The 144,179-nt window shown below is 32.4% G+C and overlaps 3 protein-coding genes across 3 annotated transcripts; all 3 read right to left on the bottom strand.

Moving 5' to 3' along the window:
* Positions 1–11,137: 11,137 nt before the first annotated feature.
* Positions 11,138–22,620, bottom strand: Pat1 (Protein interacting with APP tail-1). Its single transcript, XM_065508103.1, has 8 exons — positions 22,097–22,620; positions 16,822–17,489; positions 16,517–16,744; positions 16,354–16,455; positions 15,040–15,550; positions 14,629–14,794; positions 14,268–14,425; positions 11,138–11,426 (listed from the first exon to the last, which is right to left on the bottom strand). Exons 1-8 carry the CDS (start codon positions 22,256–22,258, stop codon positions 11,328–11,330), a joined length of 2,094 nt encoding a protein of 697 aa, XP_065364175.1. The 5' UTR covers positions 22,259–22,620; the 3' UTR covers positions 11,138–11,327.
* Positions 22,621–24,289: 1,669 nt separating this feature from the next.
* LOC135959095 (uncharacterized) lies at positions 24,290–25,301 on the bottom strand. Its single transcript, XM_065510115.1, has 3 exons — positions 24,935–25,301; positions 24,571–24,877; positions 24,290–24,514 (listed from the first exon to the last, which is right to left on the bottom strand). Exons 1-3 carry the CDS (start codon positions 25,190–25,192, stop codon positions 24,369–24,371), a joined length of 711 nt encoding a protein of 236 aa, XP_065366187.1. The 5' UTR covers positions 25,193–25,301; the 3' UTR covers positions 24,290–24,368.
* Positions 25,302–33,577: 8,276 nt separating this feature from the next.
* On the bottom strand, positions 33,578–141,444 carry LOC135957141 (titin). Its single transcript, XM_065507826.1, has 18 exons — positions 141,087–141,444; positions 133,652–133,711; positions 124,260–124,325; positions 89,918–90,266; positions 87,336–89,846; positions 73,436–86,098; positions 73,182–73,375; positions 72,881–73,109; positions 71,867–72,157; positions 71,570–71,769; positions 55,016–55,129; positions 52,426–52,501; positions 45,133–51,135; positions 40,715–40,804; positions 39,085–39,181; positions 35,466–35,628; positions 34,803–34,954; positions 33,578–33,861 (listed from the first exon to the last, which is right to left on the bottom strand). The coding sequence occupies exons 3-18, from the start codon at positions 124,314–124,316 to the stop codon at positions 33,738–33,740; spliced, it is 23,313 nt and encodes a 7,770-aa protein (XP_065363898.1). The 5' UTR covers positions 124,317–124,325; positions 133,652–133,711; positions 141,087–141,444; the 3' UTR covers positions 33,578–33,737.
* Positions 141,445–144,179: the final 2,735 nt, after the last annotated feature.

Below are 144,179 nucleotides of genomic sequence, written 5' to 3'. Positions count from 1 at the left end.
TTAATTATTTTTAAATAATTTATTTAATACAAATATGTTTATACGAAATAATTCTTTTTCTTCGGTTTGTTTTGGTACTTTTGTTTTGACAGCTGACATTGACAAATAATTAGAGATGAGACTGATTTGTTCGTAATTCGTAAGGTAATTTAAACTGAATTACGTACGAACAAGGTAATTCGCACTTGAAATTTTGTATGGCGAATCATGTAATTCAGTTCGTAATTGGGGGTTGAATGACGAATGAGAGCGTGAATGACGAATAATGCCGTCGTGAGAACGGGGTATTACTGATCTTCGTTGTGTGATGTACTATAATAGATCAATTGTTATCGTTAATTACAAAACGTTTTAATACGAAAATTCCCATTATAAAGCGAACATATCTGGTATTCAAAATTGACAAACAGTAAGCTTTCGTCATGAATCCAAAGAAAAAAACCTAAGTTCTTAGCTTTGATCGTTTAAAAATAGACTTTTCAAATTGCCTCCGTACAAATTGAGGTTTGTTTTGATCTACAACAGTACAAGCGATTGAAAAGAGTATTTATTGTCTGCACGACTTTTACTTCTGACGATAAAACGAGCGAGAGTGGTGTGTACTTGAAAAGCTGGTGCCTAAATATGGTCTTTCAACGTGCATGCATAGCCGGGGTTAAGAAGAGTGAAGTGAATGAAAGAGGTATGAATAACCACTTATCACCTGTTGTTTGAAATTGACTAAAAGAAATTTGAAATTCATGTTATGTCCAGTTTTTCAAACAAACTCAATTTTATTTCTTTAACTTTTTGGCTTAATCTCCCTTTAACTCTAACATTAATAATGTTTTGTTTTGATAGCCAAAAAAAAAAATAAATGAAAGAAAATAATGAAATGAAATGAAGCGGTGAAATAAATACTGCAAGTGAAATTTATATTATTATTTTTAGTTTTTGTAATCTATTGTTTATTGTAGTTTGTTTTAAATTATTTTTGGCGACATTTATTTAAATTTAGTTTGTTTGTGTGTTCGTTTGTTAAACTGTCTTAAGTAATAAAGAGTGACACGATCTAACGTTTACAAACATAAGTTATCATATGCATATTAAAGCAAACTGGGTTGGTAGTCAAATAAAAATGTTTGGATTTTATATATTAATTTCTTTAGATACTATAAGGAACATAGGGCCTCAAGAAAAGATTTCATTCCAGCTTTTCCTCTCCTCTACAACCTTGCGGATTCCAGTCAATGGCATTGCGGGTTACATCTCCGGATGGTATTCGTAATGCGTTGCCAATCCATCGCTATTTCCTTCTCACTATTTCCTACTTGAGCCAGAAGATTTTTAGTATTCTTCTTAGGTCTCTCGCTGCCATATTCCACTTTTCACAGTCATAAAATAGCACAAACGAAAGCTTGCCGAGCTCTCATGGTGCGATTTGAAACATCATCAGAAGAGCCTCCAGTCGATGTTATGATGAGACCCAAGTAGCAAAGGTGATGCACGTCCTTTAGTTGAATGTCTTGAATAGAGAATGGCCGGTTGGATGTTGCATTTACTCGTATTACCTTCGTCTTATTTATATTTAACTTGAGTTATGCCTTTGCAGCTTCTGTCTCTACCATTTGAAGGCTTTGCACCAAGTCAGAGTGACTGTGTGTTAGAAGGCATATGTCGTCAGTCAAGATCGGTCAGGCGGCCGCCTAATGTCCAAGAGTAACGGTGACAAGATGCAGCCTTTCCGTACACCAGTTTTAACAGAAACCTTATCGCTAACTAAGTTCCGGTGAAGTATACGACAGCTTGCGTTCCTGTATAACTCTTGGATAATCCCTATTATTTTTTCTAGGTTCGCCTTTGCATGTGAGTGCTTTCCAAATGGTGGAAAGCACTCAAAGTCGATGAAGACCAGGTATAGGGGGAATCTCCATTCTAATCAATGCTAAATTATTATGCGGATACTACACAGGATTTTTGAGCTCTGAATCCAGCCTGTTCGCAAAGAAACTCTTTGTCGAGGGAGTGCGCAAGTCTCATGTTGATAATGTTTGCGATCACCTTATTTATCATGCTTAGGAGTGTGATCCCCCTCCAGTTTTTGCACTCCGTGAGATCACCTTTCTTAGGAATGTTGATGATCAGACCCTCTTTCAGTTCGTCGGAAAGTTCATTATCATCCCAAAGTCTTTGCACCACATTCTGAAGCAGGAAGGCACTTGTTTGAGGGTTTGCTTTTAGAGCTCTGGATTGATGTTGTCAAGTCCTGGAGCGTTGTGGTGTTTAAGGGCGCAAATAGCGTTTGCTATTTCGGTTATAGTGGCGGAGGTTGTAGGTATATCATCCCTTTCGATGTGCCGAGTGTAACTGCACTGGGTTGGGTTATGTGCACGCCCATTGATAACATGTTGGAGTAGTGGTGTATTCAGATATCGAACTGGCTGTTTTTTGAGGTGATGAGAAATGGGTACTGCAACAGAATGGAATAATTAACAAACAACTGTATTTTTATCATCGAAAGATAGAAATAAACAATAGTATTTTTCATTAAATCTATTAGATACTATTTTTGTTTTCTGCATTACCCCTCTTGGGATAATATGGCTTCCACAAAGCATCTTCATCTTATACGAGTTCTTGCAGTTGTTTTCACGTTTTCCCATTTAAGATTGCACTGTCCTAGTTCTTGGAGTATCGTGCGTTCCCATGTATTCTTCGGCCGACTACTTTTTCTTGATCCTTGAAGTTGCCACTCTATCGCCATTCTTGTTATACTTCCTGATAGTATGGTTCTTTCTTTCTGATAGTATGGTTCATCTGGATATTTGTGAGCTTCTCCATACTCGTTGTAGTCTTCCGAATGCCGTTCTTGCTTTATTGAGTTTGTTATTTACGTCTGTTTCAGCGCCGCGATTCGTTGGCACTGTACTGCCTAGATAGCAGAAGCTTTCTACGTATTCAACTGGTGGGTCTTGTAGCATGATGTTATCGATGTTAATGTTGTTAATTCTTATAGATTTGGTTTTCTTGATATTTATCTAAAGTCTAACATTGGGTGCTAATCTTTTCAAATCTTCTACTGTTGGTTGCATGTTGGAGATCTTGTGCGAGAGTAGAAAAATATCATTGCCATACTCCAGAACCTCATGAGAGACTCCAATGTGATTATTCATTTCTCTGAACATACTTCGCTCATGATGTCTTCCAGCACTACAGTGAATAGTGGGGGTAATAGGGGGCATTCTTGTTTTACTCCAGCGTTTGTGGGAAATGGTTGACTTATATTCCCGTTGTCGAAAATGTTTCGTTTCGAATCGAAATACTTAATAACCCCCCTGACCGTGACCATAGTTGTTAGCGACCGGGGGTTTAACCTCCCTATATGTCACGAAAGATTCAGGGAATCTACAAACCAATGCTGGAGTAGTAGAACGGCTAGTTGATTAAATTTGGATGCAAAATACTACTTGAATTGGTTAGGAGAAGTCTTGGGACTTTAGTTGGAGCGATCATTAGCCGAAGAACTCCCGGAATATGCGGAATATGAAACCGTAATATTCCATGATGACAACGATCGGCCATATGTTGCAATAGCTGTTAAAAAGTATTTAGAAGATTTGCCTCAGACCATGTCCCGTCCGACTACTATTTCTTTCGATCGATGCTGAAAGCTCTATCTGGGATATGCTTCACTTTGAAACAGAATATCCGATATTGCTTTGATTCGCATTTTTCTTCGCATTTTTAAGCCATACACTCAATAACTAAATATCAGGAAATATATATGAGGAGAGTATAATGAGATTGCTGATCGTAAACGGCCGTCGAAGGATACTATATAATTAGATTTATTTCTAAAATAGAGCCACAGGCTTAATTCTTCTTATCACGCATTGCTCAACATAATCCAAAAGATCCAATTTAATTTGGTGCGCCCATTTCTAATTATTCAGTAGGGGCGGCATAATTTCTTAGCCTTATGCAGAACTCCCGAATTTGTTAGAACAATAGCACCAAACTTTTTAAAAATTCCACTCTTAGAGAGATAAATGGTTAATAAAAACACAAAACAAGCTTTCTTGCCAGTGAAGTTACAGAATGTAGGAGATGCGAACGCATAATAGTCGCTCTGCTAAACCTTAACGAAACATAGGAAGATATTCGGTAGATATTTATCATGAACAACTAGTCTGGATACGTAAACCAACTCTTGGTCACTGAAAATCCGTCCTCTCAAATTGACCTTCATTTACGCCGAAGATGTTATCAGGCCTTATTTTGTCGAGATCGCCGTGGGCAACATATTTTCGGTGATTAGTGAGCGATACAGAAACATGATCAACGACTGGAGACGGCGTTGATAGTACTTGACACTATCAGCTACCCAGTAGGAAAAATCGTAGTAGACGACATTGTCTTTGACGATTTATGTAAGACAAGTCTTATATCAAAGACAATTGATGACAAGATGAGCGACAATATCTTGAATATTGACGAAAAGTTGAGCGACATTGTCTTGAACGAAGAATATTCATTGTCGTGCCCCAATCGTTGAGGATGTATTGAAGACGTGCCAAAACCTATTAATTGTAATTTATATAGGAGCATAATTTGAGGGAAATTTTTATGTTTATAATAAACTTTGATAACTTTTATCGCACACTGTTTGTAACAAAAAAGCCTGCTGTCAGCGCAGCAGGTCTTCTCATACACTTTTTTTGTCCGGTTGAACCAGTCTTTAACATCTTTTCATTGTGATTTTTTTTTCTTGTTTTAATGTTTTGTTTTTACTTTTATCATTTGCTGTAGTCGTTGTTTTGACTCATAGTTGGATGTTGTGGTGTGATGTACAAATCTTACTACAACAACTATTACGGACCTCTAAGACTGGTTTATTACTCCTATTATTCGCGAGATCATTAAGGTGCATGTGTTTGTTGTGTCAGTCAGTCAGTCAGTACTCATACAAGTGCGATCGACTATTTATAGTTGTTTTGACGTTTGAAATGAAAAGTGATAAACCCACAAAATAATAACAAAACAAGAAAGAACCTAAATGTTTTAAAAAAATGTATGTCAAATCAACAATTGCTTAGATACATATACACAGGCTCTCAAATTCATATCTGTGTAGATACATTTTCAAATGAAATCGAAAGCTTTTTTTTAGAGGAGATTAGTTATTTTTTTCGTTTGTAAAGAAATATTCAAATATTGGTTAATTTATAATGCAACATTGCATTTATGTATGTTATTGCAAATTAGTTTGTAAATAATAGTTAACAATTAGTTGTGAAATATTGTATTAATATTCAAAAGGAATTGATGAATTTATAGCTATTAACGATTTATAAAACAATGATTTTGGATGAATTTTAATTAGGGTAACTAATCGGGAGAAAATTTAATTATAAGATTTCTTTTAAAAACTACTGTATTATTTCTACATATGTATAGGCTAAGTGAAATCATGAACCGATTTTACCCAAATTTAATACCTACACAAGAGTCACCCCTATCGCGAATCAATATTTCACATGAAATATGTTCCCATTTCTCGTTGACCAACTTTATTCACGTGAAAAAATTCCTCATGTTGTGAAGTTTTTAGACGGAATTTTGTAAACAATAAGCAGCTGTTACGAACCAAATCAACTATTGTGAATGGAAAGTTCATAGGAATAACACGATAGCAATTCTCCCTTCGATGGATATTTCATGGAAACAAAATTTCACATGTTATTGCCGATAGGGGTGAATATTTGTGGAAAATTTCAGTCAGCTAGATTCTTTCGTTTGAGCCCTATTGTGTTTGCAACAGACAGCTAGATCGTTTGGTAAAACGTGGGGGTTAAAACCAAAGATGACTTACTGGTATTTTATTACAGTGATAAGGCCAATAACATATGCCGCCTTGGTATTGTTTTATAAAGTGGAACAGATGACTGCGAGATCATTACTTGATAAGGTCTATCGCCTCATCTGTATTTCTATTAACCTGCCCATGCTCTGGTTGCAATCCTACACATCCCACCTTCTCATATATTGATAATGGAGGAAGCCTATAGTAGTGCATCCCCTGTAATGCCGGGTGATCTGTTTGGACACATTCCTATTCTAGGAATCTTTGGGAATGATCCTAACATTGCTGTATCAGTACTTGGAGTTACACAAGAAGTTTTGGGTTCTTAAGCTTGAAAGGTGGCAGGACAAAATGCCGGTCAAGTGTGGTTTATCGATGGTTCCAAACTGGCTAATGGTGATTCTAGGGCTGGTATTAATGGGCCCAATTTTCAAAGAGATATCTCAATGGGTACATTTCCATCAATATCTCAGGCGGAGATTTACGCCATCCTTATATGCTCCAATGAATGTTTAAGGAGGAGATTAAGGAGCACTAGGATATTTGTTATGACGAATAGCCAGGCTGCTCTTAGAGCCTTACGCACAATAAATTCACCTTGTGCTGGGCACCTGGCCATGAAGGCCACGCTGGTAATGTACGTGCTGATTATAGGGGTGATCGACACTCGTTCATAGGTGTTGAACCGTTCTTTGGCATGCCACGTGGATACACTATGGAACGAATTCGTTGAATAGGAATTTGCCCAATTTTAGGACAATTTACCAGGACATAGACAGCCCAAACGGTTCATTACTCTGTCCAAACGTAAATCTCAATTGTTGCTACAGCTCGGAAAGTATGAATTGTGAATACTTACTGGATTATTTAGCGGACACTGTGGTTTTAGGTATCACCAATTTAATTTAGATAATGTTGAGAGTGAACCGTGAACCGTAGGTTTTGTAAACTTCATGCTCAAAAGATCCTATGGGTAATAGTGCGTAAATCCTTGCTAATAATAAGATCTCAGAATTTCATAAGGACCCAGAATAAACAGCCAGAATCAGAATTTACTATACGACATGCATTTTCATCTATGAAGCTAAATATTTTAATTAGAGAAAGAAATAAACATAAAATTAAATTTAGAGTTTAATCTTTTATTATTTTAAAAAAAACTTTGAAAATTAAAATTTATGGGTAAAAGAAAGAAGTACGTACCTAAAAACAACAGTAAAAAAAATTAGTATACAGTTGATGGATAACGCTCTATTTTATATTACCAAAAACCGAAAATAAAAAGTTATTGTTATGTTATTCCTCCATTCAGCTTAATTACAGCCTCTTGACGCCTTTTCATGGACTTAACAGGATGTTCAGTTACATATTTAGTAATTTCCCTCTTCCTTTAATGATTCATTTTCCAATATTCCGCTCTAAAATTTCCCACAGGTTCTCTATTGGCTTAAGGTCTGGATATTGCGGAGGTGAATTTAACTGCTAAGGCATGTTATACAATAGCCACCTCTTGAAAAAGGGGTGGCGGTGTGATTTAGGTCATTGTCTTGCAGTTAGAAGAATTCTCTTTTGAAACGAATTGCGTATTTTTTTCCAGATTTTACTTAGTCGGACCTCTTAAATCGTTTAACAAATGTATATAAACATTCAGGCCTGTCACACATTTTGTTCGGATTGGTTTCAATTCCGATTGATTTCGTTTTAGGTTCTTTAGATTCCGTGAATATTCTGAGTAATTTTTTTGTTTGAGTTTTTTTCTAGTTTCCGCTCTATGTTCTCTATGATTCTGTATTTCTGATTTTAATTTGACATCGTTTTTTATGTTAAAACAAAAGTAAAGTTTTTGATTAAAAATTTTAGATAAACAAATACATAATTACAAAGAAATATCAATTCCACGAAAGAAATTTTCGTTTTACTTTTTCTGAAGAAGCAAAATACGGAATTAATTCCACTTTCGATCGGAATGAAATTCTGTGACAGGCCTGATTATTAAGTTTTGATCGATTATTTAAAATATTTTACTAGTTTTTGGCAAAGTATACCAAGTAGTCCGACTCTCAATTTTTTAAAATTACTCTCTCACATATACGGGTGCCGTGTGAGTTCAGAGAAATGTTAACCAATGAAATTTCTTGAAATTTTAACTTTTAAATTTTGATAAAAATAACGTTTTTTACACATTATTACACTAACACATGTTATTCTTTATTGTTTTAAAACACTTTTTGCACATTTTCATTGTTAAAACGTTTCTATTTTGCACAAATCAAGAAAAAATATTTTTGGAATTTCTGACATGTAATTTTTTGTTATTGTAGAATTTAAATTATAGGACAGAGTTCCAATTTTTGGTATTGAAAATTCATACAAATTAAAATTTAAAACATTTTTATAGAACTCTGTTGCCTGGAGAAAATTTAAAAGGTACCAACACATGTGTAATTTTGATACTAACACATGTATAGAGTTAGGTACTTTTTCACTAATACATGCTTATAGTTAGGTACTGCTGTCAAAGAGTTGGACTACTTGTTATACTTTGGTTTTTGGCATGATTTCCCGTGAAGGGAAAAAGTAATTTTTTGTTATTGTAGAATTTAAACTATAGGACAGAGTTACAACTTTTGGTATTGAAAATTCATACAAATTCAAATGTAGAACATATTTATAAAACTCTGTTGCTTGTAGAAAATTTAAAAGTTACCAACACATGTGTAATTTTGTTACTCACACATGTTTAGAGTTAGGTACTTTTTTACTAACACATGTATAGAGTTAGGTACTGTTGTCAAAGAGTTGGACTACTTGTTATACTTTGGTTTTTAACATAGAGAATAGACATAGAGCGGAAACTCTCCTGTCAATGACCTAACTCAGGTGTCAGAAACCTAAGTGTTGAGAATGTATTAGTAGAAAAAACTATGTGAAAACAACACTCACTCGTATGTGCGATTATTTTGAGAAATTTTTTTGTTTGAGTTTTTTTCTAGTTTCCGCTCTATGTTTCTCTATGGTTTTTATTACAAATACAACTGAGTTAGGTCTTTGACAGGAGAGTTTCCGATCTAGGTGTATTAATCTACATATTAGTTACCTTAATATAGACAATATGGATATCTAATTATAGATATTTCAAAGACCATTGCAACGATGTTTATAAGGCTATAGTAAGTTGGACCTACAATGGGTCAAAATCGGGAAAAATATTTTTTGACCCAAATTTTTTTTTCTTCAAACAATTTTTTTTGTCATAAATTTTTTTTCCAAAAAAAATGAAACTCATGTTTTTATTAATTTTTCACTTTTTATTTATAGTACATTCATTAATTTATAGTTTAAAAATCTTCAAATACAATTTGAATTTAGTTAAAAACAGTTTAATTTTACAGAAAACCAAAAGAGAACGAAAAAAACTTTTAAAATTTTTTAAATAAAAAATTATAAATTCATTAAAATACACAATACAACACAGAGAAATAAAGATAACACAAAATATTATGCTCCATATTCATAAAGAATTTAAAATTTTTTTTAAATTAACCTTTGATAAATTTCAAAAATTGTTTATGAATATGATAATTGCTATTAAAAGTAAAACAAAATTAAGAAAATACAAAATGAATCCTTAAAACTTTAATGAGAAAAAAAAACTTATTTCAAAACATTATTGTTTATATAGGCAAAAGAAAAAATAGATAATCACATAATTGAAGAAATCAAAGTAAACTAACAAGGACATGGAAAACTAAATTATTTCGAAATATTGAAAACTAAATTTCCTATGTACAATTATGTTATCAAACTGTTGAACTTGGTTTTAAGTTACATATTTTAAATACACAATTAAGAGAAAATTGTTAACAGTTCTTTATAAAGTTTTGAAATACATATTAAAAACGTTTAATTATATTACAGGAATATCTACAATAATTATTTATATTATATACTATATTAAAACAATTTTATAGTAAGAAAGTGCTAAATAATTGCAATTGGTGGTAATCAAAAAAAAAAGTGCCAACAAAAAAATAATGATTTCAGATTATTGTTTTCAAAAGGTTTCAAATCTGTATTTTTTAAAGGCTAAACAGACACTGGGGCAATGACAATGACATTATGAGTTATAGCATTGATAAGGAGACGTTATATTTCACCTGTCTCTATCTCAAATTTTATCACAATGATGAAGAGAGGGTACAACATTTTACCTCAGCGCTGTGCAAAGAATGGGCCTGGGCCGAATTACCGCATTTGATAACGAGTAAATTTGATCAAAATTTTAATAATAAAGCTCTAAAGCCAAAAAACTTAGATATTAAAACCTGACATACAGCTTAAGAATTTAATTGAATTTGTTGCTGTATAAACAAATCTTTACATAAATCAATTTCTAAATAATAAAATTGTTTTTAACATGATGATAAATATAAAAGGCAAACTATTTTTCTAAATCCCTTAAGATATGCAATTATTTGTAAACTTTTCTTAAAGCAAATACAGCTAAATTATAAATGTGTTTTAAATTTATTAAATTTTCTGAAATTTTATATGTTTAAACTAGTGGTCGTCACAAACAGAACATAAGACATCAGTAAATATATTTTCTGATGGAGTTATTTGATCCACAATCTCAAATTTCTTTCCTTATGATCATTTTAACGAAATAATTGCTATAAGTGCCGACCACTGCTTTTGTTCATTTGTAAAATTTTCCAATGTCCTTGCTTAATAGTTTACACAGTTAAAAGAAATAATAAAAGTTTATTGGTTTAGAATTTTAACTATTTACATTTTATATAAAATACTTTAAAAAAACGTTTAAAAAAATATATGTATATAAGTATAATGATAAGACCACAATTATTTATTACACATTGAAATAAAAGGAAATTTTCATATTTGCACGATAAGACTGAGATGAGAAAGATAGATCAATGCAATTAATCTGGCTTTATAATTATGATTACTTTTTTTTCTAAACAATAATAATTGTGCTTTAATTATAAACATTATTTAGGTCATTTTAAATAAAAGTAAGTGATAAAATAAACATTATTGCAATAAGAGAATTTTAATTTTAACAATAATAATAGAAAATGAACACCATCAAAATCCTACACCTTAGATTTCTTTTGCTCAATTGATCATAATACTTAGTGTAGAATTTTATTTAAAAAAAAAAGAAAAACGAGAATAAAGTAAAGAAATTTGAATTTTAAAACAACAATAATTTTGTTATACATTTCTGTTTAAACGGAAGTACCAGTTGTTATAGTAGTGATAGTAAAGTTATTTTTGTTTTCTTACTTACTTAACTAAATTTGTTTTTATTTTGTAAAAGTTCCTAAAATTTTTGTTTTTAAGTAAACTTAATGATGCATGTCACTCTACACAACACTAAAATGTATTTTTGTTTTTATTTTTCCGTCTTCTTTCCATTTTAGAGATTACCAATGTATCAGGGTGAATGAAGGTTTTTTATTTAATTGCAAGCGGTTAAGTTGTGTGTGCACATGGTGAAAAATTGATATTTGATGTCCTCCAGGGTACTATCTTCTTTAATAGCGGGATAAATGTTTTTCTGGAATAAAAAATAAACAGACAAATTTTAATATTGGTTAGCAATTGGATGCAAATCAACAGCAAAAAAAAAGAGAGACAATATTTGGTCTCATGAGGGCGAAATTGTTTATAAAAGAAAATGTCTCATGAGAGCAGATGTGTATATATGTATATATATATAATAGATTTTTATCTAAAAAAAACGAACATTTTTCTAAATAATAATGTTGTCTCAACAGATTGAAGAGATTTTCCTAATATTTTGTCTCATGAGAACGAAACATTTTCTTAATGAAAAGTTTTTCACGTCAGATAAAAATTACCAACACTTATGCCTAGTTCTGATCCAATAAGCATTTGCACATTTGGTTGGAATTTGACTTGAATGCAAATGTAATTATGTTTTAAATTTGAAAAATATTTGATAAAATTAAATATTTTTCAAACTAAAAACATATTGTTTGAATTTATGTTTCCTTTTTAATGGAGAATGCTATTGAAATAAAGTGTAATACATACAATTGTCATTCTTTTGCTTAACTATAATTCAAGGCTTGAATTATTACACTTGCTTTCAGCTTGAATTCGAAAAAGCTTAAAATTTTAACAAATGCAGGTTTTTTAAGTTATTGAATAGTTTATGAATAAATTTATTGAATAATTAGCAAAAGTTTTTAAGAAAATTAAGAAATATATACAAAAAATGTACTAAATTCCCAAAAAACTACTTTATTTTATATTATGAAACAAATTCTAAAAAAAGTACTAAAATGTTTACTTACTTAAAAAGCATTAAGCGAATAATTTTTTGCTGAGTTTTAACGAAAATTTAGAAACAATACCAAAAAGTACTAAAATGGCAAAAGTACTTTTTTTCTAAATTAAGACTAAAATTATGAAAAAATACTAAAATGTGTTCCTAATTTTTTTTTAACATTTTTGCAGATTTTTAACAAAAATTAAGCAAAATATGTCAAAAAGTACTAAAATGCTACTTAATTATGTAAAATAAAATTTTAAATTGCTTTCTGCCAAGTTTAAAGCAAATTTAAACAACTTTTAACAAATAGTAGTAAAATACTAAAAAGTACTTTTTCAAAAAAAAGCACAAACTTTACAAAAAAAGTACTAAAGTATGTAATTCATAAAGCAAAACTTTAAAAAAAAATTTGGGAACAATTCCAAAATGTACTAAAATGGCAAAAGTACTTTTTTCTAAATTAAGACTAAAATTCTGAAAAAAGTACTAAAATGTGTACTTAATTTTTTTTAAACATTTCAAGTCAGTTTTGCAAATTTTAAACGAAAATTAAGCAAAATATGTCAAAAAGTACTAAAATGCAAAAAGTACTTTTTTCCAAATTAAGTCTAAATTACAGATATAAGTACATAACTATGTAAAATAAAATTTTAAATGGTTTTTGCTAAGTTTAAAGAAAATATAAACAACTTTTAACAAATAGTAGTAAAATACTAAAAAGTACTTTTTCCAAAATAAAGCACAAACTTTAAAAAAAAGTACTAAAAAATGTAATTAAGCAAAACAAAATTTTAAATAAATTTTTTCCTTTGCTGGGTTTTATCGAAAATTTGGGAACAATACCAAAAAGTACTAAAAAGACAAGAGTACTTTTTTCTAAATTAAGACTAAAATTCTGAAAAAAGTACTAAAATGTTTACTTAAGAAATTTTTTGGAATAGTTATAACGAAAATTAAGCGAAATATGTCAAAAAGTATTAAAAAGCAAAAAGTACTTTTTTCCGAATTAAGTCTAAATTGCAGAAATAAGTACTTAATTATGTAAAAAAAAAAAATTTAATTGCTTTTGCCAAGTTTAAAGCAAATTTAAACAATTTTTAACAAATAGTAGTAAAATACTAAAAAGTACATTTTCCAAAATAAAGCATAAATTTCACAAAAAAAACTAAGTGTTATTAAGTAAAGCAAAATAAAACTTTAAATTTCTCTTGTTAAGTTTTTACCAAAATTAAACAAAATTTTTAACAAAAAATACTAAAATACCAAAAGATACTTTTTCCAAAATAAAAGCAAAACGTTAAATGGATTTTTGTTAAGTTTCAAGCTAAAATATTCAAATAACAAAAAGTACTTTAAGCCAAATTATGTTTAAAACTCAGAAAAATGTCATTAATTTTATACTTTTTAAAGTAAAACACAAATTTAAATATTTTTTTAAATTTAAGGTTACAGGTGCGAGATATACCTAAATTTACTAAATTAACAAAAAGTACTTTATGGAAATTAAGTCTAAAAATTAAAAAAAAGTATATACTAAATTTATAGGTTTTTTAGATAAAAAATAATTCTACTCATTTTTGTTTGAAGAATAAATTAGCTAAAAATATCGAAAAGTACTAAATTACAAAGAAGTACTTACTCATGAGATACAATTTTCGTATCTCTCGAGAAACAATTTTCGTATAGAATATTTTTCCTATCGCTTGAGAGACAATTTTGATCTAGAAAAATGTTTGTGTTTCTCTAGACACAATTTTCGTCTAGACCAAATTTTCGTGTCTATCTAGACGCAATTTTCGTCTAGAACAATTATTTCGAATCGCTCGAGACACAATTTTCGTCTAAAACAATTTTTCGTGTCATTCGGACACAATTTCGTCTAGAAAAATTGTTTGTGTTTCTCGAGACACAATAGAAAATGTTTCGTGTTGCTCGAGACAAAATTTTTAGTAATGAAAATTGTTCGTTTCTAAGCCAAAATTTGGTCTCATAATTCAGAAAACTGGTTTAAACGAAAATTTTGTCTCATGAAATAAATACAAATAGTCTATATCAGTTTAAAGATAAATACTTTGAGGATATAAATTTTGTATTACTTACGTCCATTGTTAAATTTTGTCCACGCAAAATTTGCCAATTATCCAGCATATTTGCGTATTTCAAATATTTCTCATATTCTCTTAACACCTCATAAACATGACACAGTCCTAAATAATCGTATTCCAGTCCCGAATACGAACGACCAAATAAACGTAAACCTAAGCAAAATAAATTGAAAACAAATTGAAAATATTAGAAATGAATAAATATGTAAATTAACAATCAATAATTGACAATCCAACAATGTAATTCAATCATTCAATTGACCTTTTCCATCAATAATCAAACATTTGTAGACAACACATTATTGAAATGTAATTGAATAGAAAACAATCTTAATTTGTTACTGCTTGTTACTTACTAATTTCTATACTGCGCAAATACAGCTCTTCAGCCTCACGATACTTTTTCATTTGATAATTGTACAGTGAGGCCAAATGGCCAATGGAGAGACCAACTTCATAATCAAAGGGACCCAAAAGATCAGTTTTTATTTTAATAGATTTTTGGTGCATGCGCTCGGCTTCCTAAAAAACAAAAAAATAATAAATTTATAAAAGATTTTAAATATGTACTTGTTACAATGAAATACATATAATAGATATTTCCTACTTTGCATTAACAGTTTATAATTTACTCATTATTCATTAATAATTTATAAAACATCTCACGTTTAATTAGCTGCCTTATAACAAGGTCTTTCATACAACTAATTAAATGTAAACTTAATATTGTAAATTTATTTCTCAGCCACATTCACATTCACACTCACCTCAAAACGATTCATTGTCTGATACAATCTTCCCAAATTACCATACAATTTTGCCGTCTGTACATTCACTTCGCCAAACACCTCCAACGACAATTGCAAAGCAAATTTATGCAAATCTTCTGATTGCTTAAGCAGTCCTTCATCGTCTACTCCCTCGGCCATTTTATCCAGAGCAATTTCTTCCAATAGCAAAGCTTTAACCCTCTTGGCCGAGGCTAATTTTAAATGATCTTCTGGCACTAGATGTTTGAGTATGTCGACAGCTTTTTCGACATGATCACGGGCACAAGTGAAATTGCCGGTACTGTATTCGTGCACATAGTAGGCATATGAAAGATCTTCGTGGACAATGGCCACATGGAAGTTACGATTACCAAAGACACAACGTTTGATATCTAAAGCTTCTTTGTACACATTGACACTTTGATGGGGGGAGTCGACGTTGAGAAGGAAGAAGCCGTAGTCGAGCAGAGTGTCGGCATATTTCTGATGGGTAGCACCGAAAGTTTTTCTGAAAAAAAAATAAGATTTTATTAGAAAAAAATCAAAATTTCGATTTTATATAGATAAAAGTAACTTTTATGAGGCTCATGAGACAAAAATTGTGTCTCGGCGACACGAAAAGAATTTCTAAACAAAAATTGAAACTCAGTCGACACGAAAACAGGCATCGCGAAAATTTTCTAAACGAAAATTGTGTCTCAAGCGACACGAAAAATTGAGTCTCATGCGACACGAAACACTTTTTAAAAGAAAATTGTGTCTCAAGCGATATGAACAATTTTCTAAAGGAAAATTGTGTCTCAAGCGACACGGAAAATGTTCTTAACTAAAATTGTGTCTCAAGCGACACGAACAGTTTTCTAATTAAAAATTGTGTCTCAAGCGACACGAAAAATTTTCTAGACGAAAATTTTATCTTAAGCGACAGGAAAAATTTTCTAAACCGAATTTTTTTCTCAAGCGACACGAAAAAATATTTTCAAAACGAAAATTGTGACCCAAAGGACATTAAAAAATATTCAAAACGAAAATAGTGTCCCAAGCGACACGAAAAATTTTCTAAACGAAAATTGTGTCTGAAGCGACACGAAAAATTTTCTTAACGAAAATTGAGTCTCAAGAGACACGCTAGATGATTATTCATACACAAATTGTGTCTCGAGTAACACGAGAGTATTTATATACAAAAATTATGTCTCAAGCAAAACATTTTCCGTCTCATGAGACAAAATTTTGGTTTGACATTATTTTCATTTACTGAGACAACATTTTCAATTCTTTCGTGAGATTTATACAAAATATTTTACTTACTTTGCCCTAGATTTGGCCTGACAAATTAACATATTCGCACGCTGATAATCTCTTTTCACAACACAAGCTTTGGCAGCCTGACGCAGCACATCAATGGCAATTCTGCAAGAAGACACAATAATAAAAAAACAAAAGTAATTTAATAATAAATCTATACAATTACCTCTCTGGTGTGGTTTCCTCCAGATTACGCATGGCCACAACACTCCACATATGACTGTCATCGTATTCATTGCGTGCAAAATACATTTCCGAAAATTGTGTATAAGTATTGGCCAGCAAAGGTTTGGGTATCTCCTCCGTATCGATTTGCTTAAGTAAATCCACAATCACATCAAAAGTACGTTCAGCAGCTTTAAAATAACTCAAGCCTGTCTCCGAATGTAAAAGTCTACGAAGGAAATAATAAAAAAATAAAAAAGAAATTGAGTTTTCCTTTCTGATTTTATGTTATAGTTTTTTTGTTACCTTTGTAAACAATCTAAATAAATAATTTTTAATTTCTTATCTAAGGACATGCGTTTCAGTTTGGTGGCCACGCATGTTAAGATTTCTATACTTTCGGACAACCAGCCGGCCTCGGACAGAAAGGAACCCAAACGCAGACCAAAATCTATGGCATCCAAACCAAAAGGAAAATCACTTGCTAAGCTGGCATCAGTCAAACCTATGGAATCGGCTTGTTGTATAATTGATTCATCTAAAGATTTTGTTGCTGTGTTGTTGTAGTCTTTACTTGTACTGCTGTGTGATGATGTTGAGGGCCTGGGCGCTGAGACTGAGGCTGATGAGGTTTGTTCACTGTTATTATGGCTTTTACAATTTAAAGCTAATTTCGCCTTGGCCAATTTAGCCAATTTGGAAGCAGTCTTAGTTGTTGCTGTCATTGTGGATGTGGATGTTGATGTCGTGGTGGTTTGTGCTTTGTTGACATTATCATCGGCGGGTTGTTGCTTATAACGTCCAGTGTAGGTCTGTTTTAATTGTGATGCTAAAGGTTTGCCTCTACTTATCAAAGTAGCCAGGCATAAAAATAATTTCTTGCGTGCCGGATCAAAACGCAATAAACGTTCAAAGATCTCTAAATCAGCCAATTGCTCAAATAGCATGTCTTTCAAATCATCTCGTTGGGACATCTGCAAACATAAACAAGAAAACAAAACAAATGAAAACGCATGAGGAAATGATTTCAGCAACCTGTAATAGCAGGTTTGTATAGATAATAACTTAAAGCCAGTTTGTTTAATTTATATTATTAACTTTACTAGTTTTACTTTAAGTGCATATCAACAACGACCTGCCTCAATTTATAGGGAATTTAAATTTTTAAACAATTTAACACAATTAAAATCATGTTTTTGTTTTCATTTTTCTATTTATTGTATTAATTTACAGCCAAGTTATTGAACTTTATGGATCACTAGCTGTGCCAACACCACCATACATAATAGCTGCGATAAAAATGTGTTTTGTACAATTACTGGACTCGCTCTAATCTTTACGAAGCCTACACACAATACAATACAATACGTACTAAATAATAAACAATTGTTAAGTTTTTCCTTTTCGAATTGTAAAATGTGCGTCTGTTGTATAGATTAAAAAGCAAAAAAGTTTCAATTATTCAACCACATAATAAGTGTCAAGTTGTATAGACCATTTAACTTAAACAAATTTACACATTTTAATGCAATTCTATAGAAAATTTAAATTTGGAAACTGTTTTATTACAATAAATGTAAAGTAATGTACTTCTTTGTCTCAGTACAGACAAATTATTGTGTGTCACATGAGATAGAATTATGATATAGACAAATTTACTGTTACATTATAGAATCACAATTTAAAATTCACCTGAGATACAATTTTCTATAGAGATACAATTTTCGCTCAAGACACAATTTTCGTTAAGAAAATGTGTCGTGTCGCCAGCGACATAATATTTAGTTTAGTTTGGAAGGGGTGTGCAATTCCACAAGAGTCTGATAAAAAAAGTATACCATTCATAAAAAAGCGGACATACAGAAAAGAAAGGTAGTGTCTTAGAGATAGCAAAAGGAGAAACAAAATAAAAAATCCAAATCTGCGAAAAGAGGGAAAAGTGGTTACAGATTTGAATTCACCGTAGAATATCCTTTAAATAGCCAACCTATTCCACTGATAAAACCTTGTATGTTACTCAATTTACAGCCAGCAACACTCCCAAGTTCAACTAGAAATCTGTTGACTATCCATTTAAATCTTTGACTCTGTAGTCTCGTGCAGCTGCACATAATGTGCTCTACTGTCTCCAACTCCTCTACATCCCCACACACCCTAAATCCTGTATGTTATTATCCCATTTACCTATAAAGAACCCAATTGAGCAGTGACCGGTTATCACTCCTACTAGAATCCTGAGACTACACCTATCCAACCCAATTAGTGTTTTGTTTTGGTTGCCTTTGCACCCAGTTTTTAATATCCAGCGACATAATACTAAGGACTGATTCTGAACACACGTTTTTGATTAAAACTTTTACCCCAAGTATTATCTCAGTTATTATGTTTAATGTCAATTATGTCCATTTCTTCTTAATATGATTAAAATGAGTGACGAGAAAAAAGTGCGTACTAATATTATTAAATATTTTCAACAAAAACCCAACTTGGTCCTACAAAAAATTGGCCAAACAATCAAAGGTCTGCCGTCGAACTGATTTCAATGTTATTAAACAGTATCGGGAGAACTTGTCTGTTGATAGAAAACATGGTTCAGGTAGAAGTAATGGTCCACATGATGTTTCTAAAGCCAATAAATAGATAGCATTTTCAAAAGAGCTCTCAAAACATCGGGTAGGAAAAGAGTCCGGTGCTCTGACTATTTGTTACGAAAAGTTAAAGCCAATGCAGATTTAAAAACAAACAATGATCAAAAAGTTCCGGACGGGAACTCTGCTAAAAATTTAGAGGCCAAAAACAGAGCACCGAAATTGAAAGTTCTGAAAAATTTTTCGCAGCTTCCGGGTCAATATTTTTATGTTACTGAGGCTCAAGGGAATGTTGTAGAAAGGTTTAGAACCCAAAAGCAGAAAATTTTCCCAAAAAGTTCTTGGTACGGCAAGCAATATGCAGTAGCGGCAAAAGACGCCAAACAGGTATTGCAATATGAGGCCGAGCGTTGTCATTATATTACGGTTTTATGTCTGACCGCATATTTTAGGTGTTTTTCGGTCAATGCTCGCTTCAAACGAATCAGTTGAATTAGCTACAGGTTCCCTGTAATGGTCTGGTCTGATTTCAGCAGCTCATAATAGATAGGACCCTTTTGCTTCCACCAAATACAGAACATTACCTTAGCGGCATGGATATTTGGCTTTGGTGTCGATTCGGCTGGTTGGCCGGGCTTCACATACTATATCTTTAGCTTCGGGTTATCGTAATGAATCCAGTTTTCATCGCAAGTAATGATGTGGTGCAGAAATGATTTTATTTTATAACATTCAAGCATCATTTCGGACATGCAAAAATCAAGGTTTCAATTCGTATGGTACTCAATTTCTAAACGAATTTGTTGGCTGACCTTTTACTTCCGTGTCAAAATCACCACTACTGAACCGCACTAACCACATCTCGCACATTCTAACCGAGCTTTGGTGTGCACCAGTGGCACTTCTTTTCAAATTAAAGAAGTGAAGCAAAACTTCCCGCATATGACGCTTTGTTGGTACAAAATTGGATATTTACAAAGCAAAAAAACTTTGTTGTTTACTTTATATTGTTTAATAACTAAGTTGGAATAAATGACAGATATGAACCCTTCAAAATGACATATAAGTTATTAAAGCCAAAAAGCGCTTTCAAAAGATATGCCATCTATTGTAAATTCCGCATTTTTAAGTCATACCTTAATACAATTTTCCTATAAAAAATTTCTCGTATCGCTTTACGAATAGAAAATTGATCACGTCGCTTGAGACACAATTTTTGCATAAAAATTTTCTACAATTTTCCGTCTAAAACATTTTTTGTATCGCCTGAGACACAATTTGCGTTTAAAAAATGTTTCAAATGGAAATTGTTGTTATTTCAATTATTTTATTTAGATATTTGCAATGACGTTTTTCTTATACATAGATGTAAAAAATGGTTTACAAAACAAAGTATTAATCATCGTTTGTATAATTTTGTTGTTTTTATTTCATAAATAACACCTAATCAAATAAAAAATAAACCGTTTAATTGAAAACAAATTTGTTTTGAGAGGCAAGTCAGTTGACAAATATTGAAGACGTATCGAACAATTATCATTTTGCAGTTGATTGAATTAAAAAATTTCCAAGTCTAAAGAAATAAGAATGCGGTTATTAAACTCTGAGGGATGCTTTAAAGAAACGAATATCAAAGTAAATTAAATATGTGATGCACAAAGTCTAAACGAATGATTTCAGAAGTACAGTGATTGGTGATTGTTCACACAATAATTAAAACTTTTAAGAGAAACGTTTCGAGTGATACACCAGAAAACCAGCTGTATCAATTGTACAACATAGTTCTTTACTTTAAACATGATGTTCCCATTAGGATTTAGGTTCTAGAGCGACACGAATTTTACTCGGTTCAAATATTGTATAGAATCTGACAGCAGCTGTATCAATCGCATTTTATTTTGGCAAAACAACACAGTTCTCTACTTTAAACATGAACTTCCCTATTCTATCCACGTTGCAGGATGGACCGAGTATTACTCGATCAACTACTGTAAACTGAGCGATAGCTTCATCAAGAAAGAGCTCTGTTACAACAGTGACGTAGGTACACTTGTTTTTATTATCTACAAAAAATTATGAAAATTTGGCGCTTACAATAAACGAAGCATCTAAAAAGTTTTATCGAAGTAATTAAACAGATTAATCTTATCTATTTGGAAAATAATAAATGATACATATTTGTTTATAACTATTTTTGTCTATAGTGTGAGGAAACTTAGATTGCGCAATCTAATCTGTATGATTTTACTTTTATTTTTGAGACTTTAAAGGAATATCTAACAAAAACTATCTATATTTTAATGTAAAACTATACGCTACAACTTTTGGACAATAATGAGAAGAAAATATTGAAGATCGATAAGATTTTACTAAAATTTTGAGATTTTAAAAGAATATTTAGCAAAAAATAACTACAGTTTAATGTAAAACTAAACAATTGCCAACTATTGGTTAATAATCAGATTTTTTACAGCCGGATTAAAGTAATGATAGAAAACTAGCACAATTTCCTAAACACTGGATTTGTGGTTCCATTCAAACACTGGCAATTGAAATTCTAGAAAATATCTAAAATAAATATCTTCATCTTCTCACGTCCCTACAAATGAATGAACACATAATTGAATTATAAACAAGGCTTTCAAAAGTACCAAACGAAAAGAACCTGTGAATATCACCTAAAAGTTCCATATGTTTAAACTTCAGCAAACTTCAACCCATCCAAGAACTAAACCTTCAAATCAAAAAGAGCATTTAAATAAATAAATCACTTGAGGGACACACATTTAAATATATTAATACAATTTTAAACACCACAAAAAGAGCAAATGTTATAAATGTTTTAAAGTCATGCTTGTCACATGAAATGTGTTATGAATAATTAACAATTTTTTCTTTTTTTTGAATAAAGACTAGGCAGACATACACGTTAGACCCAAATGAAATTGATTCTGCCCGGATTTAACGAATTAAATGATTAATTAAAAACTTACCAAAACATAAATATCGATAAGCACTCCTGGCGGCAGGTAACGTAGTTGCTGGACATTATTCAAGGTCTGTTGATTGTAATTCAATTTGGTCACAAAACACCAAAGGCATCTGTCGTACAAGGTTTCGCGATTTGTCCCCGCTACCGAAATAAGCTGGGCCATTTTTGTTGTTGTCGAAAATTCCACAGCAGCGCGCAGAGACCAGCAGACACTACACCAAACAACAACACAGACAACGAACTCCTCAGCACTTGAGCAGCAGCAGAGGCAGCAGCAGCAACGCAATAACAACAACAATAAACACACAAATTTTATATATTTTTTTTTTCTTTCTTCACACCTTCGCTTAAGTTTACTTTTTTTTTCTTCTAGCTGTTAAATTTCACTGTATTTTATAGACCTTTAATAATTATTCTTTTCGTTTTCCAATTGCTTAGCTTTATTTTAAGTTGTTTTTATATTTATTTAAGCTTTTGTGCACACAATTTTCTTTATATTTATTTAACAGTTTAATAATAATTTGTTTGCCTTCTTTAGAGCTGCGTCTTCTTTCTCAACTGCTGATGAAACAAAGAAATAACTAACGTTGTATATTTTTAGAGTATTTGGTTAATGGTTACTTAATTTTTTATAGATTTTCGGGTTACTCTCAGAAGCAAAGGCATAGCTATTAATACACTCAGGGGTAATTTTCGTCTTGCAAACCAAATTTGCCATGTTTTGTCAAATAAATAATTTCAAATTCTTGTTTTATATATAAATTTCTTAAAGCACTCAAAAATAAAATTGAACGATTACCCAAAATTTAACATATTTTACAACACTACAAATAAAATTTTCACTATTTAGTACACATAGTTGTATTTTGAGGGTAGTAGAACAAATTGAATGAAATTCATGGGAAATTGACAACACAAAAATAAAATGTTTTAAGATAATTTTTTTGGACAATTGGGACTTTTCAAATGTTATTTTTCAAAATATATAGTCAAGTGGTCAGACATTAGGGAAAATTGCTGTATATAAGGGATAAATGAGGAGCCCCAGAGCAAAAGATACTTTTACGCATTTTTTGACAAATTGGTTTTTCGGTATTTTTATAATATTTGGGATGAAATCTCCAATCAAGTTAGCAAAATTTTTTTAATTTTTTTACAACACGACCAAACAAAAATATGATTACAACACCACAATCTGTATATTAACTATATATATACAGTGCACTCTCGATAATATGAACACCTCAAAATATGAACACTTTTTGCTTCCATTGACTACTCTAAAATATGAACTTGTGTGCAAAAGCTTTAAAATATGAACAGCTTATTTTTGATTTTTAACGTATTTTATATATATACACAGAGTAGACAACTAAATCAACAGCGCAGTGGCTAAATTCTAATTCAACTGCATAATAATTTTGGGATTTCCCTAGCTGCAGATGGGAATTAGCTGCCATTCGCAAATATGAACAATCTTACGAAAGTGGCCAGGTTTTAATTAGTTCATATTATCGCGAGTGCACCGTAAATTATTATTTTGAAAACTGTAGAAAATAGCTTTTAATTAGTTTATTACTATTTCAATTGCCATATAAATTTGTGTTTCTTGTATAACTTTTTTTACCATTTACACTTAAATATTTCAGAAAATATTAAAATATATGTTTTCAGGCCTGTCACACATTTTGTTCGGTTTTGTTTTAGGTTTTTCAGATTCCGTGTAATTTATTAATTAGTTTTTATCAAAACTTTTTGTTTAATTAAAGTGTTGTTTATAAAAAAATCGCTTATATGTATATTTTCTATCATAGTGGCAAGCATTGTTAATTTGTATTGGCAGTTGGCAATGCCGAACAAAAATAATTTCCTTCTTTTAAAAAATTTGTAAAATCAAAGAAATTTTAATAAAACTAGTAAATAGACAAGTAAATCTTAAAGATAATTTAAATTAACTGTAATTCAAGTGCTAAAGAAAGTTATTTCTTTAAAAATATTCAAATAATAAAAACCGTTATAAATAACAGAGTTTTCTTTATTGTTCAGATTTTTTAGGGTGGCAACCTTATTTACTTGCCACTTCAATATGGCAATACCTAACAAATACAGTTATTTTTTTGACACAGCAAAAGACTTTAGGACAAAAAGGAAAAGTGTAAAAAAGTAAAATAAAGTTAAATTTGTATAAAATTTATGTTTTATTAAAAGTGTAAAGTGTTAAAAATGCTGTAAACAAAATAATACAGCAAGTGTGGGTGAGTTTTGTTTTTCTATTAACCAAATAAATCCGAAATTTCACTTTCCATTTGTATGAGCGCAAAATCTGAGGCATTACCAAACATCCACCAGTGCCTCAAAATGTTGCGTATCAAAATGAGGCGTATGGTGATAAACTCAAAGAAATGGAAAAATAGAGCACCTGCAAAAGTAAACCAAACAAGAATATATGTAATAACAATATTAGAATTTTCTTACTTGAGGTCATCAAGGCTGTAGAAGCCAACACCACTTCTTTAACTGTCAACTTTTCGTTGGGAGTTACATTGATATTTTCCATGCATATGACCACCTGTTGCAATATAATATGGGTTAAAGGCATTAGAGGCACACTAAAAAGCAAGTGCTTCATTATGGGTCCAGCACAGTGTTTTACAAATGTTTTTATCATACGTCGTAAGCTAAATTTTTCCTCTGGCATGTTAAAGGCAGCATTACAAATCTCACAATGATTGTCACGTCTATGCATAATCCAGCGTTTTAAGCAGGGCAAGTGTATGAAACCCTACAGATTTTATTTTATTATAATTTTATATTTGTTGTGTGATTTTGAACAACTTACCACACTTCCCTTGCATAGGCAGGGACATTTTATTATTTCCATATCACTGCGATTCCAACGACAAATGCGACATGAATTGTTAAATTCATTAGTAGATCTTATGGATTCTATAGAGGTTTGTTGCATGGTTGGTGCTGGTGGCTGTAGTCTGGCAAATATCTGCCTATCGCTGGGTTCATCTGTGGCCAATATACTGCTGTATAAACGTATGGCTGTGGCTTCAGATAGGGCATGAATTATTTGATGATTAGTTGACATCTCTTGTGTGTTAATTTGAAATTTAATATAATTTGTTTTTTCTATTGCAAATTTTGAAACATATTTTGTTTTTTGATTAAGAATTTGAAAATTTTCAATTGAATTTATTTTTTTCAGTTTTAATACAGTAGAAGGATGTGAAATTAAAGTAAATTTTGACTTCGTAATTTGGAAAGCCTTCCCATTTTTTTTTATCAATATTTTTGTAATTCTTTTTTAACGACTTTAAAATAAATATTTTGATCCTTATATATAGTGGAGTAAATTTAATAATTCCAGTCTGTATGTGAGTTTACTAAGTCAGCCTTTGCAACGAGGTATATAATGCCATAGTAAGTCGGTCTTACAATGGGTCAAAATATTTTTTAAACCTAATTTTTTTTCCACCAAAAAATTGTTCTTCATTAATAAATAAATTTTCTTTTTTTTTAATTAAAAAATAAATTTTGAAAAAAAGTGATAGGAAAAGGTTATAGCTAACAATGGCCAATTCTTTGAATAAATTTATATTCTACAAATTTTTCGAAAATCCCGAATTTTTAAGTCATACAGAACAGAACCTATTTCAGTTACAGTGGTTAGTAATCTAACCACTCTATTACTTACGTTATTTATCAAAGAGTATAGAATAAAATATTAGCACAAGGCAACCAAACAAACACTAAATAACAAAGTAACAATGAATACGATGTACAATAAACACTCTTAGCCCCATTTTCTCAATCTCTGTTTATTTTTTATCTGATTATTATACCCCTCACCATGAGTGGCAAAGGTATATACTATAAGTTTGTCATTCCGTTTGTAATTTCTACATTTTTCATTTGCGACCCCACAAAGTATATATATTCTGGATCGTTATAGATAGCGAAGTCGATATAGCCATGTCCGTCTGTATGTTGAAATCAACTTTCCGAAGCCCCCAAATTACTGACATACATGATTCATACATCAATATATTCGGTTGCTATTTAAAATCGACAAAATCGGTCCATAAATGTCTGAGATATAAGGAAAAAACCAGGACAACCTCAATTTTTGGCCTATTTATACCCTTCACATTCGTAAGAAGGGTATATACAGTGGTGGCCAGGAATTTAAGACAAAAATTGTTTGCTAAATTCCATGTAATTGTCAATTATTTTTTCAAATATTTCCACAAATATGTATGCATGAGGACTGTTTTAACACACAAGTGTGTTTTATTCGACTGTGGCAATTCATACATATTCACTATGAACACATAAAATTTTTCTACAACTTGACCAAAAAAAATTCTATGAAATCTATGAAAATTAAAGAAAAGGTCGATTAACAATTATACAAATTTTTTTTAAATAAATATATTTTCTCACATTTATATCATTATAATTTTATTATTATAAAATATTCGGACTAAATTTCGTATTTTTAGTTCCATTAGTTTCGGTCATATCATGTTATTAACAGCGGATGTTCGCTGAGGTGGGTCAACGTATTTCCACATATCTTTGTCCATATATGTTTTACCGATTTTTCCAAACATTTTTCAGAAACTAGAAACATTAATAATAAATTTCATACCCTAGAGGTCCTTTTATTTTGGCTCTATCGCACATAAAATTCAGTTGATGAAAAAAATTCAAGTATTTGTCTTAAATTGGTGGCCACCACTGTACATATAAGTTTGTCATTCCGTTTGTAATTTCCACAATATAATTTTCCGACCCTATAAAGTATATGGGGCATTTCACGTCAAGTCAACTTTTGAAATCGATGTCTTCCGATCGCGATGAAATTTGCACCAATGTTAGTTCTATTGGATAGTAATTCGGACACCATTTTTCAACAAGATCGGTCAAGAACTCTCTGAGTTATAGGAGGTCAAAATTTGACATTTTGGCCAAACAGGTGTTTTTTTTTATCCATATAACTTATTACCTATTGTTCTTAGCAAAATGTGTCCCAAATAGTTTAGATAGATATTTATGCAATATTTCGAAAAAAAAAATTAAAAAAATTTAATAAAATATTTTTGATTTTTTTTTTTTAAATCAAAAATATTTTTGACTTTTTTTTTCAAAATGGGCCCTTTTTATTTTTTTTTTTTATTTTTTTTAAGAAAGCTTAGGTCTTTTCCTAAGCGACCTATATGGTCGCTTAGTGGGATGCGAGTGGGATATGTATCAAAAAAAATATTTTGTAACTCAAGATTTAAAATTTTTGAATTTTTTTGCAAAGTCAAAAACTTTGTTGACTTTTTTTTTTAAAAAAATGGACCCATTTTTTATTTTTTTTTTGCTCAGAAGAAAGCTTATGTGTTTTCCTTTAACACCCTTTTGGTCGCTTAGTGGTATGCGAGTGGGATATCTATAAAAAAAATGTTTTGTAACTCAAGACATACAATTTTTTACTTTTTTTTGAAAAATCAAAAACCTTTTTGACTTTTTTTTTCCAAAATGGACTCTTTTTTTATTAATTTTTTTTTCTCAAAAGAAAGCTTAGGTCTTTTCCTTTAAAACCTTTTTGGTCGCTTAGTGGGATGCGAGTGGGATATCTATCAAAATAAATGTTTTGTAACTCAAGACAAAGGTTTTTAAATTTGCACTATTTTAATTTTTTTCATATTTGTGTGTAAACCTTAAAAATTAAACTTACGCAGAGAAACTAGACACATTAGCCTTTCCGATGGTATGTAACATACCCAACTAAAATTTCATAGCCTCGATACTGTAATACCCATAATATGTTAACCTAAAAAATCACTTTTTTTCTATGGAAATGTTGAATAATTTAATTTTGTTATTTATTTGTAATAATAATTAATTTAATATATAATAATAATAATAATAATAAAAAGATGAATAATTTAGTAAAATTTAATCTTAATCACAATAGATCAATTTATATAATAACTATTTTTACACTTAATTTATGAAGTTTTTCAATTTTCAAATATCCATACTTTTATCCTCCTTATTTGTCACCTTTATTAGCTGCTTTTTTTGTCAATCCTTTCTTGGCGTTATTAGATTCAGCTACTGATTTCGCTGCTGGCTTCTTTTTTGGCTTTGGAAAGAAATCGCATTGAGTAGATGCAGAAAACTTTTTTAATTTGAGTCTTCCATCGACAAGCGGTATGAAAGCATGGTATTGAGCAGTGCCATCGATTGTTACCGCAGCATCGAATCTGCTCTTTAGTGTTTTCAATGTTTCCTCATGATCCTCTTTGCTACTAAAAACTATTTTAGTTTCTTTACATAATTCTTTGCCCAATGGAATAAAGCAGTCGCATCTAAGATGCGATCTTGATGAGAGCACTGGAGGCTATACTTCGCTGCATTTCTTTTGAGGTTTGCTCCAATACCATCACATGCTCCTTTACCATGAGCAGTAGGATGAAAATGCCACTCAGCTGGCATTCCAAAATCTTTTTCATGAGCTGTAAGATTTGCGAAGCTACTTTTGTTTTTAAAATGTTGACGAGCTCCGTCCGAAACGTAGTATACCTTTTTTACTGTAAATTTTGATTTTAGATAATTTAGTATTATCTTCTGGTACTCATAAACTGCAACGGTGTCATGTTTTAAATTTTGTGTTCCAGGTTTTCTTCTTTCATGTAGTAAATAACTACTGTGAATATAGTTGCTTGGTCGTTATTGAAGTGGAATGCTTGTATGGAATCCTGAAGAACATATTTATAGTTCTCTGCGAAATCAAATGAAATAATGAATTCACCAGACTTCAAATGTGTTTTCAAGTCCTTGAAGAATGACCACTGCTCTTTGACTAAAAAGTCATGGGTTCTCAAATTTAGCAATCCTCTACACAGTTCTTCCACAAAATCATCCACATTTAAAATTATGGTTTTCAGTGTGCATCTTTCAGTCTGAAGCCAAGATTCAAATTTTAACTCCTCAATACATTCTCGATCAAAAGAGTTGATTAAATTTTCTTTGATGGATGTGGTTTCCGGGCAATTCGAACATTCACCTAAGTGGCAAGAAGTTGTAGCATTAGGGCACATAGTCAATTTAAGGCAATCGCGGTAATGGTGTAAATCTTCTGATGAATCATCTTTTAAGTAATTTAAGTTGATTTCCTTCAACATCAATTTAACATTTTCATGGTAAATACAAACACATACTGTGTGAGTTCCGCTGCTTCCTGCCAAAACGCAATGTTTTGGCCTCAGTTGTATAAATTTTGTGAATCCAATTTTGACATCCTCGTATTCAGATTGAAATGTTGCGAATAATTCATTCAGGTTACAGAGAACCATTCTCTTCTGCATTTGAACTTTCTTGCCATCGATTCGTACAGACATCCAGTCTTTCATCCCTGGCATCAGGCGACTCATATCATCTCGCTGATAAAACTGAGTTATTAGAGATTTAGTTTTTCCCTTCTTTTTGTTTGGGAGTGTGAGAATCCCATGCTCAGCAACCAATTGTTTAGCAATTCTTGCATTTCGTTGAGACGTTCCAAACTCAGTCATTGTTTTTGCAGAACTCCATGTTCTTGGAGCAAGCGTGAGAAGTTGAATTCTTTCAGCTTCACTCTGTGACGTTTTGTATTTCTCTTTTATTTGTTCAAGAACTTCTACTGCATCCTTATGGTATTGGTTTCGACACTCATTCGTTGAATTTGAAAAGTTAGAATAACCATCATCATCAACAGTTCTGTCTTCATTCTCGGAATTACTTTTGTCTTCATCTGGAATAACTTCAACGCAAGGCTCATTACTATTCAAATTCGGTAATTCGTTCAACTTTCCGAGCTCTTTCCTGCATGATCCACACATTTTCAATCGTTTTGACAGCGTAGGGAATTTTTTTAATAAGCCGTCGGAAATATTTCGCATATCTGATAATCTGTGCTTCATTTTGTTAAAGGGATTAAAACAAAAAGACGAATAAATTTCATTTTCAACCTTAGCCTTTTTAGAAGTCGTAGACATTTTGAATTTTGTAAGTATTTATGTAAATAACACACGTCTTAACTTTAACGCTGTTTCTAAAAAACTGATTTCCGTATGTCTTCAGAATGACAATAAATAGTTTTTTAAGATCATATAGGTAGTACGTTTTAATGAATGAGTCTAAAATATTTTATTAGGGTCAAGAAGGGCTTACATACTAAAGTACCTAGTTTAACCAAATGTTACAAATAATAATAAAAATAAACCACCATATAAATAACCTACCTGTCAACTTCTACCTCTCCACCCACTTCTTAAAGTCAAATGTCATAAAATAATAAATAAACTGGTACTTCGGAGAAGGGTCATAAAATATTTCCACTTGATTCCAAAAATTTGTTTCTGGGGTACCTGATATTTTAACAATGAAAATCACGTGCGCTGAAAACTACCTCTAGGATTGACTAAAAAAGCCGCAAGATACAAAACTCAGACAAATTTTGGGGGTGGAAAATTAATAGCGGTCGGCCTCATATTGCACCCCTCCAGTGGCTATTATCGGTCAGTTGTTGTGGTTTTTATTTTTAAGGTTTTAGAAACACTTACACACAAATATGAAAAAAATCAATTTAAAAACATTTGTCTTGAGTTACAAAACATTTATTTTGATAGATATCCCACTCGCATCCCACTAAGCGACCAAAAAGGTTTTAAAGGAAAAGACCTAAGCTTTCTTTTGAGAAAAAAAATTAATAAAAAAAGAGTTCATTTTGGAAAAAAAAAGTCAAAAAGGTTTTTGATTTTTCAAAAAAAAAGTAAAAAATTGTATGTCTTGAGTTACAAAACATTTATTTTTATAGATATCCCACTCGCATCCCACTAAGCGAAAAAAAGGGTGTTAAAGGAAAACACATAAGCTTTCTTCTGAGCAAAAAAAATTAAAAAATGGGTCCATTTTTTTAAAAAAAGTCAACAAAGTTATTGATTTTGCAAAAAAATTCAAAAATTTTAAATCTTGAGTTACAAAATATTTTTTTTGATAGATATCCCACTCGCATCCCACTAAGCGACCATATAGGTCGCTTAGGAAAAGACATATGCTTTCTTAAAAAAATAAAAAAAAAAAATAAAAAGGGCCCATTTTGAAAAAAAAAGTCAAAAATATTTTTGATTTAAAAAAAAAATCAAAAATATTTTATTAAATTTTTTTAATTTTTTTTTTCGAAAGATTGCATAAATAGCTATCTAAACTATTTGGGACACATTTTGCTAAGAACAATAGGTAATAAGTTATATGAATAAAAAAAAACACCTGTTTGGCCAAAATGTCAAATTTTGACCTCCTATAACTCAGAGAGTTCTTCACCGATCTTGTTGAAAAATGGTGTCCGAATTACTATCCAATAGAACTAACATTGGTGCAAATTTCATCGCGATCGGAAGACATCGATTTCAAAAGTTGGTTCACTTGACGTGAAATGCCCCATATATATTCTGGATCCTTATAGATAGCGCAATCGATTAAGCCATGTCCGTCAGTCTGTCTGTCTGTTGAAATCAATTTTCTGAAGGCCCCAGATATCTCCGGGATCCAAATCTTCAACAATTCCGTCAGACATGCTTTCGAGAAGTTTGCTATTTATAATCAGCAAAATCGGATATGAGCAAAAATCCGAGACAACGTCTGAAAAAAATTTTGAAAAACTTTTTAAAATAAATTAAAAAACAATTTCGAAAATTAAAAATAAATATATTTAAAATTTTATTTTAAAGTATAATTTGGTGAAGGCTCTCTTACTTGTATCTGATTATTATTCTGGATCATTATAGATAGCGAAGTCGAAATAACCATGTCCGTCTGTATGTTGAAATCAACTTTCCATAACCGCCAAATATCTTACATACGTGATTCATACATCAATATCTCCGGAATTCTTCCGTCTCGTTTGCTATTTAAAATCGAGGACAACCTCGATTTTTAACCTATTTTTGACCTATATCTGGATTACTAAGTCATTAATATAGACAATATGGATATCTAACGATAGATATTTCAAAGACCTTTGCAACGACGTATATAAGACCATAGTAAGTTGGACCTACAATGGGTCAAAATCGGAAAAATATTTTTTAACCCGAATTTTTTTTCGCTAAATATTAAAAAAATTCATAAACAAAAAAAATTCAAATTTAAAAAATTAAAAAGACAATTCGACAATTTTTTTTAAAAAAATAATTTTTTAATCTAAATTGCTTCAATTGCTTATCAAAATGTCAATAGATGACACTAAAAAATGTTTTAAAGATTCTAGAAAAGGTGGTTAGAAAAGTGACCACTAAACCGTAAAGAGTTAACTATTTTGACCTACTAATTGAATATTTCGACGAGTTTCAATGGTATTGTCAACCACTTAATATCGGCTAATAAGCTTTGTTCCATAGACAATTGGGATATTCACACGGTCTATTTGTCATAATGTCCTAATATATTATGATAGTTTAATCAAATTTTTGTTGTGTTTCAAACAAAAAAGTTCTAAACTAATATGACTATTTGAACTATGCATGTTTATTGTTTTGTCATAAAATAATACTTTTTTTTGTTTAAAACACAACAACAACTATTATAATACATTAGGACATTATGACAATATGACTAATAATAGCAGTCCATGTGGATACCCCAAACATGTATATGAAGTGAAAAAGTATTTCAAAGGCCTTTCTAACACGATTGTCTTGTCTTTCTCTGTGTATTTTCTCTTTTGAAATAAAACACTTGAGTTTTTTTTTATTTTTCTCTTTGAATGTTAATAATTTTTTGTTTTATTTATTTTTCACTCTTATCGCAAAAGTTAGTCGAATATATAATTAATAATAATAATAATAAAAAAAATTGAGCTGCAATTCCTGGTTTGATTTTGGTTTTTGTTCAAAAAAAGGTTGCTTTTATAAATTTATCATATTAATTTTCTTTTTTTTTTACTTTAACAAAAACGTAACAAAAAATTAATAAAAAAAATAAAACTGACAAATTACAAAGATTCGTTTAAATGTATTCAAAAATAATATGAATTAAAAAATGTTAGTACATACTAGAAAATAATAATAATAATAAATTCATAGAAGAAAAAATCAAAAAATGAAAATAAAGTAAATGAGAAATACAAAACAAATTACATACAAATTAATAATTACACAATAATATTAATATGAGTATCTAAACAATAATAATAATAGAATCAAAGACAAGTTTCATTTATAACGTTTCTTTTTAAATCTTGAGATTTTTTTGTTAAATTATTATGTTGATTAAAAACGATTAACAACAATAAATTGAGAGTTTTATGTTTCAAAAACTTTACAAAACAAGAAAAGAATTTATGGTAAAAAAATATGTATGTATGAGCAACAAGTTTGAATAAAAATGTGGTAAATAAAGAAACAGTATAGTAGTAGTAAGTAGTTGGTTGGTAGTTTTTATATTTTTATTTAAATATAATTGATATTGCTTTGATTGCTTGATTAGTAAACACTTCGTTGAGGGATTTGATTGCGATTTTGGTTTGATTTGTTTTGATGATCGAGCTGTAGTTTGTTGGGTAAACGTAAAATTCGTTTAACAAAAAAATTAGTTTTTTTAGTTTATTGGCAATTGCGGAAACGACGATAGATGCTTTGTACGTAGACAAAAACACATTTCCAATCGGGCCGCTGCATCACAACCATATCTTCAACATCTAGTAAAGGGGCAATGCCGGCTTTCTCACTGTAAATGGAATAAAAATAAAGTGTTAAAAGTTTGAAAATTAAATTGAGTTTAGTTTCATAAAATTAACAGCAATTTGCAATTGTTTCTATTATTTGCTTATAAACCTTAACTTCGAAACAAATTATGATTGTACCATAGAGAAATACACTTAGGTTTTTGACAACTGAGAGTTTCCGATCTACATATGGGCAATTCCATATCATCGTACGTGACATTTCTACGCCTATAGAGTGGAATAGATTTTGCAAAAATAAGAGTATCTGAAAAATAATAATGGTCTTTATGTTCCATTCAGAGGGTAACTACTATATTTTAAAATAATAAAAAGTTCTTTTGAAATATTGTTGTCCAAAATATTGAGCGAAATAAGGGTATATCGTACGTGACATAAAACGGAACTCATGTAGAAATATTTTAATTTCTTACACTAAACGAAATATTTTGGCTTTACAATCCGTCATATTTAAATAAAAACAATCTTTGGATGATTTTATAATAAATAAAATTTAATATCGTACGTGACATACCGTACGTGACAGATTTTTCTCTTATAATAAAACAATATATATTCTGTAAATATATGTATACAAAAACTAAAAAAGTGAATAGAAAATATACATTCGGTTTGAATAAACAATTTGACAATAGCAAAAAAAACAATCAGAGTCAAATTCATTTCAAGGGTTTCTGTGTTTTCAGTCGTGGTAGCGATTCTCGTGGAATTGCCCATATGTGACCGGGACTACAGCGGATATTGATGTATCATTCATGTTTGTAAGGTATTTGGAGGCTTCGAAAAGCGGATTTCAACATACAGACGGACTTAATATCGACTAGGATATGGGAAATGAAAAATATATGAACAACTTTTATATCCACTTAACGCTCATGGCGAAGAGGGTATAAAAATAAATGTATAGTTAATATAAAATACTTACTCAGCCACTGTGAAAGCTAATTCGAAATTTTTTCTTCTATTTTTGGGGGTTAGTTGACTATAATCGAAGGCATCTGGCAAGAAATGATGTATTAGGGCACAAAACGCTAAACCATTGTTCCAGCTCGTACTAAAGTTAGTTATTTCGATGTTCTACAAAAATTCAAAAATAAAACAAATTATTGAGCATAAAAAATTTCCATAAAATTAAAGAAATTTTAAAGAAAAGCACTAAATAAAACAGACATGCAAAATAAAATTATATGAAAAATCTATGAAAAATACATAAAATAAAATAAAAAAATAATAATAAAAATTACAGCCATTAATAAATAAAAGCTAGAATTGAAATCCGCTTTGAAGGATCTTAAATTCTATAAAGTTATAAAGTTTACAGCCTGCATAATTCTGCAAAATTAAATAGCATTAAAATAAAAGGCCTTAATAATACAAAAATTAATTAATTCATTAAATTATTTTTTAAAAAAAAAGAAAAATCCATTAGTGGCTTAAATAAACTTGTATTTATTGTTTACAACATCAACGTTATTAATTTGTTTATTATATTTTATTGTAACAGAGTTAACCAGTGAGAAAAAAAAGGGTAGATATTTTATTTGTCTGTAGTTTTTTTTGTATTGTAGTTTGCTAGAACTCTGTATACCTCGTATTCCTGGGTTTTCGATTGACACCACTGTAGCAATTGTTCCTTGACAGTGGCCGCTTTAGCATTTAGGGCCGGATCGGTAAAACGGAATATCGGTTGATTACCGGACGAGGGTGAGGCAGTTGAGCCGCCTCCAGGTGTTGTCGGTGTTGTTGGAGATCTGAACAACAAATGATTAACATTTATTCTATAATTCTATTACTTTTGATAATTTTGATTTGATTGGATTGGTTTTTGTTTTTTTTTTTTGATTCAATTCATCATCTAAATTGTATTTTTGTTTAAAATTATTTTTGTTGATTGGTTAAACAATAAGAAGAAAAACTACTTATTTAATGTTGGTATATATGTATATGTTTGTACAAAATTTTTATATAAAGATTATTATAGAGTGTAAAACGTAATTATTTTACTAACTACTTAAGTGTGTATTACTCAAAATTAAAAATATTGTATATCGTTGAAAACGAATTTTATTTTAGAGTAGATCAGATCAGATGTCTTTGTTGTCTTCATGTACATACATACTTTTGAATTGGGATTTGGGAAATATCTTTTATTTTAATTTACAGAAATGTATTTAGAAAGAATAAAACGTCGTCTGACTGAATTATATATAATTTAAAATATGAATTGCAAACTATTATAGGTGAGGTTAAACACAAGAGATTTTAAACTAAATATAGATGTTCATGACAATGTTATTAAGATCTGGAAAGCAGCCAGATTGAGATCACCTGTTTATGCGAATGACAAGTATATATTGTCCCTTAAATGCATGGAGACTTAAGTTGATTATTTGAGGTATGAGTCAGCTAAAATAGGTCTTAGAATTATTTTGAAGCAGATCAATTACATAAAAATGTTTTAAGAGTGTCGTTGTCGTGACGTAATGGACTATAAGTTTAACAATAAAATATTCGAAAATCTGTTCAAGGATCCAAGTGCTTTCATAACTGTTAAAGGATTAACTATCAAATTGTCATCGCAGTATCACAAACATATATATGTTTACTGTAACCATATATATGGTTGAGACAATCATGTGAATCGTAAGTTAACCATATTATGGTTACCACAATCATGTAAATGGTTACTGTGACTATAATATAGTTAAAAAACTTGTAACAATATTGAAATGGTTACAGTAACCATGCCCAACTATATTTTTTCTCTGCGTGAAGGAGGTAAGTACTAGTTCCTAGAGATTATACTATCAGTATCCGTTATTAACTGACTAATCGAAGACGGGAATGGAAACCGATTCTGTTGGAGGTGGAGAATAGGATAAAATACTTCCAATATCTTTATTGAAGACATCGGATCATTTATTGTACAACACCTGGTGTAATAATTTGAATTTTTATGTCACCCTCAGTCAGACATCACTGCAAGATATCCCTGAACGTGTTGATTTGGACAGATTAAACATGCCTGAATTTGGATAGAAGTAGTATAAGGTCCATCACTGGTATGATTGCGAGTCATTGGCCTATTTAAGCCAGGACTAGTAGCTTGTACAATTTTACTCAAGCATATTCGAGCAAATATTTCTCTGGTCTTTTCTTATTATAGTCTGTTTGACAATATCGAAAGAAAGATTCTAAGCGGAAGAAAACTGATTCGTTCACATAAATATGAAGTTAGGGAAACCAAAATCAGTTTACTTTCGTTTAGAATGCGAATGACATCTTTCTTTCGTAATTTGCAGCAGTAATGATTTTTTGGTTCCGGAATGATCCGAATGATAAGATTGTCAACTTAGATATTTGCTGCATCAAGAAAAACTTTTGCATTTATACAATAACGCTGATAGTGACTGAAGAGCAGTTTCCAGTATTTACAAAATTTCCTCGAAGAAACATCTGTTTGATGAAACGAAGATAAATAACACAATCAAATTTTGTCAAAACAGTTCCTTCTAGTGTTTTATCAAACAGGCGAAACGATGTAAGAATTGGAAGAGTTTGGATGAGCTTAATGTTAGTGATATGAGGTTCCAATTAAATGTTGCAACTTGCTACACATCTTGTCAAATAATTGTTCTATTGTAATCTGGAGAAATGGGATTACAATGAGACTTTGTCAACAAGCCAACAAAGTTAGAGGAACTCAGGAGCAATACTGAACTGTCAACAACGTTAAAGCAACTCTGGAATATTATTGAATAATTTGTTAAATCTCTTGTGTTTAATTTATCGCTGGGGAAAATAGTAAAAAACTTACTATAAAGTTATAAACATATTATAAAACATTAAGGCTGTAGTACAGTAGTTTAGATTTGTTAAATAATAAACCAAATTAAGATAAACCCAGATTAAATGTTACCAGATTCAAATTCTTATTAATACAGACCAAAACCATTTGTTTTAGAATATGTACAATTGTATGTATAAAATGGTACCGTGAAATAGCTCCCAAATGAAATAACTCCCCACGAAAAGATGAAATAACACCCAACAAATTTTTCATACAACTTAGGACTTATTTCATTATGAAACAACTCCTAACGCATAGGAAGTTATTTCATAATTTTTTGTTGGGAGTTATTTAATAATGCAATAGTTCCCAATGAAACAACTCATTTTTGGGTTTTATTTCATTTTATTTTGGGAATTAGGAGTTATTTCACCGTATTGGGAGTTATTTCATTTTTGTTTGGTTCTGCTTTGCAAAAGCAGAACCCATAAATTTCAAAAACTGGCTTCACTCAGAAAATTTTTTTGTATTGCCGGCCTTTGGCCGGGCGCTAAGGTTTTCTCCTCTGGGGTGTATCAAAAACTAGCTTCGCTCAGAAAAGTTTTTTGCATTGCCGGCCTTTGTCAGGTTGCAACGATTTCTTAATCTGGTGCGAAATGAAAATCGGCTTTCTGAAATATTATAAAACCTTTCTGCAATGAAAGAAATCTTTTCTGAGCGAAGCCAGATTTTGATACACCCCGGAGGAGAAAACTTTAGAGTCCGGCCGAAGGGCGGCAATGCAAAAAACTTTTCAGAGCGAAGCCAGTTTTGATACACCCCAGAGGAGAAAACTTTAGCGCCCGGCTGAAGGCCTGCAATGCAAAAATCTTTTCTGAGTGAAGCCAGTTTTTGACACATCCCAGAGGAGTAAAACTTTGCGCTACGCCATATGCCTGCAATGCTTGCTTCGGATTGGGAATTATTTCATTTCTATTGGGATTTATTTCATTGGGAGTTATTTCGCTTTTTAGGGAGTAATATTTTTAAAATTATGAAACCGCCGATTATTGGAAGTAATTTCATTTTACCCTTTGGTAGTTATTTAATTTTTCAAGTTTGGGAATTATTTCATTTTTGATGGGAATTATTTCATAGGAAGTTATTTCATTGGGAGTTATTTCATTTGGGAGCTATTTCACGGTACCGTATAAAATATTTTGTTTTAATACAAGAATATAAATACCAAACACCTTGAGAATAATAAAGATATATTGATTGTATGTAGATAATAATACATAAGAGATATAATATGAGAAATATTTATAATAGTTTTGCTAGATATTTTTGGGAGTTGATTTCTTGTTGTTTTGTTTTATATATTTTTTTTTGATTGTTTTGTTGTAATAAATACAAAATTAATAAATTATTTTCTTACTTTGCAGATTGTTGTGAATTTTGTCTGTCAAGTTGTTTGAATTTGTTAAATGGTGAGACAGGCTTCGCTGCTGAACCAGTGACGGTGCGTGTAGTAACTGGAATTGGGAAATAAATTGGAATTAGTTAAAAGTTAAGGTAAATACATATTTGAAAATACTTAAACTTCAGATAAAATAATGTTAAACTCTGATTGAGAAAATTGAGAGAGTTTAAAAAAGTTTAAGCTACACTATAGGGAAATTTACCTTCCACTAAACTCGACTGATATAAAATTTACACCTTTAAATGAATGCCCCTAATATTTCTAAACAAAATGCCGACATTCCCAGCAGTTCTTGGTGACAGTCCCGAACTAGTGATTTTACTTATCAGTTAAGGTGACAACTAGTTACATAAGTAGTTACATGCATAGTTATTTTAGCACGTGCATGTCCTTATTGACCCTTTTTGATAACAATGAGAATTTCTGAAAGCTGGTGCAAAGTAGTCAACGCATTGAATTCACATACCGGTTACATAGAGTCAGTTACCTTACTAGCTACTTAACTTGTTACTTGATCAGCTACATAACTAGTTATTTTAACATGTACGGGTGCTAATTGGCCTCAAATAGTCAGTTAAAAAGACATCTCATAGACAGTCCAATAACCGATAACAAATCTAAACGTTTAAAGTGGCTACACTCTAGGTTACTTAGAGTCACTAAAGTGACATATACTCAGTATACTTAAGCAAAAAGAAAATAAACTGTATGAGAATTGTATCAACACAATTTGTATAAAACCAGTTTATATGAATTACTCACAAAAAATTGCAGTACGAAATAAAAGTTTAAAGTGACTACACTCTAGATTACTTAGAGACACTAAAGTGGCAATTGACTACACGCTAGATTACCTGGGATGTAAAAAGTAACCAATTGACTTCTATCTTCACTACAAAGAGCTTATGGATTCAGCCAAGTGATCAGTCATAATTGACAATTATTGTCTATAAGGGTTTCATTGACTATTTGCTTAACTGCTGGGTGAAATAAACGTTTAAAGTGACTACACTCTAGATTACTTAGAGTCACTAAAGTGACATATACTCAGTATTAGCAAAAAGAAAATAAGCTGTATGAGAATTATATCAACACAATTTGTACAAAACCAGTTTATATGAATTACTCACTGCAGTACGAAATAAACGTTTAAAGTGACTACACTCTAGATTACTTAGAGACACTAAAGTGGCAATTGACTACACGCTAGATTACCTGGGATGTATAAAGTAACCAATTGACTTCTATCTTCACTACAAAAAGCACATGTAGTCAGCCAAGTGATCAGTCATAAGAGACAATTATTGTCTATAAGGGTTTCATTGACTTGACTACTTGCTTAACTGCTGGGTGAAATAAACGTTTAAAGTGACTACACTCTAGATTACTTAGAGACACTATAGTGGCAATTGACTACACGCTAGATTACATGGGATGTATAAAGTAACCAATTGACTACTATCTTCACTACAAAGAGCACATGGAGTCAGCCAAGTGATCAGTCATAACTGACAATTATTGTCTATAAGGGATACATTGGCTACTTGCATAACTGCTGGGTGTTCTTTTTTTGAAAATTGCTTACCTTTCGTTGTGGTAGTTACAACTGCTCCATCTTTGTCTTTCGTTTCAGTTTTCTCGGTAGTCGATGTAGAAGATTTTTGTTGTTTTTGTTCTATAGAAAACAAAGGGAAAAATTTAAGAATAAAAAGCAAAAAAAATACATCAAATTGATTAAAATAAAGCCAAAAATAAAATAACGTAGAAAGGAAGAAAAACAATTGGCATGCAGCTTTTAATGCAATTTAAAAAGTACAAGTATTTTAAATGAAAGAATACTAGACATACAGACATACAATAAAAACTATAAACTAATTAAAAAATAATTAATTAATTATACATACATACAATATAAAACTCTAATATACACTACGTATATTATTTATTTACATACACTAAAATTTCTATACAAAAAAAAACTAACAAATGAATGCAAAAATTTATGTTTTTAGCAGAAAACGAAATAAAAAACGATTTTTAGTTAAAATAAAATGAGACAATTTGAAAATTTCAAAAAAAAAAAAATTGGCAAAAATATTCCATCCATTTTTTTCTTTCTTAAAATGATTTAAAGTTTTGATGAGCATGCACAAACATGAGTGGGTTGAATAAATGAAAATAATACAATATAACTTAAAGTATATAATAAAAACAATAATAAAAAAAACAAGGGACAAAAACACAGTTGATTTAATTTCTTATGAATAAAAAAAAAAAAAAAAAAAGAGAAACAAATCGTAAATTCCATGCTAAAGCTTCCGCAATATTTTGGGCAAAAAAAACATATAAAAAGAAATATTTACAATTTTCTTAAATCAGCAATTTACAAACAGCTGAAACACGGTCACAATTTCATGTTTTTTTTTAATAAATAAATTTTGTTGTTTTGGTAGTAGTAGGTGGCAGTTTTTTTTTTTGGTTTTGGGTTTAATTTGTTTGATTTATATGTACAAAAAAAGTTTACAGAAGGAGGGACATCATGATTGGATTTTATTATTAATTTTAAATGTTTTTCAAATTGTTTTGTTGAGTTTTTTTTTAATGTGGTCAGTAGCACTTGGTTTTAATTTTTATATGAAAAAAAAAGCTCGGTTTATGATTAATTTGAAAACGCAGCTGTATAAAAAAAAAAGTTTTTCAAAATCTTTAGGTTTGAAAGTGAATTTTTGTATTTATTTTTTAGTAAGTTTTTTAGCAAAAGTTTCTAATATTTCCTTAAAAGTTGAGAATTTACTAATTTAACTTTTTTTACACCAATTGTATAGTCATTTACACCAATTTAATAGTCATCATATTCGGCAATCGATTTAATGATAATCACAATTCTAAAGCCGCTAAATTCCTTGATTTTTGATTGCAATGATACAGGCTGAGAGCTGGTCCAAAGTAGTCAACGCATTTGATTCACATACTGGTTACATAGAGTCATTTACCTTACTAGGTACCTAACTGATTACTTGATCAGCTACATAACTAGTTATTTTAAAATTTACGGGTGCTAATTGACCTAAAATAGTCAGTTAAAAAGACATCTCATGGAAAGTGCAAAATAAACGTTTAAAGTGACAACACTCTAGATTACTTAGAGACTCTAACTCCATGGTAGGCGTTCATATTGTTCAGGTTACGATGATTTTCGTCAAACAACCCGAATGTGAACAAAAGAGCGTAATAGAGCGTAAAAATACACACAATTCATTCAGTTTCTTGATGTTGTTGTGAATATTTTATTTTTTACCCAAAAGAGCACACAAATTAAATGCCTCTTTTTGCCTACCAATGCTCTAAATAAACAATTGACTTCTCTCTTTACTACAAAGAGCACATGAGTATCAAATGACCCAAAATATATCAATTGGATGGAGTCAGCCAAGTGATAAGACATTCCAGTTGATGATCCATACGGGTGTAAATTTATAACACTTTGATCTTCTTGTACACTGAGGCGATCGTCACTTACTGTATTGCGCATGCTAACCAAAGATATTTGCTCTTTGGTTGTGGGGGGAAACAGTACGTTCTTTGTAAAGGATAAACAAATTCTGTATTGAAATCTGAGAGAAATGAGAGTGTCTGCTCATATCTCTCAGATTTGTATGGCCCTAGATCGGAAACTCTCCTGTCAAAGACCTAACTCAGTTGTCAAAAACCAAGTGGTAAAAAAAAACTATGTGAACATAAAAACAGCACTTGTAGGTGTGATTATTTGAGTAATTTTTATACTCTTCACCTTCGTGAGAAGTTTGTAATTTCCACAATATAATTTTCCGACCCTATAAAGTATATATATTCTGGATCCTTATAGATAGCGGAGTCGATTAAGCCATGTCCGTCTGTCTGTCTGTTGAAATCAATTTTCTGAAGACCCCAGATATCTACGGGATCCAAATCTTCAATAATTCTGTCAAAGAAGTTTTCTATTTAAAATCGTGAAAATCAATCCACAAATGGCAAGAGATATGAGGAAAAAACCAGGACAACCTCGATTTTTGAGCTATATCTGGATTACTAAGTCATTAATATAGACAATATAGATATTTCAAAGCCCTTTGCAACCATAGTAAGTTGGACCTACAATAGGTCAAATTCGGAAAAAATATTTTTTAAACCGAATTTTTTTCACCAAAAAAAAAAAAATTAAAATTTTTTTTTTTTAAATTTTAAAAAAAAATTTAAAATAACAATTCAAAAAAAATATTTTCCAAAAAATTAAAAAAACAACTTTGGAAAAAAAATAAATTTTGTTTACCTAAAAATATTTAAAATTTTGTATTTTGAAGTGTAATTTTTGGTGAAGGGTATATAAGATTGAGGAAACGAAATGTCTGACGAGTGCAAATTCACAGACAAAATCCTATTTTGATAGAAATTAAAAAAAAAAAATTTTAGCTTTTTTTGTTAAAAAAAAGTGCAACAAGTGCATTTTTTTTGCACTTTAAATGCAGTTATGACAAAACTGCTGACGACTGACAGAGAAACGATTCACAGAAGGATATCCACAAATGTCCTTATCCTCTATCCTTCACTTATGAATTAGCTAATCCCTCTAATGGATATATGTGTTCCTTTCAGAATCAGTGAACGATCCTTGATGGAATTCCATAGGAATCTTTTATCTTCAATTCTAAGGGTTTCAAAAAGGATCATATGGACTCCAATGAATTCATTTTACCTTCTCTCAATATGCTATAAAACTTTATAAAAAAAACTCACTCTAAATATAGAAGATCCAAAGTCAATCTAGGTAACTGATCTAAAATCGTAAGTGATTGAAAAACCTCCTTCAAAATGAAAATGAAAAATATCACTAAAATTATCCAGTTTATATCAATATCTTCTAAATTTAAATATGTGTATAAAAAATTAAATTCAAATACAAAAAAAAATTCACTTCAAACCTTTTGATTTGCAAAAAACCAAATTGTTAATAGAAACCAAAATTCAACAACGAACGATCAAGCAAATGAACAATTTTTAAAAAAAAAAAGAACGAGAGATTAACAAAAAATTATCAAAAACTTTTGAAATTTTTTCATCATGCTTCATTAAAAAGGCTTGGATTAGATTAAACGACGATAACATCAGGGTTTATGGCGATAGAACGAACGAACATTACTATTTTTCTATAATTTTCATTTATCAACTCACAAGTTATAGTTATAAAAACAGTGTTGCAATTGTTGTTTGTATTTTTGTATACAGTTGGTATTCTACACAGAGTTGCATTATTAATTCTGAAACGATTTTGAAAGGCGCGCTCACACACACATAGATAGACAGACTCGACGACAGTGCCAGCGATAAATGGTTGGTCGTTGTTGTTGATAGATATTCGTCCATTAATATTAAAATCTTGTTGATCACGGAGTTAGGGTGGTGGGGGACAGACTTTGTTTTGTTTAAGATGCTTGACGTTGTCATATTATGCTCAAGTTAAAGATTAGTTTCTTTTTCTTTACTTTTTTACAATGTAAAATTAAATTAAGGCCACAACAATAGTTTAGAACTTTAACAATAACAACATGAAGTCCCTCAACTTCCGTTTTAAAAGTTTTTGTTATTTTTTTCTTTTATTTTGTTTAATAAAGTCGTTAAATTTCTCTTTAGTCTTGTATTATAACGCACGCAGAAAGTAAATTTGTTTTGTTTAAATGAAGAAATAAAAAAAAAGAAAATTTTGTATAAAAACTATAACTAACTATACAGGGTTTTTAGAAGAAGAAACCAAAAAAATAGAGCATTTAATCATTATAAAATGATTGATAGACCTTAAGAAGAGTTGTTAGAGTAACTGAGTTTTCGATTTTAAAATAAACGCTGTGGAATGGCTGCTACTGCTGATGGTATTGTTTAGCTTTAAAGCCGGCTTTTAGATTTAGAGAGAGAGATGCCTTCTTTGTGTTATATTTACATGTGATTTTTGATCTTAGCGTTTTTACGAACCCATCATTAACTGTTCGAAAGCATCCTCCACATTGCTTTCATCCAACAGATTTAGGCTAGCTATGTGCGGCATAGTTGCACTGCGCTGCAGACCACCCGGCGCTATGGGCAGATTTGAACCCAAAGATTTGCGACTGGCAGCCGATACTTTTTCACTGGTTTTGGTGCGATTTATTACCGAGCGTTTGGTGGTCTGTTGTTCCACCACTGTTTCCTGTTGTGTGGGTGATTTTTGTCCCGAGAAATAGGCAGCCACTGTCTTTTGCTTCTCGCTGATATCGGTTTTAGTCATGGCAGCTTCGTACATTTTGGGTAAGGCTAAAGTGTGGCCCGATTTGGTACGTCTCAGTTCATTGGTGGGACTTTGATTGAATTTCGTTGTGTGGGTGGGTACGTGTTGTTTTTGCAGCATCATTATCTGATTCCACGAATCAGATTTACTCAATTTATTAGGTCTATTGGCTTGATGTTGCTCTTGAGCTGATGTAACACTTTCACTCTCCTGGTGTCGGTTCATGGATGTGAAGGCATGTACATTATTGAAGACAATATTTCTGGGTATATAGTCATCATCTGGCTGGGGTATGGCGGGAGTTTCCATTACGGTGGGCCTGGTGTTGTTGAAAATCTGTTGAGAGGTTTGCATCACAGTATGGTTGGAGGTGGAGTGTACATCTTTGCCTTGCATTTTCGAAGAATGTGTAGACGTAGATACAACAGATGTTGATGTAGTATTTGCACCGGGACTTTGGTAGGAATTGGGCATGTAGTGGTGTCTTTGAGGTGGCCCAAACTTCTTAAGTATGGGTTGATTTTCATCTTTGGGCAGAGAAGATTTCACAATGTCGGGTGTATTTTCAGGAGCGGAGGATTTGTACTCTTCACTGTGTTGCGTCTCAAAGCGCGCCTGTTTCTCCATTTGATAGTCTAGAGCATTTCCCAAACTCTTGCGGCGTATATCATTTGAAATTCGTTCGCGCTGTTGATCTAAACGGCTGATCATTTCCTGGGAAATATTTGAGTGTTGTGGATTTATAACAGTTTGCTCTACTTGTCCACTATGATGATCTTCACTTACTGTCTTACGTAAGCTGGCCAAAGATCGTTTCTCTTGTGTTGTCGTAGTTGTAGTTTTTGTTGTGGTTTTTGGGCTTTGTTTTGGATAATCTGTGGATTTTTGTGTTACTGGAGGCTTTTGCATTCTTTCTGGAGCTTGTTGTTGGATTGGTTGTTGCGTTTGTGCCCCATGTGATGACTTTGTGGTTTGCTTTTGATTTGTTGTACTTTGCATTTGTTGCAATTGCCTTTGAGATTTAGCTTCATACGATGATTTTGTTGTTGGCATTGAATTTTGTTGCTTTGTAGGAAGCTGTATTGGCACAGGTGCCTGCTGTTGAGCTGGCATTGAAAGCATCTGTCTTTGGGGTGGTGCGTCATATTGTGCAGCCATTTGCTGTTGAGTTGTCATTGACGGCATCGATCTTTGCGGTGGTGTTTCATATTGTGCAGCCATTTGCTGTTGAGCTGGCATCGATCTTTGAGGTGGTGTTTCATATTGTGCAGCTATTTGCTGTTGAGCAGGCATTGATCTTTGAGGTGGTGTTTCATACTGTGCAGCCATTTGCTGTTGAGTTGTCATTGACGGCATCGATCTTTGAGGTGGTGTTTCATATTGTGCAGCCATTTGCTGTTGAGCTGGCATCGATCTTTGAGGTGGTGTTTCATACTGTGCAGCCATTTGCTGTTGAGCAGGCATCGATCTTTGAGGTGGTGCTTCATATTGTGCTGCCGTCTTTATATAATCTGAGGGTGGTGGATTATAATTTAGATTTGGATTGACACTTGAATAACTTGTTACCACCTGGCTGCTAAGAGCTTGATAAGTTGGCTCTACCGGAGATGGTGGTACATTTTTGTTGGGATTCTGATATGGTGCCGGCATATTTTGATAATTGCTAGACTCATCTACCACAATGGGATTAGAGGTCCAACTAGTGTTGGGTGATGGTAAATTTTGACTATATGACATGGAAGCTGTGGTTGAGCTGCCAGTCGAATTTTCCGAAACATTACGTTGTCTTCGCAAGTCCAAACTCTTGGGTGGCATCATCTTGTTCTGGCCCAGCCGACTGAAGTCTTCATCGTCTGTGTTGTCTTCAATGGGGTACGTGACCACATAAGAGGTTTGTGTCTCACTGACGTATGGCTTGGGTGAAGGCTGTTGTATCGTTGTGGCCTTAAAGTTGCTTTGAGTTTTGTTCGTTGATCTATTTAGATTTTCCATACTCTTATACATGCCCAGTGGTTTGCGAGGGGCAGGTTGCGGATATGTGGGTGCGGTTGTTTGTTTATTGTTTTCATCGTTGTAGGTTGGCTTGCGATTTGCCTCAAATTTATTTATTTCGGGAAACAAAGGCTCAACAATGGGAGCCTGATAGGAGCGACCATCTGGTGAGAGGCATTGCTTTGGTGAGTTTATTGCTTCGGGACGCTTTGTCACAGGAGCCTTTGGTTTTGCCATGCCATTGGGATTTCCAATGCTCTTCATGGTACTCAGAAGATTTTTAGCAGCCCTTGAGTTCTTGCCAAACAACTCGTCATCGCTGACATGGCCCGTACGTCGACCCACCGTTACAGCAGTTTGACTTTGAGGCTTTCCCATTACCCGACTGACTGCATGGTATTCCAACAAATTATTATCGGAATCCAAGTCATCATCTGTGCAATCGGTTTGTGGCATAGTGTATATACTGGGACTGGTGGGTGCGCTATCGGCTGGACTTACCAAGTCAAATTGTCTGGGTAAACGTAGTTGCTGTTGTGGCGGAGTCTGTGGAGTTGTAGGACAATATAAGGGGTTGGATGAGGTTAACACCAAAGGCACTGCATGAGGATCGGTAAGAGAGTCTTCCCTTGATCTTTGGTATTCGTTGTCACTGGAGTTATTGACCACGGCTGAGGGTAGACAAGGATAACTTTGATATGTGGTTTTGGGCTTGAGATTGCTGTAAGTGAATGATATGTTCTGTGGCGGAGGCAAATGAGCCAAAGGATCTTGATGTGTCGGCATTTGTCTGACACTATAGGGATCACAAGTGTTGGGCAGGGAAGGACGTTTTCGAAAATCTTCTGAGAATTGATGGCTAGCGCCATTAGATGAACGTAATGAATTGTGCCGTTGTACAAAAGGTCCTGCACTGTGGATATTGTCATATTTAGAACGTTCCTCAAACCTGTTGGCTTTCGATTTGAAACCGCTGCTGTCCACGGTGGGTTTGGAAGCCCAAGGTAAAGCTATAGGCAATCTGGAAGAGGGTGGTGGTGAGGTTATAAACGAATTATCTGGCTTGCCATATTGACTGGGAGAAGTGGCGGTTAAGCTGTTGCCTTGTCCTCTAGGAGGGGTAGCATTGAGAGATTGCCAATTACTTGAGTTACGGGGTAATTGCGGTATAGGCTTGTAAATGGGCTTAGAGGGAGAATCCACATTATCAATGGGTCTAAATACCGATTGAGGAGCATGTTTGAATTCATTGATGGGTATGGGTTTGGGTACATTCATACTGGCAGCAGCTTGTTGTGCAGCTGCCAATTGTTCTTGTTCCCTTAAAATTGCTGCATGTTGGGCCGCCGCTATTTGATCTTGTTCCCTTCTTTGTCTTTCGAAATGCTCACGTTCTAGACGTTCCCTCTCCTGTCTTTCACGTTGTTGCCTTTGTCTTTCCAATTGATCACGTTCTCTGCGTTCGAACTCCAAACGTTCTCTCTCCAACTTTCTTCTACGTTCTTCGGTCTGGCGTTCGGCTTCTTGTTGCAATCTCATGGCGATTTGTTGATTTGTTATGTAATTAGCAGCCGGATTAGGAGCAGAATTGTTGACATTGGGTGGACTAAATAGTTTGCTGGATTGCTGGGGCTTTGCAGAGGATGATACATGATGAGGAGCCTGGGGTGGTTTGCCGGCTAAGCCTCCCTCAAAGGTACTCTTAATGGAGCCAAATTTATTAGTCCAGTTGGAAACAGAACGCGAGCTGGTCCAACCGAGACCAGGTTTGTCACTTTGCTTATTAATAAAGGCCAAAAATTTACGGTCATTTTCGGTTTTTGGCTCAAAAGGTGGCACAACATTTTGTACACGTTTCTTAACACTTACTTGCACAGCTCGTTTCAGACCCAAATGAGGACCCTTGTCTTCAGCATCCGAATCGGTATCGAATTCCGAATTATATTTGTGAGTTTTGGCCAAATCAATGGTATTGGCACGCTTCATTAAATGCTTTTTATTGGTAAACCTAGAAAACTTCGAACTATCATCGGGAGGAGTTGATTGTTTAACAGCTTGAGGGGATTCCTTAGGCTCTTCTGGCTGCCTATAAACTGTAGGATTTCCGAAAGTTACCGAATATTCTCCTGAAAGAGGTCGGCGCTTACCATTGTTAACCGTTAATCTGTCGGTATATGTTGTGTTGGCACCTGCATCTGTGGGTACGAATTGTTTGGGTCTTTGCAAAACTGGGGTAGACGTTTGCGTCAATATTGCTCCCGAGGAGGCATTTTTCTCCAAAGGATACCACTGAGGTGGTGTGTTATTGTGAACAGCATTTGCCTCTGGTGTGGTACTTTGAGAAATATTACCCATAATCAACATATCCTCCATGTAGCGTCTGGCATCTGCCAATTCTTCACGACTAACACCCACCGTATGACGATTTACGCGGTTTCTACGTTTGGCAAAACGAGAACGATTCGAACGATGGGCATCTGCCTCAGGCGAAGAAGTTTCACCATAGAGACCTTCGTTGCCGTCCAATTCCGACATGGCTGCAGCTATTTCAGCCAACTTTTCGGGTGATGTTAAACCGGCACGCAAACGTTCCACCAAAGCCAATAGGGCCTTACGCTTCTCAGTATCCACTGAAATGTCTTTGCCCTCCTTAAGGGAATTCTCCAAACGACTCAAAGCGCCGGTAACGTCTTCAATGATATTCGAATCACTTTGAATTTGTAATTGGTCACGCAGACCAGCCGCTATCAAGCGTAAATCTTCCCCACTCTCAGTACCAGAATCTTCTTTTTGAGGCACACCTAATCTATCTACTTGTCTAGGACTATCACTACTACCTACGGCTACGGAGTTACCACCTACACTACTACTACTAACATTATTACCATTATCTTGAGAATTAATATCTATGTTACTATTGTTGCTATGCGTTTGGCGAGAACTATTATTCTTAGTATTGGTTTTACTGCTAATTGAGGTAGAGTCTGCCCTGCCTGCAGTCTGTACAGTCACAATTGGATTTTGACTGGATGTTGGCGCAGTAGAGGTTGTTTTTTGTGTTTTATTATTGATATTATTATTATTATTATTGATATTTTTACTGTATGGAGCGTGCATGCTACTACTTTCACTACCGGTTGTTTTGCTATTGCTACTTGTTTGTGCCGACTTCAGTTTTTGGCTGTTTGTTGACTGATTGCTATGGCTGCTATTGCCTTCTTGTGGCATAGTTTGTGGCGTTTTTTGTTTATCATGCACCATGGGCTTTAAGGACTCACCCTTTTCAGAGCTATCGGTTGTATCGCCGTCTTTGCTGGATGCAGTTTCCTCTACAACTTCTTCCTCCTCAACTGTTTCGGTTACAGTTGCGGTTGCTGTTGTAGTTGTACTCTCCTCAATTTGCTCTGTATGGGTTTCCTGTTTAGTGCAGGTTACTTCTGATTTAGCAGTAACACTGGTTACAGACTTTTCTTCGGTCTTAGTTACCAGTGCTGCTTCAGAAGTTTGCTCTTGATCTTTTTGTGACTTTTCGACGACGACAGCGACTACTTTGTCGGTTTCGTTCTTATTATCATCAACATCTGATTCCGCTTCGCTATAGTCGGTGACTGTGACTTCTTCGATAATCTCCTCGTATTCGCTGGCACTACTCTCCTCTTCTGCCGGAACATTAGCTGCTGCTTTTGCTGTTACTTCGCCGTTAGGGCTTTGTTTTGTTTCTAAATGGGGGAGGGGAAATTCGATAAATGTGACTGTTTTTAAAAAAGACTTTATGAACAGAAGCAAAACAACTATAAAAACAATGGCAGGATAACGGAATACAAAAGACACAATACGTCCAATAACTGTGATACAATGTACTATAAACGGCAGTCCTAAAGCCATTATCCTTAAGGACAAACAAGAACAACAATCAAATCAATAATACAAACGAGTATGATGATTTACACGTGTAATTCAAAGTGAGAAATATGTATGTAAAAAAAAAATAAACAAAATAATAAACGAGGAGTGTCTAAATGAGTTTGGAAATTTGTTGGTGAGATGACAGAATAGAGCAGAATTTCGAATTTGCTTTCAAATAAATAGACAAGTGAATTTCAAATTGATTTGATTTGCTTTGACGTGATGTGACATTAACATGTTGTTATGAATGCTTACATCTCTTTTCTCTTCTTTTTCTGTGCTACATATGTAACTCTCTGTTTCTCTCTATAGGTCTACGTTTAAATACCTAGTGAAAAAACAACAATTGATTTAAGGATTTATCTTTCAGTGTTTTACAAATCCAATTTCAAATATTTGTTTTTTTTTTTTCTTTCTTTTTTTGAATTGTTTGGTTTAGCTAAAATTTCAAATCTAGAATAAAGTAAATATAAAATATTTATAATGATTATAATAACAAAAATAATTATAATAAATAGCAAATACTGTTTAAATAATTAATATAAATTTATAGTATACCAACACCAGATTTGTAAGAGGATTTTTTGTTTGAGTTCTAACCAAAAGAATAATGAAAATAATTTAGTTTTGAAAGTGTGCTTCAAAAGTGATGTGCTGTTTATGGAAAAATTGTCTAGGTTCTAGTTTAGGGGGCGCCCATATTGACGTTAATTTGAAGAAACTTTTAATTGTTTTCGTTATTTTTAATTCAAATTAAAACACAATTATTGGCTATTTTAAAATTAACCATGAACACAAAGGTAAATATGTTGTAAACATTATTTACGCATTTTCTCTTGTGGTTGTTATAATCATGGTGGATCTATTTATTTTTTTTTTGTAAGAATCAAATGCGCACAAGAAAATTCAATTTTCATCGCATCATTTGAAATGACAAATTCTCGCATTCTTTTTTTTATTTTTTCTTTTCTTCAGACGGACAGACATATCCATTGATTAATTTAATATCGTCATAAAAAGCACACCACCATTTGTGTTTATTTTTTTAATTGTGGCGGGGTTTTTTGTTGTAGATGTTTTTTGTGTTTATTATTTTAAAATACCTTCACGGTCAGCCATAAGTTCCCTCAAACGTGATCGTATTTTACGACGTTCTTCGTATGTTCTAGCCTGTTCCAACTGTAATGAAAATAATGAAAAGAGAATATATTATATGAAAATCGATTTATTATTAATGTTATACTAAATTTAAAGAGTGTCTAATAAATAAATAAAATAATTAATTGTTTTTTAAGTAAAGGGTTTTCCAATAAGGGCGGGTTGATAGACTGTGGCGGCCATATTGTTTTGGCAATGTCTGTCAAATATTTATTATGCCAAATCACCTTGGCAAGTTACACGTTTGAGCAGCACGTCCATATTATAAAATTTGTTATCAAAATAAGTGTTCTTTAAGGCAAACGGTACTATATGGCCGTGAGTCTAATTTATGGATGAATGTCTTTGTTAGCAATCAAAATTGCCATATATGGGACGACGCCAACCCATACAAGGCTCACCAGATGGCATTGCATCCACAAAAAGTTACTGTATGTTGGCGATTTTTAGTCTTTACTTTTTCGAAAACGATGTTGTGACGACATCATGTCAGCGGCGAGCTATATAGAACAATGATAACAAATTTCTTAGATTTTGCCAGCTTCAGATGCTTGCATGTTTCCTCATATCGGGTTCTTACAGATAATCTGTAAGTATAGCTTAAGACTATGATAGGATTAAGTCATAAATGAACTTTATAGAATGTCTTTCCTAGTTTTAATAATGAAGAATTTGTGAGGAAGGCGATTCTATTGTGTTCCCCGATGTTTGAAATAGCACACAAACGGTACCAAATTCTCATGTGGAGAAATTTTTACCAATAAACTGATAACTCAATGTCATTCAGTTAGAAATTAAAGCAATTATTTCGTCGGTTTTAACTTTTGAAAAACATTGATCTTTAAATGATGTTCCAGATCGCAGCTTTTCCAGATCCATCATATATTTTGCTTGTATGGACCTATAAGAGCTTTATAAAGAAAAATTATCAGCAATTTGGTAGATGCAATTAAATGCATTTCCCTAAGAATAAGTAACCATTTGCTTAGAAAAACTTCAAGAGCCTGATTAAGCTCACCTTAAAAGACCTATAATATAGTAGTCAGCTGTTTGAGACTCGTATGCATAGATCCACAATCTCCTCACAAGTAACTTGCTTTAAAATACAACATATCTGATATTTCTAAGAAATAGCAGACCATTTGCTCTATGAAACTTTTAGAGCAGGGGTTTAGGCCATCTAGAAAGACAATACAGTAGACTGATATTTTCTTTCGAAATAATATGCAAACATCAATGACTTCTTTAAAAAGGTCACTTTTAAGAAGAATAATTTGTGTTCAGTCGGAAATAAAAGCCCCTATTTGATTGGAAGAACTTCTTAGGCTTTTGGTTTAGGAATCATATGCATATTTTATTTTGAATAAAAGTAATAAATATAAGTAACAAAGTACTAATTGAAATTATACTAAATTTTTTTAATTTTCAGTTAACACTTAAAATTAAACTAATGTCAATTGCTATCTGGATCTTATTGTATTGGTTTTGATGGTCCCGCAACTACGTTTTGAATGATGGATCAACACTGAAAGTTTAGGCGTGTTAAACGCCAGTAAAAAGAAATAAAAAGACAAAATTATCGATGCTAATAGTTCTATTAAAGTGTCGACAAAAAATAGATTTTTTTAAATTAAGTTTTAATATTGAAAGTGACAATAATGTCAATTGTACGATAAGTTAGCTGGATAATTTTATATCAGTTTCCGCATAACAATTTTTATTATGGATGACCTCCATAATAATATACATTCTGGATGATGGTTAAACGTCGAAAGTTAAACGCAATATTGTTATATAAAAACTGAACGTATAGAAGAATAAATTGAGTAACATTTTAAGTGGAACTAAAACTCATTTTTGCACCGATGAAAAATGGATCCTTTAGGATAACCCGAAGCGTAAGAGATCGTACGTGAAGCCCAGAATATGCGACCAGACATGAAACCGTAATATTCCATTATGAAAATGCTCGGCCACAAGTGGTAATATCTGTTAAAAACCTATTTAGAATGATGTGGTTGGGAAGTTTTGCCTCACCCGTTTTATAGTCCAGTTCGACTACTATTTGTTTCGATCTATGCAGAACGCTCTATGGGATACGCTTTACTTTGGAACTGAGTATCCGAAATTGACTTGATTCGTTCTTGGCCTCAAAATATGAGCAGTTCTTTAGGCTCGGAATTCATATGTTGCCAGAAAAATGGGAAAAAGTCAATACTTTGAATAAATTTGTATTGTACAAATGTTTCAAAACAAAAGCTAAAAATATGAAAAAATTTCAATTTCAACAATTTCGATTTTGGACGATCTCCGCGAAATGAGGATGATGGTTAAACACCGAAAGTTTAAACGTGCTAATTCTGCTAGATAAGGGAGTGGTTGCAACAGACAACTTAAGGACCCATTCGATTAATAGAATATTTGGTTCAGAAATGAGCGAAAAATTTCTCCAAGATTTTCGGTATTTACCACAATGTTTTCATATCTTAAAATATAAAGAGCAAATATCGTATTTAATTTAAACACAATACTTACCAATTCTTTTAAAATTTCTTCGTCCCAAATCTCCTCTATAGCACAAGTTGTATAAGTAACTGGTGTAGAAGAGCTTCCAGATTTAATCGTTTTCGTTATACGTGTAGTTTTTACCTGAAATTAAAAAGACAATTATTTTAAATTTATCAAAAGAAAACATTACAAATTAAATATAATTAAAACTTAACAATTAAACCAACAATATTTAATAGTTGTAATTAAATGTATAGAAAGAAAAAAACAATTTTCTTGTAAATTACTAAAACATATTTGTACAGCAAAGAATTTTGATTGTCATTTCGATTAATTGGTGATCTTTAAAAAATACTACATAGAAATTTTAACAAAAATGACGTAGAATTTCTTTTGGCTTGTCTTGTAATTATTTTTCGCTTACTATTTCTGAACACTTTTGTTAGTGTTGTTGGTTACGGAGGAGGAAGTTGTTAGAGGCTGCCAAATGTTCATGTTAAACACATTCACATTAAATAACAACAAATAATTTTAAACGAACGCTTTAGTGAGATTAAGAAAAGAACAACAGCAATAAAATAAAGGTGGTCAATTGGCACTGAATCGAGGGTGCTACATTTTAAGAAATAAATCATCGTGTCAGAATAGTTTCTATTTAAACGGCGTAAACAAAATGATTAATGCTTGTAAATGAAAAACACGTTTAAAGTGTTAGTAGAAGAGGCTTTCTTTTCCTATTCCAAAAATAAATTTTTAAAACATTTTTCTGAGAATGTCATTATTATTTATAAATGAAAGAAATCATTTCTATTACAAATTTACTAATGCTAGTGCGAGCAATAATGCATTTTTCTAGTTACACTAGGGGCATTCAAAATTAGTTAGAAAAAATCTAACTAAAATTTATTTCTATTTTACAACAATCATTAATTGTTTAAACATTTTTTTAGAATGAAATAAATTATGAAATTTGTATCACATTTATACATACACATTTATTATTTTTTTAAATAATTTTTATCGTTTTGTTCTTACTTAACAAAATATCATTAAAATTCTTGCCAAAATTGTTTCGTTTCATTGCAAATATTCTTCCGTTATCAAGGAGAATTGTTGCACAAAAACCTAATAATGACAATTTGTCATAATTTCTGCTTTAAATAATTATTTATTTTAATTATTTTAACACAATAGACATGATAATTTAATGTTCAAATTTGTATTTTTTATTGTATCTGCTATTTGGCACTAAAAATTTTGTCATTATTCTTTTCACTCAAACGCATTTTGAATGTTCAACATGGTAAGAGTGACAAAATGAAAACAGCTGATTTTGTTTTAAATTATTTATAGACTTTATAGAGTTCATGCTTAACTTAAATTAAATAAATTGTTTAAAATCGATTTTGCTGAAGTTTTTTAAATTATTTTCAGCAGGCTGAGAGGATCATAATTTGTTGGTCCTAGAATATTATAAGCAGACAATAAATAAGAGTGAATGGTCCCACTGACGATGAGCATTTCTTTTTTTTATAAAAGAAAACTTATAATTTTAAAATGAAATTTAAATTAAATTGATGTAAATATTTAAGTTTTATTTGTTAAATTTTTTAAATATTGCATGATCTTCTCAATCTTTATATGATTTTGATTAAATTTGTACTAAATCGGCACAAGAAGGAAGAGTTTTAGTAAATATCTGAATAAAATTAATAATTACACGACTCAACTTTTTAAATTTTCATTAAATATATAAAGTAGAAATAATGTCAATTTCAAGTTATCAGGATCTTATTACATAAATCAGTCTCCGATCAACATCGATCGAAAAAAATAGTATTCGGACGGGCAAAACTTCCCAACCACTTCATTACGCCACGATCTCTTACGCTTTAACTTATCGTAGGATCTGTCCATCCATACTTGCGATGGTACTTACTCAGAATGATGATATGATAATTTGGGGATTTCCCTATCTGTTTGTGTGGGAAAAATGTTTGTAGATGGGAATTAGATGCCACTCGCAAATATGAACAATCTTGCTAAAGTGAACTGGCCTGGTTTTTTATTATCGCGAGTGCAGTGTATATACAAATTTCATTGGGGGTATGTACCTGCGACCAGGAAATATGTCTCTAATAAGGTCAGAAAATATAATAGAGACCTAACGATCAAATAGAAAAATAAAATAGGTAAAACAAAAGGACTATTGATTGATGAATTATCAAATAAACATTTTTGAGCAGATAAATGAATTGTTTATTTCAAAAACCAGCCAAGCAACAAATTATTGATTTTGAGTAAATCAAAGAAAACTTCCTAGCAACCTTACTTTTTCAATATTGATATTTTTCCTATGAAAGTTATACATTTGTATAACTTTTTGATAAACATACATCTTTTTTTATCATATTAACATATTTAAAAAATAATATAAAGTTTGCACTTGACTGGTTTCTGAAACAAACAACCATCACTATTGTAAATTTCATACGAAATATTCGAATTTTATTAGGAACTTCAAAAGTAAAATGACAAATTAACTTTTTAAAGAGTTCAACATCATATTTGTTCTGAAATAATTATACGTCATCATACACTCGTTCTACAGTGCATTCAGCTTCTGTTGTAGGCCATTGAAAAATATTCCCATAGAACTCTTTATATCCAAGAGCTTGTAGAACTTTTATTTTTTTTCACATTTGAGACCTACATTATTTATTTAAAAAATATATTAGAACCTTGTATAACATGGTATAAAATAAATCACTTAACTTATTTTCGCACTAACCACGGCCTTGATTCACCATAATGGGGAGATTTAATTTTTTTTTTTGTATTAAACGATGCATTTACTGTTTCAAAATAGTAATCGCCCAATAACTTTATTTTGGATTTTTTGTTGCTTGACTGATTTTTGAAATAAACATTTCAAAAGAGAAAACAATTTAAAGAACAGTGCCAAAAAACACACACCAAATTTTTAATATAAATGGACAGCTGGTATTAAAAATGTCAAAAAACCTTAGAAACAAAATTCTCATGGAGGTTATTTTTAAAATTAAAAAATAAAATCATAAATTTATTTAATTACTGTTGAAAAAATGTCACAATAAATTTGATTTAACTTTTAATTGAAACACCAGACATATTTTATTTAATTATTTAAATATAACCGTTTTTATCGATGTTTTATTATGGTTATAATAAATCAATAAATGTTTTAGCAAAGGTGCAGGCTTAATAACTTAGTCAGAACTGGATATTAAATAAAAACCCTACATGACAAGAAAGGTTAACATTTGTTGATAAAATTAAATACTAACTGCCTGTTCCACGATGTCGAAAGAAAAATTAGTGGAAAACATTTGTATGAAAAACACTCAGTTTTAAAATTCTTTCGAATAGTTTTCATGCAAATTTGTTTGAATCATTTTTCTTTCGACATCGTGAAACAGGACTTAAATCAGTTATTGCGTTTCTTTTTCTGACATATATGATGCCTTTATTCTGCCTTTTATCCTTATATGTATTTTTTCTGAAAAAATGTTGTTTGGTAAGCGTGTAACGTGTTCTTTTCAAATAATGTTGCCCTAAAACCCCGAAAATATGCTAAATGTTTCACCCTCAATTTAATCAAAGTGTTAGAATGGCAGCTTTTCTTGTTATTGTTTTGAAGTTCGATTAATGCCCGTAATTTCAACAAATAGATATCTATTAGTGCTTATTTACTTATGGAGTAAAAATATTTGGTAATTTTAACCGGTAGATACTGATTTGAAATCAATGTCAAGTTACCGTTTAGGTAAATTTATCTACTGGTTATTTTACACCGTAGATACATATTTGTTGAAATTACGGGCATAAAGGTGATAAAATGTAAGCAAAAAGTATAGTTTTAGAATATTTAGAAGAAGCTACATAGTTTTGTTTTATTGTGATCGTTAAAAATGTAAGACATTATGAGGGTATGAATAACCTTCGTACCAGAAGAGAAAATAAATCTTAATGGTCAAAAAAGGTCAACATTTGTTCATAAAATTAAAAGAAATTAGTGTCTATTGATTAGATTAGATGCAACTTTAAAATGTATCCCTCAAAATTAATTTCACTTAAAAACTATTTTTTTAAAAAAAGCTGTTTTCAATAAAAAATGATTTTTAATATCTAACAAAAATTAAAGAATTTCCGATCACTAGTCATTTAATTTCACAATCTTTTACTCATAAATTAATTAATATTAAAGAAAAAAACCTATGGAAGAGCAATAAAAAAAGAATGTGCCATTTCTAAATAATATTTGCCTGACGTGAATGTTTTTTTTTTCTTTTTTCAATATAATATGTATATTTTGGAACGAAACATTTTTATATTTAGAAAACTACGTAAATCAAACACAAACGTAGCAGAATAAAGAATATACTTATATACATGCGGTTTGTTTCCTCGTGTTGTATACAAAATAAATTTGAAAAAAAAAAATCGTTTCTTAAATTTTTAAAAATACTCATTATGTTTAAAAATTTCAAATTTTTTTTTTGTTTATTTATTTTAAACAATAAAAAATCATGAACCAACTCTTAACAAAAAAACATATTTTTTTCGTTTTCTTTATCCCAAACAAAAACTAAAATTATACCTGCATGTAAATAAACTTTGGCACAAGTATAAATTTAATTTAAATACAGAAATGTTTGAATAAATTTCAGTTGCTCACACAAACACTTTCGCACTCTAAAAACAATTTTGAAATATAAAATTAGAAAGTTATTTAGGGCTCCGTTGTCTGTCTCCCCTGTACAATTCAACAGACATTTTTGTTTCTCTTCAAATTCAAAAATGCATTTTGTGCTTCACTGTTTTATTTTTGTCTACTGCTACTTCTCCTTGTTTTTGTTCTTTTTATTATATTTATTTATTTATTTATGTATTGTTGTTGTTATTGTGCTATTTCCTTTTGGTAGTGGAAGTAAAATAGAGTGAAAATACAATTTGAGTTTTGTTGTTGCTGCTGCTGCATACGAGTTGTGAATTTTCAATTTGTATGTTGTTCCGATTTGTTACGAATTGTATGTATAACATACATACATACACCTCTCTATTAATATATCTAGGAGTTGGTTTTTTTTTCGTTTGTTTTGAACACAACACCTCTAAATATCTGGTGAATGCACGCATTCTCCCATGCATTTAAACGTACACATTCATTGCTCATCCCATCATCATACATTTTAACGGTAAAAACTGATTGATGTTCTCGTTTGTATTTTAAATTGCTCTCTTTTTAATGTTTTATTCCCCTCCATCATCATGTTAGTGCTGTCAATTGTTTGTTAATTGTACGTGATTAGTTTTTTAAATATATTTAAGAATGTCTGTTATTTTAAAATCAGTATACGTTTGAAATTAATTGATTTTAATTACAATGAGAACATTTTTAAAGAAATAAATATATTTAAAGGCTTGTGTTAAACTAGTGCTGGTATAAAACTCCCATTACTTTTGAATTGACTCTTTATTTAGAGCCTTAAGGCCGTAAAAATTGAATATAAAAATTTCTAAATTTTCTAAATTGCGGATGGTGAAATAAAAATAGACAAAATTGACAAAAATTTATGGTAAAAGTCCTCTCCAATGTATCTAGTAAGTTAAGTGTCCGTTACTAGATACATTTTATTTTTTTTTCATATATGTATCTTGTTTGTTATGCGTCCATTAGTTTAAGAGTTATTACCAGATACCAAAAATAACTCGTCCACATAATCAAAATAAACAAATTGTAATTGTTGTGATAAAAAATATATGTATTACTCAAAACAGTTATTAAAGTATTTTAGTTTACATGGTTTGGAATGACCTCTATCTGTGGTTTTTTAATGCTTTGGTGCGAGACGAAACAATTTCAATTTAATCGTTTATTTCAAAAACCAATCATGCAACAAATTATTAATTTTGAGTAAATCAAAGAAAGCTAATTTTCTATCTATCTAAAAATTACTTTTACAAAATTGATATTTTTTCCTATCAAAGCTATCCATTTTTGTAACTGTTTTATAAACAGAAAAAACATTTAAAAAATAAGATAAAGTTTGGACTTGACTGGTTTTTGAAACAAACAACCATCTCTATTGGAAATTTCATACGAAATATTCTAATTTTATTAGGATCTTCAAATGAAAAATAAACTTTTTAAAGAGTTTAACATCATATTCATATATCTATACATATTTGTTCTGAAATAACTATTCGTCATCATACACTCGTTCTACAGTGCATTCTGTTTCCATTGTAGGTCATTGAAAAATATTACCATAAAACTCTTCATATCCAACCAAGTAGGGTTGGATTTCTCGGCATTACTTTATTATTAGGGGGCAGTGTTTTTTTCATTAAACGATGCATTTACCTACATAAAACAGTAATCGCGAAATAAATCAATTTTGGATTTTTTGTTGCTTGACTGGTTTTTAAAATAATCGATTCAATTATGCTTAATTTTAATAACTGTTACCATTCATTCTCTTTTATTTACACACAAAACATATTTTTCTATAATTTTTAAAAATTATATGTTAATATGAAGTAATGCAGTGTTGAGATGGTTAGGAAAAGTAACAGAATTGCGAAATTTTTTTCAATTTTTAGTTGTGGAATAATCATTTTGAAAATTTTTTGTAAAAATATATATTTTGGGTAATCTGACACGTATGTATTTTAGTGCAGACTTTCCTCTGCACTAAGTTGGTTATTTTATACATCCAAATGAATGTAACGTGAAGACAAATGTCACTTAAGTGTCTCTAACTAATCTAGAGTGTAGTCAAAAGCTGGTTTTATGCAAATTGTGTTGATATACTTCTCATACAGTTTATTTTCTTTTTGCTTAAGTATAATGACATGCCATGTAGCCGAACATGGAGTCAATTGTCACTCTTAGGCCGGGTAACTTATCAAAATTTTAAACATAGTTAATCAATGTTAAAAGATATTTTTTCATACAAATTAAATTCATTTTATCTTTTATTAAGCCTTAGGCCTTAGTAACCTAAAGTGTAGTCCCTTTAAACGTTTATTTTGTACTGCACTTTAAAAAGTAGTTAGTAATCTATTGGAGAGTTTCGGAGGAATGTTTGTTTACAAGCAGTTGCTTATTGGACTGTTTATGATATGTGTTATTAACTGACTATTTAAGGTCAATTAGCACCCGCACTTGTCAAAATAATTAGTTATGTAGCTGGAATGTAATCGGTATGTGAAGAATACAATGAGTTTAAAATGCGGGATTTGCAATAGATTGCGTATCTTTTCAACGCGGTTTTTGCTTTTAATAAATTATATGTCATTTTGTACATATCTGTCATTCTCACTTAGTTATTGAACATTATAGTGTAAACAACATTTCTTTTGCTTCAAAAATTTCGAATTATGTGCCAACAAAGCGTCATATGCGGGAAGTTTTGCGTTATTTCTTTAATTTTAATGCGCACTGATTGCTCACCAAAGCTTATGGTGAATGTGTACCATCGGTTTCAACGTGATAGAGATGATTTGTTCGGTACAAAAGTGATTTTAACACGGGATACAAAAATCGCCCAGGTCAGCCAAAAAAGTTTGAAGACTAAGAATTGGAAGTATAACTCCATGAAGATAGTTGTCAAATTCAACAAGAGCTTGCAAAATCAATGGAAGCTACTCAAGCAGCAATTTCAAAGAATTTGCGAGGAGCAGAATTCATCCAAAAGCTGGAAAATTTGGTACCACATACGAATGAAAACGTACGTGAATCCCGGCCAGCCAAAACCAAATATTCATGGCGCTAAGATAATGCTCTGTATTTGGTGCGACCAAAAGTGTGCTATCTATTGTGATCTGCTGAAATCTGGCCAGACCATCATAGGCCAGACCGAACACAACTGATTCTTTTGAAGCGAACAGTGGCCGAAAAAGGCCCAGAATATGCGGCCAGACATGAAACTGTAATATTCCATCATGACAACACTCGTCCACATCTTGCACTACCTGTTAAAAACTATTTAGAATGAAGTGATTGGGAAGTTTTGCCATATGGTCCAGACCGTGTCCCGTACGACTACTAGTTGTTTCAAACGATTCAGAACGCTGTCTCTCGGATACTCTTCACTCTCGAACAGTGTATCCTAAATTAGCTTGATTCGTTCTTGGCCTCAAAAGATGAGCAGTTCTATTGGCGCGGAATCCATATATTGCCAAAAAGATGGGAAAATGGCCAATACTTTGAATAAATTTATATTGTACAAATGTTACAAAAAAATATTCGATTTTGTCGAATAATTGGAGACATAAAATCCAGTTTGTCGAATAACTCAAAATCCGTCCTTTTGTAAAAACCGGAAAATTTTAAAATAACGGTTTTTCGAATAATTCGATTTGACAACTCTATCCATAACACAATTCGAATATGACAAATTTGGAATTTGTATGTTAAATATTGTACATTCTAATTCGAAAATGTTTCTTTACAAATCGAATTACCACCATAAAAAGCTACCCCTAAAGTTTTGATTATTTTTTGAAATAAACTTTAAGCGTTTTTAAAAAAACGCCAAATTGTCATTACTAGTGAAATATATTAAAAATTTTCTATAATTTATGGTATTTTTTTTGGTGCTAGAAAATCAAGAAAAATTCTACATAAATTTATAATTTGTGTTTGTTTTTCTTTTTTTTCCGAAATTTAAATATTTATATTGGACTGTTTTTGAATGTTTGTGTTGAGTTTTCAGCTCTCATGTACTATGTATGTAAAAATAGTGAACGAATAGTCTATTTTTAACAAAAAATTTTGTGGACGTTTGGTTTGGTTGTCTTTTTTTGAAAATAATGCTGATGTTGTGATATTTTGCTACAAGTTTTTCGTTTATTGTGTTTTTTAGCTTTATTATTTATTTATTTTAGTTATTTTCGTTTTTAAATTAAAACAACACAAAATAATTAACAAGAAAAAAAGAGAAATATTGAAAGAAAAATAAATTGAAAAAAAATAAATCGTTTCAAACATAAAGAAATCAGGTGTACTCAGTATATTTGCACATTATTTAATTTTAAATCGTTTTTCTTTTTGTTCTTTTTTTTCAATACTATTATTAGTTTCTACTGCAACAACAACATGAACAACAGCAACAATGAAAATCGTATATTTCAAAATTTTACCAAATATAGTAAAAGAAAATGGAATAATATTTTCGTCGTTTTCAATTCAAGTGTATGGCTGGCTGTATGTCTGTTTGTCTGTATTGAGTGTTTTGTGTTTGTCTGAAAAATCGTTTAAATATATATAAAAATATAATTTCAGTTAAATAAATATTGAAAGAAAATGCTTACACTTTGTATATTTCGGCTGCTTATTTTATATACAATTTAGTATATAAAATTGTATTTAATAAATATTATCTAATGGATTTTGATTGGATTTGATTTAATAAACATATACACACTTTAATAGAAGCTATATATGTAAATAAAGTTTAATTTTTTTTTTGTATTAAATGAGTAGACACCAAAAACTAAAAACCGTTAAATTTTCAAACGAAACGTTTTAACCGTTATATAAATATTGCTGTTTAAAATTTTCAAATATTTTCTTTTTCAAATATGTATGTATAATATGTACATATGTAGTAGGTATATGAATGTATGTATATATTATTTTGGAATATTCCGTTATAAATTTTTCTATATATACATTTATTTATCTATATACTCGTAGTACTAATTCAGCAGCAGTAGTAGTGGTAGTAGAGCGCAGTGTATTTTTTTTTTTGATATTTTTGTTTTAATTTTTCATTAAGAGTAGCCGCACTGTAATTAATTTTCTTTTTAGTTTTTTTTTGTGTTGAATACAAAAAATGACAAGTGATCTTTAGCGAGTCTAGGTGTGTACTGAATTGAAAAGTTTGTGCTTTTTCAAAATCATACAAGAAAATCTGTTCGTTTCTTATGGTTAATGCGCCCCAAAATCTTTTCAACCAGCAAGAGAATCTATCTACTCTCACTTTTGCTTTTAGTTTTTTGTTATACCCTATACCATCATAGTGGGGAGGGTATATTGGGTTAGTGCTGATGTTTGTAACGTGCAAAAATATTGTCCCAATAACCACTAATCTGCTCAAGATCACTTTCTGAATCGATTAAGAATGTCCGTCCGTCCATGTAAACCTTGCAATCAAACTACAGTTCGGAATTTCAAAGAAAATTCGACTAAATTTGGTACAAAATTTTTTATTACCCCAAGAATGAAGCCTATTGAATTTGGTTAGAATCGGTCCATTATTTCTCCAAGAATGAAGCCTATTGAATTTGGTTAGTATCGGTCCATTATTTCTCCAAGTGCCCATACTATTGACCTATCTGAAAATAATATTGTCAACAAACGAGAAACTTCTTGCTGAAGTTAAAGAAGAAAATAAAATAATTGAAATGAAATGAAATTTCAAGAAACTTCTAGAGTAAACAACGAGATGAAGTTCAAGTCAAGAAACTCCTAGCTGAAATGGAATCGAAATTTCAAGAATCTTCTAGAGCCACAGACGGGAAAATTCTGGAAATAAGTATAGGAGGTTATTAACAGCAGAGTGGATGGTATTGACAAGAAGGTGTTAGATTTAGAGAATAGTGTCGATAAAAAAACAGCATCATCTAGAAATAAAGATGAATAATCTTTAATGACAACATGAACCTGTGCGAATTATTCCCGAAACCTCTGCAAGAAAAAAGGCCCCAACTTTTGATGGCAGCACATCATTGGAAATTTTCAAGTTCCTGTATGATACAGTTGCCAAGAGGAACTTATGGAACAATGAAGAAAAGGCTATATAATTGATTTTAGCCTTGAAAGGAAACACAGCATTCGTAAGTAGAGCCACAGACTAGAAAATGCTGGAAATATTTGAAGTTATTATCAGCAGAGTAGATGGTATTGACAAGAAGGTGTCAGATATAGAGAATGGTGTCAACAGAAAACAGCATGATCTAGAAATCAATGGCAAGATGAACCGAATTATTCCCCAAACTTCTAGAAAAACAAAGGACCCTATTTTTTATGGCAACACACCATTGGAAATTTTCAAGTTTCTGTATGATACAGTTGCCAAGAGGAACTTTTGGAACAATGAAGAAAAAGCTATAGAATTGATTTTAATCGTTCTTGAATGTGGAATAGTTATGGTGAAAAACATATGAAAGAAATACACCAAATGGAATTGTGTGGGAGAGTGCAGAGAGCCATTTGATCGTTTGGTGTAGCAGTCTTATCCCTCCGAGAATTTATCCAACAATGGATAAATTCAAGATTGAGGCATTTGTAAAGGGAATCCGTGATCTTGGCGTTAAGTTCCTCAATGAAGACGTCGTTTGCAGAAACAATAAACTGCCAAGATAATCTCTACAAAGCAAAAATGTGAGGTAATAAAGTCAACACTGTAGCATAGCAGGACTATAATCAAATGTTATAACTGCGGTAAAGTCGGTCACATTCAGCATAACTGCAAAGCTCCAATTTAGCGAAAATAGTAAGGAAGAGAAAGGAATTATTAAAAACACTGTAATGTGGACACGCTCTCAACACAACCTTGCACACAAGAGGACAAACAGAGTACAAAGGTCGAAGAAAAGGTAATGTTCGTGCGGGACAAAGAAATAACCCCGTACTGGCAAGAATAATAAAGAACAAGACAGAAGGCCTTGTCGCAATGAAATCTCACATGAAAGTCCATTAATGAAATCGTACTGGGCCCTGTGGAACAGTCTCCAGTTGATAAATGGCTGATCGGTGACCTCTAAAATCAACTAAGTAAGGAAGGAGTTTCATGAGGGTTCCAGTGCTGGTCACCTCGGTGCGACAAAAACTATAGAAAGGATAAAATAACGTTTCTATCTGGTCGGATGTCTACTAGCTGTTGCCGATTGGATAGCAAATTTTACATAATGCATAACAGCCAAAAGTCGTGGACAACATCAGCGATGAATCTGAGCGCTGGCGGATTAAAATACCCAACAACAAAATGAAAGCCAGACACATTCGAGCTGTGAACTCTGAAGGATTTAACGAAGGCCAGCATGTACCATTGTATAACCCACAACTTAAGAAAGGACTGTTCCCCAAACTTCAAACCCATTAGGAGGGACCATACAGAAATATTAGAGCCCGTTATGTAAAATGAAGGCTGTACATTTTTAACGATTAGCTGCCTATGGGACTTAAGTGGGACACAGTGTTACGAAGTTTCATTAAGGATTTGAATTTAACGGTCTGTAACGACTGCTTGCAACATTCATCATGTTTACAAACATTTCCAGTGCTCGAAACTTCTACTTATCAATGCTATTATTAACACTCTAACCCGCAAGAGTGCCTCAAGGCATGCATTACAAAACACCAATTATCTCAAAAAGTAATTATAATCTTTTTTTAATTTAACTGTGACTTTAGTTACAGATTAACATTAACAAGTGTTAACATTTCTCTCGAAGGTCGAAATGCATTCTGACTTTTAGTTTTTCTTCTGTCAGCTGTTTTGTGAGTGATGTCATAAGTTTAGCACGTGAAATTTTGTATGTCACTTTTTTTTAAAAAAAATCAAAGTCGCCCGATCTATTCGAAATATTTTTTATTAGTTCTTTTTCATTGGTTTTTCAATAAAATCGTATCATAATTATTGTTTTTTACACCTAAACCGTCAAGAATGCCCTGAAACACTCTTCACCTTTTTGCATCTGGTTCCTAAACTTAATTTGCAAATCTGTTTCTGATGGCTGTTTTGAGTTTATTGTTTGTGCTTTTTAAAGTTTGCGGGTTAGAGGGTTATAACATTGTTTTTAAGTAAAACAACATTAACTGTTAAAGCTGCTAACATTAACATATCTGCTAAAAGCTCTAGAAATAGAACATTCTAGTTTTGTTAGATAGATATTTTATGAAACAACTAGAAGATGGCACTGTGTATATGAATAGTAACATCTAGTTGCAAAGAGCCAGTGTATTGTAGGCGCTGTTAGCTTTAACAAAGTGTGTAATATAAGTTTGTGTATTATATGAAAGTTACTATTTAAATTGTTGTGTAAATTTTAATAAATAAAGAGTTGTTGAAATGTTAAACTAATAAACTGCTTTTACATATTTGCAATTAAAAGAATACGGTTTATTTAAAGGAAATAAATCACCGTTTTTAAAAGGTAAAAACGCAACAATATCTTAGTTATATAGATATCCAAACCAAATTCTGCACAAATATGTTTTATATAAGCCGAACTAGTACATACTATCAAATTTTATAACGATCGAACTTTTTCTCGGTGTAGGGTATCATATGTTCGAGCTTGACCGTCTATATTTTGTTACTTGTTTTTTTTTTTTAAAAAAAGAGTACTAAACATTTAATTTTATAAAATAAATAAAACTAAAGAATTTTTGTCTTCCAAACAAGGCCTCTTTGTGACAATCACCTTGTCTTAAAAATCCTTGTAAAAATGTTTAAAATTTTCTTGGCATCCTATTATCAAAAAATCCCATTTTATTTATGTAAATATGTTTACAAAATTTACTCTCTTGAAGTTAACATGTTTTAATTAAGTTAAAATAACAAAATAAATTAAAGATTTCTCTTTCAGTTAGCGAGTTCTTTTTTTAGTTTTCTTTATTTCTGACAGTGTAGATCTTTAACATAAAATGTTTTGTTATTAATGTTTTCTTGTTGCTGAGTTGCTGTGTATTTTGTAGCGTCAGTGAAATACGTAACATGACAAACTGAAATCAAACAGCTGTTTTTTCAACTAAAAACTTTTGAAAGGGAATGCACAACTTAATAAAGACATTCAGCACAATCATGAATACAAAATCCGCTGCAGTTTTTTCCCTTTTGCCAGTTTTTCTATTCAAATTCAGTGTTAAAAATGGGAAAAAACTCCCGCGGATTTCTTATTCATGATTGGGCTGATTGTATTCAAAATCTTTAGATTGTAAAATAATAAATGTAAAAAATAGCTATATAACTCCGATGAGATTTAGACAAAACTAAAAACGTTTTAAAATAGAGTAAGGAAAGTATGAAACATTTTAAACTACAAAGTTAGGCCACTAAAATTATAAATTTGTTTTGCTGAAAATCTGGCTATTAATTGAAATCTAAATTTTTTTAATAAAAAAAATCGGATTTTAGTAAAAATTTGGACTTTCGATAAATAAACAGTGGAATCTGACCGAAACCGGCTTTTTCGGATATAGCCATGTCCGTCTGTATGTTTAAATCAACTTTCCGTAGCCCCAAATAACTTACATGCATGATTCATACATCAATATATCGGGAATTCTTCCGACATAATCGGACCACAAATGGCTGAGATATAAGGAAAAACACCGGGACAACCTAAATTTTTGCCCTATTTTTGACCTATATCTGGATTACTAAGTCATTAATATAGACAATATGGATATCTAAAGATAGATATTTCAAAGTCCATTGCAACGATGTCTAAGTTGGACCAACAATGGGTCAAAATCGGGAAAAATATTTTTTAACCCGAATTTTGGTTTTAATCAACAAATTGTTTTTGCTTAAATCTTTTTCCAAATTATTTTTTTTAAATTAAAAAAAAAAATTTTAAAAACTTTTTCTAAAAAAAAAAAAATTACTAAAATTTTTTAAAAACAAAAAAAAATTAAAAAAAAAAAATTACAAAATTTTTTAAAAACAATTTATAAAAAAAAATTTGTTTAAATAAAAATATTTTTAAGTATAATTTGGCGAAGGGTATATAAGATTCTGCACAATAAATTTAAAAGAAATTTGAATAAATTTACGGTTAACGATAGCTTATCGTTAACCGTAACCTTCAAATATATCAATGAATTTTAAGCAAAGTTGGTAAAATAATATCAATTAGTTTAACTCACATTTTGTGGCCGGCATATAATTGATCACTAAGATCACAATGTCTAAAAATTTAGCCCAATTCATTTAGTTACCCATAAATTACTGGAGTCTTAGCTATTGCTGGATTTTTCGCAGTTGAGAACAATGGTTATGTGGGAAAAGGAAATATTCTCGGATCTACCATCTAATTAATTTACACCTCAGAGTTTCCGATATTCTATATCTATAAATTTGTTGCTACTCTTCGACAACTGAAAGTTTTGTTTTGCTATTTGGAGAAGTGAACAGATACAGAAAACCATGGATCGTTGTATTCGTTTTTTCTTAATTTGCTTTTCTGTGGAACTGAGAATCCTAGAAGAGGCACAAAGTTACGCGGAGCTGTCATCGGGACTTATTTTTTCAGTTTTTAGCGTCAAACATATATGAATTGGGACTGGAGGAATGAAGTTATATCAGGCACAGCTCTCACGAGCTCCGAGCACTCCGATTTGAGTGTTCCAGACATTTTGCTTTTGGAATATTTGTGAACAAAGCTCAGACATAGCAAGCTCTCTCGCCAGAACTATTGAAAATGCGGTGAAAAGAACCGAAATGGTTATCAATAATGAAGGTCATTTAAAAAATAATGAAAAAAGTTTAAACAAGTAAGAGTGCTATATTCGGCTGTGCCGAATCTTATATACCCTTCACCTAATTATACCTTAAAATTTTAAATATTTTTAGGTAAACAAAATTTATTTTTTTGGAAAAAAAATTTTTTCGATTGTTATTTTAAATTTTTAAAATTTTTTTTTTTTAAATTTTTTTATTTTTAAATTTAAAATTTTTTTTTTTAAATTTAAAAAAAATTTGGGTTAAAATTTTTTTTTCCGATTTTGACCCATTGTAGGTCCAACTTACTATGGTCTTATATACGTTGCAAATGTCTTTGAAATATCTATCATTAGATATCCATATTGTCTATATTAATGCCTTAGTAATCCAGATATAGGTCAAAAATAGGTCAAAAATCGAGGTTGTCTTGGTTTTTTCCTCATATCTCAGCCATTTGTGGACCGATTTTGCTGATTTTAAATAGCAAAATTCTCGAAAGCATGTCTGACAGAATTATTGAAGATTTGGATCCAGAAGATATCTGGGGACTTCAGAACAACCATAGGAGAACAACCATATGAAATCAAAGGTATCATTGGAAAAAAATGAGTTCAAGAAAGTTCATGAGAAATACATTATTATTGTATCTATGAAGTCAAACGCTTCATAGAGCCGATTTACTGCCCCACTAAGATGAAGTTTATGCATCAAGCCTCTCATTAGATTGGTCTCGATTGGCATTGATTTCATTTAAAACATTTGAATACCTACTTATTGGTAGGATTAAGAAAAATAAATCAAATTCCACAAAGCAATAAAAAGAAAACAAGCTTTTTATTCAATTGTAATGAAGACTTCTTCATTAACTAGATTAAACAATATTCTCTATAATTAAAATTAAAAAGTCAGGCCACAAAACAACAATTCTTTGTAAATAGTACATATAATATCAGTAAATTTAACTTGTTGTTACTGATATCAAATATCCAACATGCATAATATTTATTATCTTTTCTCATTTCCTTTTAAAAACTATATTAATGTGTGTAAGTATGAATGCTTAAATTTAATTTAATACCTCGTGTTTTGCATTATTATCGCCATCATTATCATCACTTAAATTGCTGCTGGTCGTTGTGGTAGTTATAATTTTCGATTGACGATTCGCAGCGGCCGGCAGGGATGACTCAACGCCCTTCATTATAATACTAGCACCCAAAAATTTATTAAGCAAAGCTCTGGCCTCTTGATCCTCAGCCGTATCACCCTCTTCAACAACTGCATAAGTAATAAATTAAAAAAAAAAAAAAAAAAGGAAATGAATCATTTGTATGATTTGTCATTTATGCAAACAAATAAATTATTAAATTCTTACCATTATCTGCATTACGCATGCGTTCCAAACATTCCGAAACATTTGTTATGACTTTTTCCTCACCCTGTGTGTTTAAGAAGGAACGAGTGGCCATTGAAGACGAGGAAGAGGAGGTAACTTTTTTAAATTCCCTTTGAGTCTTTATAGAATCACATTCACTTTCGCTTTCGGTTATAAAACGACCTGAGTGGCGACTGCCAACTTCCTCGACTTCATACTCCTGTTCGGCATCATCAGAGTCGGCCAAAACTGTGCTGGTGTGATGTTGCACTCGTGTGGTTTTGTAAGATTCTGGAATAAAAGAGAATGGATTTAATAAAAATCGAATATTGTTTTAAAAAATTTGGGATTTGTCTAATTTGTTGAATTTGAACATAATAATTCCAATTTTTGGAAAAGGAAAGCAAGACTTTCTAAATAAAAGCAAAGTTTTGAAAAAGGTTATACAAACTTTAGGATCCAATGAGATTTGAAAAATTTCACTAGATCCAAACAATTATTTTTCTTCAAAACCGGGTTTCTCTTATATTTCGACCATTTGAATGTTTCCTTGAACTTGTGCAATTCAAAAAGTATTTCTGACAGATTTTAGTGGTTTTATCTATCCTTAATATGGAAGCTTTCAAAAAGATCTCTGAGATACGAGTACATAAGGGTGAGGAGAATTTTTTGATAACTCAACATTTTTCAAACCGATTTTCAGTTTTTATAACTTTTTGAAAAGATAATTCTGTATAGATTACCATTCCTTTATAATTAAATTCATAACTAATAAATAAATGGAAAAAAAACATTTAAAAGAAATTTTGTCCGCTTTGAAAACATTTCCAAACTACAAACGCTTTGATATTATCCGATTTAACTATTTAATATTATCCGATTTAAGTTAAAAACAAAGTGTCACACAGTAATACAAGCCTAAATATAAACATCCTTATTCTATTACTGACTTAAACAATGGCCCTATAATGGACTCATAAGCTAAAAGCCATTTTATAAATTCCTCAAACTTACCAAAATTCTCATTATCATTGTCCGCATCTCGGCTATTCTTGCGAGAGTTTGTTCTCAAAATTAAGCCCGCCTTAGGATAGTTATTTGATTTTTCCGTTACCGCTGAGGAGGCCTCTCTCTGTATAAACTTTTCACTCATTTCTTTGACCGAACCACGACGCACGTACTTAGTAGAAGAATCTAGAAAATCATCTTCCGGACTAGATCTTAAAGCAGGGGTAGCTTTGGACTGTTAAATAATAAAAAAAAACAAAAGAAATTGAAATTAAATAAATCTAAAAAACACACCTCAAATACTTACAATTAAAGCCGTTTGTCTGGTCTCCTTGACCTCCACATCTTTAAGGGCCTTTCTATTAGAAGTTACTTCCACCTGCTCCTTAAGCTTTTGCAATTCCTCGGGATTTGTTGAATAGATAAATTCTTTGCGCTCTACTTTGGGTTTGGTTTTACTATCCGAATAGTATTTCTCTTCGACTACATAACCGGTGACTTCTAAAGTTTAAATGATTTATTAGCTTAAGTTATATATTTATTTATATAATTTGTTAATACCTTCTGTTGTTTCACTGGGTTCCACTGTGGGCTTTTTCTTTTTCAATGCCCTAATGCCGAAGAGTGGCAGACCATTTTCATCGGTTGGTCCTATGCCATAACTGGAGGTAACACAATCATCATCCACAAACGAAGACTTATGGCTGGTCATCTTTTGACTGGTTGCCGATTTGACGGTCTTTGTGTAACCCGCTCTAGAGTCCAGGGTAGTGGAGCTTGGTTTTTTGGGTTGTGCAGTTGAGCTGGGTGTTTTCAATATGTTCTTGCGATCTGCCCAAACGGGTGTTTTATCTTCTGGTTTCGATTTTGTGTTGCTAGTAGTCGTTGTTGTGGTTATTATACGTTTCGTTTGTGGTTTAGTGCTGCTGGATGTTTTTAGCGTCTCCTGCTGTTGCTCATAAGTGGCTGAAGACTTGCGCACAGTTGAGGTTTTGCTGTCGGGACTGCGACTGCTAGTTACTCTGGTCGATTGGGGAGCCTTAGTTTGGGGACTGCGACTGCGTTCGTTGGTTCTTAATGGTTTATGAGATTCTGGACTAGCATTACGTCTTTCTGGCGATGAGTGTATAGAATGTGAGGGAGATTTACGCGAAGGTGAAGTTTCATGTCTAATCTCCTGCATATGTTCTTGCTCTTGTTCATGCTTGTAGTAGTGTTGTTGCTTGGTGGTATGCGATGCATGCTCTCTTACCTCTTGGCTGTAATGTTCATGTTCGGAACTATGATGACTGCGTTCATACTGACGCTCATGTTCGGCATTTCTGCGGCACACTGGACTTTGACTGCGTGTAGGTTTATGCTCTGGCTCCTTTTCCACTTCATAGGGATAACGATTGGGCTTAGGAGATCTGCGTGAGGTTGGCATATAAGCTTCCTCGAATATATATTCTTTTTTGTTGCTGCTAATATGACTAGCACCATCTTTAGTTATAGTCTGGGTGGTGGTTTTAGAGTCAGGCTTAGTTTTTCTTGTAGTTGTGGTTGTTGTTACCGTATCGGGTTCCTCACTTCCAACTTTTGAAGTCTTAATCGTCTTGGTGATAACTTCTGTGCTGCTGGTAATCAATTCATTCTTTTGATTTTTCTTAATCAATCGTATTTGGGCCCTAATTCTACGTCTGATTTCGTAAGACTGCACCGTTTCCAATAATCTCTCCAAAACCTCCAATTCGAAAATTTCTTCCACATTTATGTCCTCCGTTACGGACGTAGCCCTGGGAGTTGTAGCACGTTTGCCCTGGGGCACATCAAACTTCACCATAGAATTGCGATCAAAGCCGGGCACTTCTTCTTCGGGATGCGAAGGTTTGCGTGAATAATTGGTCTTGTTAATTTCCAAAGAGTCGCGCCGGGTGTGCTCCAAAGAGCTCTTGGTGTGATCCATGTAAGAAGGTCTTCGGACGCTTAGAGGACTGGTCATGGGTGTGCGCTTGGTGGGTGTTGCTGAGGGGCTGCTATTGTTGCTCTCAAACAAGCTTCTCCTAGCCGCCACCGAATCCGTGGTAGTTGTAGACATTTTAGTGGGTTTCGTAGTTTTCTTTTTGGATGCCGGCTCTACTAGAACGGTTTCATCAATATCATCAGCTCTTTCGTCTGTTTTAATACTGGTGGTGGTAGTGACTGTGTTAGATTTTAATGGTCTACTGTCGGTTAATTTTTCTACGTGCTCTTTTGTTTTGATTTTCAGTGGCTGATCTGTTGGCGATGAGTTGGTAGAACTGTGTGTTGTTGGTTGCTGTTTGTGCGGGGTTGTTAAAGGAATTTTTCTGGTTGTTGTTTCTTTATTTAAATCCTCATTTACTACCTGCGTTTCAATGTCATAAATATCAGTTGTTTCTGCATGCACGGTAATGATCATTTCATTGTCGTCGTCTTCGTCCGCACTCAAATCATGTTCGTCCGAATTCTTTGCTGGTGTTAAGCGTACTGGCATGTGTTTCTCTGGCTTATTTTTATTACTTGTAGTTGGTTTTTTCAAGTCATTAGGTTTTGTGCTGCTGATGCCGCTGCTGTTGTTGTTATAAACCTTTGTTTGCTTTGAGATAATGTTTCTTACTCCCGTTTCAACGCCACTACCGCGCAATTCGTAATCAATGTCAGAGTTTTTACGTTGAGGCGATTGTTTGGGTTTATTGGCTGTCGTTGTCGTTGTTGCCGTGGTCGTTTCTGTTAGTGTATTGGTAACAGCGGACGTTGGCTTTGTGCGTGACTTGATGTCTGGCCGTAATTTCTCCGAATCTTTAACGGGTGACTTGTTGCACTGTAATGGAGTTTTCGTTGTAGTTGAAGTTGTGGGTTTTTTGTTTCTGCCGTCGAATACCGATGGTCTGCTCAAAATGTCTTTCTGACGACGCTCTTCGATTATGTTTGTATGTGTTTTGGTATGAGGTATTAACTCATCGTCGTCATGATCGTCATCATGTTGTTTAGGTTGTTGGTATTTTTCAGCTGTTTTTATTGTTGACTGCTGCTTTAGTTGCTGATGTTGCTGATGACTCACCTCAAATTCTTTAGTTATTTTTTTCTTATCTACCAAACATTCCACGAAATCGTCATTACGACTTGTTAAGGGATAATCTTCATTGTAATAACCAGGTTGTTGCTGTTGTTGTTCATCAATGGAATCTGGCTCGTTTTGACGTGAAATATGCCGGGATATGGTACGTACTAGTTCGGGGGACTTTTGAGGTGCTGTAGGAGCCAATTTGACAGTAGTATAAATACGTTCATTTCTGGCAAACTCTTCATCCTCATCGTCTTCCTCATTAGTCTTAAGTATTGAGGAGTTTACAAATTCATCGTTTTGTTCTCTTTGGAATGGTTCGGAGGCTTTAGGTTTGTTCAACTCTTCGGCTATGTTTTGGAATTTCGAAACCTTTTCATGTACTGTCAACAAACTCTCATCGTATGTTGGCTTTTCCAAACTGGGGTAGTCCAAACTAGCAGGAGCCTCTACTACTGGATTATTTAAGATTTGCTCCTCATAATCCAAAGAATCGTAGGTAGTTTTGTGGGTCCTTTCCATATTTACCTCTGTTATATGACAGCCTACATAGGCATTATTTTCCTCTTCGAAAATGGGAATATTCTTAACCTGGGGCTTTCTGCGCGGCTGATCATCTTCAGGTTCTTGCACTACATCAGGATATCTGGGCTTGCCAGTATCCATATGAGCCGGCACGGGTGTTGGTACAATTTTGTCCGGCGAAGGCTCTCTTGAACTCTTGGCATGCTGTATGTCAATTATAATATTTTCCATATCTGCGCTATTAACCAAACGATCTGTGGCACTTAAATTGATGCTCTTGGTGGAAAAACATTTATTGGGTCTGCGATGATCCGTGGTTTTGGGTGTGCCCTTGGGCGATAAAGAATGGGGTTCTGGTTTTTTAACCTTAATCAAGTTCTCGCTGGTAGAACGTGACATTTTTGAGTCCTTATCCCTGTTAGTGACTCTATGGACAGGTGCAGATTCTTTGCGTTCGGTAACCGGCATGCGTCTCGTCAACTTCTCGGGCATTACAGTAGAATCTATAATGTCCCTGAACACAGAATCTTTTGGTTTTTTAACAACTGGTACTGGTGACTTTTCCTTTTTATGGGGAGTGTCAGAATCAGTATGTTCGATAATAATTTCGGTGGTCACCGAAATGTTGCTAGATCTTCTGCGTTCTGTATTGTAACGGGTGGGACTGTGTTCGGGAGATGATTCCGAGCCATCTACTTGATCGTGTTTGCTAGGTGACTTAGTTTTGCGTGTCGAGGATCTTAAACGATCTTTAATGGTAGTAGTAGTTTCATTTTCTGGTTTTTGCGGAGAAGTTTTGTTGGTTTTGGGTTCTAAGGAATCTTTGCTGGGCTTACGTTTTGGTGTCTCTTTTAAGGGTGACACATTTCTAGGCGTCGAAGATTTTGGCTTGGTTGGTGAAACAGACCTAGATGACGTTGTGCTCTTGGTAGGTGAAACTGCTCGTGGTGTAGATGAGGGCGAAGATTTTTTAGTGATTTTCACCTCAGATTTCTTAGTTTCTTTATTTACCACCATACACTGTTCTTCTATAGTTTCAGTTTCCGATGAATCTGGTTCTGTATCACTGCCAGTTTTAGTTTTAGGAGATTTCTTATGAATTGTTGTGGTTTTTGTTATAGTGCTCACAAATTTCTTTTCATCGTCTTTGGGGAATTCTGTTTTACCTACAGGCTTCTTGGTTTTAGTTACATCTGTATAATCTTCATTGGGGCCTACAAATTCAGGCTCCTCTTTAGACGGTTTAGTGGGTTTTTTCTTTGGTTCATCCACAGGTTTTTTAACAGTTTTCGGTTCCTCTCTCAAAGGCTCCTTTGTATGAATCTGTTTATGTAAAGTTTTCTTCACGCTGCTGATGGACAAAGGTTCGTCATCTTCATCACAATCTTCTATTTTAACCTGAAACACGACAGTGGTGTTTATATCATCATCTTGTGTTGTTTTAACCTCTTTAGTGACAACCGTCTTTTTCTCCTCAATTTCCGTAATTGGTTGTTTTTTGAAAATACCAGGCGTGTCACCATAAGTTTCCATACCCAAAATTTGACGACAACGTTCTTCAAAGGTATCTCTGCGTCCAGCTCCCTTTTTCTTAAATGTAGGTGAAGTTGGTGTTGTAGGTTCTGTGGTCTTTGAAACGAAAGCACCATCTGGAGTTTCCTTGCGAACACGTTCAGTTTCAATAAATTTTTCATTGAAATTTTTAGTGTCTCTGGGAACATTTTTGGTTATCCAGGGTTCTAAAGGTACTGTATATGGTTTCTGGTTATCTGGAAATTTGCTTGATACTGTGAATTGTTCTGTATCTTCGGGATAAGTTTGGTCCTCAATAGTTTCCATGGTTTCTACATAAGTAGTTGTAAATGGTTTGTTTACAGGTTTTTCAGATGGCTGTTGTGGTTTTGGTTTGTTAAAAGGTTCCTTATCATGTGGTTCCTTTTCATTTGGTTTAACCAAAGTTGTAGACAATTTTTGATTCTCTTCCTCAGCAGTAATATTTCTTTCGGTAATGTAACGTTTTTCACAGGTTTCAATCAAAAACTCCTCTGTTTCCGTGGTTGTCTCCTCTTCATCCGTATCTGTGGGCATTTCTTGGCCAGGTTTACGTTCCTTTGGCTTAGTTTTATCATTAAATATTTCAGTAGTTCTTAAGGTTTTTCTGAAAGTCTCATCATCTATCGTTATAGATTTAGGGGCACTCTTGGGTTCTTTTGAACTTGGGCTACGTGTGGGGGAATCTTTACGATCTTTAGGAGATCGAGGGGTTTTTATTGGAGCAGATACTGTTTGTTTTGGACTTGGGCTACGAGCAGGAGATCTTTCCTTAGTTGGTGATGATGGCGAACCTTTTGGTGCTATAGGACGTTTAGTACTGGGTTTTAATAGTTCTTTTTCCATTTCTATAGTTTGTTTTTCAGTTGTAATTAGTTTTTGTGCTGTATTACGTACAAACTCACTGGTATGGGTGAAGGTTTCATGATCCTCTATATCCTCAAAACCAGGTCGTATATATTTCGGTTGCAGTTTCTGGACGGGCGATTGTTTGTCAGGTTCCTGTGAGCCAGGGTACTTGGGTTTCTGAATAGTTTTCGTAACAAACTCTGTGGTCTCCATAAATGTTTCATCACCATCTGTTTCTGTAGGCTTGTAGGATTTAGGTTTAAATTGTTTCGGTTCTTCCGTTACAATTTGTGTAGTCCTTAAAGTTTTTCTAAACGTCTGATCATCTTCGAAAACTACTTGATTCCTTGTAGGAGATACATGTTTATTGGGAGATTTCGGACGTTTCTCTATAGGTTCAACAAAGCCGGGTTGTCTAGGCTTTTTATCTGGTTTCTCTTGTTCTGGGAATTGTTCAGTTTGAAAAGTTTTTGTGACATTTTCTTTAACAATTCTCGTGGTTCGTGTAGGAGATTGAGGTCGTTTGCCAGTTGGTTCATTTAAACCAAATTCTTTTGGTAAGTTTTGTTTAGGTCTGTTTTGAGTTTGCGTAGGTGAAACATCTCTAGCCGGTGATTTAGGTTTATCAAATTCTTGGTTTATTTCCTCAGTTACCATGCAAGTTTTTGAACTAATGTATCGCTCACTGGTCTCTGTTAGTGTTTCGTCCTCATCAGTGTCAGAAGGTTTATCGGAGTAGGGTTTATGTTTTTTTGGTTTGGCCTCCGGTTTATCGCCTGTTTTGTATGGTGATCTTTTATCTGGATATTCCTCATCCTCCACTTTCTTAGTGGTTTTTTCAGTTACAGTTTTTGTAGTTCTCAAAGTGGTTTGGAAAGTTTCGTCCTCATTAGTAGGTTTCTTGTGAGTTCTAGAGGGCGATAGAGGTCTTTTGCCAGTGGGTTCCTTCAAACCTGGTTCTTGTGGTAGTTTTTGTCCTGGTTTCTTTTGAGTACGTGTAGGAGAAACTCCTCTTTTTGGTGATTCTGGCCCTTCAAATTCTTGTATTACATTTTCAGTTACCATGTGAGTTTTAGAGCTAATGAAGCGCTCACTGCTCTCTGTAAGTGTTTCTTCTTCATCGGTATCACAAGGTTTATCAGAGTAGGGCTTACGTTCTTTTGGTCTAGAGGGAGATAGAGGTCTTTTGCCAGTGGGTTCCTTCAAATCTGGTTTTTGACCAGGTTTATTTTGAGTACGTGTAGGAGAAATTCCTCTTTTTGGTGATTCAGGCCCTTCAAATTCTTGTATTAAATTTTCAGTTACCACGTGAGTTTTCGAGCTAATGAAACGCTCACTGGTCTCTGTAAGTGTTTCTTCTTCATCAGTATCACAAGGTTTATCAGAGTAGGGTTTACGTTCTTTTGGTTTGGTCTGTGGTTTTTCACCTTTTCTGTAAGGAGTTGTTTCATCTGGATATTCCTCATCATCAACATACTTAGTTGTTTTCTCAGTTACAGTTTTTATCGTTCTCGAAGTGGTTTTGAAAATCTCCTCATCATCACTAGGTTTCTTTGGAGTTCGTGTAGGAGATTGTGGTCTTTTGCCAATAGGTTTCTTAAAATCAGGTTCTTCTGACGGTTTTTGTAACGGTTTCTTTTGGATACGTGTGGGAGAAACACCTCTGGTTGGTGATTTGGGTTCTTCAAATTCTTGTATAAGTTTTTCAGATACCACTTGAGTTTTTGAGCTAATAACATGCTTGCTGGTAAACGTTTCATCATCATCGGAATCACCAGGTTTATCGGAGTGAGGCTTACGTTCTTTAGGTTTAGTATCTGGTTTATCGCCTGCTCTCTTATCTGGATATTCTTCAGTTACAGTTTTTGTGGTTCTTAAACTGGTTTTGAAAATCTCCTCATCCGTAGGTTTATTTGGAGATTGAGGTCTTTTACCACTAGGTTCTTCTGGTATTTGTTGACCTGCTTTCTTTTGATTGCGTGTAGGAGACTTGGGTCTTTTGTCAGTGGGTTCTTCTGGAATTTGTTGACCCGGCTTCTTTTGAGTTCGTGTAGGAGATTTAGGTCTTTTATCAGCAGGTTCTTCTGGCAGTTTTTGTCCGGGTTTCTTTTGAGTACGTGTTGGAGAAACACCTCTGGTTGGTGATACCGGCTTTTCGAATTCTTGTGTTAGTTTTTCAGTTACCATGCACGTTTTTGAGCTAATGAAGCGCTCATTGGTTTCTGTAACAGTTTCATCTTCATCGGTATCAGAAGGTTTACGTGCTTTAGGTTTAGTTTCTGGTTTATCGCCTTTTTTGTTTGGTGTTTTCTCTGGATATTCCTCTTCATCCAATTTCTTTGTTGTTTTTTCAGTTACAGTTTTTGTGGTTCTCAATGAAGTAGTGAATGTTTCATCTTCATCAACAGGTTTCCTTTGATGACGTGTTGGAGATAGATGTTTAGTGGGAGATTGTGGCCTTTTGTCAGTAGGTTCCTTTAAACCGGGTTCTTCTGGTGACTTCTGGCCAGGTCTCTTTTGTGTTCGCGTGGGAGAAACTCCTCTAGGTGAAGATGGACTATCCTTTTCAGGCTTTTTCTTGGGAATCTTTTTGTCGGGATATGAAGGCTCTTCAAATTCAAGAATTTGTTTTTCACTTACAATTCGTTTTTGGGTTGAATTAATAACAAATTCAGTGGTTTCCACAACTGGTTCATCCTCATCTGAATCAAAAGGTCTAACCGATTGAGGTTTGCGACCTTTAGGTTCATCTACATTAGTGAACTGTTCCTTTACAACTTTAGTGGTTGTATAAGAGGTTGATAAAGTTTCATCATCCTCTAAAGGTAACTTTTCGTTCGGTTTCTTTTGAGTTCGTGTGGGAGAAACATGTTTAGGTCTCTTATCAGTAGATTGTGGTTTCTTTTCATAGCTAGTTGGTTTATTTGGAGATTGAGGTCTTCTACCAGTTGGTTCTTTTAATCTGTCTCCAGGCTGTTTTTCATCGGGTTGCCTTTGCTGGCGTGTGGGAGAATGTCCTCTGATTGGAGATTTGGAAACTCTTTCAGGTTTGGGAGTTTCATTGTCAGGAAAGCGAGGCGCTTCAAATTCTAGAATTTCTTGCTCAGTTACTATGCGTTTTTGTGTCGTGTTAGTGACAAACTCACAGGTTTCAGTAATAGTTTCATCTTCATCAGTATCTGAAGGTTGTTCGGAATAAGGTTTACCTGCTTTAGGTTTCTTTTCAGGCTTGTCACCTTTCTTGGTAGGAATTTTCTCCACTGGATAATCCTTACCATCATCTACATTTTTAGTGAATTTTTCTGTTACAGTTTCACTAGTACGCAATGTTTTCCTGAATGTTTGATCATCAACTGTTGGCATTTGATGGGGTTTCAGAGGTTTTTGAGTTCTTGTAGGAGAAACAGGTTTAGTTGGAGATTGTGATCTTTTTCCAGTAGGTTGTTCAGGTTGCTTTTGGCCTGGTTTCTTTTGTGTGGGAGCAATTTCTCTTGTTGGAGTTTTAGTATCAGGCATTTTCTTAATAGCCTTTTTGTCTGGCTCTTCAAATACACTGATATGTTTTTCACTTACAACACGTTTTTGTGTAGAATTAGTAACGAACTCACTAGTTTCTATGACGGTTTCATCGTCATCAGTGTCTAATGGTTTACCAATTAAAGGTTTGCGATCCTTAGGTTTGTTCTCTGGATATTTCTCATCATCCAATTCTTTCGTTATTTTTTCCCTGACAATTCTAGTTGTTTTCAATGTGGTTGTATAGGTTTCATCATCTAAGGGGGTTTTTTCATTAGGACTCTTCTGAATTCTTGTGGGAGAAACATGTTTGTTTGGCGATTTAGGTCTTCCATCTGTGGGTTTTAAAGGAGATTTTTGTTCAGGCTTCTTTTGAAGTCGTGTAGGCGAAACATGTTTGTTTGGTGATTGAGGTCTTTTACCAGTGGGTGAAATTCCTCTCGTAGTCTTAGTATCCTCGAATTCAAGAATTTGTTTCTCATTTACCACATGTTTTTGTGTCGAGTTAATAATAAACTCTCTGGTCTCTACAACTGTTTCATCATCATCTGTATCTAAAGGTTTATTTCGTGGCGTATCTTCTGGATATTCAGGTTTTCTTTGTGTGCGTGTAGGCGATACTGAAGATTTATCTGTAGGTTCTCCAGGGAACTTTTGACCAGGTTTTCTGGTAGGAGATACCACCCTGTGGCCGGGCTTTTGAGGCTTTTTACCGGGATATGTGTGTTCTTCCTCTAGAATTTGTTTTTCCGAAACAATTCGTTTTTGTGTAGAGTTTATGACAAACTCATTAGTTTCTACAAATGTTTCATCCTCATCAGTTTCAAAAGGTTTATCAGAGCGAGGTTTTCCTATTTTCGGTTGGGTTTCTGGTTTCTTTTGAGTGCGTGTTGGAGAAGTTTCTTTACTTGGAGTTCTTGGTGATTTCTTTTGAGTTTGTGGAAGTTCTTTAGTTGGAGATTTTGTTCTCTTTTGTGGTTTAGGTGACTTATTACTCAAATGATTAGTTTCAAATTTCTGGATATGTTTGGCCACTGTCTTGTTTGAAGTTGTAATAATGCTTTCAGTCTCCGTAAAGCATTCATCGTCATCTGTTTCGGAAGGTTTGATATATTTTGGTTTAGTTTGTGGTTGCTTTCTGTAGCCTGTAGGGGTACCAGATTCTTCATCAGTTTCAGTCGGCTTGAAATGACCAGGCGTACGAGGTTTACCTTGGTTTGGTTCATCATCAATGTCGTAAGGTTTTCTGGATGCGGGTGTACGTTGACCTGGTTTGCTATCTGGACTTTGAGGAGTTTCTTTATCGGGAATTCTTATTTGCATTGTTTCTGTAGTAATTATTTCATGTTCGCTAACTTGATGTGGATTTCTATAGTGTGGTAAATCTTCTTCGTTAGTATCCCGAGGCTTTACAAAGCCTGGAGTACTTGGATGTGGTTTATTATCTGTGTTTAGAGGCTGTCTATAACCTGGAGAACCTTTATGAGGCTCTTCGTTAGTATCGTGAGGTTGTCTATAACCGGGAGTATGTTGGTTAGGTTCAAAATCACTATCATGAGGCTTTCTGTAATCAGGTTCATAACCAGTATCTTGAGGCTTTCTATAAGATGTTGGCGAACCTTGGTTGGGCTCATAATCAGTATCATGGGGTTTATACGGACGTTTTGGTGCTTCTCTTTGAGGATATACATTTTCAGACGTTTCTGTAATAGTTATTTGTTGTTCTACAATTGTTTGTGGCTTTTCGTAACCAGGCATAACATTTTTAGGTTCATCGTCATTATCCTGAGGCTTTGTATGACCAGGAGTGCTATAATGGGGTTCATCATTAGTGCCTTGAGGCTTTCTGAAATTTGGAGAACCTTGATGGGGTTCATCATCAGTAGCTTGGGGTTTTCTATAGTCTGGAGAGCGTTCATCAAATGTATTTTGAAGCTTTCTGAAGCCTGGTGAGACTGGCTTTCTGTAGCCAGGTGAGCTTTTATGGGGTTCATCAGCAGTACCTAGAGGCTTTCTGAAACCAGGAGTACCTTGCTTTGGTTCATCGAAAGTTTGTTGAGGTTTATTGAAAACAGGAGTTCCATGTTTTGGCTTATTGTCAGTTTCTTGAGGCTTTTTATAGCCAGGAGTACCTTGCTTTGGTTCATCGAAAGTTTGTTGAGGTTTATTGAAACCAGGAGTTCCATGTTTTGGCTTATCGTCAGTTTCTTGAGGCTTTTTATAGCCAGGAGTACCTTGCATTGGCTCGTCATTTGAACCTTGAGGCTTTCTATTACCTGGAGCACCAAAATAGGGTTCATCATCAATATCCTGAGGCTTTCTGAAGCTAGGAGACTCTTGATGTGGCTCATCGTCAGTTTCCTGAGGCTTTCTATAGCCCGGAATACATTGATTTGGTCCATCATCAGTACCATAAGGCTTTCTGTAATTTGGAGAACCTTGATGAGGCTCATCATCAGTATCAAGAGGCCTTCTGTAATCGGGACGTTGTTCATCATCAATACCTTGAGGTTTTTTGTTACTTGGTCTACCTTCAATAGGTTCACCGTCAGTATCAAGAGGCCTTCTGTAACCAGGAGTAAGTTCATCATCAGTACCTTGAGGTTTTCTGTAACTTGGTCTACCTTGCATAGGTTCATCATCAGTTTCATAAGGAGTACCATAAATAGGTTCATCATCGGTGTCCTGTGGTTTCTGTGGCAAACGTTTTTCTGTTATCTCAGTAACAACAATTTCGGTTTCTTGTTGTTCGACACCATTTGGTTTTCTATAAGCCGGTGTCTGAGGTTTTGTTCTACGTTCCGGACTTTGAGGTTTGCGTTTAAGCTTTTCCGATTCTATCAATTTGTTGGTTTTATCCTTAACTACCTGTGTAGTAGTTTTCAGAGTTTTTCTCAGTGTAGTTTCTTCTGTAGTGGACTTGGGCAAAGGTTTTCGAAGAGGTGAAGTATATGAGGGAGCAGTCGATTTGGGACCTTTGGTTAGCGGTTTATTGTCCATAACTTTAGGTTGGCTTTTTAGGGGAGTGCGTACTGGACTTCTAGAATCCGTTAAAGGTTTTTGAGGTCTTAGTTGCTGAGGAGTTCTGGAATCGTTAGGTTTCGTTTTTAAAGGACTTTTGTCGCTGGGTTTAGTTTGGAGTTTAGATGGACTAGTATGGAATTGCTTGGTAGTAACAGTAGTGGTTGTGGTGGATTTTGGTCTCCTTTGAGGAGCTACGGGAGTTTGTTTTTCTTGAGTTATTAATTTTGTGGTGGTTTTTTTAACATTTAATTTAGAATCCACCACTTCAGGAGCAAAACTATCGTTATCATCGTCGTGGTCATCATAGTCGTCGACATCATCAACTATTATCCATTCGACATTGGGCTGTTCATAGTTGGGTCTACGAGGTTGTGAGGGTAAGTTTTCAGTTTGATTTTTTTCAAATGTTGTTTCTCTATTCACAGTTCTACGCTCATCGTTGTCAGGCTGAGGACGCGTTTGCCAATCATCTTGTGGTTTGTAGTTATCGTTATCATTATCGTTAGGAGCAATTTTTTGGGGTGTTCTAGATCTGGATGATGGTGATAATGGTGATGTTGTCGTGTTTAACTTGTCAGCATCATCATAATCATCCGTCATCGCAGATGTTGGTGGTTTTCTACTATTGTATGAAGGTGTACTACTTCTACTACTGGGTGCTGGTTGTGGTTGGGGTTTTTTTGTTGGTGATTTTTCTGTTGGACACACAATTTATCACACAATTACAATAATTCGCCACCACACATTTATTTCTATGTTTATTATTATTGGGTTGTTCAATAAACGAATAAAAGTTTTTTGGTTTTTTACTCGCTCATTGAGCCTAAACTATTTTTATGGTTAATCATTAGTCGATAGCAAATAAATAATTACAACTACAATAGATTTTTTGTTTTTTTTTTATGGGTTATTTATTTTATTTGTGTTATTTACTCAGAACAATTATTTATAATAGTTTTTATAAAAATTTTCAAATACATTTACATAAATATTTTTTTCAGATTAATTAAGTACACTACAATAGGTGAAGTTAGTTTAGAACTTAGTTTAAGAATATATATAAAAAAAATTTAGTTAATTATAGTTTAAAGTATAATGTCATCATGCCACCATGCTTAATGCAAAATTTCAAAGAATAAAAGGTTCCAGGATTCGTTTACATTTGATAATTTATTTGTATTTTTTTTATAAAACATAAGGAGATTCTTAAAATAGTTAAGGCCAGAGCTACCTTCCTTAAAGAGGGTGTTTATGAGACTGAGAGAGAGATACAAACATATTGATTTATAGAGAGAGAGAGATATAGATAGTTATTAGCATGAGAGTGTTGGTGTATGTTTATCAAATTTCAGATTCCATTTAACGAATTAGCAGATGGTGCAATTATCTTTACCAAGCAATACAAAACAAATTTGTTACTCTCCCATATATGAAGTGAGTTGGAGAGGAGTGTGATAAGAGAGCCAAAACATTTACATATTTGGACTTTCAACAGTTTTAGTTTCTTGTGACTTTTGGCTTAAGGAGCAAACTTTTTGTCTTACCATAAATCTGGGGACTTTTCAAAGGTTGGGACGTTGCGTTGTGATTTGACTGCTGATCGGACGGACCAAGCTTATAGTAATGTTTTTTTATGCAAGGCTCTTCTATGACCTCTTCCAACACAGCAGAAGCATTAGGATTTTTGGTAGCATTTGTCACTAGCATGTTCTTTTTATTGCTGATGTTGGTCTTTGTTTTTTTGTGTGGTTGCTTGTGATTGTCGGAAAACTTGAGTTTTGTGATAGCAGTTAGTGGTGGTGGTGGTTCGTTAATAGGAAAGAATAGGGTATCGATATTGTTGGTAGTAATACGAGTATGCTGGTTATCTGGAGAACATATGTAGTTTCCACTTTTTTTAATTTTACATTTGCTTAGAAATTGTATGCGTACCTGTGGCTTTTGGCACATCTTTGCTAGTCAATGTCCTAGTGGTGGTAGTTGTGGTGGTAACGGTCTTGCCGGGCGACGGTGACTTGGTGGCACGTGGCGAATTCACAGTGAGAGTGTCATTGGCACCAGGGCCGGTTTTGGTGGTAACCACTTTGGTTACTACAGTCTTGCCGCCCACAGTTCGTGGCGGAGTGTTGCGTGTTACTGTGGTGGTACTAATGCGGCTTGTTTCCGAGGGGGCACTGTCATGGGAACCTTCGCGCATATCACGTCTAAAGGTTTTAGTCGAAGAAACGCTTGAACGTGGTGTGTGTCTAGTATGAGAATCGGTTGTGTAACTGTCACGTCTGACATTGTCGACAATGGGCGAAGAGCTGCGCAAAGAAGCAGCAAAGGCACGATGTGCTGAATCTACTTCTTTCTCCTTTCTTATAACGCGTTCTGTGGTCTCACGCACAGTGGTGTTGGGTGCTTTATATTTATTGGGAGATGGCGTCCTAGGTTGTGCTTTAGTGGGTGTTCCTCTGGGTTGTTCAGCATGTCCATTGGGTCTACCAGCATCTACATTAGAGGGATAACCTTGTGTAGGAGTTCCCTTATTGGGAGATCTTACCGAAGGAAATCCCTGGGTAGAATAATCATGACTGGGTGATTTCCTAGGTGAGCCAGGATGTTGCTGATTGTGGTTTGAGGGCAAACCGGCAGCCGGTCTACTGGTAGGTTTTACCGAGGGAAATCCCTGAGTGGTATAATCATTACCTGTTGGCTTCGAAGTTCCCGCAGGATAATCGCCATAAGGCTCACGATCTCCAGGAGCGGCATGACCAGGAGTTCTTACCGAGGGAAAACCTTGGTTAGGCATTTGTTCTCCCGGTGTGGTCACTGTATAATTGTAAGGACTATTATCCGTATGGGGTTGTATGCGTGGATAACCACCTGGTTGATCATCTCTTACTATCTCATGCTCAATAACACGCTCCGTATTGGTGCTGTGCTTGGCAGTGTGAGATTTTTGGGAACTCACCACTACCACATCATCATCAGCATGAGGTGAATGGGTGGTTTTTATTATTCGAGTGCCGGGTGGTAATTTATCCAAGGGAAAATCCTGCTCATGAGGTTGCATTTGTCTTTCACTGGGATAGTTTTTTGGCTGCTGGCTGGTGGGGAAGCCACTCTTGTCCGTAATTTGTTGATAGGGTTGATCATCACGTATAACCTGTTCGGTTTCCACAATGCGTTCCGAATTGCTGGAGGTTTTGTAGTTGCGTTTCTTTTCAGAACTTACAATAATCACCTCACCATCTTTAGTGGGTACACGACGCTCGGAAATGTTGTCAGTAGCATCGGTGTAATGGGGTACCACTGCCTCAGATGGCCTTGAAGGTCCCGCTTGGGAAGGAAAACCTTGTGTGGGACGAGCTGTATGGGGACGTTCGCCAGGGTATTCCTGTGTAGGCTTATTAGACCTTACCGAAGGAAACCCATGGGTACTGAAGTCATTAGTTACAGGTTTTACGCCATGAGGATGACGATCATCAAATTCTTGTATGGTTTCCGAAGTGCTTTCAGTAGAGTATTTACTGCTAGACTTCTTGATGGAGGAAAATTTCGTTTCCACATCATCGGTGTGAGTGTCTTGGACATAACGTGACGTATTGCTACTGTCCACCATATCCTGGCTGGGTCTGGAGTGGGGTGCCGAATCCGGTTGATAATTTCTGGTAGGTTGTTGTTGCGAGTCGCGTCTTGGTTGGGTTTGATTTGTAGGAGTCGATGTGGTGCGAGTTGAGGGTGTTGGGGACGGCATCTCTTCGGTCTCGTAACGTTTGTTGCGTACAATAGTACCGTCGGGTAAACGTTTCACCGTAGTGATCATCTTAACATTAGGCTTGGGATATTCCACTGTATTGGAGATAATCTCGCCGTCCTGTTGCATGAGATGTTGCACATGTTGTTGGTATTCGGGTGAGGCTTTATCCATGTCAACATAACGTTTATTCTGTTCGTGCGTCTCTTGGGTTTGAACATTTTGCGAAATGTTTTTCTGTTCGGTGTTTTGGCGAGTGGACGACAATTGTTCGGAAGTACGGCGTTCTTGTTGATTGTGATGTTGTTGACGTTGCTGTTGGAATTGTTGCTCATACATGCGTTGTTCTTCGAGCAAACGTTGTTGTTCTTGCTGTTGACGTTGTTGTAGGTCTTGGGGGTGGGCGTGCGGGCGATTGGCATCCATCAAGTATCTTTGAGGCTGGGGAAAACCATCATCATATTCCACATTGCTGGATGTTTTGAATACCTGAGAAGAGGAAGTGGATTTCGATGAACTGGTGCGCACTTCAGTGCGTCCCGAATTTTCATCGCCTATCACTACCTTCTCTTGCAAATGGGAATTGGAGCTTTCCATGGCCTTCTTAACGAAATTCTTGTCGTCTCCCTGATGATGGGCACTGGAACGTTGTTCGTTGCGTCCCTTAAACTCGGCTATGCCACCGTTAATGCTTTCCACACCTGTTTAGTGCAACGATAGTTTGAATTGTAATGAGTTAAAAGAGAATTCAAAGCAAAATTTAAACACTTACCATCGGTGGTGGCCACGGTCTCAGCGCGAAAGCCCTTGCCATCTGGGCTTACTTCCTTGGAGGACTGCACATCCCAGCCGGTGGTATTGGGATTATTAAGAGCCATCGATTGAAATTTCATTTCGGTGGGCGACAATGAATCCCTGATTTCCTTGGACTTTAAGCTCTGGAAACTTTGATCGGCCAGGGCATCACCATGACTGGTAGCCAAGGGATCTTTGCCAAAACCAGCAACACTATTGTCAGCCATTATATCACCTTGATATAGATCTCTTAAGCGTGATTCACGTAACTTGTACAATTGCGAACGTATCTCTTTTTTACGACTGGCGTCTTCAGATTGCTGCCACTAAGGAAGAGATGAAAGAAAGTAAAATATAAGTTTTGGCTGAACATCTTTTAAATATTTTGAATATTTCGAATAGGTGGAATTTGAAATATGCCAGTTTAAATTAAGTTTAAGTTTCCTATAACTATTAGCTGAAACCCCTAATTATTATGAGAAATCATTTAGCTGGGCTCTCTCCATTTCCTTCATCTATCTCCCTCAGTCTCTACTTTCAAATATTTGTTATTATTTTTGGAATCTTTTCTCAACAACAACAAATTATCACACTTTTATGGGGAATTGCAAGATAAAGAATAGAGCACGAGTACAATCGCCAGCCACACAATTATTTTTATATGGTGATATCATTTATAACAATAAAAATATTTTTGTTTTTGCCAAAACATTCACTCCACAATTAAGTATATTTTGTTTATTCCTAACATTTTTATTTTATTTTAATTTTATTTATTTGTTTTACCTTTATTTAATTTAACATTGAAGTGATAAAAATTTATTTAAATTCTTCTTTTTTGACAAATTAAATGTAAACACAATAAAAGATTATGAAAAAAAAAAGAAAATAATGATTGTATGCCAAGCATAAAATTCTGTTCTTTTGTTATCATCAAATCAAACATTTAATTTAATCTTTCTTTCAGTCGAGTATGACAACATCAAATTAAATTTAATTTAAAATTTGTCCACAATGTTTAAGGAATCTTAAATTTAACTCTTGGTTATGACTACAAATTGTCTCTAAAAATAATTGTTTGCATTTGAGTGTCGCAACTTCTGTGCGATAAGACCCTATTCATACTTTAGAACTTTGAATTATGAGCAATTGTCGATATTGTAGGGTCAATGGTAAATTATTGAATATAAAAGAATTTAAAAACTTAAATTGATAACACTATTGATGTCTTTTGTTAAAGCATGATAAAGCCTAAACGTATATATTTATCAATATTGGAATATTTATTTTTGAATGTGAAAATCCATTCATAGGTAAAATATTTATTAATCAAATTCATAATAATAAATCAGAAAAAATGTTAACTTAATGTTTTTAAGGAATTTCAAACGATTACAAAATTTTATTTATCAGTGAAATGGATTTTTGAAAGATAATGAGATTTAAAAAAAACTCTCATGACAACTATGTTGTATTTTAGACTAAAACAACATTCAATTCAATATTGACATATGTCAAATGATTGATGAAACCAATTGACAAGTAGTTGACATTTTACTTGCAATGTTTATGTTTAACCCCTTGTATACTGCTTATGTTTTATGATATGACAACACTGAGATGATCTTTGGCAGAGAGTTTTTCGTAAAGCTCTTCTCAAAATATGAAAATTGAAAAACTCGGAAATTTTCTTCATAAATAATTGGGAATAATACACCACTATTTGTTTAGAACTGTCGTGTAAACCATTCACCGTGGTGATTATCTTAAAATTAGTCTTGAGATATTCCACTGTTTTGGAGATGATCTCATTAGGGTGATGAATGAGATATTGCATTAGTTATTGGTATAAGGGTGTGGCTGGATTCATGTTGTTCATGCTATTGTTGGATATATGGTCATTGTTTAAAAAATAATCAAAATTAATCACTAATCTTTTTACAGGTCGGCCGAAACAAGAGAGTATATAGAGGACATATTGGTACCGATCGTAACTACCAATGTTCCAATAGAGCAGTAATGAACATGAAAATTATAGAGGAGGACCTAAGCTTTCATAAAATTAAATTCGTATCCAGCTCGAGTGTTAAAACTTTAGCTTAACAGTTTTGTAAGTGAATTTGACAGTAATTTTTATAAAGTACAAAGAAATAAAAAGAAAAAACATGCAATAAGATTGTAAAACTCCAAAAATCATGGAGTCTGAAACAAAACGCATCAAATCGAACAAAAATTTTAAAGCAATAAAAAGAAAAAAACAATAATATTACAATAAAATCGACGATACAGGGAGTCTGAAACAATTCAAGTCAAGTTTAACAATGATGGCTCGAAACCTGTGGAATATTGCCATTAAAGTATAAAGGTGCACATCTAGAAATAATGCAAATCAACCATCATACAGGGTTCTTTCTATACTACTTTAATAACTTGTAGAAGAGGAATCTAAACATTTATAAAGTTAAACGCTGTTAGACTATACGATGTTAAACACCTCGATAGTTAACAAAGTTAAACAGATTAGATTGGAGAAGTTACATGCACCGTGATCCAGATGATTTTTGTTGATATCCACTACAACAAACCGCTTCAGTGAAGCACAAAGTTAAACATTAGATTGGAGAAGATACATGATCCAGATGATTTCTTGTTGATATTCACTACAACAAACTGCTTCAGTGAAGCACATTATTCTGCTCGGTGAAAGATGGAAAATATTTTCAAGACTGCAAAGCATGACTATCGCAAAGCTTATGCCTAGAAAGAACCCAATATGCAGCGAATTATAAAAAGCAAACCAAGAATGCTCCTTTCAACTTTTACGATTTTCCAGAAAACAGGGCAATAAATCGTTTTGGTTTGCTCGATCCCAAACACAGAGCAAATTCCCATTCCATTCAGATTCTAGCACATATAAACGAAAAATGGCCTTCATTATCAAGTTAGTAAAATCTACATATCAAGTAGACTCCAAATTGATTCTGTTATGACATTTAATGCAATTTACACCAGATAAATCTTAAAAGGTCACACAGTCTAGTTCCGGACACCTCAGATAGATCATCTATGATATGTTTGACTAAAAAATTGTATCTTAGTCAGGCACGGATCCACGTCAACCATTATTTTACATTTTTTATATTAAAACTTTTCGGTTTTGGGGGAGGAAATTTATTTACCCCCACCTGGATCCGCGCCTGATCTTAGTACATAATGAGCTGGATATGCACAAAGCTCCGACAATAACTGTTAAAATGAAGTCGAAGTCTGCAAGCCGACTTGGTTACAGATCGTCCAATGACTGTCGATAGCCTTGAAATCTCATTCCCGTCTAAGGAGTGAGATCGAAAAATTCTTAACACACGTTTTTCATTACATTTTTTAACCCAAGTATTATTTGAATTTTTTTTTGATCAAGTTACCTTTGAAAAACATGTCAGTTATTATGTGTAATGTCAATTATATTAATTTTTTTGTTAATCTGATTAAAATGAGTGACCAGAAAAAAGTGCGTACTGAAATTATTAAATATTTTCAACAAAACCCAACTTGGTCTTACAAAAAGTTGGCCAAGCATACAAAGGTCTGCCGTCAAACTGTTTCCAATGTTATTAAACAGTACCGGGAGAACTTGTCAGTTGATAGAAAACCTGGTTCAGGTAGAAGGAATGGTCCACATGATGTTTCTAAAGCCAAAAAAATAGAACGCATTTTCAAAAGAGCTCCCAACACATCCGGTAGGAAAGCAGCCCGGTTAGCTCAGTGCTCGGACTATTTGGTACGAAAAGTTAAAGCTAATGCAGGTTTAAAAACATACAAGGCTCAAAAAGTTCCTGACAGGAACGCTGCTAAAAATTTAGAGGCCAAAAACAGAGCACGGAAATTGAAGTCAAGTTTTATAAAAAAATATTCTTGCTGCATAATGGATGACGAAACGTATGTTCTGGCAGATTTTTCGCAACTTCCAGGTCAAAAATTTTATGTTGCTGATGCTCGAGGGAATGTTGAAGAAAAGTTTAGGACCCAAAAGCAGACAAAATTTCCCAGAAAGTTCTTGGTATGGCAAGCAATATGCAGTTGCGGCAAAAGAAGCCACTCATTTGTTACAACGGGCTCTATAAATACCGAAATTTACATCAAGGAATGTTTACAAAAAAGGCTGCTTCCATTCATAAGACTTCATAATGTGTCCACTTATTTTTGGCCTGACTTGGCATCCTGTCACTATGGCAAACAAGCCCTTGAGTGGTACAAGAACAATAATGTGGTATTTGTACCAAGAGAGGCAAATCCTCCAAACTGCCCGGAGCTAAGGCCAGTGGAGAGATATTGGGCTCTTGTTAAAAGAGAATTGAAGAGTACAAAAAAGGTGTCCAAAAGTGTGGTAGATTTTAAACGGAGATGGACTACATGTTCGAGCAAAGTGACAGAAAGCACTATAAAAACGTTAATGGAAGGGTTTCCGAAAAAGGTTCAAAATTTCATCACTAGTGATTAAAACTATAAAAATAATTTTTTTTGTAAATTGTAATAATAATTTCAATCAAATAAAAAAAAAATTAAAGCTGTAAGTTTAGTGGTTTCTTTTTTATAAACATATATGTATGTTAAGAATTTTTCGATCTCACTCCTTATATTATATTGAGGTCACATTTAGCTGGCAGTCCTGCTCGTATACATTTTACATCATGTATTATAAGTCGTCTGAAGATGTCCAAGTACCCACACGGCTCCCGACCTCGCCACAAAAGATGATAAGACAATAAGCGTTATTCGACAATACTACTCAAACATTTTCTAACAGAAATGAAGATATTAACCCTTTAAAGTTATTAAAGAAATAATTAAGAAAACCGTTAAAACACGTTGCTTTTTTGGGGTCTCTGAACATCAAATTAGTGGTAAAATTATAGACTCCTGGCAGAATTATTTCTTTTTATAAAAAATAAAAATTGATAAACACAAAAGTATTGTATATAACCAAAAAGGGCAAGGTCTAAAAAGCTTATTTTAAGTGTTTTCATTAAAACTAAATCGGATTATTTTTTAATTTTCAACCATTTTAGAATTTTGCACAATAGGAAAAAGTAATATTGTATAATTATAACAATAATACTGCTAATAGCTTAGAAGGCGTCATCCAGACACGCTAATAATACCTACAACTGATCGCCCACCAAAAAAAAATAATAATAAAAAAATGATTTCAATAGAAATGAACACGTACACGTCCAACCATTATCATTATAATCATCATTAATTTCACTTTCAGGCAGGTTAGGTCATTCTAAACACACAAACAATAAATATAATTCATTTTTTTTTATTATTGTTATTAAATTATATTTATTTTTGCTAGATTTTCTCTTCAAAACAATTAAATTTAATGTGTGTAGAGTGGCACAGCATTTTGTCAATTTTCAAATTATTTAAATTTCGTTAAGAGGCTCCATCCATCTATTTAACCGTAAAAAATAAAAGTAGAAAATAGCAAAAAAAAAAAAAAAAAAAAGAAGAGAGAAAGGGAGGCAGTTAGAGTAGAATTGGGTGATGGGAGAGTCATGGGGGGAGAGGAGTATTAGCAGCAGCAAAAAAAAATAAAAATAACGTTAACATGTACAATAAAGTGATGACGTGATCTCGTCACTGTTATAAAAATGGATGGCTGTGTATAACAGGTGGTTGTTTATTTGTTTGCTATGGTTGTTGTTTTTCCATGTTATTGCTATTGTTGTTGTATGTGTGACAAACAGCTAAATAAGTGTGTTTGTGCGTGTTTTATTTTTTTTTGTTTGTTTGTGCAGTAAAGTGTTCAACAATTATTATTATTTTTATGGGTTTTACTTTCAATAACAACAATCAAAATTTAGTGCAATTAAATTTTGTTAAAAAATCATAAATTAGAGTTTGTTCAAATAAATACATGGAGGAGAATTTGACCTCGAAATGTCATGTCATTATTTAAGGTGATTTATTAGAATCAAGAGAAAAAGAATTAAAACAAATTTGGTTAATTATCATGATGATGATGATGACTACCACAATGGAGTGATGGTGAATAGGATGGTTATTCATGGTGTGAATATTTTTGTTTGCAAGTGTAGTATGGGCGTTAAACTAATTGAGGAAGAATAGCTATTTGCAACATTTGAAATATATTTTTTTTCAATATAATTTATTCAATTAAAATATGATTTATTTAGTAACATTTGTTATTTACTATTTGACATTTCGAGTGCTGGAAACACGAAAACAGTTAGTTGAGAATATTGAACACTGTAAACAATCCTAGAATTTCTTTAGAAAACAGTGTTAACGAAATTTTCAATATAAAAAAATTTTATACACGAAGTTTTCTATAGAAAAACTGTTATATACAAAATTTTCTATAGAAAAAAACTGTTATACATAAAATTTTATATAGAAAAATTGTTATTCACAAAATTTTTTATAAAAAAAAATTGTTCTACACAAAATTTTCTATTAAAAGAACTGTTATACACTCAATTTTCTATAAAAAAAAACTTTTATACCCAAAATTGTCTATAGAAAAAACTGTTATACACATAATTTTATATAGAAAAATTGTTATACACAAAATTTTCTATTAAAAAATCTGTTATACACTAAATTTTCTATAAAAAAAACTTTTATACCCAAAATTTTCTATAAAAAACTGCTATACCCAAAATTTTCTATAGAAAAAATTGTTATACACAAAATTTTCTATAAAAAAAACTGTTATACACAAATTTTTTTTATAAAAAGGACTGTTATACACAAAATTTTCTATAGAAAAAAACAGTTATACATAAAATTTTATATAGAAAAAAACAGTTATACACAAAATTTTCTATAGAAAAAAACTGTTATACACAAAATTTTCCAAAGAAAAAACTATTATACCCAAAATTTTCTATAGAAAAAACTGTTATACCCAAATTTTTTTATATAAAGAACTGTAATACACAAAATTGTCTATATAAAGAACACTTACACACAAAATTTTCTATACAAAAAACTGTTATACACAAAATTGTCTATAGAAAAACTGTTGTATATACAATTTTATTGGATGTATGACTAGAGTTTTTAATTTCCCGACCTTTTTTGATTCCCGGGAATAGGGACATTTTTTTCTACATTCCCGGGTACCCGGCTATTCCTGAAATATATAATAATACTGTAAATTAGGAATATTATAGCCAAATTTCATATAAAAACTTAGTGTTATAATTTATTAAATATCAGAGCTTAGAATTAATTAATAAAATTTGAGCTTAATTCGCTAAAATCCTAATCCGTAATTAAAGAATGTCAGCCTTTTATTCCTTAAATCCATTCCTAATATTTAATTTTTTAGATTCATTCCAAAGCCTTTGTTTAAACTTAATTAATTTTGAAGTTAACAGAATTTATTCAAACTTTGAATGATTAAATTTTTGTTAAATCAAATCATTTACAAAATTAATTGAAAAAATTGACTTAAGCCTTTTTGTACTAGATTTGAATTGAAGAGAAATTTAATAAATTTATGAAGCTATTTTGTTATGGATTTGATGAAGAAATTTAAAGAAATTATAATGATTCAATAAGAAATAAATTCTATAAATAATGAATTCACCTTTTAAATTTTCTTACGAAAAACCCCAAATAAATAGTAATAATAATAATAAAAAGCGGTCTATTATTGCCAAGATATAAGCAATAAACTGTAAAAACTTTCCACTGTTTTTTTTGTGAAAAAAATTGAGTTCTAACTTGTTTGCTATGTATTTTCGTCAGTTTTTAATTCCCGGGATTCCCGACTAAAAATCCCGGAATCGAGTAGTGAAAAATTGGCAAAATTCCCGGGAAATTTTTACCGGGAATTCCTGGGATAAAAACCCTATGTATGACTTAAAATTTATTTAAAGTATTGGCCATTGTTAGCTATGAACTTTTACAAACTTTCTGGCCACACATGGATTCCGCGCCAAAAGAACTGCTCATCTTTTGAGGCCAAGAACGAATCTAGCCAATATTGGATACTCTTTTGCAAAGTGAAGTGTATCCCATAGAGAGGGTTCTGCATCGATCGAAACAAATAATATTCGGACGGGGCAAGGTCTGGACTATTTGGCTTTGGTGTATCACTAATTACCTCCTTTGGGTTTTCATTCAGTCAGAACCATATATGCTGAATTGAGTATATTTAAAAGTAGCAAAGCTTATGGTGAATGTGTTCCATCGGTTTGAATGTGCGAGAGATGGTGTGTGCAGTTCAGAAGTGGTGATTTTGATACGGAAGACAAAAATCCCCCAGGCCAACCAAACAAGTTTGAAGACCAAGAATTGGAAGCATTACTGCATGAAGATTGTTGTCAAACTTAACAAGAGCTTGCAAAATCATTGGGAGCTACTCAAGCAGCAATTTTAAAATGTCTTCGAGGAGCAGGCTTCATCCAAAAGCTGGGAAATTGGGTATCATACATATAAAAAAAAAAATCATGTTTGCACATGGATCCATTACGATAACCCGAAGCGTAAGAGATAATATGTGAAGCCCGGCCAACCAGCTGAATCGACACGAAAGCCAAATATTCATGGCGATAAGGTAATTCACTGTATTTGGTGGGAGGAAGAGAGTCCTATTTATTATGAGCTGCTAAAATCTGACCAGACCATCACAGGGAAACTGTACCGAATGCAACAGATTCGTTTGAAGAGAACATTGCCCAAAAAAGCCGTTTATAGTCCACTACTATTTGTTTCGATCAGTGTAGAACGCTCTCTCCTTGATAAGCTTTACTTCAGAACAGAGTATCCGAAATTGGCTTGATTCGTTCTTGGTCTCAAAAGATGAGCAGTTCTTTTGGCTCGGAATCCATATGTTGCTAACTAGGGTTCTATAAGTCGATTGTTCGAACAATCGACTTTTTGCTGAAAAAAGTCGGAAAGTCGAAATCGACTTTTTGGTCGGAAAAAAGTCAAACAATCGATTATGTTATCTCAAAAGTCGAATAGTCGATAAAAGTCGACTTTTTAGAATGTTAAAAAAAATATTTAATTGCAACATTATACTAAAACTATTGCAATTTGGTACACTTGCATTTTTTGTAGTGTATGCTAATATAAATAATAAATAAATGTTTATAAATTAAAGCTTTTTTCTACACAACATTCTTCTAACTCTTATCGCCTTGATAAATTTCATTTTAATTGCTAAACATTACAAAAGGCGCATCAATAAATGTAGAAACTATGTATTTGTTACAAGAAATGGTAAAAAGTTGAAAATAGTCGGAAAGTCGAAAATAGTATAAGAAAGTCGAAAATAGTCTAAAAAAGTCGAAAAGTCGAAAAAAGTCGATTTAACTAAAAAGTCGAAAGTTCGAAAAGTCGACTTTTTAAAAAACGAAAAAAATCGATAGTTCGAAAAGTCGACTTTTTAAAAAACGGAAAAAGTCGAAAGGTTGAAAAGTCGACTTTTTGTTTCAGCTATAGAACCCTATTGCTAACAATGGCCAATACATTGAATATATATCTATTTATATTTTACAAATGTTTCAAAATAAATGCTTAACATTTTAAAGAATTGTCAAACAATTTAACACACATTTTCTTTCTTTAATATCTAAAACTGAAATAAAAAATTGTATTTATTTTCCAAGAAATTATTAAAAATGACTTGGCTTAAACAAAAAAAAAACACTCGTCATAAGCAGACAGACGGACGGACCCAATAAGTAGATGGCCGGTTTGTGGGTTCATTAAAAAAATTTCATTTGTTTCAGATCAAGTTATCTGGCAAGAAGCGAAAACAAATCAACAAAATGAAAAAAAAAATAAAAACAAATCAAAAGCTAAACTTAAAATACATTTAGAAATTACGTCATGTCTGGTGTTTTTCTACATTTTGTGCAAAAAATTCGACATTACGTGTATTTTTTTTAATTATAAATTTATTATATATAATAGAAAATATAAATATTTTTCACATTGATAACTGCAAAAAAAAGTAAATTAATAACAAACAGAAACAATTTACTCATCATTAAACATTCAATTAGAAAACTAAAATCTATTCTAACTCGAAATCCGTAAAACCTGTAAAACCGGACACAACTGACATGAGTGGAGAGTGGTTGATGATGGAGGTGCCTTCAAAGTTCTAATCAATTTTCATTTCCTATATAAAATTCAAGCTTTATAATATGATTTTTTTTTAAATAATTCGGGTTCTTTTTATTGATATGCTAATTGACTTTAGAAATAATAATGAAAAAAAAACAGTTTATTTAATTTAAAACCATTAGCAATAACAACCTGTATATCAATTTTTTATATTTTTATAAACAAAAATAAAACAATAGGGAACTATCTACCTGACATGACGCTTAAAACTTTCAAAAACTTATGTCTGTTAAATGAGGTTTTTGTTTTACTTCTTTAGATGCTGAGGTAAGACAAGCTAACTTCTAACGTCATCAACTGTTTTAGACGATGATTTCTAAACAGATTAAACATTTTGTGCAAAAACAAAGAGGAATGTCTTTATTTAGTTGTTTTATTTAGGTGGTTTCTTTTTGCCAAACTGTTTTTGTATTATTAAGCAGATAATTTGAAATTGAAGTCATAAATATTTGAAACAGATTAGAATCTTAGCAAAACCATAAAATATCACATTTAACATGTATGTTTTATTTGAATTTATGTAGAATTTAAATTTAAAGGAGTGTTATTTTAAGTTCCCTTAAATTGTATACAAAAATTCTATGTGTCCATAACGATACCTTAAATAACAATTTGTAAACTGGGGTCCCTAAAAATTTAATCACCCCTATCGCAAATCAATATTTCACATGAAATATTCTCCCTTTTCCTTTTTTCTTTCATCAACTTTGTTCACGTGAAAAAATTCTCCTTGTTGTGAAATTTTTAGATGGAATTTTGTAAACAATAAACTGCTGTTAGTCCCGGTCCACACTGTGAAACATTTGCTGCAAAACATTTTTAAATTCTCTTGAAACTGCATTCGTGTCCACACAGTGAAGTTTTTGCTCTTCAGTTTTTGACATTTCTGTACAGTACGAATACGAACGAATAAATGTGGATGACATACTCAACAAAAACTTCATGTACATGAAACAAAGTTCCCTTTTTCATTCCTCTTTCCCCTTTCATCAACAAACTCAAATGTTTTGCAGCAAATGTTTCACAGTGTGGGCCGGGACTTACGATCAAAATCAACTATTGTGAATGTAAAGTTAATCGTGATATTCCCGATAGCAATTTTCCATTCGAGGGAAATGAATATTTCATTTCACATGTTATTGCCGATAGGGGTGTATATTTTTTCGAGCACAAAGAGAATAATTTTCAATTATCCTATAGATCGTGATGTCTCCAATTTAAACATAGCTTGTGGTCAGAACACACTCCACATGTTCTCTTCGTACCAAGGATTGTTTTTGCTTGTACTAGTAGTCGAATGGACGACCACTACTCATATAATGCGCTGTGTTGATGCCAGGATGATAGATTTCAAGAGGGAGGATAAAGAGAGTAGTGTCAGTGGACATTAGATTTGAATTTCCTAACAATGAATCTCTCTCTGCCGGATTTTTTTACGGACAGTAAGGTTAAATACCGATTTTTCTCTGGATTGTTTACTTTTACGGCCCACTAACCAATCTACCACAACTGGAGGAGTTCTTGTTGAAAGAGGTGTATTACTTAAAACTCTTTCCATTGTAGTATCGAAAGAAACATAATGAAATCAATAGAGTTGGATACAATACTATCAACAATAAGGCATCATTTCCCATCATCTGTTTAGTACAGCGGCCATCAAAATGTATTATCATGCCCAAGACATCAGAAAATTCTGATTTATTATTACACGAGAGCGAATAGGGTCTCGCTACAGAATGCCTCCATTGAGAGATTGACACTATATGCTGATTAAGCGAATCAGTCATGCAATTTTCCGAGACCCACCACTTTAGTCTGCTTTTACACAGGGCAAGTTTACTTGAAGCAAGTCTCGTCGATTCCCTTTTAAACTTGCTCGTCTGTTTACACACAGCAAGTCTGTGAGCAATTTTGTATGTCAAAACCTAATAGACGCCATATTGAAAATGAGAAAACAAAAGAGAATTGAAGAGACTTGCCAGTACAAGCAAGTGTGTACCCCTCTTCTTTCTTCTTGCCTCTCTCTCCTATAAACTCTAGACTTGCGCAAGAAAAATTGCCCTGTGTAAAAGCAGACTTACTTTCGCTAAAACGGTGAATGGATCGACACCATCTGTTCGATAGGAAGGCTAGCAAATCTCACGTAAATCGTTCTCTGTGAAAGCCATACTGGCGGTCATAGGGCCCCAAAATTGTTTAAATAGGGTAGATTATTATACTCTCCATAACTTTAGAAACCGCAAAACAAACTGCTAATAATTTTCAGGGTTATTAATATTTTCCTTTTAAGAAATTGGGAGGAAATTCCCAGGTACAATATAAAGAGCTGAAAATGCACTGCTTTAATACCAGCCTTTTTTTATTACGCGAAGTTCCTACCTACTATCTGATCTGTTTACAATTTTGGTAGACTGATTCAACCAATATCATTGTCTGGTTCTAATCGAAGATTTCTTTAATGTAATGAAGGATTTCATCCCCAGCTAGATTATGCTCCCAACCATTTTCGCCATGGCATTGACGTTATTGTCCAAGAAACAAAGTTTCACATTGTAATGTCAAAAGAAACAAGCTAAACGTAGATAAAAGTTATACATTTAGTAGCTGTCCGTGAAATGTTCCGAAGTTCGGAGAGCGAAAAGGAAGCTGAAATGTCACATTGAAAGATCTTATTTTCGTCTTATTTTTAAGGTCATGGTTCTCCAAATAATAATTATTAGAACGAAAATATTGTATTAAATAAAAATAATAAATTGGTGGGAGAATAAAATACTAAAAATTATTAGGATTACACTAACCAACAGAATTTAAAATAGTCGACAATCTATCAGCCGAATTATGGAAAAAAATTACCCGGCAGTTTTTTACCTTTTCTTATTTTTAACATTGAATTTGAATAGGAAAAATGGGAAAAGGGGAAAAAAACTCCCGGGGGATTTTTTTCATAATTGGGCTATATACATATGTTTAGTTTGATACGAAAATATTTAGTTTTAAATGTCATTGTCTCCTTTGCGTTTTATATTATTTGCTTGGAAATGTTAAATTAAAATTTGAAATACGGAAAACGTTGTCTGTTTAAAACCAAATTTATGAGATTTTTTTATATTTATCTGAAAACTATTCTAAAAGAGTGAACCGCAGAAAATTTGTGTGACAAACTCTTAATTTTAAAAATATTTTCGAACGATTTCCATATAATGTTAAGACATAGAGGAAATGTAAGTTAATATAACTATTAAGAACTTTTTATTAATAACTGTAAATAATTGTTGTCCATTCTAAAAATTAAACATTTTAAAGGTCTTATTCATAATATTTTTTGATATTTATAGAACTTTTATAAAATTAAATTACCATACGAAGGATGTTTTATAAACCTTTAATAAGTTTCAAAACTTATTATGAATAAATGTTTGTTTTTATAAGCATTGTTGATATAATAATATTTATATTATTTAAATTTAAAAGGACTTTCAATATTTTAATATTCATTCACATTACTGCACAAAGTGGCTAGTTTGGCTTTACAATGTCCGGCATCACTACACCAACAAACATCCTTTCAACAACAAAACAATAACAATGAAAACAAGAAGAAGAAAAAGAAAACAATAGCAGGGTTGTATAATTTAGTACAGGACTTTAAGTACCCTTTTTAAATAAACTTAACTCTTTGATAATTTTATAATTAAAAACTATAAAACTTAAACTTATTAAAAACATGGCATTATAAAATACAAGAATTAAATTTTTCTAGTACTATGAATCAATTAAAAATAAATTAACATATTTTTATTTTTTTTAATTTTGTTTGTACCTTTTTTTTGGGTAACTTGTCGTTACACTTTCTAACAACAAAAATTGTAGTTAATTCAAATTTTGTCGTTGGAAATTAAAATAAAAGAATAATTTATTATTTGCACTAATTAAACAAACAGTTCTGGCTTTTTTTGCAGTTGTTTTTTTAACTTATTGTTTTCGATAATAAAAACAAGGTATAAATTAATTGTTTTTTTTATAAAAAAAAAATTTTAGTAGATAATTTCGTTTTATTTTTGTAATCACAGTTTTGTCGTTGTTTTGTTTAATTTTTTGTTCAGTTTTTAGAACTTTGTATTAGTGTTTCTTTATTTTTATTTTAATAATATTTTTTGCTGCTGTTCCAGAAAATATAACATTCGCGTTTTAGTGTTTTATTTATTTATTTATTGTATTATTTTGTTTTATGTTTTTTTATTGTAGAATAAAAAGACGTACGTTTCGATCGAGCACCAAAATCAAACTGAAATTAGAAAAACCCCGCATAAACAGAAATTGAAACTGAAATTGTTTTCGAATTCGTAGTGTAAAGTGAAGTTGAATGATGTGATACGTTGGCTGTTTTGGTCGTTTTAGTATTATTTTTTATATATTTTTTTTTTGTTTTTGGCTGATGTGACCGTATACGAAGCGACAACAAACATGTTTATATTTTTTTTCTACTTTTTTTTACTTCTCAAAAAAAGGTAGTTTGCAAGATCTATCTGTTGTCTGTGTGTTTAATTTTATTTTAATTTTTTTTATTATTATTTGAGTTTTAGCCCACAACAAAGTAATAATAATTGAGAGATTTAGAAACATTTTTGTGTGAAATACTTGTTATATTGATGTGTTAGTTCTGTTTTGCAGGGGTTCTTAAATTGATCGGTTTATATTTTTACATGCGATGAAAAATGGATCCATTACCCGAAGCGTAAAATATCTTATGTGAAGCCCGGTCAACCAGCCGAATCGATACCAATATCAAATATCCATGACGCTAAGGTAATACTCTCTATTTTGTGGGAGCAAAAGGGTCCTATCTATTATGAGCTGCTGAAATCTTGTCAGACTATTTCAGGAAACCTGTACCGAACGCAACTGATTCGTTTGAAGCGAGCATTGGCCGAAAAACTCGCAGAATATGCGGCCAGACATGAAACCGTAATATTCCATTATGACAACTCTAGGCCACATGTTGCAATACCTGTTAAAAACTTTTTAGAAACAAGTGTTTACGAAATTTTGGCTCAACCTCCTTATAGTCCAGACCATGCCCTTCCGACTACTATTTGTAACGATCAATGCAGAACGATCTCTCTACGATACGGTTCACTTTGAAACATTTATATGCGATATTGGCTTGATTCGTTCTTGGCCTCAAAAGATGAGCAGTTCTTTTGGCTCGGAATTATAGTTCCCGGGACGTGAATCTCTCTGGATATGATTGCAATTTTGCTCCGTCTGATTAAATCAAGATCGATGTCTGTGTCTAATCGAAAATTTCTTTAATGTAATGACAGTTAAATGGCATTAACGTAATTGTTTAAGAAACAAAGTTTCCAAAAGAATTTCTTGCACTAAAAAAATGTTCACTAAAAAATTTATTTTTCACTTAAAACTGAGTTTTCGCCTGAAAAAAAAATCCGAAATAACCCAAAATAATCAAAATTAATGTTACCCTTAATTTTAAACCGTTTTGAATCGGTAACAGCCCCCAAAAAAAAGTTTGGCAATCCCTGAAATTCTATATAAATTTTTAACACACATACACATAAACGTTCTCAATATTAGAGACATAAGGCGTTAAAAAATACAATAATAATAATAAAAAAAAACTTCTCTTTTCTTAAAGGTAAATAAAAAACACAATAATTTTTACTGCATTTATTTATATACCCTTCACCACGAGTGCCAGGGTATATATAAGTTTGTCATTCGGTTTGTAATCTCTATATGTATTTTTCATTCTGGATCGTTATAGATAGTGGATTCGATATAACCATGTTAGTCTGTATGTTGAAATCAACTTTCCGTAGCCCCCAAATAACTTACATACATGATTCATACATCAATATATCCGCTATAGACCCGGTTCAGTTGCTATTTAAAATCGAGAAAATCGGTCCACGATTTTGGAAATCTAATATGGATATCTAATGATAGACATTTCGTAGACCTATCCAATGACGAATATAACACCATAGTAATTCGGACCTACAATGGGTCAAAATCAGGAAAAATATTTTTGTAACATGGGTTTTTTCACCAAAAAAATATATATTTTTCAAACTCATTTTTTTTTTCACTAATAAAATTTTTACCAAAAATATTGGGTTTATAACATAAAAATGTGTATCTTTTGAACACGGTTTTTGTTTTTAATAAATCATATGTCATTTTGTCATAAAAACCATAGTCTGACAAAAAAAAATAAAAATCAAAGTCTGACAAATATTTCTGACAAAAAAAAAAATAGGTAATTCTCTGTATTTAGTGGGAGCAAAAGGGTTCTATCTATTATGAGCTGCTGAAATCTGATCAGAACATCAAAGGGAACCTGAACCGAATGCAACTGATTTGTTTGAAGCGTCAATTGGCCGAAAAAAGCCCAGACATGAAACCGTAATATTCCATCATGACAACGTTTGGCCACATGTAGCAATACATGTTAAAAAGTATTTAGAATGAAGTGATGAAGAAGTTTTGCCTCATCCGCTTTATAGTGCAGACCGTATTCCGTCCGTATACTATTTGTTTCAGTCGATGCAGAACGTTCTCTTTGGGTTACGCTTCACTTTTGAACAGAGTATCCGATATTGGCTTGATTCGTTCAAAAGATGAGCAGTTCTTTTGGCGCGGAATCCATATATTGCCAGAAAGATTAGAAAAAGGTCAAAATAAAAGCTAAAAAATTCAAAAAATCCCGCATTTTTAAGTAAATTTTCAATATTTATATTAAAGTATTAAATTGTGTGAGATTCGGCACATCCGATTATAGCTCTCTTACTTGTTTATACTCGTTTAGCTATTATCGCTTTTAAAAATAACAAATACCAATAAATACACTCGAGACTCCATACATTGACAATATATTTGAGATTATGAAGAGGTTTTGTTAGATTTTTTCTTTTTTCTTCCCCTTCCTTTAAGTCATCATGTTGTTAGAACAGAAACAAAATAACTCACGCGCCTACATTTGCAAAAAACAACAAAAAAGACAACAACAACTTAACTCATCGTCATTATTGCATTACAACTTTATAATCTGGTTGTTTTGTAGTTGTTGTTGTTGCTGTTGTTTCTAATCGCCAATTCTAGTGAATTAAATGAAACGTAAGACAACCAAAAATACTCCCATGCATAAATGAACAACTATGTAAATATTTTGTACATAGAAAAGTGTCAATTAAACACACACAACAACAAAGTTAACAGTACTAATTTACTCTAGCACTGACAAGAGCGGGTGGTGCAATTTAAAACTCTCAACACAGATTTTCATTAAGAACAAGCTAGCTAGCTAGTTTTTTTGTTTTTGCTATTTAAAAGGCAAATTAATATTTATAACAATTAATTGGAAATCATTAACGTAGGCGCTGGCTGGACTGACTAACTAACTATGTATTTCCATACATTTCTACATACAAATGTATGTTTGTTTGCATTAAAAAATATAACCGAGGGAGTCTTGACCAATTTGTTTTATTGTAGTTTATTTAAAGGAAATTGTAAAAAATATTCATGCCTGCATGTTAGTTGTTAGTTAAATACTTGAAATGTTTATTTATTATTTTACTGTCAAGTGCAAGAAATAAATTTCTACTTTATTTTGATTTGTTTACTACACACTAGGGTATTCATTCGACTAATGATCGTTCGATTAATCGAATAATTTCTTACGAATAATTATTCGAACAATTTAAAAATGGCCATTTTCGAATAACGAATAATTCGAACAATTCTATGTAGAATAATCGAATAAAACGAATAAATGTTCATTATTTTTAAATTTGTTAAATTGCTTAAAATTTTTCATAATTTCAAATTCAAATAATTAATAATGACTCACAAAAATGGTATTGTTTCTGAAATTCGACAAATAATTAAAGACAAAGGGACTTTCGATCACAGTAGATGAGTGTTCCGATTGCTCCTTCTATAAATATATAAATATTACTGCAAGTTACAATTCTAAAAACATATCTTTCAAAATTTTTAACTTAGGTCTTGAACCAATGAAAATAAAAGGTACGGAATAAATTATTCGTTATTTAGCTGGCGAAATATTAGAAGAATCGCAATTAATAGTCAAAATATTAACTTGGATTAAAGTAGAGTTGAATGTGAGAATGTGATTTTGAAACGGTCATCGAAAGTGATATTGAGGATGACATTTATAATGATTACATTGAAATAGATGAAGGCCATGATCTTAAAATATATGTATATAAGTGATATTATTAACCGCGTACGTAAGTGTTGCACAATATTTAATAAATCGAATGATAAACACAAATATTGCAAACTAACGTTTTGTTGCAAGAAAAGCATGAAGTTCGTCTTATACATGATTTTGAACATCTTTGTATAACATGGTAATAAACTTTTTGCGTATTTGTAAATGCGTCAATCATGCACTGCCTGACTTCAAATGATATGAAACTTAATGATATGAAATTATTGTGTAATTCCCCAAGACCAGTTTATTAAGCAAAGATTCGGCAACGTTGATAGAGCTTGATGTATAATACAATTTGTTATAAATAATTTAGAAAAAGTGAATAATTAATTTACTAAAGAATTAGTTACTCAATTTAAAACCCAAATTAATGAATGACATAGAAAAGTACTTAATACGTTTATATTGTATAAAGCATAGCTCCAAATCGAAAACTAAAGGGTTTGCTAGTCAATTTTTACGTAGATTGTTCTGGAGTTAATCTGATCAGAATATTTCTGTTGAAAATTTAATGATGGACTTTGTTTTCGAATGTTTTTTAACATTATCAATACTTGATAATTGAATTGTTAACTATAACGTTATTTTTTGTTTTTCTTTAACAATAAAATATTAAAAAACCGACATCAAAACTTCATTCTTTACTTTTTTAAAAAAAATTAAATTATTCGAATAATTCGATTAATTTTAAACGTGTGATCGAATTATTCGAACAAGTTAAAATCTCTTATTCGAATTATTCGTTTTATTCGAACAAGAGAAAAATCGAATAATTCGAATACCCTACTACACACACAGTGTTTTTTAGTTGCAACAACAACTAAAACAAATCTTCCTGTCAATTTATATTGTCACGCTCTCTGTACAGTGATATAGTGACAGCCACTTGACTTCTGAGAGACTTCATTTGCTCTAGTTTAATTAATACGATGGCGATAATTGGCAACCTTGAGTATGAATTTAAGGTTAGAATTGCATGGAATGCAAATGTGCATTTATTTTCTAAATTTAAACATTCGGAAAAAGATTATTAATAGAAATAGAAACACAATTTTAAATAAGAAATGTTTATTTAATAGTTATTAATAGTTAATAGTTAGTTATTCATTCATTTTAGAATAAATATCTATGAGTAATCATTTTTAAAAATTATTTTAAATTTCTCAACATATGTTTAAAAATCCTCAAGCAATTTCATTTGGAATTTCTTTATGCAATCATTCACAAACCTTGACTTAATTCTAATGTTTTATCGATTTTATTCTAAATGATTTTTTATTTTTATTACAAAAATAGTCATTTTCATTTCAAATAATTTTATTATTTGCTCATTTAAATGATAAAAATCAAACAAAACTGCAAACAAAAAAAGTTTCTAATATGCAAATTAAAGTCTTAGAAAAGTTTTGTTACGCATGCGCAATTTCAATTCCCACGCAGACTAATAGACACATGGACAGACAGGCAGACAGACATGCCGGTTGTTGAACGAGTACAAAAACATGACTGTGTGTCACTATGTACAAACAATAAACTAGCAAAAAAAAAAAATAAAAACTAAAATATCGAACAACAAAATTTATAATAATGGACATCATGGCCAAAAGCGTATGTAAGGCATAGACAGAAAGATAGACAGACATACTACTTGTAACCACAACAAAAAATATCTAATGAGTTCTATTTTCGGCAGTGCCGAATCTTATATACCCTTCACCAAAGTATAGACTATTTTTATAGTTAAAAAAAATTTTTTTTGGTGAGAGAAAATTTTGAAAATAATATTCTGAAAAAAAAATTGTTTTTTGAAAATTTTTTTTTTTTTTCAAAATATGAATCTTTATTTTGGAAAGATTTCAGTAGCTCGTGAACCATTAGAGATATCATAATGACATTTAAAACAGTCGGAGCTGAGGTGTTTTTAAGTTGATTTGCATAGATAAATACACATAGATTGGAAACTCTCCTGTCAAAGACCTAACTCAGTTGTCAAAAACCTAAGTGGTGAGAATGTATTAGTATAATAAACTACTATCTAAATTCGGAACATATAAAATAAGTTTTTTTTTCAGATTTTCCAAAAAAGATCTCCATATTATTGCTCCTATAGAAATATAAATTTTTCGAGCTTGTATATATGTATGTTGTATATGCTTTTAAAAGAAAGAAAACTTAACGCAAAAACGTGTAAGGGATTTGGGCCCCCTCAGCACTCTTCAAACTTGCCCAACTTTGTAGAAAAATTTCAGATTGAAACACAAATTTTGAAAAACGCAAAGGCCTGATTATTAAAAAAGAAATATTTTTTGAAAGGCCCTATTCAATATATTGGGTGTATGACTTAAAAATGCGGTATTTTTTCAAATTTTTAGCTTTTATTTTGAGCGCGGTCTAGACTATAAAGCGGGTGAGGCAAAACTTCCCAACCACTTCATTCTAAAAGTATTGCAACATGTGGACGAGTGTTGTCATGATGGAATATTACAGTTTTATGTCTGGCCGTATCTTCTGGACATTTTTCAGACAATTCTCGCTTCAAATGAATAAGTAGCGTTGGCTACAGGTGCCCGGTGATGGTCTGGTCAGATTTCAGCAGCTCATAATAGATAGGACCTTTTTGGTCCCACCAATATTTGGATATTTGGCTTTGTTATTGATTCGGCTGGTTGGTCGAGCTTCACATACGATTATAGTAATGGATCCATTTTTTATCGCAAGTAATGTTACGGTGCAAACATGATTTTCTTTTATAGCGTTCAAACATCATTTCGGGCATGCAAAATCGTCTTTCAAGGTCTCTCTTCATCAATTCCCTACTTTCGCAAACGTTTTGAAATTGCTGCTTGAGTAGCTCCCAATGATTTTGCAAGTTCTTGTTGAGTTTTATAACACACTGCATGGAGTAATGCCTCCAATTCTTGGTCTTCAAACTTTGTTTAGCTGGCCTGGGCGATCTTTGTCTTCCGTGTCAAAATCACCACTTCTGAACCGCACAAACCATCTCTCCCACGTTGAAACCGATGGAACACATTCACCGTAAGCTTTGGTGAGCAATCGGTGTGCTTCAGCGTCGCATTTTTTCAATTTAAAGTTGTAAAGCAAAACTTCCCGCATATGACGCTTTGTTGGTACAAAAAATTGGAAAACTTCGGAAATCGTTGCTCCTTTTTTTGTAGAGCAAGGAGAAATCCGGATAATGGCTAGATACAAAACTAGAAAATCCAAAGAAAGAAAACGTGGCTCCGGAAGAATGTGCAGTTTAGCCAATTTATCGAAGAGGTCTCAGCACAGAAAAGTTAGTGAAGGTAAGTAAGGTCGTTAAATCGTATAGGAAGCTTGGAAAAAAGTTTGATTGTGATGGAAAAATAGTAAACTAGTAATTCAATGATATGGCAATTAAGAAAAGATCCAGAAAGTATAAGCCAACTGTATCCGATGCTCAAGTAGTTACCCAAAGAAAAACATTAAGATGTTGTTTAGTCAAAACAACATTTGACTCCAAGATCAATAAAATTTGCATCATGGACGATGAGTCATATTTTACGCTAGACAGATAGTCAAATAAAGTATTTGGATCATACAAAGTTCCCTAAAAAGTGTTGCTGTTGCTTGCAATCAGTCCGCACGGTATATCGCAACCAGTGTTTTTTGAATCTGATTTGACCGTCAATTCTGAAAGATACATTGAGCACTGTTTGTCAAAAGTGAATTAGCCTCTAGCCATTACTCTCGAAAAACTGTAGAAGCTCTGGATACACTTCAGATACCTTATGTGTATAAAGAGGAAAACCCCCAAATGTCCCTCAATTACGTGCAATCGCAGATTTTTGCGAAGAGTTTATGCGGGTAACTTTAGACCGAAAAATACAAAAAAAATCTGATTGACCAAATTGCCATCATCGATATTTTCAACAGCGATGGGAAAAGTTTCCCAAAACTGCCGCAAAGCGGATCGGCTGGAACCCAATTTTTTACATTAACTTTTTTTATACAACGAAAAACAAGTTAAGTTAATTTAAAAAAAATATAAACAAGTAAGAGAGCTATATTCGGCTGTGCCGAATCTTATATACCCTTCACCAAATTATACTTAAAAATATTTTTTTTTTTAAAATATTTTTATTTAAACAAAATCAAAATTTTTTTTGTAATGTTTTAAAATTTTTAAAAAATTTTTTTTTTCCAAATTGTTTTTTAATTTTTTTTTAAAAAAGTTTTTTCAAATTTTTTTTTAAATTTCTTTAATTAATTTTTTTTGAAAAAGAATTTATGACAAAAAAAAAAATTTTTGATGAAAAAAAAATTCGGGTTAAAAAATATTTTTTCCGATTTTGACCCATTGTATGTCCAACTTACTGAGGTCTTATATACATCGTTGTAAAGGTCTTTGAAATATCTATCATTAGATATCCATATTATCTATATTAATGACTTAGTAATCCAGATATAGGTCAAAAATAGGTAAAAAATCGATGTTGTCCTAGTTTTTTCCTTATATCTCAGCTATTTGTGGACTCGATTTTAAATAGCGACCGAGCCGGAAGAATTTCGGAGATTTCAACACACAGACGGACATGGCTATATCGATTCCGCTATCTATAACGATCCAGAATATATATACGGCTGTGCCGAATCTTATATACCCTTCACTAAATTATACATCAAAATAAAAATTTTAAATATTTTTAGGTAAACAAAATTTTGTTTTTTCCAAAGTTGTTTTTTTAATTTTTTGGAAAAAAAATATTCGAATTGTATTTTAAAATTTAAATTTAAATTTTTTTAAATTTTAAAATTTTTTTTTAATATTTAGCGATTTGTTTTTGTTTGCAATTTCATTCCGCATACTTTAGAAACCGAACGAGGACCGTACCTACCTATTTGTAAGTTATTTGGAGGCTTCGGAATATTGATTTTAACAAAGAGACGGGCAGACCAACATAACTATTTCATCTATATATTTCATAAAGATCCAGAATATACATATTTTATTAGGTCGCAATTGAAAAAATGTGGAAATTACAAACGGAATGACAAACTTACCAATCAGGGTAAAGGGTATAAAATGTCTCTGAAATAAATGAACAATCAATACATAGTTACAACAACAAAATGTAAATAAAAAACTAGTGCTCTCTTCTTAACTAGAGTACTTGCATTTAAACAAGTATGTATGTACATATGTATGTAAGAATGTATGCATAAGTTTTTGTAGGTATAAATGTGTGTAAGTAATGTTTTGATTTTATATTTCTGTTTTTATTACGTTCATTATCTTCAATTTAATAATGACGTCAGTTTTCTTTGGAGAACATACAAATAAACCACTATGTATGAATGTATGTATGTATGTATAATTGTATGTATGATGAGAGATGACTACATCTTTTAACTGCGACGCCGCGTCGTTAACCGTGATTCAAACTTTGTTGTCTGTTGTCTACTGGGGTTGGCACTTTTTTTATTTAACTGGAGGTGATACAATATATTTTTATTTATTTTATTTATGCTGCTTGTATTTCATGTCATATTCTTTTTATTTAATTTTTTGTCTGAATTTTATTAATTTTTTTGTACTTGAAAATTTAGTTTTGTTTTTTCATGTACTACTTACTCGTATTATATAATCACGAATGCACATTTTGCCAAAAAAAATAAATAAATAACAAATGACGACATTTCAATATATGACCAAAGCCAATAATAAGAGAAAAAACGTACACACAATTATGAAGGATTTATATGTATGTATGTTTTTGGAAAAGACCATCTGTTAAATATTTTTTAATTTGATCCTTTATTAAATTTAAAAATAAATTTTTTGTGAAATTTTTGAAAATTAGAATTAGAAAATTTTCTAGCAACCAAAAATTTGTTTTAAAATGTTTGAAAGTCACTCCTGGTAGGCTGTCCATAAAGATCAAACACAATATTGCATTCCTTTGAATTATTAAACCATTTTCCACTCAAAACAAAATAACCCCCTGAGCATGAGTTTTAAATACGCGAATCGCCGCGCCTTCAAAAAGAAACTCAAAGCTGGCTACCGTTCCTTTAAAAAGTTCTAGAGACACAGCTGTCATAACCATAAAACCGTTTTTCACTAAATATTAGTCAAAGGTTCTCAAAAAATTACTTCTTAATTCACTTTTTAAAATCAAACTAATTTTTGTCTCTTAACCATTCCATTCAAGAATTCATTGTGAATTAATTTATAGGCTTAGTTCCTTAGTACTTCAAAAATATTGAATTCATTCCTTTCTTTATAGAATTAATTCCTTATTTAATCATTCAAATTTTCTTTAATTCAAATCCATTACAAAGAGACAATTTATTGAACGATTTAATTTTTCTTCAATTCAAATCTAAAGGGTCCTTCTTTTAGCACTTTCTATTTTTAAATTGAAATAAAACAAGGTATGTGTGAGATATCATTGAAATTTTTTTATTCGTTTGAAAGGCCTATCGAAAGGCCTTTCAATGAATCGAATGATCTCTGTGGCCAATTCACATCACCTCTACATGAGATGACCATGCCCTAAAATCGCCAGTGCAGATTGTCAAATGTCATCCAATTCAGGCCAAAAGATGTTGGTTATCATGGACCTCTTGATGATTGTGGACGGTGTTGGCCTGGCCAATGTCGTTCTCAAAATCTACTCCAAACAGTGAATTTTTCAGGATGCATTGGACGATCTTGGATCTCATGTGGCTTGGTATCGTCCGAAATTCGACAATTTTGGAACGTTGTCCGAACAGAAAATTCGTTTCGATAAAACAATAAATAATAAAACGTTGTATACGTCCGTGGTGATTTGTCAACACAAACTGAATAAATAACAGCCAATTCGACAGATGTAGCTTCAATAATATGGCCGCTATCAACTGTCAAAGTTCGGAAGTCCCTATTGGAAGACCTTTTAATACAAATACAAAGCGTCATATGCAGGAAGTTTTGCTTTACTTCTTTAATTTGAAAAAAAGTGCCGCTAAGCACACCGATTGGTCACCAGTGCGAGAGGTGGTTTGAGCGGTTGAGAAGTGGCGATTTTGACACGGAAGACAAATTTGGACCAGGACATCAAAAAAAGTTTGAAGACCCAGATTTGTAGACATTACTCAATGAAGATTGTTGTAAAACTCAACCAGAGCAACAATTTCAAAACATTTGCGAGCAGCATGATTCATCCAAAAGCAGGGAGATTGCATACCATATGAATTGAAGCCGAGATACCATGAAACACAATTTTGGAAGAACGCTTTTTTGTACCGTAACATTACTTGCGATGAAAAATAGATGCATTACAATAACCCGAAGCATAAGAAATCGTATATGAAGCCCAGCCAACCAGTCGAATCGATACCAAAGCCAAATAACAATGGCGCTATGGTAATTCTCTGCATTAGGTGGGTTCTATGTATTATGAGTACCGAACACAACTGATTCGTTTGAAGCGATTCGTTGAATGCGGCTAGACATGAAACCATAATATTCCATCATGTTGGCCACATGTTGCAATACCTGTTAAAAACTATTTAGAAAGAAGTGGTTGGGAAGTTTTTCCTCACCCGCCATATAGTCCAGACCTTGACCCGTCCGACTACAATTTGTTTTTTTTTTTTTGCTTGGACCAATACTCAGGGGATGACCCCTACTTATGCAGTTCATTGTGTTGAAACTACACGCAGACAAAAAATATAGTTGGGCATGGTTACTGTAACCATTTCAATATTGTTACAAGTTTCTTAACTATATTATAGTCACAGTAACCATTTACATGATTGTGGTAACCATAGTATGGTTAATTTATGATTCACATGATTGTATCAACCATATATATGGTTACAGTCAACACATATATGTTTGTGACAACCATTTATATGATGAAGGACTTATCATATTATGTTGCTCTCGGCTTAAGGCTTATCATAATCTGAGAACAACATATGATAAAATTATTCATCATAAATATGGTTGCCACAAACATATATATTTGGTAAATTTTTATTTTTTTTTAAATTATTTATTTTAAATTATTATTTACCATTAAAAGAATATTGTGGTGTTAATTTTAAACGATTTTATTAATTAATACAATAAAGTAACTTATGATTTAAAGAAATATAAAAGATGAGGGAGATCGTGTACACGGAGTATCAGCGAAGGAAAGAAGTAAAAGACAAAAGTAAAAAGTAGTAATTAAAGAGAATAAGAATGTTATAAAAGGAGTTAACGAAAATGTTATAAATGATGACAGGGTGCCACAGTACTCCCCGGCTAGATGAAAGCTACCGGAACCTTATTGGGAATGTAACACGGCGGCCGTGGCGGGTAGTTTTTGTCGATAATATCGGAGAGTTGTGTTGACTTGATGACGGTTGATTCGCTTGCAAGGGATTGCTTTGTGCCGGTGTTGAAAGTTGAGGAGTTTGTGGTCGTTGGTTTTCGTTAACATCCGGTTGTGTCGTTTGATGTTGATTTGTTTGGTTTAAAATGTTTGTATCGGAACACTCGATAAAAGCTGGCTTGAGTCTGTCGATGTTAATGTTGACGTGACGAGTACCCATATTGATAGTGAAATACTTTGATGTTTTTCGCACAATGCTGAATGGGCCATCATAGGGATGCGTTAACGAAGGGCGTATTGAATCGTTCCGTACAAAAACATGAGACGACGAACTTAGTGAAGGACTCACGAATGTTTTCGGTTCCGCATGGTGTGATGTGTCTGTTGGACGAAGCTTTTGCATTGCTGCTCGAAACTGAGCGACGACTTCACTTGTTGCTACCGACGGTTTGGTGTTGCAGAAAAATTCACCGGGAATTCTTAAATTCGTCCCATATACGAGTTCGGCTGGAGAGGCGTTAATGTCGGGCTTAAAAACTACGCGTAGACCAAGTAATATCGATGGAAGGCTATGAACCCATTTTGCTGGATCGCTGCAAAGGATTGCGGCCTTTAATACGCGGTGCCACCTCTCTACTATACCATTCGATTCAGGATGATACGGCGTCGTACGGAGATGAGAAGCACCAATTAAAGTTGTTAACTCAGCAAAAATATGCGATTCAAATTGTCTTCCTCGATCGGATGTAATTTTTGCGGGGACGCCAAACCTGGCAATCCAGCTATGCAAAATTGCTTTCGCGACAGTTTCGGCTGCCATGTCAGGCATTGGTACAGCCTCAGGCCATCTCGTAAACCGGTCGATAATTGTCAAACAATATCGTTGGCCATCGCACAGCGGAAATGGTCCTACAATGTCCACATTGATGTGTGAGAACCGTTCCTTTGGCGGGTCGTACTTTGATGTATGAGATCTCGTATGGCGCTGGACCTTTGAGCGTTGGCATGCGATGCAGCTGCGAACAAATTTTGCCGTATCTTTACGCATCGATGGCCAGACAAAACGGGCAGTTAATAATTTTGTCGTTGCTCGAATTCCAGGGTGAGACAGACCATGAACGATTGATAAAATCTGCTTACGAAACGATTTTGGAATGAAAGGACGGATGTTTTTTGTTGAAGTATCGCAAACCAAATATTGCTCTGAATCTGAAAATGCAAAAGATGATAATTTGAGAGAGTTAGTGGTTCTACCTGATTGTAAATTCTTTAACTCTTCGTCATCTCTCTGCGCTGCGGCAATTCTGGAGTAGTCGACGCTTTGATTTAATAACTGGATACGAGATAGAAAATCCGCTGTTGCATTTTGTTCACCCGGAATGTAGCGAATATCCGTGGTGAATTGCCCGATGTAGTCTAATTGCCGAGCCCTGCGTGGCGATGCTTTTTCAGCTTTTTGATGAAATGCGTAGACTAATGGTCGGTGATCAGTTACGATGTAACACTTTCTTCCTTCCAGCATGTATCGAAAATGGCTAATACCTTGATACATCGCAGTTAGCTCACGGTCGTAAGTGCTATATTTTTGTTGGGAGTTCGTCAATTTTTTTGAATAAAATCCAAGGGGCTGAAGTGCACCATTTAAACTCTGATGGAGAGCAGCGCCAACTGCTGTGTTAGATGCATCCACATACAGTGCTAAGTCTGCATTTTTCGCTGGGTGTGCCAAGAGTGCAGCGTTGCCTAATTCATCTTTGCATTTTATGAAGGCAGCCTCCGTTTCAGGTGTCCATTCAAGTACTGTGCAATCATTTTTAACATTGCCTTTTATCAGTGCTTGAAGTTTCGCTTGATTTATAGTTGCGTTTGGCAAGAACCGCTTGTAAAAATTAAGTGTAGCGATAAATCGTTTTAATTCCTTAGCCAGCGTAGGTTTTGGAAAGCTGTGGATCGCTTCAACTCGCTCTGGAAGTGGTCGTATACCATCTCCGGTAACATAATGACCTAGGAATTTTAGCTCGGTTCTACCAAACTCGCACTTATCAACGTTTATGGCTAAATTGTTAGCTCGTAATCTTTTAAAAACTTCTATTAGGTCGTTTCGGTGTTGTTCGACTGATGTTGACGCTACACAGATGTCGTCAATGTATGCGAAAGCAAAATCCAAACCCCGCAGCACCTCGTTAATGAGTCTTTGAAAGGTCTGCGCCGCGTTGCAGAGTCCAAATGTCATGAATTTGAACTCGTAGAGGCCGAAAGGTGTTGTTATGGCGGTTTTTCCAACGTCTTCAGGGTGGACCGGGACCTGGTGGAAGGCCTTTTGGAGGTCTATTTTTGAAAAAATTTTCTTACCGTAGAGGTTACTAGTAAAATCCGACAAGTACGGGAGCGGGTATCGGTCACGGATGGTTTGTGCATTTAATGCCCTGTAATCGCCACATGGTCTCCATGTGCCATTGGCTTTTTGTACCATGTGCAACGGACTAGACCAGTTACTGCTAGACGGTTGGCAAATTCCAGCTTTTGTAAGTACGTCGAATTCAGCTCGTGCTGCAGACAATTTTTCGGGAGATAAACGTCGTGCTCGGGAATGTACCGGCTGGCCTGTCGTGTCGATTCGATGAAAGATTGTGGATTTGGTAGTAGTTCCATACGGAGCGATCTTCGTAATGTCGGCAAAATCACGTAAAATGTTATGAAACGTATCAGATGTATGAATCTCTGCAGTCCTCAAATCGGAGAAGGCTACTGGAGTCGGATTGTTCTCCGTCATTGTTTCGATTAGACGATTGCGGCGCAAATCAATTAACAGATCGTAAAATCGCAAAAAATCTGCACCTATGATTGGAGTCGTGACGTCTGCGATTAAAAAAGGCCACTCGAAAGTTCGTTTCAGTCCAAGATTTAAAACAATTCGCTTCAGCCCGAGAACTTTGATAGGTAAGCCGTTTGCTGTGTAGAGTTTCGTGGCGGTAGGTTTAATATCGGCTGATTTTAAAGCAAGTGGTAGGACGGACACGTCCGCACCTGTATCAACTAAAAACGTTTGTTTAGTTTGTAGGTCTTTTACCTGTAGACGGAAAAGTGTTTTCGTAGTAGAATCTCCGCTGCTTTCTACCACGATCTTCTGGCTTCAGGCTGACTGTTGAACGGCACTGGATGTTACAGTGCTGACAGAACCACGTTTGTGGCGGCATGGAGATCTACATTTTTGTGCATTACGGCCATGTTTTTGGTGATACCAGCATTCGTTGGTGGTAGAGTTAGAACTGCCCTCACCAGCTGCGTTATTAGGGGATTGATAACGGGCACGAATACGTGATGGATTACGAGTCTGATGACGACTGCGTGATCGTGAGCGAGTTGTAAATTTTTCAAATTTTTTTGTGAGGTTATGTACGGCAGCACGCAACTCATCTATTTCGCTAGTTTCGTGTTTTGAGATTACGTTAATTTGCCTAGCTGACACGGCATCCACAATAGAATCTGCGATTCTTGTAAATTCAGTTGCCGGTCCGCTCGATGCAGCAACCACAGGTTGCACAACGTCTGGAAGTCGTTTTATCCATAAACTTTTGAGAGCGGTATCTCCAAGAGTAGAACCAGCAACGCGTTTCATTTCGTAGTAGAGTTCCGATGGCTTTTTGTCGCCAAGAGGCAACTCGGAAAGCAGACGATTAAGTCTGCGCTGCTCGCTGTCTGCGAAATGATAAATTATTTTCTTACGGATGTAATCGTATCGCTCGTTTTGAGGCATCTCAGCAATGACCTCGGATAATTGCGAAATTACGCTCGGATCTAAAGCTGCCAAGACTGTTGCTGTTTTTTGTTTGTCGCTCGAAATTCCTGATGCAGTGAACCAGAAGTCCATGGTTGTAAACCATGATTCAACGTTTGAACTGGCCATCTGTGGTAATGGAAGCCGTGCGTAAACCACAGCAACATTAGCGGAGGCTGGTGATTCTGCACGTGGTTGAGATGTATCGTTGGTCGACTCGGATAACGCAACAGTTGATGGATTGCCACTGTCGTTTAGATCAGTCATTTTGTAACTTAAAAAATTCGAAAAATGTCGATATGTACCGTTATGGCAGAATGGCGTACAGAAAAACTAATGACTTTAATTATTTAAAAAATCTTTATCGCGACACCACAAGATCACGTCGGGGTCACCAATTTGGTAAATTTATTATTTACCATTAAAAGAATATTGTGGTGTTAATTTTAAACGATTTTATTAATTAATACAATAAAGTAACTTATGATTTAAAGAAATATAAAAGATGAGGGAGATCGTGTACACGGAGTATCAGCGAAGGAAAGAAGTAAAAGACAAAAGTAAAAAGTAGTAATTAAAGAGAATAAGAATGTTATAAAAGGAGTTAACGAAAATGTTATAAATGATGACAGGGTGCCACATATATATAACCAGTAATCATGTGAATCATAAATTAACCATATTATGGTTACCACAATCATGTAAATAGTTACTGTGACTATAATATTGTTAAAAATCTTGTAACACTATTTAAATGGTTCAGTAACCATGCCCAATTATATTTTTTCTCTGCGTGTAGTAACATAGATTATGGGAGGGAGGATAGAGGGCGTTGTGTTTGTGGACATTTGGTTTGAATTTTCCTATATTGAAGCTTATTCCACATACGGACTGTACGGCTAAACCACGAATGGATGAGCCCTCGCCAAAGAATGTGTATTGAGTAAAAAACTACGAGATTCGGGAACATTCCAGAGTACTATCGGTAGAACAGTGAAAGACCACCCAATGTTCCAGTGAGTCAAAGGATACCCTACTGCCACCTATAAGCACTTTCGCCCTCTCCTGTACGTGTAACTCCAAAATAGACTTCGAAGCACCAGCCCATACATGAGAGTTGTATTCCATTTTAGGTCGGAGTCTTGCGTGCTTTAAAGTCGACTTTGTTCGCACGACCCCATTCAGAGATTGTCTAAAGATCTTGGTTAAGCGTCCAACAGGCCTGGTCTATAATTGAATGAATCTGAATAGGAAATGTTGCTGTCATCTGCTAAAGAATAGATAGGGTTGGAAGTTTGACGTAGAAGGTCTTTAGGAAAATAAGAAATAGAGTAGGAGAAAGGATTAAGCCTTGAGGTACCCATGAATTAAGGCCCAACTATAATATGCATACACTAGCTTAAGTCAGCTTAAGCAACTGTACGAATACATATAAAAGTATGTGACAAACTATAATGTACTTAAGAGAGTTTCGTCAAGTTTCGTCAACTTTGATTTGCTTAAGCAAAGAGCGAAGCTGGTCGCACATTCCGTACGGAATCAGCTGTTTGTTTGTTTTATACAAACATGTGCAAATGGGGCTAAATTGTTTTGAATGCACGTAAGTACATTATGGCCACCTAAAAGTTTCTTCGGATTTTCTTAAGCATTTGACAGACTTTTCGTTCGGTTTTGACATTAACTTAAGCTAGCTTATGCATATTATAGTTGGGCCTTTAGTCTTGAACTCGTTTCATGAGATCCTATCTACAACAAGTCGTATAGTGTGATCTCTGAGAAAACTCGATATAAATCGAGAGAGAAAGTTATTACCGAAATACTTAAAACATTTTTTTTTAGTATTTTCTATAACCCGCTAAAGAGACATTTATGAGAAAATCAGGAAGTGTCATTGTGTTTTTTATTTGAATCGACACCATACTTCCTCGGTGAATAAGTTTGGATTTTACTCTTGGATGTTACTCTTTTAGAAAAGGTATATAAGTTGAATTCAAATAAAAGATTTTTTCATTTCAAAGTATAACATGTAAATTCTAAAATTATTAAGCTCGGTTAATTTTTTGAGTAAATTCTTATAATTGTATTATTTCCTTTGGCTAATTACCATTCCATTTTACTTAAGTTTCCAATAATTTCTAATAAATTATTTCCTATTTTGTTTATTTCTCTTATAATTTATTAACCATTATTAAGTATTTACCTTTAACTACAAACAAAACTATATTTGGATTTTTTATTTATTTATTTTTTACCTGAGGCCTATTTGTTTGTAATTTGTAGAAAAATGTTAATGAGTTTCTAAACAAGCCACTTAAAATGCTGTTAAAATAACTCTTCAAAATGTGACCATGTAGTTTGAAGAACTGGTAGTGGTTGGTGGTAATTGTCCTAGTTAATGAAATTAACACACAACAATAACGTATCTTGAAGATTTATGATGTCAACAATATTTATACTCTTTTTTCTGTCCTTTTTTATAAAATAAAATAAAGACTAATTAAAATCAATTCACTTGCAATCATAAATAAATATTAATTCAAATTTTCAATTTTGAACTTCAACAATTTATGGTTTTATACCAATTAAAACCAAAAACAAAGTACAGACAGACTCACATAAATTACTAAATAAAATTGTAATATAAATAAATTTTTATAAAGTATTTATCAACATAAAGCCAGCGCAATGTTTGTATATTCATTATTCTTTATTGATTTAAAACCAACCATTTTTGTCAAGCCATTTTTCTTTTTTTATACGAATTAAGCTGAGATGTTATGAGATGAGTAAATTCATTCATTCAATCCACCAACCATCAGACAATTAACCCACGCTCTTTCGCTCTGCACCAGCTTATTCTTAGAACGACTGTGGTGACACAGACTCAGGGTGTCAGTAGACGTGCTGTCGTTAACAAAAAAAATATATTTTGAATTGATTTTTGCTAAAGTCATTGATGATGCTCATGATCTTGTCTTGCCATAAATGGTTTAACATGGGGTTAGAAAGTTTGACATGAACTACTTACTTATTTATTTGCTTTTTTGTATTTATTTATTCTTAAGATGAGACATCGTGATTAGAAAGAAGCAGTCATATTATTTATTATATTTAATGTGAAGAGGAGGGGGTTATTTTAAATTAGTTTCATTTGTTATGATTTTTTTTCTCTGTTGTCATTTAAATCATTTTGATAACATAATTAAATATTATGAGGTAAACAAATTAAAGCTTTTTATTATGAATAATTGTTTTTTAAAAAACTACGTGACGTAGTTAATACAAAACAATTTGAATAAAAGCGAAATTAAATAGATTATATCACAGTAATCTTCTCTTATTTAATTTTTGTATTTCTAGTTAAATTTTGTAATTTAATTATTTTTTAGAATGTTTACTGTGCTTATGACTTATGTAAGTATTTTATCCCCTGTCTATACTAGACAAATATTTATCATAACAATTAATGACATTTGTTGTCAAGACAAAGTTGCACTAACAATTTTGTCATTATGAAGCAATAATACTAATAAAAGGAGACTATACCTGACAAATTTTTATCATGACAACCATTTTGACGTTTATCATGATAAAAATTTATCAGGTATAGACAGGGGCTAAGGGTAAGTCGTATTTTATTGTGTCAAAATTAGATTTTTAACAAATATTGGTTGGTTTTAAGGTAAATCTTCAACCGCTTTAAATTGTTTAATAAGTTTTAATATTAAAACTATTTATTGTACAGCTAGCTTACCATTTTTCTCAGCAATTCTTCATTATTAATTTTACTTAAATCACACTCCAACTCCATGTTGAAAACCTAAAAGAAAAATAAACAAAATTTTATTTTTAAATATTAATCTTTCAACTTGTATTTTAAGCCACTTAGAAAAGTGGGCTGCAATTAAATTTATATTTTTTATTTAAAAAAAAGAAAATAAAATAAAACTGGCTTCAATCTACATAAATATATACATATGAATATAAAATAGTAACTTTACAAACGCCAAAAGGTAGAGACATAACATTTGGACTATAAGCTTCTCTTTCCCTTTGTAGATGCACTAGGAAGGGATTTTTGGAAATTCTCAAGATTTAGGGGGTAAATTCGTTAAACTTATATCTTCTAAATTAATACAGACACAAAAAAACTAAAACTGATTGTACTTTTGTACTTTATTTGTACAATATAAATTTATTCAAAGTATTGGCCACTGTTAGCCTATGACCTTTTCGCATCCTAAAGAACTGCTCATCTTTTGAGGCCATGAACGAATCAAGCCAATATCGGATACTCTGTCCCAAAGTGAAGCGTATCCCAGAGAGAGCGTTCTGCATCGATCCAAAAAAATAGGAGTCGGACGGAGCAAGGTGTGGACTATAAAGCGTGGGAGGCAAAACTTCCCAACCATTTCATTCTAATTAGTTTTGAACAGGTTTTGCAACATGTGGCCTAGTGTTGTCATGATGGAATATTGCGGTATCAGCATCTCATAATAGATAGGACCCTTTTGGTCCCAACAAATACAGAGCATTACCGTAGCACCATGAATATTAGTATTTGGTGTCGATTCGGCTGGAGATCACATAAGATCTCTTACGCTTCGAGTTATCGTAATGGAACCCATTTTACATTGCAAGTAATGATACGCTGCAAAAATGATTTTCTTTTATAGCGTTCAACCATCATTTCGGAAATGCAAAATCGTCTTTCAAGGTCTATCGGCTTCAATTCGTATGATACTCAATTTGCCTACTTCTGGATGAATCCTGCTGCTCGTAAACGTTTTGAAATTGTCAATGATTTTGTAGGCTGGTTGGCCGGGCTTCACATAAGATCTCTTATGTTTCGGGTTATCGTAATGGAACCCATTTTCATTGCAAGTAAACAATTATTTTCTTTTACAGAGTGCAAGCAGCATTTCTCTCGGCTTCAATTCGTATGATACTCAATTTCCTTGCTTTCCGATGAATCCAGCTGCTCGCAAACGTTTTGAAATAGCTGTTTGAGTAGCTCCCAATGATTTTGCATGTTTTGACAAAAATCTTCATGGAGTAATGCCTCCAAATCTTGGTCTTCAAACATTTTTGGCTGGTCAGGGTGATCTTTGTCTTCCGTGTCAAAATCACCATTTCTGAACCGCCCAAACTATTTCTCGCACTTTGATGAAACACATTCACCATAAGCTTTCTTGAGTTAAGCAAAACTTCCCGCAAATTACGCTTGCATGTCGTTGGCACAAATTTCAAAATTTTCGAAGCAAAAAAACTTTGTTGTTTACACTATAACAACTAAGTGAAAATAAATGACAGATATGTACCCTTCAAATGACATATGGCGTTCAAAAGATACGCCATCTATTGTAAATCCCGCATTTTTAAGTCATACTCCTAATAACTTTAATGTAAATATGGTTTTGGAAAAAAAAATTATCAAAATCAGATTTGTTTTTCGACTTAAATTGAACTATAATTTCAAGGGTTGAATTAGACTATATTTTAACCCTTAAATGCATATTATTGCCAATTGTCTACATTACAGGTACACTTAATTTTAGACGAATATAAGCTAAATACTAATTCAGATTCTCTTTCAGCAAAATCAAAGGGAGTACGATAAGTTTCAGCTAAAGAAATTCTAAATCGAACTAAAGCTATAGGAAATACAATAAATAAAAATCAAATAAATATTTGATACTTTATAGAAAAATAAGAGTAAAAATCATGCATTTAAGGGTTAAAGCTTAAATTCAAATATATTTTCGATTTGTATTTCATTGAAATTCAAGGCTTGAATTCAACTGTATTAACACTGTTATGTTTGAATTGAATTCAAGTTTTCTTCTCACTGGCGAGTATTTCAACCCTTGAAATGTAAATGTATGACTGGAATTCTGTTTGTTTTACACTTGAATTCCAGCAAAAATGCTTATTGTGTAAGAAACTGGCAGACGAATTTACTTCTGACAGCCAAAGAAAATCAAAACTAACTCTCTTATTCATAAAAATGCGGGATTCACTGAAGCACACCGATTACTCACCAAAGCTTATGATGAATGTATTCCATTGGTTTCAACGTGCGAGAAATGATATGTGCGGTTTAGAAGTGGTGAAAAAGTTTGAAGACCAACAATTGCAGGCATAAATCCATGAAGATTGTTGTAAATCTCAAAAAGAGCTTACAAAATCAGTGGGAGCTACTCAAGCAGCAATTTGAGTAGCTCGCAAAAAGTTTGCGAGCAGCAGGCTTCATGCTAAAGCAGGGAAATTGGGTATCATAAGAAGTGAAGATGAGATAACTTGAAAGACGATTTTGCATTTCCGAAATGATGTTAAAAAAGAAGAAAATAATTTTTGCAACGAATCATTACTTGCGATGAAAATTGGATCCATTACTATAACCCGAAGCTTAAGAGATTGTATGTGAAGCCCGGTCAACTAACCGAATCGACACTATAAGGTAATTCTCTGTATTTGGTGGGATCAAAAGCTGTAAGCTTACCAGACCATCACAAGGGAACCTGTACCGAACGGTACTGAATCGTTTGAAGTGATCAGTGGACGAAAAACGACCAGACATGAAACTTTAATATTCCATCATGACAAAACTATTTAGAATGAAGAGCTTGGAAAGTTTTGCTTCTATAGCTGAAAAAAGTCGACCTTTCGACTTTTTCCGATTTTAAAAATTCGACTTTTCGAACTTTCAACTTTTTAATCGTTTTTTTTCGACTCTTTTCGACTATTGTTCGAACAATCGACTTATGGAACCCTAGTCCAGACCTTGCCCGTCCGACTACAATTTGTTTCGATCGAAGCTAAACACTCCTTCTGGGATGCGCTTCACTTTGCAACAGAGTATGCAATATTGGCTTGATTCGATCTTGGCCTCAAAAGATGAGCAGTTCTTTTGACAAGAATCCATATGTTGCCAGGAAGATAGGAAAAGGTCATTGCTAACAATGATGAATACTGTTACGAAATTGTACTTGAATTCAAATATAACGATTTTAAGGGCTGATTTAAAAGTAGCATAATGCTTTCAAATAACATTGCTGTAATAGCAAACTGTAACATATCTGTGGGCATTATTAAATAAAAGCTTTCAGTTGACCATTGATCGTAAGTTGGCAACGCTGTTTGAATTCGAATATTCAGTTAAAGAACATTGTAGATGGCGTATGATCTAGAATATTCGAACTTTGACAGTTAAAGAGCTTTCTAGATGGTAATGCAGTGTTATAAATAGTGGCAGAGGTTGCAGTCGTTAGTGAGTTGATCAGAGACGCTTTTCGAATAAACATCAACTAAGTGCCTTAAAGTGTTGTGTTTTTCAAGTAAATTCGTATACATTATAAATTGTGTCTGTATTTCTGAGAATTTATAAACGTGTATAAAAAACATTGAGTGGCTATTTAATTCTGTGGTTGTTGTACATTTCAAAGAAATAAAGAGTTGTTACAATTTTCAAACTACTAAACGGCTTTTATTTGCAATCAAAAGTATCCGGTTTATTTAAAAGAAATAAACCAAACGTTTTGAAAAGGTTAAAACGTAACAATATTTTAAAGCTTAAATTCAAATATATTTTCGATTTGTATTTCATTGAAATTCAAGGCTTGAATTCAACTGTATTAACACTGTTATGTTTGAATTGAATTCAAGTTTCCTTCTCACTGGCAAGTATTTCAACCATGGAAATGTAAATGTATGACTGGAATTCTGTTTGTTTTACACTTGAATTCCAGCAAAAATGATTATTGTATAAGACTATGAAACTGGCAGACGAATTTACTTCTGACAGCCAAAGAAAATCTAAACTAACCCTCTTATTCATAAAAATGCGGGATTCACTGAAGCACACCGATTGCTCACCAAAGCTTATGGTGAATGTATTCCATTGGTTTCAACGTGCAAGAAATGATTTGTGCGGTTTAGAAGTGGTAAAAAAGTTTGAAGACCAACAATTGCAGGCATAAATCCATGAAGATTGTTGTAAATCTCAAAAAGAGCTTACAAAATCAGTGGGAGCTACTCAAGCAGCAGTTTCAAAAAGTTTACGAGGAGCAGGCTTCATGCTAAAGCAGGGAAATTGGGTATCATAAGAAGTGAAGATGAGATAACTTGAAAGACGATTTTGCATTTCCGAAATGATGTTTTAACGCTTTAAAAGAAAATCATTTTTGCAACGAATCATTACTTGCGATGAAAATTGGATCCATTACTATAAACCGAAGCTTAAGAGATCGTATGTGAAGCCCGATCAACTAACTGAATCGACACAATAAAGGTAATTCTCTGTATTTGGTGGGATCAAAAGCTGTAAGCTTACCAGACCATCACAATGGAACCTGTACCGAACGGTACTGAATCGTTTGAAGCGATCAGTGGACGAAAAACGACCAGACATGAAACTTTAATATTCCATCATGACAAAACTATTTAGAATGAAGAGCTTGGAAAGTTTTGCTTCACCCGCTTTATAGTCCAGACTAGGGTTCTATAGCTGAAACAAAAAGTCGACCTTTCGACTTTTTCCGATTTTAAAAAGTCAGTTGACTTTTGGTAATTTACTAAAAGTCGACTTTTCGAACTTTCAACTTTTTAATCGATTTTTTTCGACTTTTCGACTATTGTTCCAACAATTGACTTATACAACCCTAGTCCAGACCTTCTGGGATGCGCTTCACTTTGCAACAGAGTATGCGATATTGGCTTGATTCGTTCTTGGCCTCAAAAGATGAGCAGTTCTTTTGACAGGAAACCATATGTTGCCAGGAAGATAGGAAAAGGTCATTGCTAACAATGATGAATACTTTGAATAAATTTATATTGTACAAATGTTTCAAAAATAACAGCTAAAAATTAGAAAAACTTCCGCATTTTTAGTCATACTCTCAATAATAGGGATTTTCTTTTGAATTTAAATTATTTTTTTTTTTGAAGTTTCTAATTTTAGCCAAGTGTTTTAAAATTCCAAAGCTGGGATTCCAAAGCGGGCAACATTTGTAAATCCTATATGCCTCAAAGAAAAGTTTTATATCTAAAGTTACTACACAATTGAAATACTAAAGATAATCTAAATGTGGAAATGAAGTTTTATAAAACTAATTCTTGGGGAATTTTGTTTCATAAATGTTGAATGTTACAAATTTAATTACGAATTAAAGCTTAAGAATCTAAGTGGGATAAATAGTATATTTCCCAAAACTTAAGGCCGTAAAAAAGTAATAAAATTCTGACGTTTATAAACGTTGCTCCTCCACCCACCTGCCTAAAAACAGATGATTTATAGTGATGTTTCTTTGAATAATAAAAATTAAGTCATCATAATTTGTAGCTTATTTATGATGTTTATTGAGGGAATTAAACATAAAATCATAAAAATGTTTAAAAAATATCATAAATTTGGTAATGCTAGAAGACTTTGCAGGCTCATAAATAAATACATAAATAATTTACTAAAATTTATTTATTTTTGTTAATTCAGATTTATGACAAAGATTGACTTACAAACTGACTGACTACAAGTTAACATTCGCGCTTTTATAAAAAATAAATTCAATGAAGGACATTGTTAAATAAAATTTATTGCCAGCTCAAAAACACAAGACGAATATAGATGTTGTATATCAAACGCATTTAAACTTTGATTTGTCTATCTAACTATTTAACTAACTTTCTGTCTTAAATGTCTCTGCTGCTAGTCTGTCTATCTATCTATCTAGCTAACTAACTAACTGACTATTCATTCATTTACAATATATATGTATGTATTTATGTAATATAAATTTACTATCGTTATGGTCATATGCCAAGTATATAGAGGGGCTTTGAAGAATATTTCCTATTATGGAGGCTCAGAGAAAACTTGTTACAAAAACGAACGTTAACTTTAACGTTTTTTTTTTTGTTTTTCGTTTCATTATTATTAGTTTTTATTTGGTTTTTCATACTTTGATCAATGTTTGTTTCTAATATTTATTTATTTTATAAAAAAAATAGAAAAAAAAAATCGAAGTGCAAGTTGCAATTACATCATCCATCATGTTACGGACATTTTCTTAACAAAATTATAAACGACTCGTAAATTTTGTTATTTTTTTTTTATTTTGTTTCGAAAATAGTTCAATTATTAGTTAAATTTTCTTTTTTTTTCTAATAATTATTATTAATTTATTTACATTTCATACTGTAACGGAGCAAGTTTGAGACGGTCGTGCTGCAATTGGTTCAATTCTAGATCGTAATTGTTTTTTACAGCAGCTTGAATTATTTAAGAAAACAATACAATACATTCGAATGAAATGTGATAAAATTTTAAAGTGTTTTGGTCTAGAAAAAAATACTATTTATTATAAATAGTATCTAATAAATTTAGCTGTAGGTGTTAGAAAGTTTTTTTTTTGCTTAGGATTTTATTGTTTATATTCTTAAAATGAATCTGGATTTTTAACTGCAGCGTATTATTTATTTTCTAAAAAATTAAAAGATATGATCATAAATAATAAATATACATATATGTAGATATAAAGTCGTAAGTCAAATATACATATAATACATCGTTAGCTTAGAAGTAGGGTTCCTATGCGGTAAAAATTTCTTGGAATTTTTCAGAAAATGTTTGTCGAGAATTTTTTTTATAAGTTTTCTTCTTAATGTTACAATATTAAGATTCGTTGTTGCTATTTTAATTAATTTATTATATTCATAGATTTTTTGCGGTTCTAGCAACAGATAGTCAGTTGGCAAAGAAGCATTATAATTGAAATAACAGAATTGGATTCACTCAACTCAAGCCACAGTAAAAAAATTCGATCATTAAGAATGAATTAAATTGAAATTGTATGTTCTTAAAAGTTTGGGGAATTAGGAAGCCTACTTAAAAGCCAAAGCAACTAAGTTTGTTTTTATAACCACCATGAGTTTATCATTCCGTTTTTAACATATCGATATTTTGGTCGTAGAATCAAAAAATATATATTGGATGTATGACTTTAAAATTATGGGATTTGTACAATATAAATTTATTCAAAGTATTGGAAACATCTTTCTGGCCACATATGGATTTCGATCCTAAAGAACTGCTCATCTTTTGAGACCATGAACGAATCAAGCCAATATCGCATACTCTGTTTCAAAGTGAAACGTATCCCAGAGAGAGCCTTCTGCATCGATCGAAACAAATAGCAGTTGGAAGGGGCACAGTCTAGACTATAAAACGGGTGAGGCAAAACTTCCCAACCACTTCGTTCCAAATACTTTTTAACAGGTATCGCATGATGGAGTATTACAGTTTCTGACTGATTATGTAGGCTTTTGTTCCCTTCAAACGAATCAGTTGTATTCGGTACAGGTTCCCTGTGATGGTCTGGTCAGATTTTAGCAGCTCATAATAGAAATGACCCTTTTGCTCATACCAAATACAAAGAATTACCTTAGCGCCATTGGTCGGGTTTCACACACGATATCTTACGCTTTGGGTTATCGTATGGATAAATTTTTCATCACAAGTAATGAGTAATGAAAATTATTTTCGTCTTTCAAGTTCTGTCGGCTTCAATTCGTATGGTACTCAATTTGTTGGTTGGCCTGGGCGATCTTTGTCTTCCGTGACAAAATCTCCACTTCTAAACCGCACAAACCATTCCTCGCACATTGAAAACGCTGGAACACATTCATTATAAGCTTTGGCGAGCAATGGGTGTGTAAAGCTAAACTTCCCACATATGACGCATTGTTGGTACAAAATTCCAAATTTTCAAAGAAAAAAAAACTTTGTTTTTTACACTATGTATAATGTTCAATAACAAAGTGATAATAAATGACAGATATGTCATTTGTACCCTTCAAAATGACATATAAATTATTAAAAACACAAACCACGTTCAAAAAATACGCCTTTTATCAGTTATACACCCAATATAACCTGTGTCCTCATAAGATTCTAAGACGAATCTTAAAATATATCAATAAATATAAAATATAGACGAAATTCCAAATATAGAAACATTTGACCTTTAACCTTCACGATTTAAGGTTTAATGTTTTTCAATTTTAGTAAAATTTTCAGAATATATTTAGAATTATCTGGACTATAATGTTCTGAATAGGTTTTACTTAAAATTCATAACAGTAAGGAAAAAGAGCTCATTTGCCAAAAAAAAATGGCCAAATAATTGGTTTTTCTTGAAAATTTCAAAATTTAAATCGCTGGTGCGGAAAAACTATAAGAGATATTTTCATATTTTTATTCCCTATTATATTCTCAATAAATTCTAATGTGAAGACAAAAAAATTTTCAAATTTGCTTAACAAAAATTTTAAAAATTTTAAAATGGAGTTTTGAAACTGCCGTTAAAAAAATTTAATTTGTTTGGTCATACCTGCGAATAGGTTAACGGTATCCTACGAAGACAAAAACTCATATACAAGTTAATATGGATATATTTTATGTAAAAATGAGCTTTTATTTTAATATTTATCAAAATATGTTAATTTTGTTCCAACATTTCTTGTTCTAGTTGCCTGAGGCACGTTAATGGCCTGGCGAATTTTTAATAACTTTAAAATTTTTGGACCAATTTTTGTGTTTTATATCTTATTAGAACGACAATTACGTACACATTTCTATTCTTTTAAATTAAATTGCAAAAGTAATTTTTTAATGGCAACATATTGTTACGAAATTGTACTTGAATTCTTTACTAATGTTCACCAAACTGGAGGGTGAGAATGGCCAAAATCCAACTTTCGTTTATTAAGGGCGACCCTAATATACATATACCTTTATAAGGTTTTGTAAATAAATAAAATTCGACTTCTCGATAATGGTTTGTGTATGTTTTAAGTTGTACTCTATTATTATGAAGTCTTAACAGGACATAATTATCTTTCAAATGCATCTTAAATCAATTAAATCATAAAATAGGAGTATTAGAAGTTACAACAAATTTAAGGTTTCGTGATTTTTACAAAAAATTAAATCGTGAATAAAATCGCGAGTTTTTCGAAATATGGTTAAAATCGTAACAACCAAAATCAAAAATTTGGAATTTTTCTGTGCTCTTTGGTGAAATTCAACATTTTGTTTCCTTTTTATTCCCTTAATTTAAATATCCAAACTTAAAATATTCCTCAACTTACCCTTTACTCTTGACGAGTAGTTAATTTATATACGCCGAAAGCTCCTCAGTTCTTTGAATTCTAAAATTAAAAATAAAAAGAAATTAAATCATTTTTAATAATTTAACTACAAGCTTTTAAGCAAATAAAATAAATTAGTTTAATTAGTACTCAAACATGAAGTTTTTTTTCTTAATAAATAAAATCTTACGAATGTGTTAAAATATTTCAAAACAAACAACACAACACAAATTCTAAAAAAACAAAAAACATTTAAGTTTAATTGAGTTTTTGTGAACAATATTTAAAAACATTAACAAAAATAAAACACCGTAAAACAAACATTTTTAAATTAATATTTAACAAAAAAAAAAAAAAATGCACAAATTGGAAAGAACAATAAATTTAGCAATAAACATGAATTGTATACAGTGCCCACACTTTGCAAATTAAACTTAAGCTGTTAAAAAAATGGAGGAGAATTTAAATTCAGTTTGAAAAATTTAATTTAATAAAGAGTTTGTATTTATTTAAAAGATTAAATAAAAGTAATTACTAAACTTAAAAATAATTCATGTTTATAAAATCAAAAGTGTTAAATTTGTTCTTTCTTTGCAACAAAATTCAACTGAACATAGATAAAGGGTCTTCCAATTGGGACTTTCGAAATTTGACAATTGATTGTGGTCATATTTTTGAAGCTACATCTGTCATTTATTCCGCTTGTTTTGACATATACCGTTCAACAACACGTAAAAGTGATAAAATTGGGTGTTCTGTTCGGTTAACGTTCCGTGCACTACACACATTTTAAGGTCCCCTATTCGTCACACCTAGAGGAATATTCGCTGTGTATTGGATAAGTTTGGGTCCACTGGTTCAGTAAACAATCAGGGCTGTCACAGAATTCCATTCCAATCGGAAGTGGAAGTGGAATTAATTCCGTATTTCGCTTCTTTAGAAAAAGTAAAACTACAATTTCCTTCGGAATGAAACCACTTTCAGTTTTCAAAGTGAAATTGATATTTCTGTGTAATTATTTGTTTTTATAAAATTTGTAATCAATTTCTGTACCAAAAACTTCACTGTTGTTTTAATATAAAAACGCTGTCAAATTAAAATCATAAATACAGAATGAAGAACCTAAAACGAAATCGATCGGAATGAAAACTACGGAATTGAAACCATTCCGAACAAAATGTGTGACAGGCCTGAATGAACCAACACGACGACGAAACACAAGAACTCGTCCTTTCGCAGACCACAAATTGGCGAATTTTGCGTCATGACTTGGGTCTGCAACCATACAAAATTCAACTAAACCAGGAGCTGAAGATAAACGACCATAGACAACAACGTGTGTTCGCTGAAAACCCTAATTTTCATAAAAAAATCATCTTCAGCGAAATTGTCGAATTTGGGACGATACCAATCCACATGAGATCCAACACAGCCACACAGTTCATGACACATTGGACAATCTGCACGAGCGACTAGAGGGCATGATCACTTGGAGGTGATGTGAACTTGCGTACGATTTGACCCCTTTAGACTTGTTCTTGTGGGGTGTCTCTAAGTCGAAGGTCTATGCGAATAAGCCACAATCGGTCAAATTTGGACTGATTTATGCTACGGAGTCATAGAAAATTTTACGTTTCGGATGCGCGCCAACCAGAGAAACCACGGGGGACATTGGCACGATGTTAATGTCGTTGATATCTCTCATATACTTTCTAGTATTTAAATTTAAAGATAGGAAAGTGTTCAATATATCGAGGGCTTATATTCAAAACCTTCTATCTTTAATTTTCACGAAAATTACTTTTCAATGGTAAAATGTTCAGTAAAACAGCCCTCATATATGGTGTGAATTTTATAACAAAGATGTTTTTTTTTTTTGCTGTTTTATTTGCATTTTTGTTATTTCTCTATCTTATGCTGGGTATACACGATACTATTTTTCGTACTAATCGTAGTATGAGTTGAAGTACGATTTTGTGATAGACGTTACTACAAATCGTACTATTTCCTTTCAAAAAAATGACAAGTAATAAAAATATCACAAAAATCAAAAATTTTTGATTTTCGTACTTCGTTAGTACGACAACATGATACACGTTACTAATTTCATACTTATACGATTTATCGTACGACTTATCGTAACGTGTATACCTAGCATTACACAAATAATTTTTCTGAATGCAAATATTTTTTTGAAATAATTTCTTCAATCAAAAATTTACAAAAGCAAAATAAAAACATTTTTTCTATAATTTTTTGTTTAATATTGTATTATTAGACGCTGTCTTAAATAAATTAAGTAATATTAAATAAATCACATTAAAAACTGACAGATGGCATAAATGAAATCAAAATAATTAATTTTTATTAAAGTGCAAACCATCTATATATACAGTATGTCAAAAATGAGTTTACACATTGCAAATAAATTTATATTTTCGAGTTTGATTACATGAAAATACCACTTATTCTTTCATTACATATATTTTTTTGGTTTGTTATGAATATATACAATATATACTAAGCTTACATAAGGAAAAAGTTGAATTACAATGTAAAATATACGGAAAAAAAGTCAAAAACAAACATTATTTAATTTTGGTAGTGTCAATTAACTCTTTTCACAACCAATTTTATTTGTGTTTTTTGATACACACTTAATGATCAATGGTACTTTACAGATACTTATGATCTGTATTCTTCTTCTCTATAAATTTGTTATTTAGTTCCCGATCGATTTTTTGTTTTGTGATCATCATAATGTAAAATATTGCTTAGAAAACTTCCAGGATGAAGAATATCGTACAACGTGACTCTGCTAATTTACTACAATTGCCAATTGGAAAAAAGTATGCAGGAGTTGTTGGGGATGTTTTTGGCAACACGAAATATAATTTATAGTGTTTGAGAACGAGCAGAAATGAGAGTAGATGAGCGTTAAAATATAGTGGTAGTATAGACCTAAAATAACTGAGCGCCTAATGTCAGACAACTTCATTAAAATGCTCAGATTTCAACCAGAACTCTTCCGAGGGAACTTAAAGAAGAATGTGATGTAGTCATTTCCCATGAAACAGTTAGGCAGGCCATAATAAAAAATGAATATTCAACCAGAGTAACATATAAAAAACTAATACTTTCTGCAACACATGTAAAAAAGCGTTTTTTCTTCGCGTCGATTATTGGGATGACGTTATATTATGCGACGAGACTTAAATGATCTTGTATTACAACAAAGTGTCATCTAGAGTTTGACGTAAGGGGTTACGTTAATATTTCGATTATGATTTGGAAGTATATATATTGAAAGACTTATGTTTTACTAAAACAATCATGGTCGCGGAACAATATTTAAACACTCTGAAGAACAAACTACAATACAAATTTTATCTAAACTTTAATTGTATATATTGGGGATGTGGCTTCTATAAAATTTCGGCGATGTTATAGACATGACAGCAAAAGGTCTCATCGTCAATCCAACTGAAAATTTTAGTGTGTATTTAAAGAAAAATATCGCTAAAAGGCAACCAACAAACAATACTGTAAAATTAGAAGAGTTACAAAATAAATGGAACACTATGACATATAAAACAACAAAAAATCATCTGCATTGCGTGGTATATCCTAAGCGTGGTCATACCAAATAGTAAAAATGCCAAATAAGTAAAAAGATTAGTTAATTAATTACTTAAAACTCAATTCTTGTAATTTGTGAAAAGAGTTAATTGACACTACCAAAACTAAATAGTATTTTATTTTCACTTCCTGTTCGTTTCTTTTACATTGGACTTGAACTTTTTCCATACATACGATTTATATATACTGTGTATATTCGTAATAATCCAAAAAAGTTTATATATCGAAATAATAAGTGGTATATTTCTTGCTATCAAAGTCGAAAATATAATTTTTTTTTCAATGTGAAAACTCATTCTTGACATACTGTATTTCATAAAGGCCGCAATAATGCATAATTTTAAAAACCAATTACATATACATATCTGTGATTCAGTAGTTGCTTTAAAAAAATATTGTAGAATATCGAATTTTAATAACTCAAGTAATACGAGACAATAAACAATTTTTTGGCTCTCCTGAAAAGAGATATACAGGCCTTCGATATAATAAATAAAATACAAACACAGAAAGAATTAAATTTCTGATTCAATCAAGAAATTCACCCAATCAGACAAAATATTGTTTGAATTAGGACCTATCACAAAATTTGTAAATTCAAACACAAAATTTTGGAAAAATTTAATTGAAAAAAAAACAATATTTTTTCAATTAAAAAAATATGCTATTGAATAAAAATGTTGTTTGAATTTACACACAATTCCAAACAAATATTTGTTTAAAACAGACAAAAATTTCACTGATTCTGGTTTTCTGGAATTTCTTAGTTTTATTGATTCAGTGAAAAGTTTGTCTGTTTCAAAAAATATTTTTAAACAAAATTGGTATAGTACCAATAAAAAAATTTGTTAAAAATAAAAATAAGAAAAAACTACAAATAAAAAAAGAAAATAGAAAAGTAAAGAAAAGAAAAACATTAAACAATGCTATTATCTGTTTATCAGATAATTCACATATTTTTGTAAGCCTTTGACAAAACCAAAACTACTTATATATAAAATATTTTTAACCAAATGAGAATTATATCCACACATCTTAAAAACACACATGCAAACGAAATTACCCAATGTGACTAATATGCACATGATAACAACAAACACCCTTATTTACTTGCTTGTGTTGTTGTTTTATCCCAAGTGTTGTATTAAAATAAAAATCAAACAAAAACATTAATAGAATCTATAAAAATATTAATAGAAAATAAAATTAGTTTCAGACAGGCGATTGTTTGAAAATATTTTAGCAATAATTCTTTCTGTGAAGACTTGTATTTTATAGTAAAATGTCTAAACAAATTAATAGATACATACTTAAAAATTATCAAGATGAAAACACAAGATTAATGGAGTCCACAGTGTAAAGTGGCTGCAGTCGGTCAACTAAAAAAGAGCTTAAGTATGCTCGGTTTGTTTCGGATTAGGCCGAATAATGATTTTCTGCTAACCTTGGAACCACAAGTGCATAGAAATGAATGATAGATTAAATCCGCATATATCAGTAGACTATAGAATTTCCGAAATTTTCTTCGATCCAGGTATTCAGTTATACCAATGGGATACACATTATGGATACATTATGGAGTTGAATGTATATTTTACTCCTCCCAGCTGAATTTGAGACTGTTCTTTAGACTACCGCATCACTGCAATAAAAATCAGGCAGAATTAATGGATATAAGGACAGCCATCAACATGTTCAGTATCAAGGAATATCAAGGGATATTTACTGATCATAAGGCCTAGATAATGTGTATATCACAACCAAAAATTGTATATAAATACAGGGAAGATATTGAGAAGATATCGAAACATTCATAACTGAATATGGTGTTAACAGACAACTTGCCCTTTTGTTATACACACTCGTAGGCTACAACTTCAGTGCAACGACTTTTGCAGAAACTGTAACAACGTGGAGGTGATAAAGTAATATTTTCTCTGCCACTGCCCAGATCTTTGTGCAGAACTACGAATGATTGCACATTTACTCTAAATATATTGAATATTTTGTAAAATTTACATAAAAATCCATTTTGGTAAAATGTGTATGAGATTGCTGATCGAGGATTTTTTCTTTATTATGTTTTTTTTATTTAAGGATCGATCGAATAAAATAAAATCTTTTAGAATTTTCATATAAAAATCGATTTTAAGAAGTAAGAATCACGGACTAAGTCTGAATTTATTGGCGATTTAAAATCTTTTGGAACTTTACATAAATATAAGTGATATCACTGATCGAAGTCATTGATAAACGCTTATTTTGTTACATCGTTTGTAACATTTTAATAAAAAATTACAATAGATGCTTAACAGGGGCTATATAAAGAACTATGATTAACGCTTTCTATTGAATCTTTGTAAGACTACATAAATAACTACGATTAAAGCTTTTGACTACGAATGATCGCACATTTAGTCTTAAGTTATTGAAGATTTAAAATCGTTTGTAATTTTTACATAAACATTGATTTATTGTTAACTTTTCTTCATTTAACACTTGTTTTTAGAGATTTTCATATAAGAATTGATTTTAAAACGTTTGGAACTTTTGTATAAAAATCGACTTTTAGAATTATAAGTGATCTGAGAATGATCATGGTATAATTATGAGTGATCACTGATCGAGAATCTAAGTTATTGAGAATTTAAGATCTTTCGGGATTTTCCTATAAGAATCGATTTTTTTGATAAGTGATCACGGATTTTGGTAAATTTTTTTTTAAGGAATATTCAGTTCTTTAGGGATTTTCATATAAAAAACTCGACGGAATTATGAGTTCTCTCAGATTTTAAGTGCTTTCGCTTTAATGATCTGTTAAAAAATCGTTTATAATCAAAAATCTAAATTATCAAAGATTTAAGGAAATTTATTGTCGATTTCAGATTTTATTTGAAAGATCAACATTAGTGAGAAACGTAAGGAATCCCAGATTAAAGTTATCTCCTTGATTAAACGCTATTTACCTTATTAATGTGTAATTAAGGCAATTAGTAAGAAATATTAGTGGTAACAGATCGGTCAGATTTACTCTACAAAGCTCTTATTTATAAAGTTTTCTATTTCAAATTTCAATGATTTTTATAAAAGATTCTCTATTAAACTCTTATTTATACGTTACCAAAGCTGTTTTAAATTAACATTTCTTAACTGGATTTTTCTCACAAATATAAGAGATAACTGATTGAACATTTTCGTAATTAATATATAAAAATTACTTCATCATGGATTAAGCCTTTTTTATAAGTTATTTTTTTTTAAATATTTATTTGAAAAATAAATGTTTGTTCCGTTTATTTTTAAATTTATTTGAGATCACTTGAATATTTCTCGTTCGCATTGAGCCATTTCTCTTAATTAATATTAACAAAGTTAGTGGCATTTCATTTCATTTAGAAAATCAGATCGTATAAAGTTATTGAAGATTTAAATAAACTCAAATATGATTGATCGCAAACTAAGAACTTTTTTAAACCACTCAAGCGTTAATTATTTATCTAGTTGTATAAATTTAAATTCAAATAAATCCAGTTCTATTTATATACTAGTATTTTTTAATTAAAGTATTATTTCATAAATAATATTATTTTTATTTAATTTTCAATGCAAAATGACATAATAACCTTATAGTTTCACATACAATTGTTTCAATTACAATCTGGATTAATTTAAAAATTCAAATGACCATTCAATACCGATATCACGATACCGAGAATAATAATATTAAAAATAAATGTCAATAACGATTAGAAAATCAAAATTTAAAATAAACAAAAATGATCTTAAACATATTTACTTGTTTCAATATCAATAAGAATGACTGTGACGATGAGGATAAATTTGAATTTCAAACGAATTCAAGTTGATGTTTTTTTTTTGAGATTATCGTTGTTGTTGTGTAGTTTTTTTTAATTTAATTTGATGACAGTACGTTGACAATTGATTCTAAATAATATTTATTTATTGATTTTTCCTTCTTGTTGGATTTTGATTGGCTTGTGGTTTGTGGTGGGCAACGACGAACAACACAAACAAAAATAGATTCAAAAGATCAAATTCTATTAAAATGTATGTAATATTTTTTTTGTCTTATAAATTTTTGTAGCACATTATTATTTAATAATTTGAAGTACAGTTTTGTTTAAATGTTTTGGTTTTTTTATGCAAAAAATTACAAATATTTTCACTTTAATTATGTGTAACTTAAACTTTTTATTTGAATTTATAATTGTTGTTAAAATTTTTTATTTTTTTTTAATTTTTTTCAGATTTTTTTTATTTTATAATTTGTTTTAATTACTGTTGTAATATCTATTACATTTGTTTATTTATTCAGAAAAAAACACAACCGGCGCTATCGAATCGTTACGATAAACTGATGTTTTAGTAAAAATTTTAAACGCATTTAGACTCGGTTTTGTGCCTATAAGTTTTATTTATTTTATTATTATAATTATGTGCTTGAAAACTTTAAAAAAAAAAATACATAATCGTTTTATTTTATTTCATTTATTTAAGTTTTTTTTTTTGCTTACAACCACTGACTTGATTGACTGACTGACTTGAGTCTCTCTCTCGGCTAGGATCAATACAACAACAACACAAACACCAACTACAATAATGTCACCTAAAATTTAACCTTCAATTGTTTATGCACTAAACATGGCACTATGGGGTGGCTTATATTAAATAAATAATTAAAATTAAAGCTTCTAAAGATACATAGAGAACTGTGATTAAAGCTTTCTATTGTTGTTTCTAAGACTAAACAAAGAAATACGATTGAAGTTTTCTAGGACTGCATAAAAAACTTATATTGAAGCTTTCTAGGACTACATAAGGAACTACGATTGAGGATTTTAATTGAAGCTTTCTAGGACTACATAAAGAACTACGATTGAAGCTTTCTAAGACTACATATGGAACTACGATTGAAAATTTCTAGGACTCCATAAAGAACTACGATTGAAGCTTTCTAGGACTACATAAGGAACTACGATTGAGGATTTTAATTGAAGCTTTCTAGGACTACATAAAGAACTACGATTGAAGCTTTCTAAGACTACATATGGAACTACGATTGAAAATTTCTAGGACTCCATAAAGAACTACAATTGAAGCTTTCTAGGACTACATAAGAAACTTCGATTGAAGCTTTTTATTAAAGCTTTCTAGGACTACATATGGAACTACGATTGAAGCTTTCTAGGACTACATAAAGAACTACAATTGAAGCTTTCTATTGAAGCTTTCTAGGACTACATAAAGAACTACGATTGAAGCTTTCAATTGAAGCTTTCTAGGACTACATAAAGAACTACGATTGAAGCTTTCTAGGACTACATAAAGAACTACGATTGAAGCTTTCTATTGAAGCTTTCTAGGACTACATAAAGAACTACGATTGAAGCTTTGTAAGACTAAATAAATAACTACGAAGACTACATAAATAACTACAATTAAAGTTTTCTATTGAAGCCTTCTTCTATCTTTCTATTGTTGTTTCCTAAGACTATATAATAGAGAACTAAAAATTAAATAAAGAAATAAAATAAAAGCTTTCTATTGAAGCTTTTCAAGATTAAAGAACTAATATTTGCTGCTTAACAGGGACTACGTTTGAAGCTTGACAGAGACTACATTTGAAGCTTTATAGGGACTACGTTTGAAGTATAAATGGACTATATTTGCAGCTTAACAGGAGCTACATTTAAATCTTAATAGCAGTAACTAAGTGGTTATGTCTTTTTCGTCAAATATTTGTCGTGTGTGATCCTACCTTAAGCAAGACATCAACTCTATGGAAAATCATTGTGCTCCACTGTAATAACTTACAAATATGCACATACAGCATCTTACCAACTATCTCCCTCCTACCCACAGTGCAGTGTAAGCCTTACGAATGTTAATTTGTTTATTGATTGTCGTTATTGTTTGGTTGTGTTTTTTCCATTTTAAATGTTTTTTTTTTTGTTTGTTTTATGATCGGAAAATGCTTTTAAACTTGTTTTCACTTGTTGCACATTTATAACAACAACATTACACTACATTAAACATTTCATTTGTTAATATTTTGAATAGTTTACGCAATTTTCCAGCGTACAAAAAGAAAAAAGACAGACATCGATCGTCATCATCATCATTGTGCGTAATTTATTCTACATACTCATTGTATGTATGTTTTTTATATATTTTTTTTTTTATTGTTACAGGGTCATCTGCCAAATTTTCAAATTTGGTCAAAACCAGGTTACATTACATTTTATTTATTTTTTTTATTTAGTCAATAAGTCAAAATTGAAAAATAAAATTTACAAAAAAAAAATTCTGAAAAAAACGTAGTTTGGTGTGCATGTTGCATCCATTTAAACTTTGTTTTTTGTTTTTTATTAAGTATTTTAGACATGTTTGTGCTGCATTTTGAATGTCAATTTCTAGGAATAAATATTTCATTTCGTATGTGTTTTATTGTTAAATCATAAATTATTCCACTAAATAAATCAGTGATAAACGAGACTTCCAAGGAAATCCTTGATTGTATTCCCTTAAAAGCGTTGTTGGCTTAAGGGCACCCACTATGGTTTTAAAAGGCTTTATAAACACAAAACATGTCGGCCGCAACTGGTAGACTGACTGCCACTGTTGTATTACAATGTTGCAATTACAATGACATTTGGATGATGTCAACATTGTTACTTATGTTTATTTTATTGTATGTATTTCAGTTTATTTTTAATGAATCCTTTCTTTAATTTTAGGGCAATTAAAATAGTTATTTTTTATATTTTATTCCATATTTACAACACATCATCGCAATATTATGAATATTCCAGGTTTTTATCACGGGTATTTAGCCAATTTTTCACTATCCTTCCTGGGATTTTTAGTC

The sequence above is a fragment of the Calliphora vicina genome, chromosome 4 (assembly GCF_958450345.1).
Source record: "Calliphora vicina chromosome 4, idCalVici1.1, whole genome shotgun sequence".
NCBI classification, from domain to species: Eukaryota; Metazoa; Arthropoda; class Insecta; order Diptera; family Calliphoridae; genus Calliphora; species Calliphora vicina.
Note: the sequence above shows the minus strand (reverse complement) of the source record. Positions and strands in the feature narration are given on the sequence as shown.

Coding starts and splice junctions, on each gene's coding strand:
- LOC135957141 (XM_065507826.1), bottom strand. CDS start 124,316: ATGGAGTTGGAGTGTGATTTAAGTAAAATTAATAATGAAGAATTGCTG. Junction 89,847..89,917: donor GACCGTGGCCACCACCGATG/GTAAGTGTTTAA, acceptor TGCACTAAACAG/GTGTGGAAAGCATTAACGGT. Junction 39,182..40,714: donor TGTAACTACCACAACGAAAG/GTAAGCAATTTT, acceptor TCCCAATTCCAG/TTACTACACGCACCGTCACT.
- Pat1 (XM_065508103.1), bottom strand. CDS start 22,258: ATGGCCCAGCTTATTTCGGTAGCGGGGACAAATCGCGAAACCTTGTAC. Junction 17,490..22,096: donor TTATCGATATTTATGTTTTG/GTAAGTTTTTAA, acceptor TTATGTTTGCAG/ATGTCCCAACGAGATGATTT. Junction 16,745..16,821: donor TATTTAGATTGTTTACAAAG/GTAACAAAAAAA, acceptor TTTCCTTCGTAG/ACTTTTACATTCGGAGACAG.
- LOC135959095 (XM_065510115.1), bottom strand. CDS start 25,192: ATGTCAACTAATCATCAAATAATTCATGCCCTATCTGAAGCCACAGCC. Junction 24,878..24,934: donor GCCTATGCAAGGGAAGTGTG/GTAAGTTGTTCA, acceptor TAAAATCTGTAG/GGTTTCATACACTTGCCCTG. Junction 24,515..24,570: donor TACAGCCTTGATGACCTCAA/GTAAGAAAATTC, acceptor TTACTTTTGCAG/GTGCTCTATTTTTCCATTTC.